Raw genomic sequence first — 144,179 nt, 5'->3', positions numbered from 1 at the left:
ACACGCACACATAGACACACACACAAACACACACACACAGAGACACACACACACAGACACAGACACACACACACACACACACACACACACACAGACACACACACACACACACACAACACACACACACACACACACACACACACACACACACACACACACACACACACACAAACACAAACATAGAGACAAACACAAACACAGAGGCACAGAGATACACACACAGACACACAGAGACATCTTGGAATAATCTTGCCATTTCTTCTGTTGTCAGTTGAAACAGTCGATTTGAAGAGGGGTTGTTGTGTAAGGAGATGGTTGTTATCACATCGTTTGCATGTTGTATTGGTTGCCTGGTCGTTTACTTTTTTTTACTTTTTGTTGCGTAATTCAATCAATCTTTCAGAAATAAAAGGATACTTCCTGAAATCAGCCCTGCTTTATGACATTATTATGGTTAGTGTGTGTGTGTGTGTGTGTGTGTGTGAGTCACAGAGCACAGATACAGCCTGTCTAGGCTTTTAGTGTTGTACCAAACCCCCCTGAGCAGAACAGATATTCAATAGTGATACAGTGACCCTAATGTTGGGCACAGTGTGTAGCAGCTTCCAGCACGCTATTGCACTGGGTCTCACTGCAGCTTCCAGCATGCTATTGCACTGGGTCTCATTGCAGCTTCCAGCACGCTATTGCACTGGGTCTCACTGCAGCTTCCAGCATGCTATTGCACTGGGTCTCATTGCAGCTTCCAGCACGCTATTGCACTGGGTCTCATTGCAGCTTCCAGCACGCTGTTGCACTGGGTCTCATTGCAGCTTCCAGCACGCTATTGCACTGGGTCCTGTTGCAGCTTCCAGCACGCTATTGCACTGGGTCTCGTTGCAGCTTCCAGCACACTATTGCACTGGGTCTCGTTGCAGCTTCCAGCACGCTATTGCACTGGGTCTCGTTGCAGCTTCCAGCACGCTTTTGCACTGGGTCTCGTTGCAGCTTCCAGCATGGTATTGCACTGGGTCTTTTAGGAGCTTCCAGGAAAAGGGCAGTGACAGAAAGTGCAAGTCTGTAACATTTAACAAAGGCAAGAAAGAGTCTGTAACAGCGTTAAACTGAGCTTTCTCTTAATGAGGGCGTGCTAAGACCGAGGCCCCGCGTATGTCATGCTGACCATGGCTAGTGGAGCGTACATATTTATTTATCCATAGAAAATTCAGTGGGCTGGTGCTTTAATTAGAAAGATAAGCGAAGCAGGTGCTAAATGTCACTTGTATTAATGACAAAAGAGCATGTTTTTGGGCTGCTCATTTTCAGAGCTGTTTTAGACTGTAAATACTGGTAACAAAACCAAAGTTGCAACACCCATTATGGCATGCAACTCATTTATTAAAGTAAAATAATAGAAGCCAACATTCTTAAAACACAGCATAAATATAGATAGAGTAGATCCAGCATACATACATACAATACATACACACACACACACACACACACACACATTCACAGTGCTCCTGTGTAATCCTGTGTATTTGTTGAATTGTTTGCCATTCCCTGAATAACAAACTGCTCCCCTCCTCTCATTTCTTTGTAAGATCACACAGTAATGTGTACATTGCTCATTAAGCTGGTGTAATAAAGGCGCTGGCCAACACGTCCAGGATCCCCCCCCCCCCCGTAGCTGAGGGGAGGGGTGTGAGAAAAGCAGCTGGGATTTTATCCAGCCAGCTACCCTCTCCATTCAGGGAGGGATTATCACAAGTACATTTACGCACAGGCTACAAAGCTGAGGGGTAACTCTCCTCAATGAGGCCATCCTGGTTTGAAAACGCTAGCCCTCTGGGTATGTTTCGAATGAGGTTCCCATTTAACACCGTCTCCAGCAGTATAACCGCTCTGTACGACACTGTGAGGCCTGTGCTGAGCATATTGCACAGGGCTGCTATATTTATCCTTGGGTTGTATAAGTTTGAGACCCCATTGATTCACATGCCTGGAATACCTGAAGAACAACCTTAGCGCAAAACCATTAAACAATGCAGAGCATGTTTTTATATCAATAAAGAATGCAGAGCACATGAGACTTGCACAATGCTTTATATCAATAAAGAACGCAGAGCACACAAGACTTGCAGAATGCTTTATATCAATAAAGAATGCAGAATGCTTTATATCGCACATGAGACTTGCAGAATGCTTTATATCAATAAAGAATGCAGAGCACACAAGACTTGCAGAATGCTTTATATCAATAAAGAATGTAGAGCACATGAGACTTGCAGAATTCTTTATATCAATAAAGAATGCAGAGCACATGAGACTTGTAGAAAACTTTTCCCATTTTCAAAATCCTCACAGATAGATAGATAGGTAGATATTTACTGTTTTCATTCAAAGAATGTGTGGTGTTGTGCGCAAGCTTTTACTTAAAGGGAATAGCTGTGATGGCATTAAAACAAGCCCGTTTGAAATGATATGTGAAACACAGCGGTCAGGCAGGTTAGACAAGGTGCTGTCCCCTGGAGCGATGTCCCGGAGCAGGGAGTGGAAATAAAAACAGCTCTATTGTCCAAAAGGGCATGTACCAAGTTTCTCAGAAATGAAAAATGGTCATTCCCATATTACATGTGGTGTACAATAATGATGAGCTATTGATAGCGCAGGGCACCTCTCCTCTTCTTTTTACTTTTTATGGACAATATGAATGCACCGAGAATAACCCCAGAGACTTTAATATAGTATAAAAGCACAGGCGGTTCACAGGAAACAGGATGGGCCTACTGGTTTATATAGTAAACGGGACAGCTAGGTTGATGTCAATATAGGTTGAAATAAAGACAAAAAACCCTGGTGTTCCAGGATACCTAAAACAAACACATGCTAAATAAACACAGACTGCAAAGCTTTCATTCACTGCCATTAAACACAGAAGTCAATTAATTCTCTCCTCTTACATTAGTCCCCTAGCCAAGTTATTTCCAGGGGTTCATTTTTTCGAGCTGTGTCAGTTTGAACAGAGCTATGTCAGTTTGAACAGAGCTGTGTCAGTTTGAACAGAGCTGGGTCAGTTTGAACAGAGCTGTGTCAGTTTGAACAGAGCTGGGTCAGTTTGAACAGAGCTGGGTCAGTTTGAACAGAGCTGGGTCAGTTTGTACAGAGCTGGGTCAGTTTGAACAGAGCTGGGTCAGTTTGTACAGAGCTGAGTCAGTTTGAACAGAGCTATGTCAGTTTGAACAGAGCTGGGTCAGTTTGAACAGAGCTGGGTCAGTTTGTACAGAGCTGTGTCAGTTTGAACAGAGCTGTGTCAGTTTGAACAGAGCTGTGTCAGTTTGAACAGAGCTATGTCAGTTTGAACAGAGCTGGGTCAGTTTGAATAGAGCTGTGTCAGTTTGTACAGAGCTGTGTCAGTTTGTACAGAGCTGGGTCAGTTTGAACAGAGCTGTGTCAGTTTGAACAGAGCTGTGTCAGTTTGAACAGAGCTGGGTCAGTTTGAACAGAGCTGGGTCAGTTTGAACAGAGCTGGGTCAGTTTGTACAGAGCTGGGTCAGTTTGAACAGAGCTGTGTCAGTTTGAACAGAGCTGTGTCAGTTTGAACAGAGCTGTGTCAGTTTGAACAGAGCTGAACAGAGCTGTCAGTTTGAACAGAGCTGGGTCAGTTTGAACAGAGCTGTGTCAGTTTGAACAGAGCTGGGTCAGTTTGAACAGAGCTGTGTCAGTTTGAACAGAGCTGTGTCAGTTTGAACAGAGCTGTGTCAGTTTGAACAGAGCTGTGTCAGTTTGTACAGAGCTGTGTCAGTTTGAACAGAGCTGTGTCAGTTTGAACAGAGCTGTGTCAGTTTGTACAGAGCTGGGTCAGTTTGAACAGAGCTGTGTCAGTTTGTACAGAGCTGGGTCAGTTTGAACAGAGCTGGGTCAGTTTGTACAGAGCTGGGTCAGTTTGAACAGAGCTGGGTCAGTTTGTACAGAGCTGGGTCAGCGTTGGCCTCTAGCAGCTGAATGTTCCACACTCAGTATGGTGTTTGTAGTAATGAGTAGCTCAGCCTCTGCAGACCTTCTCAGTTACATATAGAGGGATCAGATTACAGAAATGACCAAGGCAGAGGCTTATACTTGGCTATACACAAGGGAGCCCAATTATTATTGCTAAAGGGAGGAGCCATCGCTTCACCTGCCAAACGGAGGCAGGACTTCCAAAGACTTTCCAGCAACAATGCTGTACATTAGCCCCCTTTCATACTTCTTTTTTTTTTTTTTTTTTTTTTTTTTTACAAATATTTTTGATTGACTTCTGCATATACCACAGTGCCCCCTGGTGGTCAAATGCAGTAATGTCAGTTACTTTGATTGAACCTTGGGGCACAGTTGCAGCAGATAGACAGATACCGAAAAAGCTGGAAGGTCTTTTGCAAGAAATTGTTTTGAGGTGTTTTCGGCACTCCAAGATATTAAAGAGAGCAGAATATTTCCCTCGGAATAGTACCCTCTTATGGCAGCCTATCAGACATTGCATTGTGTGCTCAGTGAGTGACTGTTACAGTAAGTGCTGCCTCATTTCCTGTTTGCTTTGAACCCCGTCCAGATTGGAAACGCAGAACAGCAGCACTTTGCAGAGAGGAAACACTGATAGGGGTCTGGCAGACAGCCACTGTTTCTTTAAACACAGGCTACCAGTAACCCACGACAGCTTTTAAACAGAGTCCTCAGGAACTTGTAAAGCTGCACTTTCTCTGTCAAGAACGGACTGAAGCAAGACTGCCGCAGCATGGTTGTCATTAGACATCTGGTAGTCACCACTATCTTCTTTTAACATCTAAAAAAGATTGCTTGGCTGTTAAGAGACATTCCTTCCCGCAGACAGACAGAGCTTGGGGTTTTAGTTCAGGTTTCAATTACATTCCCTGGTTGGCTGCTGCAGCTCGCTGTGGTTTCTCTGCCAGTTCTCTTAGGAAGCTGGTGCTGAACCCAGCAGACCAGTCTAACAGTAATTATACGTTCCACTGTGCAGTAAACAGGGGCATGCCATGCAATCTATGGGAACTATAATTAGAGGAAGCCCTTTAAAAGCATGGTCTGTTAGTAACATACAGATCCTCTTACCAGTAGGTTAACAACACATAGTACAGTACAGCATGTCTCAGTGAATTTAGGCACATGCTTTTGAAGAATATATAGCTTTCATTAAGCCTAGCCACCATGACCTAAATGACAATCCCCTAATTAACATGTGCTAAGGAAAGTCCGTACCAGGTGTCAGCTCAACTGAATAAGCTGTTCTCATGGTGATCTGGCTAAAGCTGTGAGTGTAGCGTGTGCATGTACAGGCTCTGTATCAAGTTGCTTGGGCTATATATCACCTGTGGGCATGCTCAAGCAGGTTCAGAAGCATTTACACTGGAAAGGAAGGGGGGAGAAATCAATAAAAAAACAGAAGGGAGACCGTATCAAAACAAGAACAACAACTCAGGTAAGACAACCATTAAATGCATTTATCTAAATGCTAGAAGTATCAGAAACAAAATTCTAGAACTTGAAGCTACTGCACTAACAAGTAACTATGATGTGATAGGTGTTACAGAAACTTGGTTGTCTGAGAGTGATGGGGACGAATATAATATTTGTGGGTATACACTGTATAGGAAAGACAGGCAGTACAGAAGAAGAGGAGGGGTAGCGCTATACATAAGAAATAGTCTTGAAGCCCAGGTGTTAAACCTGGACAAAGAAAATAAAGCCTAATCAATATGTGTCAGAATAACGGACAAAAATTCAAAGGGCTTAATAATAGGAGCATGCTATAGACCGCCAGATTCAGACGGTGAGCAAAATAATCTGTTATACAATGACATTAGACATGCGTGTAGCAAAGGAGAAGCCATACTAATGGGGGATTTCAACTTCCCCCATATAAAATGGGAAAACCCGGTGGGCAGCACAAAGGATGAAACTGAAATGATGGAAATGACAAATGACTGCTTCCTAACACAGTCTGTCATGACACCGACTAGAGGGGAAGCATGCCTTGATTTAGTCTTTTCAAATAACGAAGACAGAATAACTAAAACAGAGGTCAGAGAACCACTAGCAAACTCAGACCACAACATGGACTTCTTTGAAGTGCTTTTTAAAACCCCAAAAGTAATGACTAAAGTTAAGGTTTACAATTTTAGAAAAGCAAACTATGAAGGTATGAAACAGAGACTAACAGAATTAGATTGGAGTAAAATAGAGAAAACATCCACAGAAAAAGGATGGCTGTTCTTCAAAAATGTAGTACTAGAGGCGCAAAACAATTACATCCCTAAAGTAGACTAATCTAAATGTAAAACTAAATTGCGAAAAAAGGCACTTTACAGAGCTTTAAAAAGGGACCAAAAAGAAAATACGCAGAAAGAGTACACGGAACTGCAAACGCAAGTCAAAAAAGAAGTTAGAAAGGCCAAGAGAGAAATAGAAATGAACATTGCTAAAATTAGAAAGAAGTTAGAAAGGCCAAGAGAGAAATAGAAATGAACATTGCAATTTTAATCTTTCTTCAATCTTTCCGGTCTCCTCTTTATCTTTACTTGTAACGATTTTAATCAAAGGAAGTTAGAAAGGCCAAGAGAGAAATAGAAATGAACATTGCTAAAATTAGAAAGAAGTTAGAAAGGCCAAGAGAGAAATAGAAATGAACATTGCTAAAATTAGAAAGAAGTTAGAAAGGCCAAGAGAGAAATAGAAATGAACATTGCTAAAATTAGAAAGAAGTTAGAAAGGCCAAGAGAGAAATAGAAATGAACATTGCTAAAATGTTTTTCCAATATTACAACAGCAAGAGAACATTCAAAGAGTTAAATGTTTAAGAGATACAAATGGCAAAATCATAGATGAAGAAAAAAAAAAGCAAATATATTAAACAATTACTTTTCACAAGTTTTTACAAAGGAGGATACGGACAACATGCCCCACATGTCATCCAGTTCTTATCCAGTTTTAAATAACTTTAGCATAACCAAGGCAGAAGTGTTAAAGGGACAAGGAGCTATTAAAATAAACAAACCCCCTGGGCCGGATGGGATCCTCCCAATAGTATTCAAAGAAATGAAAGAAGTTATTTACAAACCGCTAACCAAGATCATGCAACAGTCTCTTGACACAGGGGTGGTACCGACAGACTGGAAAATTGCAAACGTAATACCGATCCACAAAAAGGGAAACAAAACTGAACCAGGTAAGTACAGACCAGTAAGCCTGACTTCTATTATATGCAAACTTATGGAAACTATAATAAGATCCAAGATGGAAAATGTGTCCTCGGAGACAGTCAACATGGTTTTAGGAAAGGGAGATTATATCTAACTAACCTGCTTGATTTTTTTGAAGATGCAACATCAATAATTGCAAAGCATATGACATGGTTTATTTAGATTTCCAGAAAGCTTTTGACAAAGTTCAGCATAAAAGATTAATTCTCAAACTGAACGCAGTAGGGATTCAAGGAAACACATGTACATGGATTAGGGAGTGGTTAACATGTAGAAAACAGAATGTACTGATTAGAGAAGAAACCTCAGAATGGAATGTGGTAACCAGAGGAGAACCACAGGGATCAATTTTAGGTCCTCTGCTATTCCTAATCTACATTAACGATTTAGATTCTGGTATAGTAAGCAAACTTGTTAAATTCGCAGATGACACAAAATTGGAGGAGTGGTAAACACTGTTGCAGCAGCAAAGGTCATTCAAAATAATCTAGACAAGATTCAGAACTGGGCAGACACATGGCAAATGACATTTAATAGAGAAAAGTGTAAGGTACTGCATGCAGGAAATAAAAATGTGCATTATAAATATCATATGGGAGATACTAAAATTGGAGAAGGAATCTATGAAAAAGACCTAGGAGTTTTTGTTGACTCAGAAATGTCTTCATCTAGACAATGTGGGGAAGCTATAAAAAAGGCCAACAAGATGCTTGGATACATTGTGAAAAGTGTTGAATTTAAATCAAGGGAAGTAATGTTAAAATGCATTAGTAAGACCTCGTCTTGAATATTGTGTTCAGTTCTGGTCACCTCGCTATAAAAAAGATATTGCTGCTCTAGAAAGAGTGCAAAGAAGAGCGACCAGAATTACTCCAGGTTTAAAAGGCATGTCATATGCAGACAGGCTAAAAGAATTGAATCTGTTCAGTCCTGAACAAAGAAGACTACGGGGCGACCTAATTCAAGCATTCAAAATTCTAAAAGGTATTGACAATGTCGACCCAAGGGACTTTTTTGACCTGAAAAAAGAAACAAGGACCAGGGGTCACAAATGGAGATTAGACAAAGAGGCATTCAGAACAGAAAATAGGTAGCACTTTTTTACACAGAGAGGTCTGGAATCAACTCCCCAGTAATGTTGTTGAAGCTGACACCCTGGGATCCTTCAAGAAGCTGCTTGATGAGATTCTGGGATCAATAATCTATTGACAACCAAACGAGTAAGATGGGCCGAATGGCCTCCTCTCGTTTGTAAACTTTCTTATGTTCTTATGCTTAGCAGCTGTCAGCGTTAGTGGAAGCTGAAGCACAGTTTCAGTAAAAGTATAGGGTTATTTTAATAGAGTCCTCTTTGTTTTTTTTTTTATTGGTAATCCACTGGAGGTCATTGGCGCTAGGTGGACATGCATCGCTCCTTGTTAAAAAACTAAAACAATTGTGGGGTGAATTTGTAGACGGTCCCTCAGTGAAGTTTACTGTCAATCTGTCTAGAATTACTGATGCTCAGTAGTAACAAGATGTAATTAACTGGCCAGCCCCTGCTTTGAGTACAGATCAGCTGACAGAACATTTCATTTGTGTAATGCTCACTTGTTATTTGCAAGCGGGGATGATTTACAGCTAAAAGGATTTGGCACAAAGGTGCATTCATATGATCAGAATTAACACTCGATCATACTAACAATTAAGGTCGTAATGAACAACGTTAGGTCGTCGGATAGTAGAGAAAGTTGAAGAACTCGATAGTCAGGATATATATATAATATATATATATATATATATATATATATATATATATATATATATATATATATATATATGTGCCACATATATATATATATGATACCCCAGGTGTATACACTAAAGAAGACTTGGGGTTTGATTCAGCAAAGTTGCCTCAAATTAGGTCTCCTGGTCTCCTGGAACCAGGTTTCAAGCTACTGGTCTTGAAAAAAATGTCTTTGTGTTCCCTGAGCTTAATATGATTGAATTCATTTCACTCTTATAACACCTATACAACTCAATATTACTGTGCACATTTACCACAGTAGACTTTGACCCCCATTACCGAGTATGTTATATGCCATCCTCAGGACCTCATGGAAACAGATAACAAATAACCTCATTAAAAAATAACATGTATTCAAAGTGAAGTACGTTAGAGCAACCTGACACAGCCTCTTTTCACTAGAGCAGAGATCGTGCCTGTAAATACCAGCTCTGCATGAGGAAGCCTGTAGGGGTTACAGAGGGAGGTCCCTGCTTATCTGATGGTTCACTAGAATAGGGGAGTCACAATGAAGTCTATGAGTAAAACATGTTATGAAACAGGGTTGGGCGGACAGGTTGGGTTACAGACAGAACGTTAGGATGACTACATTAAAAAGATCGGGCCAATCAAATTCAATTAGACAAAGTGATACAGGCATTAGGCAAAGGGTTCTCAGTAATTCTGAAGTAGTTCTATGCTTTTGTTTGACCATATGGCTATCCCTCAAAATCCTATTACTACCTTGCTTGGACTGAACTTATGGATAATTGTTGGAATATCCACTGTTACAGTTACTGCATATCAATCAGTGAAGCATGGTGGCTCATTCAAAGTGTTTCCTGTCATATCCATGTGTGGGTTTAAATCTGTATTAGAATCTGTAGTGTTTTGCAATGAATAAGTATAAGACTACAAGGTGACATGTATACAGTATATATACCCTTCCAGACGTGTCTTTAACAGCACTGCTGTATTTAGATCAGGGTTGTCTTGCTGAACACTGCGTTCTTTCAGTGCACTTTACCAGGCTCTTTCCCCCCCAATTAAACTCAGTAAACATTTCTACAGGCGTAACCCTTGAGCCTCTCCACTACCACTTACTGTATTACTTCCCAGTCGCTAATTCTCTCAGGTTGTTTTTTTAGAAAGTCCTGATCCCTTTCCTAATCTGGAGGTGTCTAAACAGAGAGCCTGGGCAAAACAATAGCCCCCAGCCCATCCTCCACCCGAAATAAAAACATACTTACAAAACCCTCACATAGCAAATCTTCTCGCTCACTGTGCTCCCACGCAGAACAGCACAGGTGAGAGTCGGCTGCAGAGCTGGTCCTGCTGGCCCTAAAGATGGCATGAGTAACGTTTTCAAAGGGATTGTTTTATTATAGAGCATACGTGTTCCAGTGAATACAGTAGAGATGCCTGTGAATTTGTAAATTGCTTGTTGCTGGCCTCCTCAGCACTGCACTGTAAAGAAGAGTCTCAGCCGCACTGGGGTATGAATGCCAGTCTATTTATTAAACCACTGGACTCTGGGCAGCAGAGAGCTGGGTATGTAAGTGCTGAGAGAGCTCCTCCGCTTTGTGCAGATGGATAGCAGGGACAGAGAACACTCATTAATAGGCTTGGCAAAGTCTGCTTTACCCTCTGTCTTTGTCATTGTCTATCTGGAGGGCTGCAGTAGTGATCCCTAAAGTTTAGAGTCTAAGAAACGCCTATGTTTAAAAGATAAACTCATTACAGCACCACTGAATTTATTAAATACACTGAGAAACCCCAGACCCAGACCAGGGGTAGCATATGAAACAGGAATATTTAGATTGGACTGGTGATCATCATGATCATCCAGAATCGACACCCCTGCAGGAAAGAAAGACCAGTCAAACTATTTAAAAAGACAAACACAATGTATACACGTGGGCTGCCTGATACTGTCTATTCGTGTCTTCGTCACAAAACAAAAGACAGGGAGGCATTTTTCAAGCTTTTATAACTAAGCACCTATTGGCCTCCAGTGGTCAATTATAGGCACTGCATGAATAAACTTCATTAGTAGTTGCAATATGTCAGCCATATTAAATTGTATACAGGATGATATATTCATAGAATATAAAGTGAATATTCAGATACATGAGGATCATGATTCACCATCACAAAACAAGCTTCATAGATTATAAAAGGAATATTCATCACAAAACAAGCTTCATAGATTATAAAAGGAATATTCATCATAAAACCAGCTTCATAGACTATAAAGTGAATATTCAGATACATAAGGATCATGATTCAGCATCACACAAGCTTCATAGATTAATGATGTTCAGAAAACCAGATCAAAGCTCAAGTCAAAGAATTTGACTCCACAGGAGCGGTGGCTGACTCCCAGCCAGCCACATTGTTTCCATTTCAAGATGAATAAATAAGAGCGCTGATGCTGCATTTCAATTGAACTCTTGCTTTGCTTCAGGGCCAAAAGATTTACTGGTTATGGTAAATAAATAAATAAATAAATAAATCTTCACGCTTTGAGTTTGCAGTAGGACTGTATACATAAAGGATTGCAGTGCAGGTACAGTATATTACAGTGTTGGCACAGTATATTGCAGTGCAGGTACAGTATATTACAGTGCTGGTACAGTATATTACAGTGTTGGCACAGTATATTGCAGTGCGGGTACAGTATATTACAGTGCTGGTACAGTATATTACAGTGTTGGCACAGTATATTGCAGTGCAGGTACAGTATATTACAGTGCTGGTACAGTATATTACAGTGTTGGCACAGTATATTGCAGTGCAGGTACAGTATATTACAGTGCTGGTACAGTATATTACAGTGTTGGCACAGTATATTGCAGTGCAGGTACAGTATATTACAGTGCTGGTACAGTATATTACAGTGTTGGCACAGTATATTGCAGTGCAGGTACAGTATATTACAGTGCTGGTACAGTATATTACAGTGTTGGCACAGTATATTGCAGTGCGGGTACAGTATATTACAGTGCTGGTACAGTATATTACAGTGTTGGCACAGTATATTGCAGTGCAGGTATAGTATATTACAGTGCTGGTACAGTATATTACAGTGTTGGCACAGTATATTGCAGTGCAGGTACAGTATATTACAGTGCTGGTACAGTATATTACAGTGTTGGCACAGTATATTGCAGTGCGGGTACAGTATATTACAGTGCTGGTACAGTATATTACAGTGTTGGCACAGTATATTGCAGTGCGGGTACAGTATATTACAGTGCTGGTACAGTATATTATAGTGTTGGCACAGTATATTGCAGTGCTGTTACAGTATATTGCAGTGCTGGTACAGCATATTACAGTGCAGCTACAGTATATTGCAGTGCAGGTACAGTATATTGCAGTACTGGTACAGTATATTGCAGTGCAGGCACAGTACAGTACAGTGCAGGTACAGTATATTGCATTCCTGGTACAGTATATTAAAGTGCAGCTACAGTATATTGCAGTGTTGGCACAGTATATTGCAGTGAAGTTACAGTGTATTGCGTACTGGCACAGTATATTGCAGTGCAGCCACAGTATATTACAGTGCAGGTACAGTATATTGCAGTGCTGCCAGTACATATATATTTATTTACAGTGTGCAATTCCTCTTCTCTCCACTTGATTAATAATGTCACAACGTTAAGGAGAAGAGAGGTGAACTACCTCTGTATGACATTAGGTTGACGTTAACAGTTAGATTCGTTACAGAGCACGGATGAAGATCGATGAACCCAGTCTACGTAATTTAGTTGTGTACTGAATTAAATATTTTTTTTGTTTTTTTTTAAAGAATTAATTATATAATATATACTATAATATATATATATATATATATATATATATATTTAATGCGGCTTATTATACAGTGGTCCCCCTTACAATTTCTTGTCAATATAATATATATATATATATATATATCTAAGGCGCCCCTCAGTTAATGTAATAACATGTACAGCCTTTCATTGGCTGCATTTAAAAAAAAAAAACATCTAAAGCACGTTTTATTAGAAGCTAGACCGCAAGGGTTGTGTTCTAACAAGTAATTCAAGAGTTATCCTCCCCTATCACTTCATGCATTGGCAACAGCAGGTCCTTTAGTGCAGCTTGCTTCATTAAAAAATATGACTATAATGGATAAATGAATAATATGTCACCAGAGGAAAGCATCTGGTTCTGTCAATTACAGTTTCTATTGTTACAATGGGGTTTGCTGCAGACTTCAGTAAATCTCCCCAGTATGAGATTGTGAAAAGACAGCTGTTCGTCTCTGTCAGCAGGTGTACGTTTATAGAATTCAGGGTTCAAAGGGATGAAGTTTCCAAATCTGAAATAAACAATTAAGAAGTACATTTTTGGGGCTGCTGCCTTCTATCCCTGTGGACGAAGAGTTGGTCTGATTGAACAAGCATCCAAATGGAAAGGGAGTTTGTGCACACCTTTCACTGGGATCCTGAACAGCATCTCTGCAGTGAACACCAGGGCCTGAGCTGAGCTCTGAACAGCATCTCTGCAGTGAACACCAGGGCCTGAGCTGAGCTCTGAACAGCATCTCTGCAGTGAACACCAGGGTCTGAGCTGAGCTCTGAACAGCATCTCTGCAGTGAACACCAGGGTCTGAGCTGAGCTCTGAACAGCATCTCTGCAGTGAACACCAGGGTCTGAGCTGAGCTGAGCTCTGAACAGCATCTCTGCAGTGAACACCAGGGCCTGAGCTGAGCTCTGAACAGCATCTCTGCAGTGAACACCAGGGTCTGAGCTGAGCTCTGAACAGCATCTCTGCAGTGAACACCAGGGCCTGAGCTGAGCTCTGAACAGCATCTCTGCAGTGAACACCAGGGTCTGAGCTGAGCTCTGAACAGCATCTCTGCAGTGAACACCAGGGTCTGAGCTGAGCTCTGAACAGCATCTCTGCAGTGAACACCAGGGTCTGAGCTGAGCTCTGAACAGCATCTCTGCAGTGAACACCAGGGTCTGAGCTGAGCTCTGAACAGCATCTCTGTGGTGAACACCAGGGTCTGAGCTGAGCTGAGCTCTGAACAGCATCTCTGCAGTGAACACCAGGGTCTGAGCTGAGCTCTGAACAGCATCTCTGCAGTGAACACCAGGGTCTGAGCTGCTCTGCTCCACTGCACCCCAAGCTGGCCAGACCCAGAGACACAAGCATCCTGCCATAGCTTCCAGTTACCACTGCCTTCACAGTGCACTGCTTCTGCCTGCAATCAACATTCGAAGCACACAAACTCTAATAGAACACAGTTGGAAACATCTAACTGTTGGTACATTTAATTGACTGTTTATTCTGGCAAGCTAGAGCTGGGAACTGCATGGAAGCATGAGGATGGGGCTTTGTCACTGTTGCTAATTTTACACAGGACCATGTGTCTGTGTAGCAGAGCCCCCTGTACCATGTGACTTGTATGTAAATGGAAAACACTGGAGCAATTATTAAGAGCAGTCATTTATCAGCAGTGCCCAATAAGAGCTGCACAGTGGTGGCCTGTTATCATGTTGTTGCAGAGAGCTCCTTTTTTCTTATTGAGGGAGTTGTGAATACACGTGTCCTTCCTCTTCTATTAAATGCTAATCAGACTCCTGAATGTTATGCAGCTGCATAGTCAGAGCTGCTTTAAGGGTCTCACAAACAGACCTGGAGGGAATGAGGGAGGGAGCGAGGATGTGTTGTTAGTTAGTCAGTGTTTGTATTTACAACATATTGAAAATATTAGCATACGGCTGTATTTTTTTTTATTGCATCAATAATGCTTTCTAAAAACAATATATGTGTGTAATTCAATTCTCAAAAATGCTGGAGCCTTTTTCATCATTTAATGGCATTTGGAAAACGTTTATTCCTAAAGCCTATAATATTGTTGGCTTGAGTTTTATTGCTATAAGAGCTTATCTTCACTGCACCCCAGCAATAATAAATCCAAACTCATGCAAAACTTCCCATTTGTTTTCAGTGCTTTTAAGGGTTAACTGAGCTAACATGATAATGAAGCCTCCAGATCACTTACTGAATTCATGACAGCTGTTAATGCAACACTCACCCCACCAGAGCCTAAATAAACACTTCACTTTAAACTTGCATTGTTTATATATTCCATCCAGCCCTGAGTGAGTGTAGAGTGCTGCAATCTCACGGTTCATCTCATCCAAAACACGTGACTCACTCCCTCATCTGACAGAAGCAGCAGATTTCACTTTCTCACCCCTCAGACTCACATTCTGTCTCGTTGACAGGTGGATGCGTTGAGAAGATAATGTTTAATGTGAGAACAAGCAGCACATGCCGTGTTTTGTCAACACAACAAGAAACGGCAATGTTATTCAGACTGCAAAATTTTACACAAGATGCAAGCAAGTCTGCCTGGAAATGCTTCTGATGATGTTTCATTAAGGACTTACTGAGCAGTTGGCTTAATGTATTTTAGACGAGGTGCCTGAATTGCTTGCTTGAGCATGCATCCCTGAGAGCCTTAAATTATGACAGGGTAAAACTGCATGCATACTAAAATATATGAAGATTAAAATGTACTGTTCCTTCTATTATATTCACATTGCTTTAAAACAGTAAACAAAAATAAAATCTCTCATGATGTTTCCATTCAGAAAGAAGTGTTTATGCTCCTCATGGTAGCGCTTTTATAAGGTGAACTACCAGGGACCCAAGTGCTTGCAAACTCTGTGGATTCGCTGTGTTCCCAAGGTAGCAACCTACATGGGAAACCAATAATGATACAGCAATGTATTTAATATAATGCTAATAACAATGTCTGTCCATCAACCTGCTGCAGAATTGCACATTTTCTTGAGTGATTATTTCATGGTTGTTGTTGGATGACGAGTGGGATCCAGGCTGGAGCTTGTGATCGATCCAGCCATTAGTGCTGTATTTGAACTGCAAAGTGCCCTGAGTTGCTTTGGCATCAATGTTTCCATGTGAGTGTATACTGGATTGCATTTTTAACAGTGTGATGTACAGCTAGCCTGGAAAGAATCATATTTAATAGCCTCAGTTGATCACAGCTGCCCTTGGACCACACAAGAGGAGATACAAACTAGTGGACTCTGATCTAGCACAATCTTTTTCACTTTCACATGTTTGCTTGGAAACGGGTTTCTGGACTGCCTGAGGTCACCTTCAGATCTCACAGGCGTGATCTGGGATCTGTCCTCGTCAGCTCTTGCAATCAATCTGGGGCACTCAGGAGCTGAAGGAAGATGAGATGGTGAGTATGAACAACACTAGAACAATATTAACGAAAGCTTCAACACCTGTGTGATTGAGCTGGGATTTTAACAATAATAAAAGAACCCTTAGAGACTTGTATTTAGCACCAGTTAAGACATTTTCAAAATGTTATTAAATAAAAGGAGGGCTCCAGAAATCTGCAGGGGAATGGGTTAAAAAAAGTCTTTGCACAATTAGCTCTTTCTCCCTGTTTAGATTCTGCAGCAGTTCCAAGAACAAGTGAAAGCATTTTTCAAGAGTTACTGGTGGTGCAGCAGGGCGACTTTGATCCAGACTTCCTTTGAAGTGGTGCTCCTCACTGGCAACACTACACAGGGCATGCTGCGCAAAACCACCTGCGCTGTATCACGAGCCACCAGGGAATTTGAACAGAGTTTCACTTTTTTTCTTTACCCTTTACTGCTCTTGGAATGTAGCTATGCAAATGTGTTTAATGATGCAGCCTGGGCATTGCTGGGGCATGTTTAAAAGAACATCAATTTAGATTTGAAAAGAGAAAGTTAGACTGCTGCTCTCACGCACTCATCTCCAGGGGTGTTTTATCTTTTCCTAGGATAATGTATCCCCACCCCCTTTCCTGGTACGTTACTGAACTTTAAAGAAACATGAACAAATATTCAATGAAAAATATCCAATGTTCATTTTGAAGGATTTTTAAATTTTATTTAAAGAAGCACTTAAAAGGAAGGATTCTAATGTTATTTAAGCATGGTGATAGAAAGAACACTATCTGTAATGACATAATGCTCCAGTAGGGGTTGCTGTTGAGGAAGGCACACATCTTTCTCATATGCCAGGATGGCTGTCCTGCAAACCCCATTGTCCACTGATAAAGCCAACTCCAGCCACCACAGTAAGGAGATTGTGTGCCTAAAAAGTCAACAGCATGTGCTGAACTCACAGCACATAATCCTATGAAAACACATAACTCACAGTTTTCTTAATCGAATTTCACAGTATTAAACAGAGTTTAATGTAATTAAAGAACACTACGTGTGGACATAATAACAATGGGCTTCAGCACATTGCACATAGATGTGATGACAATACGGCTACAATCTTTCATTTGTATTTGTTTTGCAGCACTGATGTGCAAGGACATGGCCACACGCTCATTATATTCATCCCCCTATTTTGTGGAGGTTACTGAAGTTTGTGATACCATGTGATACAAAGAACAAAATGAATGTATCTCAGCATACAGAACCAGGGTTGATGTGTGGAAAGAGAAGGTCTATGGGAACAACTAGGAGAGTTTCAACATTCAGAACAAAATCAATGGTGTTCAAATCTGGGGTGTGTTGGACCTTATGGCCATTCTGATGCCATTTGAAGGTTTGTAGAACAGCAACTATTGCCAGAGATTCCTTCTACCATCTCATACACAAACGAGGGGGGTAGGCACTCTCCCTAATGGCAAGCTTCAACTGCTCCAGAACTCAAGAGTTCAAACACACTCCAGACTGCTCCAGCACTCAACAGTTCAAACACACTCCAGACTGCTCCAGCACTCAACAGTTCAAACACACTCCAGACTGCTCCAGCACTCAACAGTTCAAACACACTCCAGACTGCTCCAGCACTCAAGAGTTCAAACACACTCCAGACTGCTCAAAAACTCAAGAGTTCAAACACACTCCAGACTGCTCCAGAACTCAAGAGTTCAAACACACTCCAGACTGCTCAGAAACTCAAGAGTTCAAACACACTCCAGACTGCTCAAAAACTCAAGAGTTCAAACACATTCCAGAACTCAAGAGTTCAAACACACTCCAGACTGCTCGAAAACTCAAGAGTTCAAACACACTCCAGACTGCTCCAGAACACAAAAGATCAAACACACTCCATATCAGTTGTGCAGTGCTTACCTGTGCACTCCTGCATTGATTGATTTAAGAGACTCTTTGCAAGCAGGTACTTTCCTACTGAATTGTTAAGTAGGCAAGAGCTGGGATCATCAATGCAGGGTTACTGGCAAAATGCCCACATCGAAACTCCAATCAACTGACACTGGCGGCATTCAGTTCTGTGGAAGGCCCTCGCTAATGACATCAGGATTGCAATGCCTCCCTTTCACCACACAGAATCTAACCAAGCTTTTAAACTGTTGTTACTGCTGTTCTTTTTATCTCATACACAGAACCTGGGCTACCTGGGGTGAAAGATATTTTGGAAAGCATTGATTGATTGAGCTCCCCACACAGGAGCATATGACAGGTGCAACATTGAAAATAATAACAATTTGAAGGGGTATTCCTATGTCTTACCACTGCATGCTGCCCTTGTATAACAGTGCATGCTGTTGTTTTGATACAGACCACACGGGACCTCTAATCCCCACACCTCCCCACCAGCCAACAATATCCCACAGTGACTTGCTGGAAACCGAGCTGAATACAGTGCTGGCACAGTGGTATGAAGACTGCACTGGGCTACACCATACCTCCCTCCCCTTCCCTACCTGTTTGCAATAGACTGCTGGATTACAGACAAACCCCCGCAAGACTACTTCCCCCCAGTTCTCAAAGCTCATACAAACACTAATCTGCAGCATTATTTTCTTTTGTGATGCTGCATAGAGATTTTTGGGTTAAATATTTGCCTTAGGTAAGACTATTGAGTACAGCCAGTCGGGAAGAGCATTAAGTTTCCTTATTCTCTGGAAATGTACCTGCCCTTGCATGCTACAAAGTAAGACATAATCCACCCGCAGTAAAGGCTTGCTCTTGTATGTCCTTATCTTTTAGATCAGGCAGTGATACTTTGGCTCCCTGGTGTATTAAAGCCATATTAAAATAACTTTCACTACAATATGCAGTTCAAAGCCGCTAGTTCCCAAGGGTAGTGTTTGAACAAGGGTGGAGTGTATTCTGCAAAATTAGTATTTCAGGTTTCAGATCTTTAATATAATTATAACCCTTTTTTATTTTTATAAACTTATAATAATGGAAAAATTATTAGGCGAACAATCCTTTGCTTGCTGAGATTCTTGTTTTTATGCAATGCACAGGTCAGATCTGTCTGTCTGCCTGTCACACAGCTGCCTTGGATTTCCATGAAACCTCCTATTTTAGACTGAAGATTTGATATAACCTTACAAACACTGCAGAGATCATGGGTCACCACTCTATAGGGCTACCAGGTTTACAGAGAGAAAAAACAGCACAATATATTTTCTTCAATTCAACTCTGAAGCGGTTCAAATAAGTATATAATAACACAATCGGAATTTAAAAATGAAACATTGAGGGTAGATTTACAGCAAAATAGCAAAACCTGGCTGATTTAACAATGCTGCTATTTGTGAGCTGAAAACGGTGACAGTCCCAGTTTTCGTGGGGCGTCATGTAGTCCCCCTGCTGTGGGGAGCTCTGGTTATTGTATTAGCATTTAGTAGTCACCAGTCTGGCCCTCTGGAACCCAATACAGTCACAAACTATCTGTGCTTATCTGTAAACCTCTAGGTTTCTTTAAATATTACTGAAGACTTAAAAGACACCACAAAGATTGTCAAGAGATAAACTGGCAGCCTTACAAAGAAACCTGGGTTGAATTATGACAGAAAGTGGTCTGAACTGAAATGCTGCTCGGACATGATGAGTGATGTTACCTGCTGGAAGACATTACAGGCATGCTTCTACTTTACCTGGTCTGCGAATAGACAAAGGGCTTTTGTTGGGTATGCTATTCATACTAAAACTTAAATAGATACCAACCAGCTAAATTCCTTTCACAACATTTGAAAATTACAGCTTACTGGAACCCTGCGCTGATCAAACCACTGGGACCCTGCGCTGTTATACAAACCACTGGAACCCTGTGCTGATCAAACCAATGGAATCCTGCGCTGATCAAACCACTGGAACCCTGCGCTGATCAAACCACTGGAACCCTGCACTGATCAAACCACTGGAACCCTGCGCTGATCAAACCACTGGAACCCTGCTGGCTGATCAAACCACTGGAACCCTGCTGGAACCCTGACCCTGCGCTGATCAAACCACTGGAACCCTGCGCTGATCAAACCACTGGAACCCTGCACTGATCAAACCACTGGAACCCTGCGCTGATCAAACCACTGGAACCCTGCACTGATCAAACCACTGGAACCCTGCGCTGATCAAACCACTGGAACCCTGCACTGATCAAACCACTGGAACCCTGAACCCTGCTGATCAAACCACTGGAACCCTGCACTGATCAAACCACTGGAACCCTGCGCTGTTATACAAACCACTGGAACCCTGCGCTGATCAAACCACTGGAACCCTGCGCTGATCAAACCACTGGAACCCTGCACTGATCAAACCACTGGAACTCTGCACTGATCTGTTATACAAACCCAGCAGTTAAGGGGCCCAGCCCCCTGATTGTGAATGTTTTTCCTGGGACACAATGAAAGATATCTGCTTGACTTCAGAACAAGTAAAGCTAGCTGAGGTGCACTTTTTAATTGTACATAATGTTGAATTACTGCACAGGCCTTTTTTCATGATCTGTTACAACCAAGGCAGCACATTGAAAGAAGCTTGTGTCGGTTTTAGAAAGAATGTTCCCTTTGAAATAAAGGGATTTTTCACGGTTAAGAACTTGTGTGTGTACGCCTTTGAGGTCTGGTTTAAAAACTGTTCCTAAAGATTATGTGTAGCACAATACAGATCCCTAAGAGCACAGGATCAACAAGTGGTATTGATAATAACTGGGCTGGTGCCAGCCTCACAATGCTAGGCTGACAGCAAGGGAATGTATCCAGGGCTGGGAAGGGAGACAAGCAGCGGGGTTCAGACAGGACTTCAGGCAGACTTGATAGATTGGTGTTTCATCCGACTTCACCTGACTTCGTGGTGAGGGAGGTTTTTTACTTTAGTCTTTTATCCGATCCTCCAATCACCCCTGTTGAAGGGATGATAATGGACTGTCAATTTATTGTATATTTATAGCTTGTTTAGTTTATTTTTGTCAGGGTCGAGTTGTGTTAGTGCTCTTTCCTCTTTTTAAAATGAGCAATTTATACAACAGACACCCCCCCCCTGGAGTCTTTAGTTGCCTAACCAGGGCGATGGTGGGACCAGGGATCTCTGTGTATGAAAGTGAAGGGTTAAAAACAGCCTGATGCATTCTTACAAACACCACTCTGCTCTCGCACACTCCAGCAAACACAAGCACCTCCAGTGTGACTTCAGTGGCACCATTGAGCATGACATGTGGCCGTGGCCAATTACTCATGACTGGTCAGAGCAAAGCCCTGACTCTGCCAGAGCCTGCGTATTGCTAATCTTTATTAATCATCAAAGCACAGGAGCTGATTCCATTGACCTCAGTTTTAACTAAAGCATCTCCATCCGTTCCTCAAGCACTGCTGTCCAAAAGGACCTCTGTTATCACTGAAACCCAATCACAGCCTTTGGAATGATGGACTCTGGGAAGAGCATTCTTGGTTGCAAGACCAACCTCAGGGCTCCATATGCCTTTAACATGTTCTAAACACTCCATTGAATCTTCATTAGCACTTTCTGGTCTTCTTTCAATATATACTGACTGGGTAATGTATTGAATGCTAAGGGGTATATTTTAAAAAGAATTTACTCTTGCACTTACTTTACAAAAACAAGAACAACAACAACAAATATGTCGATTTATAAATAATGCCTTATCATGTGCAGACCTGCACATAAATATATATATATATATATATATATATATATATATATATATATATATATATATATATATATATATATATGTGTATATATATATATATATATATATATATATATATATATATATATATATATATATATATATATATATATATAAAAGAGAAATAAACAAACCAATCATAAAATCAGGACATAAACACAAAAAACAGATTTGGATATAAAAGCTTCTCAATGGCCTTAACCACGCGTGAGACGGAACAGATAAGGCTATCTCCTGATGTCGTCGGGGAGATCATTCCATAGCAGAGGAGACAGGGGGCTAAAGGAACGACCAGCGAGAGCAACCCATTTCACATCAGGAACAACCAGCAGCCAGCCTGGGAGGAGCTAAGGGTACGAACCAGTTGGTAAGGGCAAAGTAATTCAGTGAGGTAAGCAGGACCAGTACCACTGGGTGAGCCATAAGTCAGGAGAAGTATCGTAAAAGAGATTCGATACTTGATAGGAAGCCAATGAAAATTAGTCAGGACTGGTGTAATGTGGTGGTACTTTTTCATACCTGCCAAGATTCTGGCAGCTGTATTCTGAACTATTTGCAATCAATCAATTGTTTTGGATGGAAGACCTGCAAATAGGGAGTTACAACAATCAAGCTAAGAGATTACAAATGCATGGGTCAAAATTTCAGCATCAGTGAGAGAGAGGAAACGTTGAACTCTGGCAATCTTCCATCAATGGAAAAAAGAGGCTCTGACAACACAAGAAATATGCGCCTCAAAAGACATTGTGGCGTCTAAGTGTACCTTAGGGCTCTTTATAGACACTGAAGGCTGCAGTGGATAGTCACCATAATGAAGCTCCTGTGCATTTCAGGGGTAGAGCTGAAACCATGCACTTGGTTTCTGAATTTCCTTTGTTCCCAAACTTCTTTTATCTGTATGTTATTTTTGTTACTCCAGTGTTTCTGTATGTGTCTGTCTCTCTGTTTGATTATCTGTATGTTATTCTTGTTACTCCAGTGTTTCTGTATGTGTCTGTCTCTCTGTTTGATTATCTGTATGTTATTTTTGTTACTCCAGTGTTTCTGTATGTGTCTGTCTCTCTGTTTGATTATCTGTATGTTATTCTTGTTACTCCAGTGTTTCTGTTTGTGTCTGTCTCTCTGTTTGATTATCTGTATGTTATTTTTGTTACTCCAGTGTTTCTGTATGTGTCTGTCTCTCTGTTTGATTATCTGTATGTTATTTTTGTTACTCCAGTGTTTCTGTATGTGTCTGTCTCTCTGTTTGATTATCTGTATGTTATTTTTGTTACTCCAGTGTTTCTGTATGTGTCTGTCTCTCTGTTTGATTATCTGTATGTTATTTTTGTTACTCCAGTGTTTCTGTTTGTGTCTGTCTCTCTGTTTGATTATCTGTATGTTATTTTTGTTACTCCAGTGTTTCTGTATGTGTCTGTCTCTCTGTTTGATTATCTGTATGTTATTTTTGTTACTCCAGTGTTTCTGTATGTGTCTGTCTCTCTGTTTGATTATCTGTATGTTATTTTTGTTACTCCAGTGTTTCTGTATGTGTCTGTCTCTCTGTTTGATTATCTGTATGTTATTCTTGTTACTCCAGTGTTTCTGTATGTGTCTGTCTCTCTGTTTGATTATCTGTATGTTATTCTTGTTACTCCAGTGTTTCTGTATGTGTCTGTCTCTCTGTTTGATTATCTGTATGTTATTTTTGTTACTCCAGTGTTTCTGTATGTGTCTGTCTCTCTGTTTGATTATCTGTATGTTATTTTTGTTACTCCAGTGTTTCTGTATGTGTCCGTCTCTCTGTTTGATTATCTGTATGTTATTTTTGTTACTCCAGTGTTTCTGTATGTGTCTGTCTCTCTGTTTGATTATCTGTATGTTATTTTTGTTACTCCAGTGTTTCTGTATGTGTCTGTCTCTCTGTTTGATTATCTGTATGTTATTTTTGTTACTCCAGTGTTTCTGTATGTGTCTGTCTCTCTGTTTGATTATCTGTATGTTATTTTTGTTACTCCAGTGTTTCTGTATGTGTCTGTCTCTCTGTTTGATTATCTGTATGTTATTTTTGTTACTCCAGTGTTTCTGTATGTGTCTGTCTCTCTGTTTGATTATCTGTATGTTATTTTTGTTACTCCAGTGTTTCTGTATGTGTCTGTCTCTCTGTTTGATTATCTGTATGTTATTTTTGTTACTCCAGTGTTTCTGTATGTGTCTGTCTCTCTGTTTGATTATCTGTATGTTATTTTTGTTACTCCAGTGTTTCTGTATGTGTCTGTCTCTCTGTTTGATTATCTGTATGTTATTCTTGTTACTCCAGTGTTTCTGTATGTGTCTGTCTCTCTGTTTGATTATCTGTATGTTATTTTTGTTACTCCAGTGTTTCTGTATGTGTCTGTCTCTCTGTTTGATTATCTGTATGTTATTTTTGTTACTCCAGTGTTTCTGTATGTGTCTGTCTCTCTGTTTGATTATCTGTATGTTATTTTTGTTACTCCAGTGTTTCTGTATGTGTCTGTCTCTCTGTTTGATTATCTGTATGTTATTTTTGTTACTCCAGTGTTTCTGTATGTGTCTGTCTCTCTGTTTGATTATCTGTATGTTATTTTTGTTACTCCAGTGTTTCTGTTTGTGTCTGTCTCTCTGTTTGATTATCTGTATGTTATTTTTGTTACTCCAGTGTTTCTGTATGTGTCTGTCTCTCTGTTTGATTATCTGTATGTTATTTTTGTTACTCCAGTGTTTCTGTATGTGTCTGTCTCTCTGTTTGATTATCTGTATGTTATTTTTGTTACTCCAGTGTTTCTGTATGTGTCTGTCTCTCTGTTTGATTATCTGTATGTTATTTTTGTTACTCCAGTGTTTCTGTATGTGTCTGTCTCTCTGTTTGATTATCTGTATGTTATTTTTGTTACTCCAGTGTTTCTGTATGTGTCTGTCTCTCTGTTTGATTATCTGTATGTTATTTTTGTTACTCCAGTGTTTCTGTATGTGTCTGTCTCTCTGTTTGATTATCTGTATGTTATTTTTGTTACTCCAGTGTTTCTGTATGTGTCTGTCTCTCTGTTTGATTATCTGTATGTTATTTTTGTTACTCCAGTGTTTCTGTATGTGTCTGTCTCTCTGTTTGATTATCTGTATGTTATTTTTGTTACTCCAGTGTTTCTGTATGTGTCTGTCTCTCTGTTTGATTATCTGTATGTTATTTTTGTTACTCCAGTGTTTCTGTATGTGTCTGTCTCTCTGTTTGATTATCTGTATGTTATTTTTGTTACTCCAGTGTTTCTGTATGTGTCTGTCTCTCTGTTTGATTATCTGTATGTTATTTTTGTTACTCCAGTGTTTCTGTATGTGTCTGTCTCTCTGTTTGATTATCTGTATGTTATTTTTGTTACTCCAGTGTTTCTGTATGTGTCTGTCTCTCTGTTTGATTATCTGTATGTTATTTTTGTTACTCCAGTGTTTCTGTATGTGTCTGTCTCTCTGTTTGATTTGTTATGTGATGAAAAACAGATGTGTCTGTGATTGAAAACAAAAATCCACATCAATAACCAACAAGCTTTATTTCAGTCCGAAGCTCTGGCCGCACTTATCCCACAGGCCTGTTTTAAATGGTCTTGGCCATCATGGCAGGCTGTCATTAATTTACTCTAAAGACATAAAAAGTGATGTATTAATGTCAGTTTTGAGAGCTAACGGTAATTGTTATTGTCTGCCTCCTTCTCCGCTAGTAATCCTAAGAGTTAAGGTGCAAGGAAACTAAACCTTTTCATTATAATCTATTTGCATATGTCAAGTTTATTTAAGGCAATGCAATGAGGGCCCAGTGTGTGACTTTAGGTCTTGTTAGAGAGCACCCCCAGTTGTGCTGTTTATGAATTCCCAATTACAGTCTGCCAAGTCCAATCATCTGGATGTTACTGATTTCTGTGCGTTACAGTTTCTAGAAATCAGTATCATTAGCAGTGCATTTGTGCTGCCTTTCTGCATGTGATCTATTATAGTCCTGGACACTGTATATCTGTGCATTGCAGATCATGATTCTATAATCTGTTTACTCCACACCGGTGTCAGAGCAATGAAGCAATCCCAGGTCCTTGGGGTTCATGTATTTAGGCACTGAAAATGTACTTGTAAAACTGAGTATGGTTGTAAAACAAACATGTGCAATTATTGTTGCAGTTTAAACTATCACATTTTGCCAAATTTGAAGAGGTATTTACTAAATGCAACATGCATCCAAATACCAGACAGTGCCAGTAATCCCACTAACTGTCACTAGAGGGCAAAGTGCATAGAATCCTCTATAGGCTTGACTAGTGCCATTGCTTCTTTTACCTTAGGGACAGACAGTTTCTTACAGTGATGACAGTTTTCAATTGTGTAAATAGAAGGCCACAGGGATAAGCACCCATGTTTGAATGAATGTCGACAGTTTCAGACAGTGTTTAAACATCCCCAGCGTGCACTGTAGGGTTTGTAAGAAAACAGTCGTAACTCTAGGCATGACAGGGGGACGTCATTGTCTCTTCAGATCAAGTGTTTTATTCAATAAGACTAGATCTACCTGAAGCTAAGGAGGTCTTCAAGTTCCCAGGTCATTAATTTTATTAACAGATGATTTCTTCTCATACCTCACAGCTATACTACATCCTATTGCCATTTTATTTTCTATCAACACAATAGATTTTCACAGCAAAAATAATAATACATAATACTATATGCTATTTTACTTATGCATGGTAAAGTAGATGTACTGAGTAGGTGTAAGAGCCCAGCTCAGCCACAGCCATGGCCTCTGCCCTCATATTAATGCTGAAGAAACCATGTGCTTTGAGTCAGGGTCCTAGGCTGAGAAGAGCCCAGCTCAGCCACAGCCATGGCCTCTGCCCTCATATTGATGCTGAAGAAACCATGTGCTTTGAGTCAGGGTCCTAGGCTGAGAAGAGCCCAGCTCAGCCACAGCCATGGCCTCTGCCCTCATATTTATTGGGGAGTTGCTTCTCAGTCTGTGCTCTCCATCAGCTGATTAGAGGAAATGATTCATGTTAAGGTCCAATGTGTAGAGTCACAGGCAACTAGGCTAGTGTCAGAGTCAGTGCGTCCCCCGTTCCTGTCTCCAGTACCAGTCTGGAGAGAGTCAGTGTGTCCCCTGCTCCTGTCTCTAGTACCACTCTGGAGAAAGTCAGTGCGTCCCCCACTCTTATCTCCAGTACCACTCTGGAGAGAGTCAGTGCGTCCCCCACTTCTGTCTCCAGTACCACTCTGGGGAGAGTCGGCCCGGGATTTATAAAGGGATGTGATGACATCATCCCAGGCGTGCCACTGTTTGGTGTGCTGCTCCACCCTGGGACTCTGTCAGTAGGATGTTTTATTATTATTATTATTATTATATATTATTATTATTATTATTACTCAATAAGATGCTAACATTCTACAGATCTGACATCAGCATTGCTCCACTGAACTGTGGCAAAAAATGAAATTTAAAACTGCATCTTTAAACTCTCCCACATAAAGCTTTCAAAAGGATGAATTCCGTTTTCCGAGAACAGGCTTTGAGGAATTAGCTTCATAATTTCCTCTTCATGTATACCCACATAAAATGCATCTGTATGAGTCATATGCTTTTGGTGACTTTATAAGAGGAGGCAGAGCTAGCTGTATTGTAAAAGGAAATAAAAAAGTGGTTGTTGCCCAACTGTTATGTTTTTTTTTTTTTTTTTTGCTTTATATTCAAGGCACTTAGATGGAGGGACATGCCTGTCAATGAAACACAGACACTGTTTACATCACAAGAGCTTTGAATTCATCAAACCAATGTTGACTGTAGGACATTCATGCATTCAATCATCTCCAGAGACTCCCAGCACATGAAATAGTGAATAAAATGTAAATAATTGACAATAACCCCTGACAAAATAGATACATACAATACTAGAATGTCCCCTTCAGAACTATGTGCACAGCTGTACCATGTTACGTTTCCTATCTATGTATCTATTTTATAATGCTTTTTTAAAGCTATGGCAGGGCAACTTCTCAAACTCCATAGAGTTCACACAAACTGTTTTACATTTTCTAAAAATAGAATAAAAAGTTTGTGACTGAAGGGGATCTATTGTCAGTTATACAGCAAGCATTGAGATATCTAGCATCTAAAAACATTTTCACACTCAGGGGTCCTGAGTGAATTATTGAAATACAAATTTTGATGTTCATATGTATATAGAAGGATAGCTGGTATATGTGCAAGAGGATAAGAAAACAAAGAAAAACACTACTGCTACCAAGAAGAAAGGGTTGAGTGAAGACACATCTCTCAGCAAATCTTTCAACAGAGGTCTGATAAAGGTGTCATTAGCTTACATTTTATCAGGATAGAGATAGAAAAGCAAAGGATACAAATGCCCACTTTTCTACAAAAAGAATGGATCATTGGGCTCCTGAATATTAAGTCCCATTGATTTGGAATAACATCTGAACACCTCTCAGCCAGGGAATTCCTCCTGAGAGGCAGGCTGAATCAATCCCTAGCAACGGCTTTGTTTGTGCCAATCCCTGTGGTGTCCTACAACCCCCTGGGGGAGGAGGGTTGTGTTTACTTCTCATCACTAAGTAAAGCAACCATTTTAACTGCATGGCTGACTGAAATGAAGAAATGTTTCTTATTTAGATCAGAATCTGTAATGATATAACAGGGACCCCGACCCCAGTCTTCTAAATGAAACAACATGTACAGTACAGTCATACATGATGCAGAATGCTTCACTTTACTTTATCTCTTTAGTAATTGGGTGCCCTGAAATAGTCATTCTCACATGCTGTAAACAGTGTGCTGTAAATGTTTCAACTCCAATAGCAGGCAATGCAAACCATGTGGAATTGTGTGTGAAGGGACACATGGATCTGATCATGGTCCAGAACGCAATGATATCACTGAAACATGTCCTGCAAATAACTGCCATGCTGCAGGCACAGAATCCCTGCTTGAAATTCTTCGTGCCTTTTCTAAATGTTTTGCTTAACTTAGCTTTCCCAGCAGAAACATATGGGTATTATTTGCAAACTCCTCTACCATTTATTTTTTTAAGACAATGGCATTCTTGAACTAAGTAAGACCAGCTATCATCCTGTCGAAATAGGTGCAGAGTGAATCAAACTGATGCCAATGGGAGTCTCATGGATGCTGCTAAACTTTTCAAAATAGAAAAATAAAATTACAAGAAGTCAAAGTGACACAATGAATATACCCTCCAATACTGCATGTGCAAAGAGTGGTCCTGTTCAGCACAGTATCACAGGGGGTCCAGGAGTCCAGGGGTTCATGGAAAATCCTGCACTATTTAGCATGCATATGAACCTGGGTAAGATTCTAGTAATTAATGGTTGCAGATTAAACAATGAATTGACATCTTGTTTATGATGTGCTGTCCTATTACACATTGTTTGAAGTGTTTGTTTTCTAACACAATCCTCTGTGTTCCTCACAAACAGAGAGGCACTATGATTCAGAACCAGACTGTACCAGGACTAAAGAAAGCACAGCACTCACAGTAAGAGGCACTGCTTGGAACCTAAAGGACACGGGGACACAGGATCTATTTTAATGATTGAAACAGTGGCAGATGTAATAACCCTAAATGTATACACATATTGTGCAGACCTCTTTCCAGTTAGCATACCACTGATAGGAAACCTCTACTATAACCAATAGACTTGTGTGCTGGTCTGAAGAAGTGCACTGTTCAGATCTTTACAACAGCCCCTTCTCACCAGTGCAGCACCGGTATGTGAAGAAACAATGTAACAACTAAGTGTATCACTCTCACAGCAATACTGGGAACTGTGGTGTAGAGCAAAGGGCTGGACTTCATTAAGATATTGTGAGTACTGGTATGTAAAGGAGCCCAAATGATTTATCTGCATGTTGTTAACATGTAATAAAGCTATATTACAATATGTGGTAACGCTGCGGCACTGTATGGTGCTTGCATGTAGTCTCGCTCGTGTAGCTAAGGTACAGGTGTCCAAAATAACAATTGACAATAGTGTGAGACCATATCGTGCAGTTTCTAACATTGGGTTCCCTGCAGAAGGATTGTCCCCATCAGAAAGAAGCAGAAAGAAAACAGAAAGAAGCACGTCACGCGTAACTTTATTACAATATTCTCACGCAGTAACAAAACAATGCAAACACAGCAGTTTAACAGTGCGATTCATTTTAGAGAGCATTGTTTTCTCTTATTGTTTAGAGACACTTGTTTGTTTCCATAGTTAGACATGCAACACAAATTGTGTATTATTTATTTGTTTTCTGTTATTTAAGCATTTTGTTTTATTTTTACCCTTGCTTGTTTAAGTGTAGAAACGGTTCTCTATTACCGACACAATGTATCAAGAGGCGGTGCTACATTTTATGCGTTTAAGATCGAAGACGTGTGCTCCCGTTCATTTACACTGTGCTGTATTTCAGTAAAGCACCGGTATTTAAATCGAGTGCATACAGGAAGCGTGCATCTCACAAAATCTTATCTAGGGCAGCAAGCGTTATTATTATTATTATTATTATTATTATTATTATTATTATTATTATTATTATTATTATTATTATTATTATTCAAACTAGAATATTTTGGCTGCTGCATTCAACAGCGGAAGTTTGTGCTCGTTTCTGACCCTGTTTAACATTTGAAACTCACCTAGAAATTATTTAGTTGGGTTGCATTACCTTATCGGACTGTGAGTTTGAAATACCATTGCGTCTTTATGCGTGCTTTTAGAAATATTCTTAAATACATTGGGGATGCTTTGAAGCTCGTTATCTATCTTGGGGCTGCACATTTAAGCTTTCACGACTGTGACTGTGGTAAAGTGATATCGTTCATTAAAGACGATCTCCCTTGGATATATTTGGCAGAGAGTTAAAAGACTCAAGCGATGCAATGCAAATCTTCGGACAGCGTTTGAAAAGTTTTGCTGGTGAAACTGACTACAGTGTTTTGTAAAGGGATACATTTAAGGTAGATCATATCAAAACAAAAATGCACACAGCTTCCCCTCCCCGAGTTAAATAATAAAACAGTTATTACATATTTAAAAACATTCGTTTCAAATAGCTACATATGATTTAAATAGCGCACCGCTATTATGCTTTGGTATAATTATTTATCAGAATACAAACCCAAAACATGAAATGTATCGCTAGTTATGAAGCTCAACAACGTTAAAAAAAATAATCTATTCCGCTGGAAATAGACATTCAAGATGTAAAATACGTGTATTAAAATATCATGCGTCACAGATCTAATATCTTTCTACCCGCAGATGAACTGAAACTGTACAACCCTCCTTAACAAGGGAATGGCATCTGTGATCTGGGAGTGGCGAGTGAAGGGTCAGGAAGATTAGTGGGTGGGGATAACCCTTTTGGAAAAAAAAAATCACGTGTTTGGAGATCAAAGGAGATCCGCTTTGTAGCGCTGGAAAGAGAGAGAGAGAGAGGGAGAGGAGCGCTGAGCTGAGTAGAGCCCAGAGCTTTGTAACTGACTAGGCTGCAATGGTGAAATAAACATGTTCAGTCCACAGTGATGAGCTCTCTCAAGGCACAACCAACAGACTAACAATCTACAATCCACCAATCAACTTTATTTTTTTTTTTGTGGGAGATTTCCCTTGTAAAATCCAACAACAAGAGCTTTAACCCCCCCCCCCCCCCCCCCCCCCCCCCCCCCCCCCCAAAAAAAAAAAAAAAACAAAAAAAAAAAAAAAAAAAACAACAACTGGAAATTATGTTCCAATCGGCGCGGATCCAGCCGGCAAGATGATGATTTTACCAAGGAGTGGGGTAGATTGCGTAACGGATTCGGTGGTGTTGGTGGTATTCCTCGTGTCTACTTTTTTCGGGACTGCCTTGGCCAAGGATACTGCTTTTGTGGAAGTGGTGCTGTTCGAGTCCAGTCCTAATGGAGATTATACGACTTACACCACTGGTTTGCAAGGACGATTCGCAAAGGCTGGAGCCATTATCAGCGCAGAAGGCGAGATCGTGCAGGTAAGAGAGGAGAGGAGAGGTGAGGAGAGGAGAGGAGAGGAAAGGGGGGGTATATAAAAGTTTGTGTAACTGAGTCTTCTTGCTGTACCTGGTCTGCTTGCTTTGATCGTGCCCTGCAAGAACTTTGCTGGGTCGGAGTTGCAGAAGGATGGTTTATGTGATCACAAGATGGCTCCTATATAGAAGTAGTAGTGAGCAGTTGAGTGCATTTAAATCCACTGTAAAACACGCTCGTTGAAACTTTCTGTTTGCTTGTATTGCAAGTAGAGTTGGCCGCATCTTAGTTTGTTTTGTTGAAGTTTGCCATGAAACCTCTGAGATGTCTTGGGTCAGGTCCTGGGAGGCCAAATGTGTGAATGAAAGAGTCAGGAGCGGGAGTCTTCTTTTAACTTTGAAACTTGTATTGTTATTGTACATAATAAGTTGGAAGACTGGTTTTAATTTCATTTGAAGTTGATCGCAGCCAGAAGGTTGTCTAGTTTACTAAGAACTCCGTCACATACCGCAGGTAGAGTTGTATTTTGTGGTGCGCAAAGATAAAAAAAAAAAAAAGATCGCTGAATTAAAAATCCGTGTTAGCGGTCATGTGCCATTGTTTAGAAACGTCTTCAATACTTTGACTGACAGGCTGACACTGACAGACACGTCCTCAACCAGGAGTAAAACCAGCGATTACTGTATATCTGCACTGCATCCTATTCTCATGTAAAGTTTCACATGCAGTTTGTTTTAGGTGACAATCACTTTTCAAATGTATATCGCTATAATCAGATTGTTTTCTAAGCACTTTGATAAGCATCTTAGTGCATTTAAAGCGGCCGCCTTGTTGTGCCTTCAAAGGGTTTGAATAAATCCGGTTTGTCTAGAAGAGTTACAAAGTAATCCTAATTCAAACATCAAAGCGAAAGAGAGTTTTTTGTTTTTTTTAAGAACCTTTTCTTTTAACTCCGTCGCTTTGCGTTGCTTTTGTGCCGGGTGTGACATGTACTTTAGTTTATAGCACCCTCACCCCCGCCCCTGATAAATGCACGTTGTGATAACATAGGAAACGCTACAATATTGCGGTTGAATCTGGGGAAAGAGGGAATGTAATGGGGGGGGGGGGAATCTGTGCGTCTGGCATCATTAAAAGGAGCGACGAGAGGAGAATTCGTTCACAAAAGCATTTGTCTTCAAGATAAAAGTTGAATTGTTAGCTAGCAAACGTGTACTGCATGAAGTGGGGGAGCTTAGTTAGGGGTTGAGGATTTTCAAGGTCAGCTTGTTATTTTAACATCAGAAAGCCGGTTTATATGTGATCTGTTGAAATAATCTTTTCGGTTTGTCTCTGATCAGGAGTTAGTGTTTGAAGTTAGCATTCAGAGATATCAGCCCTTCTCGGCTCACACAGCCGCTTTCTAACGCTCTGTTCTGACCGCCCTACACCGAACACTTGTCTTTTAATGCTGCCTTTTTGTTTGTCGGCTTCCTTAATCAGGGACACAGGGAATTTTCTTTTAAAAGAAAAAATAATAATTCTGAGGGGTGCTCATAACATTTGGTTTTCTGTGCTTTTTCTGCATGTCATGTCAATCCATTCTTGTGAAAATGACTTAAAGTTACTCTGCAATTTAGGAGACAGACAAAAAATAAAATCCATATTAGATGTCGTTTTAAAATAGCCTTTGTCACACTGTTAACAATATATTTATGTGTTGGGTTTTTATTTATTACTCTACAAAAAAAAAAAAAAAAAAAAACGCACAAAGTATAATTGACATTTAAAATATGGTGCAAGAACACTGTTTCTTATCAAGTTCACAACAGTGAATTTACCATATATTCGGATACATTGTGAAAAGTGTTGAATTTAAATCAAGGGAAGTAATGTTAAAACTGTACAATGCACTTGTAAGACCTCATCTTGAATATTGTGTGCAGTTCTGGTCACCTCGCTATAAAAAAGATATTGCTGCTCTAGAAAGAGTGCAAAGAAGAGCGACCAGAATTATTCCGGGCTTAAAAGGCATGTCATATGCAGACAGGCTAAAAGAATTGAATCTGTTCAGTCTTGAACAAAGAAGACTACGTGGCAACCTAATTCAAGCATTCAAAATTCTAAAAGGTATTGACAGTGTCGACGCAAGGGACTTTTTCAGCCTGAAAAAAGAAACAAGGACCAGGGGTCACAAATGGAGTTTAGAAAAAGGGGCATTCAGAACAGAAAATAGGAGACACTTTTTTACACAGAGAATTGTGAGGGTCTGGAATCAACTCCCCAGTAATGTTGTTGAAGCTGACACCCTGGGATCCTTCAAGAAGCTGCTTGATGAGATTTTGGGATCAATAAGCTACTAACAACCAAACGAGCAAGATGGGCCGAATGGCCTCCTCTCGTTTGTAAACTTTCTTATGTTCTTATGTTCTTATATGAACAACAGTAACACAGCTGAAAAATAGGGACATGGTTGTTATTGTAATAGCTTTCTCAGTTTTAACACTCGGCTATCATTGTGCCAGTAAAATGTTAAATAGTTAAAAGTCCCTGTTACAAATGCTCTTATTTTTTTGATTGAGCAGTTATGTGTTAGAAAAGAAGGTCCAGGGTCTTCCTTATGGGACCATATTATCCCTTGTGGGCTTTCTCTGGTCCACATACTTCTCTTTCTTATAAAAGGGTTCTGGTAAGTTGAAGGAAGCATGTGGTTCGATGCCCAGGAACCATTGTTTATAATGTATTCATAGATAACTGTTGTGGTAAACCATGCATATAGCTTCTGTTTATGGGTTTGGGTAAAACAAGCAGAAGTTCTGGAAAACACTTGCAGGCTTGAAGCACATGGAAGACCTTGTATCGTCCTTTCCTTCTCTGAGTGTGTACCCAGCCTGGCATGTTCCTTTCATAGTGCTGGAACTCTTCACTGCCAGGACCAGGTGAAACGAGCCTAGCAAGAGTGCTTCTCGGAGTGTGTACCCAGCCTGGCATGTTCCTTTCATAGTGCTGGAACTCTTCACTGCCAGGGCCAGGTGAAACGAGCCTAGCAAGAGTGCTTCTCGGAGTGTGTACCCAGCCTGGCATGTTCCTTTCATAGTGCTGGAACTCTTCACTGCCAGGGCCAGGTGAAACGAGCCTAGCAAGAGTGCTTCTCGGAGTGTGTACCCAGCCTGGCATGTTCCTTTCATAGTGCTGGAACTCTTCACTGCCAGGGCCAGGTGAAACGAGCCTAGCAAGAGTGCTTCTCGGAGTGTGTACCCAGCCTGGCATGTTCCTTTCATAGTGCTGGAACTCTTCACTGCCAGGGCCAGGTGAAACGAGCCTAGCAAGAGTGCTTCTCGGAGTGTGTACCCAGCCTGGCATGTTCCTTTCATATTGCTGGAACTCTTCACTGCCAGGGCCAGGTGAAACGAGCCTAGCAAGAGTGCTTCTCGGAGTGTGTACCCAGCCTGGCATGTTCCTTTCATAGTGCTGGAACTCTTCACTGCCAGGACCAGGTGAAACAAGCCTAGCAAGAGTGCCTGAGAGTTCTCAATACATTACCATGGTAGAAGAGGTGGAAAGAAAGTCAAGCATATGTGAAAATGTCAAAGTTTGGTATTTACTGCTGATCTGGACAAAAGTCCACTGAAGCAATGCAAAGCAACTTCTATATATGTTGTTGTGATCAGAGTCATTTTACCATCAAGAGGACTGGGGTACTGCAGGTGATACAAACCAATCTGTTGAACAATGAATCATCAGCACACAGCCTGGTTTGCTGCTGTTGTATACTCTAGCCAGTGCTCCTGAAGACATCTTCAAAATAAAATGTGATTTACATTTTGAAGAATAAAAAAACATTTGTTTGTTTCTTGTTACATGATTTCCGTTTTCATTTTGTGAACTCGCAAGCTATTAGGTTTTCTATTTCTGCTGCTTAACATTACAGTCCTTGGCTGCCGAACGATATTCGTATCTTGTGTACTGAAAAAATATTTACAGTATTTGGGATTGCAGTTTGAACGAGGAGAACAGCTTTGATCCTGGGAGGACTGGTTCATAAAATAATCTGAAAGCAGATTTGGCCTGAAATCCTGCTAACTTGAAATCAATCAGTAGATTTATTTGTATTCTTTTACCTGCATCCAGACAGCTTTCATAGAATCTGGTATCAAGCCTGGCGTAGTTCCCTGGAAAAGGGAAGAACGAACTTTAATTTGACCCCCCCTTTCCCCTTTTGCACACGTGTGAAAACTGAAGAGGGAAGCGGAGCCAAAATAAATAAATTAACTTCATTTTCAACTCCCTTTACATTACATGAAAGCGCAATGACTTATTTTGGCAAGTACACAAGTCTTCACTTTTTTTTTTTTTTTTTTTTTTTTGGCAAATCCTCTAATTGATTCTAACTGTGCTTCATAAATGACTGGGGGTATCTATTTTCTTTTAACATCACTGATGTACTTCACTGCTGTTTGCTTCAGATACACATCTCATTCCTCCCAGCACTTGTACTCAAAGTCAAAAAAACTTCAGGTGTGGTGAGTTGTGTGAAATCCTATCCTGACCCAACTCCCCAGTACAGAGATGCCATGTGGCACAGCAGGTCCTTGGTGCATCTGTGCAGTTTCTTTTCTTTTCTGCAGTAGTTCATGTGGGTGAGGGGATCAGTGACTTCTTCTCTACTCATTCACACATTTCAAAACAAAGTTTCCTTCTTGAAAGTCCTGTTTCATTGATGGACTTCAGAGAACACCTGACCAGCTGTGTGAAATCCCCCCCATGAGCTTTTGGACCTTTCCTGATTGCTTTAGGTATCATTTTATTCAAAAGCTGATGCTTGGCCCCCCTAGTAATAAAATATTATATTAAACACCAGCAAAGTGCTGAGCTAGTTAGTGTTCTCAAACAGCTGTTTGGAGTCTTTAGGGCATTATAAACTATTGCAGTGTCTGCTGCCCAAACAACCCTTATTCCAGCAGCACTTGCTTCTAACATTAATTTTTTCTTCAGTGAATTGTATTTGGTGATTGCTAAGCCAATAATGTAACTGATGCTCCCCTTTTGAAATGAAAATGACTCTGCAGATTACAAGAAATTGATTAGCATCGCCATGTGAAAATATGAATAGTAAATTGGTACGCTAATCCCTGCGTTGCTGTCCCCATACCCTACCTAGCAAACTGGGGATGCTGCTAATCCATTTGATATGAGGGATCCATTTATTTACATTTGAATGATTGTGTAAGAACTCTGTTTCTTAATTAAGTCCCTGAGATGCACTTTATAATGTTTCATTTGCAAAGTGATTTTCCACCATAGCACACAATGAAACAAAGAACAGCTTCTAAAGTTGTTTGTAATCATTTTCACAGGTGATGGAGCCAGTGGTGTGGAAAGTTATAGTATTACCTGGCTTCTCAAGAACGAGAAGACCCAGTGTGCTTCGAGTCAAGCTTGTTAGAAACAGGGCTTGTGCTGCTATGATGAACACCTGTGAGTGAAAGTGTGAGAATCAGTACTTTCTAGGTGTTGCTACAATCATTAGCGATTAGGAAGAGTGGGAACAATGGCATGTTAATCACCTGCCAGCTGCTCGTTTTAACAGGAAAGCTGTCAAAGTGGGAAAGTGACAGCTTGAGTCGGCCTGTTTGTGAAGTTCAAAAAACTGGGGAAAGCATTCTGTTATGAGACAAGATTTTTCTTACAATTGAGAAAGATCAAGACAGTGACTGAAAACCTGAATGTTTTTCCTTTTCTCGTTTACCATTGAAGTAACCACAAGTTCCTAAAAAAAGAATTTTTACTGTAGCTTATGCCTCTTTCCAAGCATTTACCTGTAAATTTAGCTGCAAACATGACTCCTTTTAACAGAAGAGCTCAGCCACTCTGTTTTCTGTCTCATCTGACTAATAGCTCTTATTAAAAGGAACGCGATCGATGGCTTCTCTTTTCGTTTTTTCCTGGAAGAGCCGTATGTTGGTGCTGGAAGCATTACAGGCTACTTTCAAAAGGTGTGACAGTGTTGTTCATTTAACAGCACCACTCCTTTTATATATTTATATATCTCTCTCTGTATCTGAAGTGAAGGGGCTCTCCTCATGTACATGTGAACCCAGATGAGCTCCCCTTCTCCTTGGACTTGCATTGATTTATTGTCAAACCAGATTCCAATAGTATGTGCTCATCCTGTGGGCTGGAAACACTTCCTATAGGTCACAGCCACAATGTTTCTCAAGGAGGAGTCATGTCGGGTCAATTGATTTTAGGAGACCTTCGTTACACCTTGATGGATCACATTTCCTTTCGGTTGAAAATTCTCAAGAATGGCTGAACCATTATCAAGCTGTGTCCACTAACATAAAACAAACACAAACAGGTTTTAAATACAAGTTTAACTAGCTGCACAGTATAGAAGCGATGCAGAGCTCTAGCCATGTTATTGTGTAGTGATAGGCTATTTAATACACACAGATATACATAGAGCTGGTACTGTGCAGTCTATACTGTCTGTCATGTCTCTTGCTGGTTCAAATCAGACAATGTTCCAGAGGAAACATGTTTTTAAACTGTCCAATGTGCACTTTGTCCTCCTTGATGGTCAGCAGCTATTTTGAATGTCAGAAACAAGGTGCAAACCTCATTGATTGTTTCAGAGTTTAAATGAATTAATCAAACATAAAGTTACAAATAAATGACTAAGAAGCCAACCTTGCATTTCTTTTCATCCTTTCTCTTTTTAACTTTGTGCCATAACTTGAAGTATGCGTGTGTACCTAACGTTGAAGAACAAACGGTATTGTTGTTTAGAGTTAGGTGCAGCACTTTGAATGAATCACTCTGCTGTGTTTCAGGGTCTGCTGTGTTTTTTTGCAGTATATGGTAGAATTCTTCAAGTAAAAGGAATTACTCTCATACTTCATTGGTCATTCTTTTTAAAGTAATGGACAATACATGCACCTATTCTGATATACTGTACGAAAAGACAAGAAAAAAGACTACTTGAATTGGCAGAAAATATGCATTTTGACCTCATACTATACATAGCTTGTCAATTTCCAGTGATAGTAATATACGTATAATAGTTAAATATATATATATATTCATATATATATATATATATATATATATATATATATATATATATATATATATATATATATATATATATATGTATGTATGTATGTATGTATGTATGTATATGTATGTATGTATGTATGTATATATGTATGTATGTATATGTATGTATGTATGTATATATATATATATATATATATATATATATATATATATATATATATATATATATATATAAATGAACTGCAGGTAATAAAAATGAGTTTCCTTCAATGAATCCCAGTGCATGTTTTCTCCAGTTGTGCTCTGTGGAAGGGGTTAAGTCTGCTTTAAAGGCAGCTGGCCAGTTTACTCCTCTTCTTTACACCCATCGCCATGCTTTACAGAAATACTCCTCTTTTGAAGTGTTCAGCAGCACTGCGGCTGGAACCAAAACACGGAGAGCTGAGGATTGCGGAGCATTGCGGAACTGGTCCTTTCTGGTTGTTATGGCTGTGCGGAGTGGCTCCTCTGCTTCGGGAAATCAAAGAAACAGCCGTTGTATGTTGTTGTTTAATCATAGTGCATTGATGTCAAGGTTTTAATGACTTGAAGAGAGGAATACTGTAGCGGTTAACCAGAAGCTACCTGAAATTCTTGCTTCTTATTTATTTCTTAGCAGACACCCTTATCCAGGGTGACTTGCAGTTGTTACAATATCACAGCACAGATAAGAGCAGTTACAAAGTACAGTAAAAATCAGTAGAAAATAAAATATTACGAAAATAACATATGTATCGACAATATACATTGAAGTATCAAGTGTTCTGTCTTCTGAGATCAATCAGCTTCTAAGAACTGGATGAGCTTAGCTGGGCCGAATAGAAAATGGTCTTCTTATGTTATTGTTATTATTGAAGTGGTTTATGAGCAGCGTTGAGGGGAGGGGACTGTGCTGCTTGCAGAACAGTTCCACACAGCCCACAGAGTCTCTAATATGTTCTGCATTGATTCATTCCTTCATCGTGGTTAATTACAGAAAGTTCTGGCATAACTCTGCTTTCCAGTCGTAGGGGCAGGGGAAGGCATGCATTGGTGTCAGTCTGGAATGTGCTGAATAACGGCACCTGCTTGTTGTTGCTGTGATGAGCAGAGTGAGGGTGAAACTAGGTGAGGCTCAACCAGGGAGGGGGCTCTGGATAACACAAGCTGGATTGGAGCCTGCTGGGTTATCTGACTATCCAGTTAGGAAGCTCTGTAAGTTCACGTGTACATTTTATGTGCAGTATACATACACAACCATCAGAAATAGATATTATTTCAAGCCCAACTGAAAAGCACAGGGGCCGGCTGACTGAGGTTTTCATTACCTGTCCGTTTCCAAGTCTTTCTGAGAGCTTCTTCCTAAAGGAGGCTGCAGGTTATCCTGAAGTTGCAGGATGATAAATTGCAGTATCCTTCTACTTTGCGCTTAATTCTCTCGTGATGACATAGAAATGAACAGCAGCTTCCAACACATTCGTATGCATCAGTCGTCAGTTAGGAAAATGAGATCCTTTTCCTTCAGGCACTATAGTCTCCTCCTCTGTATTCCCAATGAACCAATCTCTCAATAGGTGGCTTGCATTAATCAAGAGGTGCCAGTCAGTGTTTCTGAGCGCAGTGTAAGCTCTGTGCTTTACATAAAGCTGCTGCGGACGGGAAACATTAACATTATATTGAGACTGGTATTTCTCATCATTTAAATTTTCAGTGCAATTTCTCAGTCAAGGAAGCATAATAATTATATGCTTTGGCAATACACACCTTGCTGATTAATTCAGATGCGACCAATATACTTTTCCATGAGACAAGAAATTGTTGTGATCTTTGCAACAGTATCCAGATATACAGGTTCAGGAGCTCAGGACCTGCAGTATTTAATACTGAGAGGATCATTGCTTTGGGTGGTGTTACAATAATAATAATACATTCAGTAAAAAGGTATGTGTTATTAGTGCTGTATCGTCAGTTTAGGAAACAGTAATGCCAATGATTTGTTACAATGCAACATGCCAGTAAGTGGGTTAGGACTCTAACCAAACTTCAGTAAATTCTTTTTTTTTTTTCTGCCTCTGGACATATGCAGCCAGTGAGTAGAACACATTGCTGACCCTTGTTAATGTTGCGATGTTTCAAGTTAATGCCTGGGAGTTCTTCACATGTGTTCTCTGTGCCCCACAGTGCTGAAACTGCAGCCAAGCGGGTGAGGATTTGAACTGGATTTTTGTTTTTGTTTGAGTCAATCACATATTTATTATATCAAGCGTCCCCTTCTCCTTTAATCCCGAGCCGCAGCATTATTCCAGTTTTAAACGCGCTGGCAGGTATGGGCCAGGCATGAATGGGTGCAGGAATCCTGCCGCAGGGCGCCTCCCCAATGTACACAATCACTAGATATTATCACCTGGCCCTGAGGCTCCACAATGCAGAGATCAAAGGAAAAGCACAGCCAGCGAGGCTCTTCAAAGTAACATTTGAGCACTGCATGATTGATGCAGAATGCTCCAAACTGCTGATGATGTAATCATATCCTTCAAGAAAAACACAGCTTAGACAAAGGCTGCTGGTGTGCATTGAGTAAGTGGAGAAAGCCTTTTTAAACTATTGCTTCTTGTGCCTCTTTTTGTGTGTATGGGGAGGTTGCATTTGTGTCTGCTTTTACAAATAGGGTAATAGCAGTGGGCGTCGCCAAAGTATACACAGGTGAAGAAAGTTGACTGCCTCCTGTATAACGTTTATACAGGCTTCTTGTTTGCACTGTAGCTCTGCTGAATGCAGGTACAGGACTCAGATAAGCACTGCTCTGTACCGGCGCTTTTATTTATCCAATGTGTATCGGTGTGCATACACACTTAGCAATACAAGAACTAAACAAAATGTACCATTTCTATAAATGCCTGAACTGCCGACCTACTCTAGAGCATAGGATCCCCGAAAGCCTGCTTCGGCAAGGCTAAGCTTCGTATAAGGATTCATATTGTTTATCAAATGCCTCTTTATACTCTCGCAGGCTCCAGGCTGCCTCTGCATTAGTTTCAGTCTCTGTGAATGACGCCCGAGTGGCAGCTTGTCTGTATTTGAGTGCAACAAGGATGTAAAACTTGTGCTAAGAAGCTCATGCCAAATAAATCATTGTTTTCTGTTCTTCCTTACCAATAGCTGCTTGTGTCTAATGTTTTACAGAAGCACTGTATAGTGTTTGGTGCTGATATTGAAGTCTTGACATTTTCAGGTTAGTTTTAAATTATGCTTTTTCAAGCATTTGATATTCTGACCTTTATGTTCAGTGCCAGAAGTTTAGCTGTCCATATGAGTCCATATGGATTACTGTTGTGTATGCCAGGTTGACTAAGGCACAGTGAGTCGGGAATATAATGAGGAATCTGGACTATTCTTTAGAGAACGAGGAATCTGGATTTCTCTCTAGAGATTGAGGAATCTGGATTAATCTCTAGAGAATGAGGAATCTAGCTTGCCTCTGTGTGCTATGACTATAAATGTGACATGAGGATAGTTGTGACATTTTCTTACCTGGATGCCTTCTTCTCATCCCAGATGTAAATGCCAGTGCCACCCGCCTTTCTTCCTTGGCAGAACTGTTATTGAGGCCATTTGGAAGAGCTGTGCACTAGAGTGCAAAACGAAAAGGCAATCCGCAGAATTGTAAAGTCTGGCAGTGTTTGTGGAAAGCGGCAGTATTATACTGTAATCAGCGTGGTGTTGACTGTATTTAACGTTGTGCCCTCGAGCTTTCCACATGTAGCTCACACAGTTTTGAATATACATTTAAGAACAATGCTTTGGAGGGATCCTCTGATCCAGGAGTTAAAGGGCACATGAGGATCTTTTTTATTTTATTGTGTTACATGTTCCCTTGTGTTACATCATCTTCCTGCTCACATGCAACTGAGATGGATTTACCAGTGAGCAGGAGGAGGATGGGAAACGTAACTCTGTGAGGTCCATGCGGGTACATGGGAAGCCATCTTGAGGCAGGGAATGTAATTTTTAAAAGTTTAAAAAAGTGGTCAAAATGTAAAAAAATTAAAATAAAACAATACACACATCTTACGAAAACAGTTGTAGCAACACATGGGAACATGTAACACAATCAAATAAAAATGTCCTGATGTGCTTGTTTGTTTTCTGGAACCCTGCATAAAGCTAGGAGGGATGAATCCGCCCGGTGTGTGCAACACACCACGAGTAATCCTTGATAGATCTCGTTTCTAATAGCCAGCATGCAGATGAAACAGATATAATAAGCACGGAGAGAGACTTCTGCTCAGCTCAGTGGCTGGTAGTATTATTATATTTGATTCGAAGGAACAATCAGACAGGTCAAATCCCTGCAGAGTTCTGTTATCCCTGAGCATGAGCTTCGGATTACAAAGGTGTGAAATTGGGTGATCAGGTGGCCTGAACCGACTTGAATGAAATTGTCATCCTGTATGTCGCTGTAGCCTAATAATGTGACCGTGTTTGTTAAAAATTGGATATCTTTGTAAGCTGGTGGAAATGAGTTGGCTGTTCATGTTTCTGCTCAAGTTATTAAGTACATCAGTGAGGATCAGTGGCATTTTAATGTAGAAAATAGTGCTTTTACTACTTTAGTGTCTGTCTTTCTGTAGTTTAGAAGTAGACATGTCACTGCTGTACATACTGTCTTCCTGCTGGTGCTTGTTTGTGTTCATGTTTCATTGGAAAGCATTTTGTTTTTGGAAGTCTTGTTATACAAGTGCCTCAGGTGGGTGTGCTTCTTTTTTTCAGGTCTCCTCTCACCTCATAGTAAATCTGTTTGAATTCTGATGTTTGTATTTTAAATGCTGGGTCTGGGTTGGGGATTGGTCTTCAAGTCATCTCAGCCTCTGCTCAAGCAGTAGATCCTGTGCATCTGTTAACTGATAACATCTTCAGTAGCTACAGCAAGTCTTTACAATATGTGTTAGTGCCAAAGCTCAGCAGAAAGAGGGTGGGTGGGAAAGTCCCTCTTGGACGATATAAAATTGGCTTTAGGTATGGTTTTCCTTTGAAGAAAGCTGTCGTCTACCAAGTTTTGTATAAGGGCCAATCCACAGCTAATTGGAGGTCAGTTTGAGTTGATGCTCTGCAGTGCTCCGCTGCTGGCAGTGCTGCTTGAGGCATGTTCTGTGTCCAAATTCTACTTTACCCAGAAGGGACACGTTTGCTGACCAGGTGGCAGAGAGCCTGCTTCAGTGTTAGCTATGGATCCAGTCATGAATTCACTCATCAGGACCCCAAAAACAGTGCAGTCTGATCTCTGTGCAATAACTATGTGCCCCCAGAAAGCTTAAACTGGGGCGCTTGGCGCCACAGGGAGACACTGTGCAATAACTGTGCAATAATTATGGGTATATATCACTGCATCATGATAATTATGGGTATATATCACTGCATCATGATAATTATGGGTATATAACACTGCATCATTTGGTTGCAATGCATATGTATAGATAAAGCTGCATAGTTACAAGCTTATACAAAATGGCATGTAAATCTTGAAAACATGCAGTTATCAGTCGTGAAGAGCTTTTATTGTAGTGATAAGCACCTGCGGCATATAGCTCAGTCTATCATATAAATGCTGACACTTTTTTTTTTTTGTTCATATGCTTTTCTCTTCCAGTCTGCTGGATAGCATAGTTTTGCTTTTCCGCTCAAACCTTTTAAGCTTGATCCCTTGGAGGGAGCAAACCCCTTGTCTCCCCCTGAGCAGCAGCATTAAGAATGGCTGTCTGGCAAGCTGTGTTCCTCTATCAGTTTGTATTTCCTCTTATCTGCACTTCCTTTATTGGAGCCCTGCACACATGCCTTGAGCCCTGAGACTGATGCTATCACGGGCAGAGTATTTGCAACAGAGCACGCAGTCTTTGGCACATCAAAGGGTCCTGTCCTCGCCCAGTATTGCAAAGCAAAGAGGGACGCCAACTGCAGCCCAGTGCGCTGCCTGCGTTCTGCATGATCGGAGGCAACAGACTCGGGATTGGCGTGGTGTGGGAGGAAAAACAAAGGCTGCCCCCCCACCCCCACTTATAAAAAAAGTGAAGGGAATAGGCAAGGGGTGCAGTGAAGTAAAGATGTGAGATAAGCACAGACTGAGAGACATGGAATGAGTACAAAAGCCAGAGTGATATGTCCTGCACATATATGATTGGAGGGATGCTTTGGATAGCTTGGTATACACTCCTCTTTGTCCTGGGCAGTCTGAACTGAAGGTCCAGTTTGTTGAGGGGGGGGGGGTGGTGGTGGGAGTAGAGTTGACTGGGACTGCCTTGAAATGTATTTAGAAATAGCAGGGAGCTGAGGGGGTGGTTTGTGGGGATTCCTCTACACGGATTTGTTGGGATCCCTGCCAGTCGAGTGCTTTTTGTAAAGAAAGTTTCTTTAGTGCAGCAAGGCAATAAAAAGTTAGCCTTTTGTTCCCCCAGAGCTAGCATTACATACACTATGTGCAGACTGTTGGGTGGAGTGTATGTGTGGCAGCAGGACATATTTTCTGCTATACCTCACATGCTTTAAATATTTAAACCTTTTCTTCTGCTTATATTCTAGGGGCTGTTGAGCTACTTCAAAACCCTTTCTAGAATTCATTGTGTTTGCATACATTTTTCTTACTCTGAATTTTAGGTCATCTTTCTTCTTCCTAACATACAATGCTGTTTAATATAGAGACCTGTCTAAAATGCGATTAAAATGCACACTGGCCTTTTTTTTTCCTCTCTCCACGACTGAAAATGAAGTGGCGCTGCTAATATTCGACATTCTTGCAGGGTTTTCTAAGCCAGCTTGTTAAAATGTTTAGCACCTGGTAATTATGAAAGCATCTCGAATTTCTGAGCTGCAGGTTAATGAAAGTGTTTAGGTTGCTTACCAAAATGTTTTTCTCCTCATTACATGCAAATGGATTGTGCAAGTGTTTTGAAGTTCATTTGTCTGGTTGATATGCAAATGACTATGCAAATGCAGGCGTGTCTTCTCTTGTTATTGCGAGCTAATTGATTTGAAGTCAATATTCTTTAACGTGTGTTTTAATAATTGTCCCTGGTTTTTGTTTGGTTTGTTGAAGGGTGAAAGCAGTAAGCGAGCCCTGAGATTAAACAAAAATCTTTCCTTTAGTTCTGCAGGTGGTGAAACATTTCTCTGGCAGCATGTCGAGTGGTTCTCTATGGATTCTTCAGCTCTGTATAGATCATCTATCTGGGGTGTTACCCTTTACTGTTGAGTCACTCCAGGTTTCAGTGCTGTCTCAATAAGACACATCTGAGATTGTAAGCCATAAAGGGTGTCTAATTGAGTATATGGAAAAACCTGGAAGGTCTCAAACTTCTCTGTGTTTTTGTTTTGTGCCAGAGCCTACGAGAATGTTTACTAACTGGCATGGCCATTGACTCTCATCTTATCAACAGTCCTTTCTTAATTTCACCTCTTACGATTCACTCCGTAGTGAAGTAGCTAACACCGTACCTTATAAAGTGATTCACTTCCTAAAGACCTACACGTTGTCAGCAGCACAGAACCTTCCTTGTTACACCAGCTCTCAGACTAGTGGGCAAAGGGGCTTCTATCGAAAGAACAAATCTGTCCTTTATAGAGTACTATACACGCTAATGGAATTATTTCCAGACCAATTAAAATTTCTGTCTGTACACTACCATTCATCCATTAGTTTTGTTTGCTTAGGATCTCCAGGGTGCCATGAGGGTATTTATTAATTAGTCTTGTGTCAAATTTCATGGCAAAAATACTGAATTCTGAAAGATTTTATTAGTGGTCGTGGAAATTAAGTGTGTGTTTGGTAAAAGGTAACCTTGTTCTGTCAGCTCCCAGAAATGCTATAGTTTTATAGGTCACTACATTGACTAAAGGTTTGTGGTGTGGAGTGCTGAATAACTGATGACTGGAATACCAGCAGTCCACCTGTTGCTGCAATCCCACCTGCAAGAAGTAACACAAGATAATAAAGCTGTATCGAACCCAAGCTTTTAGTCCTGTTCTGCAGACTTGTCCTTGAAATCTGATTGAGCTTCTGCTGACAGCAATAGATAGTGAATTAAACCCCAAATTCAAGGAAGCGAAGCACAGTAAACAGTACCGTATCAGAAAACAAGAACACTGAAGCTTAGGACGGTCGGAATTTAAAATCACTTTCTTTGATTTGCAAAGTCGTTTTGAAGTTCAGTGCTTTCCAAAGCCCAGCAGCTTTTATGTTGTCGCTGTTGTACTCAGTTATTTCTTTGGCCTTCATGTGGTAGCACATTTTGGGATTCATCATAACTGCCTGCAAACAAGCTTGATGCCCCAGTGCTGCAGCTGGGCTCGGCCACTGATGAAGCCTCACATTAAAATAGCCCTTTTTCATGCAGTTCAGCTAAGCTGACCCAACACAGTGGGAGGGCTTTCTCTGCTAGAGCTGATTTATGGATGTTGCTAACTAAACAACAGAGACGGAGCCTTTGATTTTTTCTTCTGACTCTAATTCAGATGTATGACAACCAAACGAGGTCTGGGTGATAGAAGCTGATTTAATAAATTGACTGGAATCCTTTCAGGTCTTGTCATAAAACCTGCCTGCTTGCCTGCCTTACACTGTAGAGAGCGCTGGGCCCGAGGCTGGCCAAATGTAACATGCATCGCAAACGACCCATTAAAGAACTTTCAGAGGCTCGAAGCAGCAGGGCGAGACGCTCTGGGCAGGGTTTCATTTCTAAGTCTGATTTATTTGACACTTTTTAAAAAATGTTTTGATTCGCTTTTGTTTTCTTTTGGTTGTTTTTATTTATTCATCTTATTTTACTGTATTTTTTATTGTATTTTAATGTGTTTGTTGTTTCACTACCACTATTTAAGATTAAGGGGACAATTGCATTCCATACATGGACAAGAAAACCTTACCATCCCCCTGAAAACCAGTTTATATATATTTATTGTTTTAGATTGCAAAGCTGTTTTTTGAAATTCTTTGCTGGATTGTAAGGAAGGAGAAGTTGTATTTTGTTTTGTGTTCATCCTCAATAGATTATCTTCAGGGCATTAATGCAGGTTAATGGTTGAAGGTGTTCTACAGACATTAAAACATTGTTAGTGGGGCAAGATGGTATGATGAGCAACACAAAGAAACTTTCTTAATTTTTTTTTTTTTTTTTTTTTTTTTTTCTTGAAGGATCACCTCCTCCACATTTGCATTCTCTCCGGTGACTCCAGCAGTACTGAAAACTGAACAAGCAGTACTCCTTCCCCAGCCCTGTCCCCCAAGCCAGCACCTTTCTCACTTTTATCTTCCAGCTGACAGAGCGTGGATGAATAAGGAATTGTCTCCCTCTGTTGTGCTTTGTGGTCAAACAATAGCTGCAGTCGGCTGTGTCCCAGGAACACTTTTTCTTGATTGATTTCTTTTTGGTTGGGGGTTAAGGTTGTGCTACATTGAGGGAAGAGGGGGAGGGGGAGTTGGTCGCCTGTCTTCCTTCCTGCTTTTATCTCAGAATTCAAAGACTTCACGTTCTACTGGCCAGCTGCTTGCCAGCTCCATTCATTTTCCACTTTATGACCCCAGGCGCAATGAAACTGCACCTCCACTGGGCTCTGCCAGCGGCCAGCCGCTTGATGTGGACATTGTTGCTGCCCTGGCTCTCCCTCACCCCGGTAACTGGGCCCTTTTGTCCAGTAGCCCTGGCTGCCTGCCTGCAGCCTCTTTCTCTTCCCGCGTTATGGATGAGTTGAGTGTTTGCCTGTTGCTGGCAGGACCCGAATGGAGTTCCCAGCTTCTTATTGAGCCCAGCTCCTCGTCTTGTGTTTGATCACTGCAGGGAGATGCGTTGCAGGCTGGGCTTTGATTCACTCTGTTCCCAGCTGTTGCACTTGGACACAGCTGTGTGCTCTTTAGGAAAAGGTCATGCATTCATTAAATGTGTGCTTTTTTATTATTATTTTTATTTTTATTATTATTATTATTATTATTTTTATTATTATTACTGAAGTAGGGAGAATATTTGGGATTATAACACAAGTGTTTTGCCTTAAATGCTTACAACTATTCAGCAAAGTTTCATGTTTTGGAATATAAATGAGGAAACTAATTGACCCCAACAGGTATATCTTGGTGTTTAAGAAGCACCACAGCCACCCAAGTGTACCCCAGTGTGCAGAGACATGTCTCGTCAAAATAACTGATGTCTCCTTTCATAGCGAAAGTTGCAATGCTGCTGTTCAGCTTTGTCTTATTTGCCACCGATGGCAGTGACAGTGAGATAATCCGCCACAGATCTTTTGTTTCTTTGGTGCAAGTTCAGTTTTGTATATTTATTATTTCATCTATTTTTGGAGGGCTTGAAAAAATGAATCGGAGATGTCTCCATGAAGAAGGGAGAAGCATGGCGTGACTTGAATGCAGTTTCTGAGCATTCTGTATTATAGCAATATAAAGTCTTTGCATATTATTTGTGAGGTCAATACCTGTGACTTGCCATCTCAGATAAGCTCACATAAGCCTTGAAATAATAATAGAAAAGCAGGGACCATATACTATATAATCCTCTTTTTATATTGTAATATTCTCCTCCATCAATATCTGTATCCATCTCTTACAGACAGCAACGTGTCGCTAAACAGTAATAGTAATAATATGGATGCATTTCTCTATGCCGTTTATTATACTTTCTGTTTCTAACCAGAAACACCATCAGCTTAGTTGGTTCACAGGATGGCCAGTCAAGAAAGAGGTACAGTTTCAGTTCCCACCACCTCAGCGTTCTTGCTATTAAGGTTTCGAGCTGCATTGCATCCAGAAATGTTGCTTACAGATGTGGAACCATTTCCTGTGACCTGGGCTGCTTTGCTGTGCTCCGCTGCTCAGCTCTGTAATTAGCTGCTGGAATATAGCCCTGCTCGGCAGTTTCCCTGAGCTCTGACGACAGTCCTGCCGGGAATAGCTGTGGTTTCACTCCTGACCTCTGGTTTGCTGGCTGTGGTTAGGGGAGGGCTGCAGGGTGCAGGGAGAAGGGAAAGGGTGAACAAGTTCAGCTGCAGATGGACCAAAGAATGTCAGTCTTACTATTGTACAAAACCACAAGCTTGTAGAAGGAATGCAGTGCTTGCTGTTTGTTTGCTTTGCTGTGCTCATCTGAATATATTGTTTGTGGGTTGAGGTGAGGCATGAGAGCTGGGAAGGGGGTAGGGGTCAGCACTTTAAACCCAGAAAATACCTGGATCAGTGTTTGCTGATATTCACATGGAACTGGCATTTCCTTTGCATGATTACAAGCTCATTATTTAGTACTTTTAGCAGTTCTGGGGTTCCTGCCAATACAGCATGTCTCCTTGAAAGACTCCCTTTGCAACAGTAGCACATATTTTAGTTGTTTCAAACACCTGACCTGATGGCAGCATCGATGGTGGTGATGACGACTATGTTGAAATCAATACAATAATAATCCATACATTTTGTTCTGTGTTTTGGGTGGATGTTATTAGTCTTTCTGAAATGCTTCAGATGCATTGTACAGCGTTACAATGGGATTCAGTCTGCTGTATTTCCAGCTGTACAAGCCTCAGTCCCTGCAGATAGGAGAGTAATGGCCCACTCTATTGCTGGGCACAGCAAACTAAACTCCCGACCGGTGGGTAAACACTGGTGAGTCATGCGTTTTGTGAGACTCTGATTGCTATTCTAATCCAGGTTTTGCCCTTTTTGGAAAGAGGGCTTACTTTCTGTCTTTGCAGGGAATCATGCCTCAGTAATTCGGACCTCCCAGGTACATTGCAGGAGTGACTGCAATTCAGTGGCGTTTTCCATCAGGCTTGCCCTCGGTTAATGCAGTTTATTGGTCTGCAAAACTGAGAGTCGTGGTCATCAGTTGACTGGTTCAAATCTCCAATTTTTAACCTGTTTGTAATTCCATGTCCTCTCTCTTTCTCTGTTCACAGTCATGCTTAACGAAATACAATCTTGATTAGGAGGACATGCACACTATGCTAAATATTCACTAGCATTCACATAGGTCAGATCTTCTAACTGCGTTCAGTACATCTGTTCAGGGTTTAAAAGAAGTGGTCACACATTTTAAACACTTATGAAAAGCTATTTTCCATCTCTGATTTTAGGGTTACTGTTTTGTCCGTGATTTTTAAGATTTATTGGAGGCTTAATGTATTAAACAGTAGGTTGCTACTTTTTAAGTAGCATTGTAATAATTTGTTCTGAAAAACTGTGTTTTGAATGAATTAACACTGTGGGTCCCTTATCTTTAGCAAGAAATAATTTCTTAAGTAAACTTTTAAATTTGTTTTCATTCCAATCAGGATTAAGGCGCGGTGTGCTGAAAGCGTATTCGTCAGGTGAAATACTGAGCAAAGCCATTGTTAGCTTTGACTTGTCTATACTGTACTGTAGTTGTTGGCAGATCATTTTGTAATAATGCTTTCTGGCATTAGCTGGGATTGGTTGAGTCCCATTGAGGAAGAATAGTGAGTTGACATCTGCTTGTTTTTGTATCTGGCCATTTTAGATAGCCAAAGTGATTTGGCCGCAAGCTATTATCCCCTTGCTTTCCCAATAGCTTTGATTTCCTTGAGTGGACTAGCGGGAAGGATTTAAATTTGAACTGCAAGTCATCTCATGAGCTGAATTAATGTGTAAAAGAAAACAAAAAAAACAGGATAACTGTACTGTACATTTATACAGATGGAAAGCACAAACATAGTATGATGCACAAGAGGTGTAGTGTAGGATTGGTGTCCGAGAATAAAGCTGTTGCGCGAGTCTTTTTATCTCTACAGTATACCCCCCAAAAATAGAGAGTTTGGAATCCAAAGTCTTATGCGTGCTTTACTGCTACCTTTTTCTGTACGTACAGATCTGGAAGTTCAATTTATGAAAATGATAATTAATTTGTCTCAGTGATTGCATAATAAAATTAATAAATGCAAAAAGAATGATGTCAGTTTTGGCACACAAAAGTCTTTACTGCACCAAGCACAAAAGAAACATTTAACCCTGTGGATTCCTTGCAGTCAAGATTCAGGGGCATGCTTCAGAACAAGAGGTTGCTGGGTAAGATAGGGGCCAGCGAATCCGTGAGCAGAGGACAGGCTCTGCTGGGCGCTGCAACATAATCTGCTGGATAGATGGGTGTTTTTGTTACTTTTTAAAGATGGTTAATAGCATTGGCATAACTGCTCGGCTTTGAAGGAAAACTCTATTACCTGCTAATTTGTGGGAGAAAAAAGGTGCAAATTGAAATCCCTGGAGAGGATTTTGCTAGTGCTGAATGTAGCCTGGACACACAGCACAGTCCAGTATATTAGCTCTCATTTCATTCATTATTAAGGGTTGCTCTGGTAAGCGGAGCAGCGTGTGTAGTCGCAGCAGTATTTTTATTTGATTGTTTTCCTCTGGATCTGAGTAACAGCACTTCCAGTTTTGAAGTACTTCCACACAGTTTCCGGAGTTCCTGGTGGTGTTGTCCAAGGTTCTCCCTGAAGGAATAGAACCCGTGCCCCTGATTAGTCTTCCCTGCTGCCTCTGTCTGGAATTCCAGGAAATCACTTTGCTCTGTTTATCCCCATTCCAATTTCCTCTTCAATATCCTTAGTGAAATTGGAGCCCCCTGTTTTCGTTATAATGCCGTGGAGGATTTTGTCTTGGATGAGCTGTGGAAGGAGGTTTACCCATGCAGTGTGTTGCAGCAGAATCTGATTAGTCTGTGGATGAATTGGGACCCCTCCGACCACCATTGCTGAGAAGCTGTATTCTCCATAAACATGACGGATCCCAGCAACACTGGAGCAGCTCTGCAGTTGGGCCAGGCTCTCCTCGTGCTCCAATCACGTCATGCTGTTTGTGTATTTCAAACATTACTGTTTAATGCTATATATTTCTGTTGTTTTATAACTGTATTCTTCTGTTCGTGAAGTTTAATTTTCTGATTCCACGCTTTGTATAATATATTTGCTTGTAAACAGTGTTTCAGTTGAATTTATGGAGGATCAGTTTTAGTCTAGACGCTCTAAATCCTCCCAAGCTAGCTAACACTTTGTAAACAACACAAGTCAAGTCCCTGCTGTAATCTTTCATTACAAACCCTGCTTGACCTTCTAGGTTTTAACAAGGCAGTGGGGACTCAGAAATGTAGTGCAGTCCCTGCAGAGGATGATGCAGATTCTACTGACATTCAGACTTCACATCTCGAGAGTGGTACTGTAGCATCCTCTCAAAGCTGCCATGAGGATCTAGGGAGTGGAACCTCATTACACACACATTGTTCTTTACATTGAGTTTTCCCCCCAGACTGCTTCTGTTTATATTGGCTTTGCATATAGTTTCATATTCTGTTAATCACACACTGTTGTATTTTATGGAATGAATGTGAATCCATTTGGAATACTTCCCGCAGTTTACATAGCACATGCGCGCACACACCGGGTCAAAATCACAAAGCATGTAGCTCTGTGCTAAAACCAAACCAATAACTAGCAAGAAACTATAGGAGAGCCTAAGCACAGTTTTAATAATACTGCAGGTGGGGTGAGCATCTGTAGCGCTGGCTCGGAGTGATGTTTATACTCTATCAGCTGTGCTTGGATCAGCCTTGCTCTGTCACAGATACCATGTCAAAATGACAGGCGAGCAGGAGGGAGAACAGCTGGAAGGAAGGTACACGGATGCATCTTCAGAAGTCAATGTCAGCCTAGAAGGCATGACTTTTGATGTGATTTTTTTTAAGCAGTTAAAAAGAAGGAACATGGTTACCTGAAAGGGTTAAAGGAAAAACAGCCAATGTTATTTTCCTGAGGAAAGAGGATTGTAAAATATGAAACTCTGAGCTTTCCTGCAGACATTGTGTCCTGTCATTGCACCTCACCACTTCTTGAAGAAGTGCAGCGGCGTGACCTTAGTAGGGCAGACAGGAAGTGAGGCAGGTGAATGTTTCTTCCTCTGCAACACCAGCACCAGTTAGTGTTTCCTAAAGAAAACAAGCATGGGAGCTGTGAAACCCGAGCTCTGCGGTAATCAGGCTGCCAGCTCACATTCAGCTCCAGGCAGTCGGAGGCCAGCTTTCCTTAAAGACAAAAAGGGCTCGGGCCTTGTGTTCAAAGCCTGTATCTGAGTCAGTCTTGAATGATACAGTGAAGGTGTTGTATTGGTATCTGAGTCGGAAATCAAACCTTTTTAAATGTGTCCTGTCAGTGTATGCTGCTTCCCAATTTCTACTCTTATAGCCCATGAAGACAACATTTGGCGAGGCCTGCTAATAGGCCTGAAACCCCAGCGTCTGTCATAAAAACATCATTTTATCATTTGAGACCCATTCCATTTGATGCCGAGATGTTGGTTCATGCTTTTTGTTAGTTCTCAGTTAGATCACTGCAATGCTTTGTTTTCAGGCCTGGACCCGATTTTACATCCTGGTTTTGAACTGGTTCAAAATGCTGCAGCCGGAGTGCTGACTCCCACACGTTGTTCACAATGCGGTACTCCGGTTCGTAAACCACTGTCCTGGCTTCCTGTTTAAGTCAGGATTCATTTTCAAATTCTGATCACCACTGTACTTCTAAGGCCCTTCATGGTTTGGGGTCTTTATATTTACAGGAGGTGTTGGTACCACATGCTCCTCGTCGCACCTCGAAATCAAGTGAACACTGAACTTCTGGTAGTTCCTAGAAGCCGTCTACAATAGGAAGGAGCGAAGGCCGCCAGCTGCTCTGCTCCCTGCTTGTGGAACTCCATCCCAAGTCATATCAGGAATTAATGCACAGTCAAATGTTTGTAATAAAAAAATAAAAATAAAATAAACATATTTGTTTGGTTTAGCTTATTGGTGAGCTCGGCTGATTGGCCGATGGATTAAAAAAACAAACAAACAAAAAAGTTTGATTGTAAAGCTCCCTTGGATGCTCTGCATGAAGAGCCCTATATAAAAGCAAACTGTATTGTATTGTATTGTCTGACGGGTCTCAAGCCATCCTAGCTGCTCCCACTGATATGTAACCTATGTGCTGAAACTTCTTCACTTAGGCAGTGGGTGGGTTTCTGCTGCTGTGCAGTTACAGCTGTCACTGTGAGCTCTCTGAGGGGGAGGGTTGTCAGGGTCTTCAAACACACATTTGTCTAGGGTTGTGGTTATATTTAACAGGCAAAAGGGGGGTTATTGATGTATTCATTCAAATATTGCAAAACTCCTTTCAGGAGGAAGGGTAACGTTGTATTACTCACAATGCAGGGCTTGTGAACTTCATCAAGGTCCTGTTTATTTGTAAATTTGTAAACTGAATTCAAATTCCAAGGCCATACTGGTTCCTGATTTCCCAGAACTGCCGCAATCCTCTAGGAAGTTTCAGAGGTGTAAACATAGTCAAGTGGAGTCTAAATAGTTGTTCAGTGGATCAGGGCAGGATACAGTAATCACTGGAAACACATCATTGAGTCTGAAGCTCTCTAGCATGGGGAGTTTCAGAATTAAAGCATAATGTAAACCAACTACTACAGATGCTGGTCGTTTGGAAGAGACCATTTAGCCATGTGCTGCGTGCAGTGATCTGTTTAAAATCCAGTGCTGGTACATCAAAGTCAGCCTGCAAAGCTCATGACGAACACCAAGGATTTGTATGTGACTTTGAAGTGAGACAGTAAGCAATATCACTCTAGATTGGCAATAACAACTGCTTTGCATTGGTTGAATATACATTCTGGAAGAGGTTTGTTTGTGTTCGATGTTCAGCATTCACAGAAAGATTGGTCTGTGCATACCTTGTGACAGCTGCTTGAGAACTAAATGACTGGTGTTATTTCTCAGGGTGAGACGCAGGGCAGAGAAAGGCTTTTGCCGTGGTCATTTGAAACCATTTGGAATTTGTGAGCTCCAGTGAGTCAGTAATGTTCCTTTCCCTTTCCTTTAATGCTGGTGCCCAGGCTTTTCATTCCTGGACCCAGAACCCCCAGTGGGACTGTGTTCTAATCACATTCCAAACTGCTAGGCAGCAGCTTGTGCCACATTCCACAATTCTGGGGGCTTTCCAAGCGACCAAGGGATGGGTTTCTCAGAGCAGCAATGTTCAAAGGGAGGGAGACTTCAAAGGGGATTCAGAAGTGAGGTGTTGATGACTTCTATCCTCCAGGGTACCGATTTAGCTTTTCTGGACTTTGTCATTTTGTAGATCTCTCCCAGCCTTTGCCTTCCTACAGCATTACTCACACCCTATTAATGCAGACATTAGCTTTGTTTTACACTGGCCCATTAGGCTTCTTTCCTTTTGCGCTAAAAAAGCAGCGCAGGGAAATTGCAAAGAAACTAGAGTTTGTATTTTATCAACAAGAAATGGTTTTATAAAGTTTGACGATATGCGAGCAGGCTGTTATGAATACTGTATTAAGCCGATAGAAACTGTAGGAGCAGCTGCTATCCCTGCGTCCTGTTGTCAGCCCTTCTCACTCTTTTTAGTGACACCTGCAGGCAGTCTTTCTCTCATGCAGAGAGAAGGCAAGGTTTACAATTCTAATTCATTTATCAGAGTTCAGATAATGTGTTTTAGCAAACGACTTCCTTGTGTATTTAAATTGTGTGGTTGAATAATAAGGTAAATGGCTTCCAGTCTGTGGAGGAAGGAAGTGGCTTCATTAGTTATTGTTAATTAAGTGCTTGTGGGAAGCCTTTCATGGGTAATGACGCTGTTTTATCAGAAAGGGTTGTTTATTTGTTCATTTGCACCACTTTGAGGAAAGGAGCAGATGGTCGGAAAACACAATAGGAATTTTGCAATTCCCATTTCTGCCAGACAATCTTGTTCACCGAGCAAGTTTGCTTAACAAGCTGTTAAACATTCGACAGCAAAGTTACCGTTGTGGTGGCTTAAAGCTCTGTGAAGCTGCTTTGTAGAGAAAACGCAATTCTTAATATTTACAGTAAGCACAGCCCAACCTAATGATAAACAACGGGAAGAATTGTTGTCTAATCCATTGTTTTGAGTGCCTACAAGCTGTGGTATAACCCACTCGGCTCAATTGTGTGAGCAGCGTTTTGAGTGGTTAGTGATCTTCATGACTGTTGTGCTTCCGTCCCAGCTGGGTGGCTTTCTGCTCCAAACTGTTAAATTCATCCCAGGTTCAAAAAAACCAACCAAACTGCAGTGCAGATGTGCATCTTAGAAGGAGCTACCATGTTTTATAATAACAATATAATAGTACTGAACAAGAATCACGCATCAGCCACCTGTACCATACTGTATGTATGGGGGAGGGGGGGTTGCACTGGCCCGCTTCCATTCATAAACCGTTCCGTCCTAATATTGTATTCTTAGCATTTTGTTTGGCGTAAACTAGTATGTCACTTCATGGCATTTGGCAATCTCTGCGTGTTTATTGCTTGTGTCACCTATGATGGATACTTATTAATACTTATTTTCCACAGATCTCTTGCTATTCAAAGCCATGGAAAGTGGAATGCATGCTAAGAACATCTTATTGTTGTTTATTGTTGCTGTGCAGCCAGAAAGTAGTGGATTTCAAACTAGCAAGCATCACAGAAGTTTCCTTGATGGATAAAACAGTGTGCTTTCTTTTTGAACTGGAAGTCCACGATCCACGCAGAATGTCCAGTACTTGTGTTTGAAGTGCAATATAAAACCTTGTTTAGTGTTTCCACAGCATCCTGCCAAAGTATACATGACAGCACCCCTAGATCTGGCTGAGCCCTGGCACCGGGCTCTCTCCTGATAAACCATTGCTTTGGATAATTGTCTCCCCCCGCATAAATCCTGCTTTTAGGATAAATCATGCTTTTATGTGTAGCACTGAGTTTCCCATTGTCATCTATTCTCAGTCTATCTGTATTCAGTGTCTGCATGTGTATTGATATTTCATACAAGAAAAGCCTTCCGTTGATGTAATACAGTTATTTTAAACACAAATTGAATTTTTAGAAGTTGTTTTAGGTGCCCAGTGAAAGTACAAAGTGGTCTAACATTTTCACACACGGGTGCCTATTGTTTCTATATCACTGATTGAAAATTGAAATTCTCACACCTGTAGGTTTTCGTGTCAGTAGGAAAGGATATAAATGATAATTCCTTGAGGTTTTCTAATAGATTTGCACTCTGCTGTATGTTGTGAGTGAGATGGAAATTCCTATAACCCAATCTCAGATTTCAAGAAGACCTGCGTGTGGCTCTGAAAGTGTCGACTGCAAGCCCAGCAGTATATACTGACATGTTTAGGTGATATTAAGTGTCCATGCTAAGTGTCTGCTTGCGGTATTGAAATTGCAACATTGTTTGCTTACATGGTTACCATGAGGACAGCGTCCAGTTGTAATTTCGCTGAAGGCTGCGTCAGGGCAGCAAACCTCCAGATGACGAGTTACTTGTGAGATTATGTTAACAACACCGTGCTCCACATTTCTTGTGCTCATCTTTGATTCCTTAATACCTCTTAATGTACGCCTGCCGTGGTGTAATTCATCACTTGTATTTTTGTAGTGGTGATTTCAAAGAATAAAATTAATTTAAAAAAAACCAGCAGATCTAATCCATGTTTTTCCAGGTAACCGCTGTGATCTGATGAAGACAGGTAGTGATTTTTAGACAGCCAAAGAACATCCCTGTCGCTGCCAGTAGGGGGGGGTAAGTGGAGCAAAGTCACCCCTCCTGAACAGTAAATCAAACACAGTGGCTATTAAGTTCAGAAAAAGCCCCCGTTCCTACGAGCAGAAATGCTTGAATGCTTTTCACTTTTGTTCCTGTGCCATCCTATCTGTTTTGTTGCGAGGACAAAAGAGAGGAAGTTTTCTTTTTTTTTTTCTTTCTTTTGTTTTAATCAACGGAACCTTTCTGAGATTGTATTACAGAGTAAATGCTGCTTCCACCTGTGCGGCTCTCCCAGCTGCGTTCTGTAACAGTAGCTGTGCTCTTCAAGGACACGCGGCCCTTTTGAGCTTATTTCCAGCACTTGGGGACCAGGCAGAGAGATCCTGTGACTGGGAAAGTCAAGCTCCGCCCTGCCAGCCTTTCCTTTGTGCAGTTCAAACACTACAGCGCTTCCCTTTATAAGGAGACCTTTTATACCTCAGAACCTGTTATAAGGAAGCATGGTTTTGGCTCCCATTATCCCCATAATTCCTTTTCATTCCCATTATAAGGTGGAACACAAACAGCACGGTCTGGTAACTATGGCTTCTGGCGAAAGCAACTGTAGTTTTTTTTTTTTTTTTGTGTCCCAAGCTTGATCAAGGGTGGAGAGAGAGTGATGTCTCTTCTATACAATCGGCTGTGCAATCGTCTCTCTTACGAATTTGGATTTTCGGTGAGCTCTGTTAACAAAGCAGCCACAATTAAAAGAGCTCAACACGCTATCAGCCCTGGAGCTTGAGACAGACAGCTTGGGTTTGCTTGTCAGGGGGCGCTTTACTCTTTGCCTGAACATGTTCAAGCTGCTGGGCTCCCTGCTATCTGGGGGTTGTGCTTCAAGCGGTAAGGGTGCACAGTTGTTCAAATAAAATATGTATGATCAATTTGACAACGTGTCTGTTGTTAAGTTAACATAAAAGTGAATGTGTAATGAGCCATCCTAGAAACAGATATTGCTGTAGTGTGTAGTGTTGTCATCTTTCACTTTGCTGTATCAAAACTGTAAAAAGACCAAACAAAACACACAAGCTGTGTAATGCACTACAGCTGTGACCAAAAGCTTTGTATCACCCTACAGAATTAACAAACTGTGCTTCATAGTTGAAAGAAACCTGATAAATAATGTTAAGTTAACATAGAGTTACTTTATTGCCTTGTACTTTTCTATATACTTAGCGAAAAACTGACAAATTAAAATACTTGACATTTTGAAATCTTACTAATATGGCTTCCCGGTAGACTTCTGCAATATCATTTTGTGTTTTCTTTGATTACATGATGTTAAATAAAATATCTATTTTTTTTTTTTTTTAATTTGTTATTTAATTCTATATCAGTCCTAAAATTCTAGGTGATGCAAAACGTTTGGCCCCATAGACCCCATTCATTGACATGAGCACAGTTGTGAAGGGGGTGTGATGAATTAAGCTGCTACAAGGCTAATGCATCCAGTGCCACCCTCTCTGCAGCACCACTGTCCCAGTGAACCGCTTGTGGCAGTTCTTCTAGAACACGGACCCTGTTTCCCACACAGTGCTGTGTTTGCTTGTAGTTTTCTAAAGCTGCTCATGTCAAATGATTTGTTTTATTTCCTGATAGCGCAACGGGAATGCAGATACGAGACTCCTATCATTTTCTAAGCTGCCATAATGGCTGGCATTGTGTCCCAGGGGGATTGTTTGCTCTCAGCGCTGTGCTGTTTGTTCAGTGTGTTTTTATATATATATTTTTTGTTACACACAAGGAAGTGTTAAAATAGGTTCGTTGCCTTTCAAGACTCGCAGATTCACAGCTGAACTGTGTGCAGGCGTCTCAGGTTAACCCAAGCAGAGGACAGTAAATACTTGCATAAAATACCTGGGCAAACAAGGGCCAAGGGGCCAGTTTATAGTGACCAAACCGTTAAAGTAATGCTACCTCAGGGTCATTTTGTGGGAAGGCTCTCGGTGACATTGGGAAATTGGAGTTTTGTTAGACAAACTATCAATATTGCACCTGACCTGTTTGTAATTTGTTTAAGTTACAGGCCTTGAGTTTTTGGCCAGATCTCCAGCTGCATCAAATTCTAAGACCGTGTTGTGTAAAATGACTTGACACCAGGATGACCCCTTGGTAAAAGATTTAATTCCAAATGTAATATTGTTTTAATATCAGTGGGTTAGGGGTTACCTACTGTATAACTTCTCTAATCAAGCTGTGGTATAATCTGAACCGAATGCTCTGGAAATTAATCATGACAAGCTGAACGTGTTTAACTCCCCACCCCACCCCTTTTTTTTAAAGACAGAAATGTGCTCAAGTGCTGCAGTGCATATTTCTGTATTAATGATTAGCTCCCTCAAACAAGCAAAACTCAGCTTGTTAAGTCATTCGAGGTACAAGTAGAGTTTTGGCTGATGGAAATGCAGAGGAGTTTGAAAGAGAATATAAAGTGGCTGTGGCAGCGAGTGTCGGAGTGGCAGGGGATTGTGGACGTGACAAAGAATAAGGGACTGAGTGGTGTGGCTTCCATTCTGATTCAGTCCCAGAGGAAAACCCCAAAAGATTTCTATAGGCATGTTCTGAATCCCTTAGGAAGGACAATCAGGTTAATCCTATGGGATGATGTATTTTTTCTTTTTCTGAGAACGAAAGCTTTGAGTTGTTCCTTCTAAGGAATCTGAAAAAATGTTGCCGCCTATGTTATAGTCCCGACATCCATTCTAGTAGTTAAAACCTGGATACACACAAAGTTCCTTTTAACTTTCCCAGTGACCGACTGATTGGGTGTTTTTGTCCTGTTCTTTCACTAGGCGTGTTCCTCTGTTAGAAACCCAATTGCAAGCCTCCTTTGGAACCAGTGCCAGCTGTGAGACGACAGGGATACTGGGAGAAGGGAAGGTCTCCTCTAGTGCATCAGGAATGGTCTCGAAACCACAGGACAGGCGAGGGAGACTGCTCCTCAATGAGTAGCTTGTGGGGCCTTATTGAGGGGGGGGGGGGGGGGGGGGCTGTGAAAAACTTTTATCAGAACAAAAGGGCTTGTGCAGCAGCAGGCAGCGGTCCAAAGCATTCCCCAATCTACAGCAGGGGATGATGATGGGCTAGTCCCATTTATAAACACAGGGGCCAAAACTCAGATCGGTGATCCAATGACCAGTGCAATAACCAGCTTCTAAAAAAAATAAAAGATAAGGGAATTCTATGTAAGTGAAGGCAGCACAATGGGGCAGTGTGTGGAGACCACGGCTGAGCAGGCTGAGCTCTGTGACATTCTATAGACTCCAAGCCAGAGGTCACAGCACTGTTTACTTCCTGTCCTTCTTTCCATTGGCCAACAGGCTTCTCAGTGTTTATTTGCCCCCCCCAAACTCCCAGCCACCACCCTGCTTTTGATATTCAGACTGAAATGGGTTTAATCTTTGTCTGAGTTGCACTAGCTCTGTTCCAGTATTGATTATATAATAGACTGTTCAACAGGTTCTAGAAACTTTTAATTTTGTGCTGTGTAGCCTCTTGTTTAAAAGTGTTTATTTTGTAAATGCTTCGTCAACCTTTTTAGGATGGTAAGCGTAGGTGGATAAGCAAATACATTTTAGCATAGTCTGCAGAGCTATGAGGGTTATAGCAGCAAGATGGTTGCTTCATTTACCAGCACAGGGATTCTACAAGATAACAGGGGTCCTGCATCTTCGTTTAAGTTCTGGTCTATTAAAGTTAGAGACATTGCTGTAGAGATGGGTGTATACTTTACTGCATGTTGGAGAAGGGCTGTTGTACCAGTGGAAGTCTCTTGTGCCTCTGCATTTCAGCTCATGTTGAAGGGGGTGGTGTTCCGTTGGTACCAGTGGAAGTCTCTTGTGCCTCTGCATTTCAGCTCATGTTGAAGGGGGTGGTGTTCTGTTGGTACCAGTGGAAGTCTCTTGTGCCTGTGCATTTCAGTTCATGTTGAAGGGGGTGGTATGCTGTTGGTACCAGTGGAAGTCTCTTGTGCCTGTGCATTTCAGCTCATGTTGAAGGGAGTGGTATGCTGTTGGATGCATATGCTGTATGCTCTTACTCGTGCCTGTGCTTCACATTGCCTCTCCTCTATGAGTACAACTCAAATCCTTTGCTTGTGTCTCTGAGGGGATCGGTACCTCCAGGCGTCTCTGCACTGGGGATTTATACAAGAAAGAGGACACGGCAGAGAGCTGGAACAGTCCTGATGAAAGATATTGAGATATTTTCTCTGTCTTTTTAAATTCAATCAATCAAGCCACAAGCAACATAGAGGAAGATAAGTAGTTAAAGTCAATATTAAAATAGATTGCATGCGCTTTAAAGGATTGGATCACACTTTGGTACAGTAGGAGACATTCCACTTCCAATAAAAGGCAGTGGGTCAATCATTACAGTAAAGAGATATTATTATTGATATTAATGAACAAATTGTACTCCTTTGCAGATATTATTTTGATGCAGTCGTCCCTCCCGTCCCCCCCCCGCATTCTCTACTTCAAGAGGCGATGTGAATAACGTGAATAACACTGAATGACCTTGAATTCCTTGTTTGATTGGAGTCTGATCTCATAGATATCAAACAGATATCAATACTTTTTATTGTGTTCTCATTGTTCTAGCTTTATATACTTTTAATACAGCCCCCCAGTCCAACAAAGGAATGGGACAGTGAGTAAAAGAAGTCTGCCGCCAGAGCTGTGTGTGTGATTCAGACCTGAGCACCACTCCCCTTCCCAGAGACACTGCATATCTGTGGTGCTTCCTGGGATCCTTTTACACGCTCCAGAAAAAGCTGTTTTAGGAATATTTTTTGTGTTTGTTTTTGTTATCCTCTAGCTGGAGGTATAGTGTTTAATTTCCCCGTTTTTATTGAAGCGAGTGGAAACGTCTGTCAATTCTACTGCATGCACAGAACTTGTTTTTTTGGGTGGAGAATTTCTTTTACCATCCTTTGAGAAGTTTTAAAGGAAAAACCTCTTCTATAAAGAAACTTAAAGCTAAATCCCACCCCTTTATGTTTGTAAGTGTTTTATGTTGTATGTAGTCTGTTTAATGTTGGTGTTTATGTATAAAATACACAGGATATAAATATGGGTTACGAGCACAAGTGTTTAAAATGTATATTTGTATTTAGGCACGAGGATTGCACAACACTTCACGTGCAGGTAAAATGTATTATGTGAGCACGGGGAATTACACTTAATTAATTTACTTGCAGTTGTACCGAGACTCCAATTGAATGATTGATTAGCAACTAGCAATTAGCAACTAGTACAGCTGCATATAAACAGCATATTTTCACTCACTCAGGGTTGTGTGTTTGTGCGTGGAGAACGGGTGAGAGAGAGGAGTTTTTTTGAGTTTTGAAATAACAATTGCCTCAGCGTGCTGGAAGTGCCAGCACTGTACTTGTTTGTCTGTTCGTCCACTGTCTTGCTTAGTGTTGTCTGTTTTTTGTTTACCTTTTTATTTTGGCCTCAAGTGCCTTGTCCTGTTTTGTGTGTTTTGTTTAAACCTTTTTGTTTATTATTTGCAATAAAACTCTGGATGCAATAGCATCACAGATTCACTGCATTCCTAATTGTTTAGAGTCTGCATTTCTGGTCTGATGTCACCCCTACAAAGCCATCCTGTCCACAGTTCCCCAGTCAGGAAACATTCTGGTGGCAATGCAAATACTACACTGGTTACACACCTGTTGCAGTACCATCAGTGGGTTCTTGCAAATCTTTAAAAGACTAAATCTTGAGAATCTCAAGACCATACCATAAAGCCAAGGCTTTTAGACTCCAGTTTTAGACTCTTTTTGTTCCAGGATTTAAGACAAACACTCCAACCCTATGCCATGGGCAAGATCATCCAGAATATCCTGTAGCCCAACAAGAGAGAAGGAGAGAGCAGGGTTCAGAAATAGAGAGGGCATCTGGGTCATCTCTGCCCTGAGGCTGCAGCCATGTGTTGGTGCCAGAGTTGCAAAGCTGGTTTATTGTAGGGGTTGGGGATTGTTTGGTCACTGGGCTAATAGGATAAGTTGGGCCAGGTCATCATCTTGGCAAGTTTCATGCAGATGTGCGGTAATGTTTTGTGGTCTTAAATCTGGGAACAGAAGGCAGCTTTAGCCATTAAACTACTTTAGAATTAACCGAGTATTTAATCCCATTTGTTCCATTAATTGGAATTTTGTTTCTGTAGCAGCTGGTAATTTAGAGAATTTTATTTATTTATTTATTTATTTATTGAGTATGGAAGGTGTATACATTTTTCTTCTTCTCCAAGGTGATACCGTTTTGTTAAAGTCTGTGTGTGCGTAACGTCTAACCACACCTACAATGCAGGTGCTAATAATGATACAGTTTTCTTAATGTCTGTGCGTGTGTAGCTTCTAACAGCACCTATAATGCATGTGTTAATAATGCACACAATGTGCTGCTCCCCAGTCTGTTTGCATCACACTGGATGCTGCCCTTGAGAATATGCTAGAGCTCAGCCTTGCTTTAAATAATTTATACAAATCCTGTGTTCTTCAAAGCCAGAAGTTACTGAGGAGTATCAAAGGCAGGGTCCCAATTGTTACATAGCGATGGTGTTTTTGTTTTACATTCATGACAGGGTATTGCAGTCTCCCTTCTCCCGGTTCAGTGTCATTGTATCAGGTTGGTACAGGTTTGAGCTCTGGAGTAAAGTGCTGCTTCTGTAGCTGGGAATGAAGTTAGAGCAGTTCTTCTATCATCTGCATGTCCCTGATATTCAGTTTAGTACCTGTTTAACACCCTGCTAAATCTCCATTGTTTCAATGTTTCCCATGCTTAAGAAGAATTACTGAAAAAAAACATCCTCTTCAAGCCTAATTGTGGGGGAGTGACTTTGACAGTGAACCATTGGAAGAGTCTCCTGTCCAAGAAACCATTCCCCTTCTTACTTAATGTACCATGCAACAAAATGACAAGGAACTATATATATATATATATATATATATATATATATATATATATATATATATATATATATATATATATATATATATATATATATATGTATGTGTGTGTGTGTGTGTGTGTTTGAAGCTGTTCTCTAATTGTGTCTTTATTAAATTACGTGTGCCCACCACGAGTCTCCTCAATTCAGGTCAGTGGTCATTCTTTAGGTGTGCATGTCTGCAAGGCACCATGTCATAAACAGTCCTGGTTAGAGTCCCTCATTGAGTTTGGAGGAGTGCATTTGGGTTGCATATTGTGTGGAAAGCCCTGGTTAGAGTCCCTCATTGAGTTTGGAGGAGTGTGTTGGGTTGTACATTGCGTGGAAAGCCCTGGTTGCAGAGGAGTGAAAAAACATTTAGTTGTTGTTGTTATTAGCAACAATTTGCCCTTCTGAAGAGATTTGGAGAATAACAAATCAGTTGCATGACTTAACTGCAATGCAGGTATTTCCCTAACATTTTATGTATACGTGGAGAGTGAATATATATATATATATATATATATATATATATATATAATATGTTTATATAACTATATATATATATATATATATATATTTATTAATGATAGAGTTTGAATTACTACCAAATTTCTCAAATAGAGAAATCAAGCCGTCATCCTTTGTTGTGCCCAAAATCATTATTTTCCTTACGATTAAACCAAAGTGGAAAATGACAGAGAGAAAGGGCAGAACATGTTGATGTAACTCTTCTGCTTTGTCATTGGGCAACACTCCAAACAAGCGCCACGCTACACTTTGGAGAAACGACTTGCTGTCGCTAATTTTAAAGTTGAATATTTAAAAAGATTTAAATCCATTGTAAAAGCATCTTGATATTCTTGTTTTTAAAAGGGGGTTGTTTTATATTGCTCTCCTCAACCGCACAGCGTTTCCGGTGGCTTTGTTTATCACGTCTGACAAAAGTTGGGTTTGTATTTAATAAATCCAAGATAATCATAATGATAATGATCCCTTTATTTCAAATTGTGGTTCTGTTGTTGATTCAATGATGTTCTAAGTACCGGTGTTGCTGATTTTTTATTTTATATATTTATTTTACCCTTTTGTAGAGCATGTTGATCTGAGGGTGATATGGCATCCCCTCCAGGTTATAAATAATATGTTTGTTTGTGACCGCACTGTGACTGCGGTGTTAACTCTGTGTGCTCTGCCTTGTTTCAGATGCATCCTCTGGGACTCTGTAACAACAACGATGAAGAGGATCTCTATGAGTACGGCTGGGTGGGTGTGGTCAAGCTGGAGCAGCCCGAGTTGGACCCCAGCTGTCTCACGGTTCTGGGGAAGGTAAAAAGCGCTAGAAACTGGGCTGGGGCTGGGCAGCAGCACACCATGGCGAGCTCAATTGAATCCCCTATGCTCACTGCTTCTCATCGGAAGTCATGGGAGGGATCATTGCAGCCTCTGGTCTCTTGTAAACACATGTGTCTTCGGGGAAGCATGGCATGACACAGGATTGAAAACCACCTGATTTTTTACAGAATTCAGTCTGGTTTTAAAGTTACAGCAAAAGTAAATGAGGAGGAATGGAGCTGGAGAGCTGACGGAGGATTAATTGAGCTGGAGAGCTGACAGGGGTACTGGAGGGATTATTAAGAGGATTTCTAGAGGTATTCATGTTGATAGCTGCCTTTTGTAATCGAATTGGACAGTGGAGAAGATATGTCATTGTAATATGATCTACCATTAGCATGTCATTCCTTTTGTAAAATGAACAAATACATCAAACATGCATTGCAGCTTTAAAGGGATTCTAGTTTAAGTAATTCCTTAAATCTTTCCCATCTTTCCTTTTGCTATAATGTGCTTATTTTATTTTATTTTTTTCAAAACCTACATGACGTGCAGGACAGGTAAGATGTATGGAGTTCTTCCATTAGCTTTAGCACAGTTTAATGGAATAATTTAATAAAAAGAAATTGCGGCTTAGTGGAAGGGGAGGGGTTGTCCAGACACACAGATGGGTGTTTAAACTTGCTTGCAAGTCAGATGCAAAGAGTGAAGCTGAATAATTCCACAGCTTATGAGAGACCACTGCCATGCAAAGGCATTTGTTTTAAGCTGTGCAGCAAAGGAACCCTGAAAAGCACAATTCCTGGAGTGCCTCAATGCACAGCTGGTATGTGCTTAATTAGTCCGTATAAATGAAAAGTGCCATTCAGTCTGAAAGAATGTGTCTGCGCAGGGTAGCTGCAGGTGGGCAGGCAGGTGGGATTTGCTTGTGTGCTCCAGGAAGCTGTTCATTCATTTCATTAATTGCCTCTTAATCTAATTGAAGTCTCCCCCTAGTTTCCTGATAACAGATTGATGACCAAGACTTTAATGCAGGTTTTGAAGAATGATACCTTCTCAGTGTGTCAACCATATTTGTCCTGCCACTGTGTTTTTTTTTCACATTGTCAGCAATTAAGATATTCTATATATAACTATATAAAAAAGATGTGAATGTATTTTGAGACAGTACTCTGTTTTTAGGCTCCTCATTTTACAATATACACTGACATGGATCATACTGAATAAATATGAAATGGATGTTTTGCAAACTGTGGTAAAATACACAATCCCTGAGTCAGGTATTTATCTCTCCCAAACAGTTTAATACAGTATAATTTGAAAGCAAAAACAAAGTGAAGTGCTAAGCAGGGCCATCTTGCTGTTCCAGGGATCTTTGACTGTGAAGCATCGGAATTCCGGTTCAAGTTAATAAAGCACACTCCGTCGTTTCCTCTTGTTCTCGCTGATGTAAGGCATCTTTAGCGACCTGCTTTTAGATGTGTTTGAAAATGATCTTCATTACGCCACCAGCCCCATTAGAACAGACAAAACGGTTTCCTTTTTTAGGACGGTGCTATAATTAGAGTGGAATTCGCTGTCACATCTCGACAATCCCAGGCTGGGACCCACACAGCTGGGGTCCCTTTTCCCAGGCACATTGGGCAGATTAGGGCATCTGGCAATTCCAGACTTGAATAAAGCTCCACTACGCCAATCAAACTTGGGGGGCTACTGTAGCTAGTGCCCCTTTCCTGAACTTTCACCAGCGGCTTTTAGGGGCAAACGGTGAAATAATAGTGTGTTCTAAAAGCAGAACCTGGATTTCAGTCATTTCAAGTGCAGTGAAGCAGCGTGCCAAAAGATGTCGTACTGTACAAAGCTTCAGCATCATTCAGTTAGAATAACAGCACACCACTAGTCAATTAGCTTGCTGTGCCAGTATTGTTTTCAGTAGCTTGGTTGTTGTCTTCTTAATGGCTTTTGTTTACATCCCAGTTTATAATCTGATGAGAAATATTAGCATATGCACAAAGTGTTATGGATTAGAAAATGAGCTACAATCCCTGTTTTTTATGGACTTATTATAAGGTGGGAGTCTTGCATCAATACACATGCTAAGGAAAAATATTTCCTGCTGAAAATCTAAAAAGGAATATAGCTGGGAGTTTACATTCTCTTTAGAACAGTAATGATTGGTCTACAGTACCATGGTGTTAGAATGAGAGTTGACTGTTTAATTCAGTACACCTCCCACCAGGCAAGGAGAACTAGGGAACTAAATGAGAGAGGAATTTAAGCTTGGAATTGTTGGACGTATTGCAGCTAGATTTCAAACACATATACCTTGTGCAGTGTGGACCCCCTGTGAGTGAACTTGTCCTTGTATGTATAGTAGTTATTTTACACAGAACAGCAATGGCAGTGACCATGTTATATTTGTAGGTGAAGCGGAATGGTAGTGCAGCTCTTCTGCTTTCTTCGTTCATGCTGTCAGAGTGGAATGGTTTCTTCCTATGGTTTCACTATAGTGTAACTGACACGCAAGAGACTGACCTCGATCTGGAATACTTTTACTGAGATGTGTCCTGTACACATCAAATTACACTTGCAACTCACGATGACAGGACATATGTGTCAATATGTGGGGATGAGGTTGTTAGTGTTCATCAATGTGAGCACAGCACAGCTGCACTGGGCCCTGGCTGGCACACCGTGGGCAGTAGCATCCCCAGCAGTGGCAGCAGCAGGGACTGGTGATCTCCGTTGTTCCCATGTGAATTTGCAGGGTTGCAGGCAGCTGTGTTAAGAATGCCTTTCAGGATGCCCTGAGGATTTCCATGCTCTCCGGAGGGGCCATCTGAAGCCATCAGAACTCTTCATCAATCACTATTAATTATAGATCATGTACTTGCCTGTTTCAGAGGGTAAGCGCCTCTGTACAGTGTGATGCATGTCACAATGAACTTGGCGTGTCTAATGATGAGGCAAAGCAAACAGCTGCTCCTTTTCATAACCAAGTGGCTTTCAGATCGAGATTGGCACAAAAGAGCAGAGAGAGCAGTGTGATAAAGAAATCCATCCATACAGAAGTAAAGGAGAGGTCTGGTACAAGCTGCAAGGAATCTGGTTGGCCACATGTTACATTTTACACAATAGACTGCTTCACGTTTTTATTTCACTTTGCTCTTTTCAACCAGAAGGCAGAAACTCCACTGTGGACTTTCTACTATGTGTCCAAGTGCGAACGTGAATTGTGCTGGGAACTTGTGAATTGTGCTGGGAACTTGTGAATTGTGCCATGTAGGGTGTCCTCTATTCTGATCCTTCATCACAGTATCATACTGTATATCATGTAAAGGAAGTGGTTCATCGGTACACATTGAGAAAGAACCAGTCCCTGCCTATAAGGGGTAGGACGTTCACACCTAGAAGTGTATTTACAGTAATCAAGGCCCTCTTCATCCACTCTGTGTTTACATCTCTGCATGACACAAGCCTCATTCTGGTCTCTACCAACCCAAGCCCTTTTAAAGTTCTCTTTCAAAATGCTTGGCTCTCCAGAACTATAATTAACCAAAGTCTATTTTCTGAATCTAATCTCTCTGCCCCCCCTCCCCCAATCCCACTCCCATCTATAAAGCCTTCTAGCCATCCATCATGACAGCCATGACTCTATAATGACTTGCTACAAAGGCCAAGTGCCAGCTTGTAAAAATAAAGAGATGCTCTTCTAATGGTGCAGAAAAGAAGAGTGTGTTCTTAAAACTTTACTGTGGGAAGCTATCGACCAATATACTCGCCATATTTCTTGGATGTCTCCCAGTCTTCCCTAACTGGGCCTGGTGGATTTATTGGGGGAGCAAAACTAGTAGACTCTCAGCAATGGAGGGGAACACATGTCTGTAAATTACACAGCTTTGGGCTGGCAAGCCTGCATGTAAAATGTATAGCAGTTTTCACTAGGACTAGAATTCTGCGGGCGTTCCCATTTTTTATTTTACATGTATTTATATTTGTCCGTCTGTTATGTACTGCAAAAGTTGAATGTTTAAAGGTTTATTTCATAAGCTATAATGAGCCATTGAGCTCCATGCTGTAAATAGTATTGATTTTTAAACTGCTCAGCACCTATCTGGAGGGCAGAGGGGGTTGTTTCAATGTAGTGCTGGGTGCAGTTCAATGCAAGGGTAGTTTTTCATTGTGATGGTTCAGGTCATTTAGAGAGGGATGTCCTGCTGTTAGCTGGGACGTGGGCCCATGATTAGTGATGATGGCTGCTCTTCTCTTCTCAGTGTGCTGCGTGGGATGGCTAATGGCTTCACTGTAAGTGTTGCATTCCTCTTGTTTGTTTGTGTGTGTGTTTCTTTTATAAATTATGTTTGTACAGGTCTGCAAGGTCATGTTGCTTTGGTGACTCCAGTACATCTCTGATGTGTACCCAGGGTAGTCTGTGACATGGTGGGGTACAGCGACCAGTGGGCAATTTGCTGCGAGTAGAAAGCTGTCTCACTGACAATCTGAAAAAGGAAAAGGGCTCCTTGTTCTGACCTTTTCAAACGTTTTACTTGTTTAGTATCTTTTTAACCCTTTAAAGTACAAGGGACATATGTGTCCCACAAATAAAAAATGGTACTACCTCTTATTTTTGCAAGGTGGTGAATGAAACCGTGTTTAAAATGTACCGGAGGGTTGGCTCTGGTCATCCAAATGGTCAGATACTTGAGTCGCTCTCAAATGTATTTTAAGGAGAAACCGTTTGCACAGGCGCTCAATTCCTTGTGTATGTGAAGGGGATATAAACCCTGCTGCAGCCTCTTTAGGTTTCCATGGTCTGGGAATGGAAACTCTGCCTGGGTTTTGATGGGACTTCAAAGCTGCCAGCATGTTATCATAGAAGATGGATTTATTAATATCTGTTATGTAATGCATTCCTTTGTAATGCTAATGGTTGGTCTTAATGGGTGAGTCTGGAAAGATATTTCTTTAACCTTACTGGGTTCAGTGTTGGTTAAGTGGGATATGAATGACGTTAAAGGTAGATTTTTCATTAAAAAAAAAAAAAAAAATGTATATATCTATATATAATTTAGTTTTTATATTTTTTTGGTTGGAATAATCTGCTATGATTCAGGGACCTCAACCTTGCATTTATGTACAATTTGGTTTTAAATATATGAATGTCCTGAATAGAATCATCTGAGCCTCCCATTCTTTGGGGGGGGGAGGAGGGGGGGTGTAGTGGTCTTAAACTAGTAATGCTCAAGGTCGTGTATGTCCCAGTTTGGCTTCTTTTTTAAAAAGGCAGATTGACCTCCAGATGTATTGATATCATGAGCTTTTGAATAGGTCTATGGGTATCCAGACAAAAGAGGTAGAAATCTGAAAACCCCAAAGCTCAGGATCCAAGGAGGGAGTCGTGCCTCTTGGGCTTTCCTTTCACGTTTGTGTGTGCCTGAACGCTGCGATATTATCTCACCAGATTTTATTAGCAGGGTGTCGTCCATTTTCTTGCCAGGCTGAGGCTCTCCCCGTAGGCCGCGTTTTGTCCGTGCGGCCCTTTGTATGAAATCATGGGTTCCCAGGCTGGGAACCCACTGAGCCTGTTGCCATGGTCACTGGGAAGCTCCCAATGTCATGTGGCTCAAAGTGAGCTGCCCCCTAGTAGAATTACTCTGCTTTCAATGGGAAACACAATGGCCATTATTATACCCCGCCGCCCGGGCCTCGGTATAAAAAGAAACCATGGAGCTTAAAAAAATAAGAGGGGGAGAGAAAAGAATAAAAAAGAAAAAGCACAGCATGCTGCTGCTGAGGTAAACTTTTTAAAGATAAAGTCCTGAAGTGATTGGTGCACACAAACTTATTACAGATACTTGTTTACGAATGAGCTGAGATATACACACTGACAGACACTGACACACACACACACACACACACTGACTCACACACGTCTTTATCTCTTTTATGGTCTTCTGAAGTGCAAAAGCAACAGGATTTTACTGAAAGATCTGCAGGAGGCTTCTAATAAAATATTTAACGCACCTTCCTTTCTTTTAAACTCTCTGAGAAGCACATTTGCTCAGGGATCTGGTCGGCTGACCTCAGAATGGATGCACACACACTTGTAAGATGTCTCGCTGAGAGCTCGGCCGGCTGTAAATGATATCAGAGAGATGGAAAGGGCTTTGATGAAGCAGCGAGCGCACGGGTGGGGGAGTGAGATGGGGGGCAAGGCAATAAAGAGAGAAGTTTAATCAATCTTCAGTTGTCGCAGGAGATGCTTTCAGCACAGGCCAGAGCTTTGTCTTTCCCCCGGCTCCCTTGCTGTGAATCCCCGTAGCGTTGCCTCATTCATCCCGAGTCCTGCTCCGTGCAAACCTGCTTCACAGGGATGGATTCCCCAGAGGAAGGGGGCCTGTTTAAGCCCCTCTTTATGATGCAGAGGGGAGTGGGCAGGCCAGCTGTGACCTGGGAGCCTGAGCTCATGGAGGAAGAGACGAGAACATTGAAGGATAAAGCGCAAGCACACCTGGCATAGTGGAGAAACTGGGCTCTCTATTTGTAGTCCCACAGTGGAGGGAGGGGCCATGGTGCAGCACATCACCCTATTGTCTCTTAGGAAAGAGAGGGAGGTGGCATATGGTGTCTGTTTCATTAGTGTAAGGATGTGCTCCAAGCCTAAAACAGTACTTAAGAGGGAACTACAATTTCCTGCACAGGTTCACAGGTATCTTTGAGGTTCCATCGCCTCTGCCAGCCTTCACCCCTTTGTTTTTTTTAACCATGTTAGCCAATCCCCTGTAAAATGTGTAACACCAGACGAGGGTTAACTGTTTGTTTTCTTCGTACTCTGACCTGCTGCTTTTGTATATTCTATGTGGATTCTGCTTGAGGTAACAGTGCCTCAGGAGTATCTCCAGCAGTTCATTCCAATTAAAAGCCACAGATTCCTCACATAACTGTTTATTGTTGCTGTAATAAAATGTTATGATGCTGGGGAGACCATAAAACCTTTGCACGCCTTCCTAGACAGAGGAACACCTGTGATGATCTCCCAGATCATTTATCGTTGCTGTTGAAAGGTCAGGTGGAGCTGAGAACTACAGCAAGGCAACCTCAGTGGATTGCGGTAAACACCTGTGTTTGGCTTACCCGAAGAATAAGTTTTCTTTGCCAAGCTTTTAATTAAGAAGGTGATGCATCTGTTTGGCCCTCTTCCACCCTCACTTACATCAGCATGTAGAGATTTGCATCCCTGTTTTTAAATTATTAAAACACTATAATGTCTATGTTGGCTCAACTTGTTTTCCCACCTAGTTTTAAGAACAGTGATGCTCCACCTATTTTTATTATTATTATTATTATTATTATTTAATAATAATCCTTCGATCTCATCGCCTCCTTTTTATATGTTGTTGCCTCTGTGATGAACCAGCTGCAAAATAGACATGAAACAAGGTGGCTCTTATGGATTGTGTTTATTTTATTTTTTTATATAGTGATCCATTGAAACTGTCTGGATTGTGAAAAAACACCCCACACACAACTCCAGCACCACATTGCCCCCTCCATTGAATTGACTATTCCATAGCTATACATTGTATATGTTATTTAGACTCCATTCTGTGCTAGATAAACAAACAGATGTTAAGCCGATAATAGTTTGACGCAAAGACCATTTTTACAGAAAAAAAAGAGAATTGTATTTGAGCGTTCCAGTTGTATAATTATAGCAGGCAATTTGGAGCCCCTAATTAAAGGGGGATACAGCCTACGTTCTTATTTTCCTAATCTTCTCCCCTGAAGCAGTCCGGGACGCTCTGTCTGTGCTTGCATGAAAGAGGCTCCATGTCCTTTGTAATGGAATCTGCTCCTGGAAGGGAGAGCTCTCCCTGGGCTCTCAACAGCTGGCCAGGACTCTGCCTCTGGAAGTGTCCTCTTTCCTGGGAGCTGTTAACCCCTGAGGGGCTGCACACATCTCAACAAGGAACCCTTCACTTTTACAGCGGCGCAGACAAGAATCCTGTCTAAAAGAGGGTTTACTATCTGTCTCCATGGTATTCATATACATTCATACATGCCTGTCATAGAGACATTTGCATTAGTTTCATTCTGCATGTATTCAAGGTTGCTGGGAGTCACCTGTAGTACCTGAAATTGTACCTTTAAAACACATTTACAGGTCAATTCAGTCTACTGCCGTCACTGTTTCATATATTAAATTAGGACCAAAAATAGACTTTTAGAGTTGCTGCTTTATCAAAGTTCTCCTTCTTTTGAGTCACGGCTGTACTGTGTGTCGACCTGTGACCGTTTTGGATACACTGAATCTCTATCTTTTTGCATCATATTAATGGCTCATTCTTTTTGCACTACTCTATCAGTTTAAAATACTGTATCAGAACCCTGGGCTGTTTTGTTTATAGTGTAGTTTTATGATGACATTGCATTATAATTAAACAGTATGCAAGTGTCAGATATAATAGGATTCACGGTGGTAGGGAGAGTTCATTAAAAGCAGTGAAACTACACTGTAATGCAACTGGAGTGCACTGGCACTGCTGTCAAGAGTTATAGAAATAACAAGTGCAGTCTTTGATCTGGATTAAGATCTGTATTAAAGATCTGTCTGTTATTTTATACGTTGCCTGCTGAAGAGAACTCTTACCAGCTGTGAATTGCAGGAGTTCGGGGATTTTCTTTCAGTTGCTGGGCTTATTAATTGAAAGTTGGATTGTAATCGCAGCCTGGATCAATGTTGGCATGGTAGCTTCTGAACTGTATATTAACAGACGAAAGCCTGTGATCTGTTAATAAGTAACCTCTCCTATTAACGCAGAGGCATTGGAGACAATGCACACCTTTACAAAGTTGCCCTTTTTAATCTGTATTTATTTTTAAAATTAAAGTTGACATCATCTCCTAGGTTTTTATACAAGGTTGTTTTACTGGTCCAGGACTAAATATATGTTTTTCAAAGAGATTTTTTTCTAATAACAGGAATGATTAAAAAGCATTCTTTCTTAGTTGTGGCTGTACTGGTGTAATGTTAATTGCAGTGCAAGCAATGTTCTTTTTGAACAAAAAAAGCTTTTGAAAACGCTGCTATCAAGCACATTCCAGTAGATTATGTGCTTATTTGATGTGCACATTTAATCACATCACATCACAGGGTTTGCCCAAAAGGCATCTTTCGCAGTTCAAAGTATCGTTGCTTGCTGAACTGCACCCTGTAAGGTGATCTTTTGGTTATATGGGGACCACTAGTCTGTTGCTTAATAATTTATTGAGGTCATCTGTTTACTGGGAATTCATTCCAGTATGCTGTAGGCAAATGATTTTATACTGATGAGGAACTGTGTTCTTGATAAGTTTTCTTATTAAAGAAAGGGATAAGAGCATTATTTATTTATTTATTTTTTTGGTTCAGAGGTTTCAACGTGTATCCCACTTGTCAGTGTGTTTTAAAATCATTCCTAATCCCTTGGTTCGAAGTTAGAGTATGATTCATCTGTTTTAAAGTGGAGCAGGTCTGTTGGTTATCATAAAGAAACAAACAGGAAGAGTCTTTGTTTGGTCTTTGAACACGAGGTGGAAGGGCTCGGGGGGGCACCGTTCCCGGAGCCCCCGAGGCCCCGGGGCTCCCGAGCCCGGGGGTGGGGGTTGCAGGGACAGGGCTGGGAGATGGAACTGCCAGAAACACAAGAGAAAATTTAATTAGCAGTTGTCCATTAACAACTGTCTAGTTTCCATCAGGCTTCATCAATTACAAGCTTAAGGTCTCTACCCAGACTGATTAGCGATTGTTTTGGAATCTCGGATTGGGATAGAGGGGGGTGAGGGGGTCCTGGGGCTTATTTTTATATTATTCTTCTTACATCCTGTTTGACCAGAGGGGGACAAAACAAGAGCCCTTTACTCACTCACTCACTCACACACACACCCACACAGAAACACGCACACACTGGAACCGCCTTCTCGTATGTAAATTATTTAAGAAACTGTTTACTTCTCTTGTGCCCAGTCATGCATAAGAAACACGGTTGAACTTTTAACACAGCCCACAGTGCGTACAGTGGGGGATGGCTCCCAGAGGCATTTCTTTGGCTCCAGTGTGAATCCCCCTTCCATGAAAAAGCAAAACACATTCCAACACCTTAATTAATATAACGCTGCCTGAGCCCCACAACAGGGCTTCATCAAGCGAGAGAATGGCAGTTTTTATTTACAAAAAAAACACTACCACATAAACAGCTGATTTATCTCTCAGAAATCCTTGTTTTTAAATGGCCTTGTGCTGTCGCTGTCAACTGATTTTTAGCTGTTTTGCAAGCTTACCTGGTACATTAATACATATCTGCATATTGAGTTTAATTGTTTATTCCTTTTTCCTCAATCATAAATTGTATTATTTCCTTGTCTGTAATTGAATGTTCTTACCTTATTTATCAGTATGGAATTCTAGCGAGTGCTATTTTCATAGAGGTGGGGAGGGTAAGTTAGTCTTGCTCTTACACTTACAAAGATGATTGATAATAAGTTAAGTAGTACATGTGCTGTCCGTTATTGTGCCACGTCGTCTTTTTGCAACAAAGACAGAACCTGGCACATTGCCATCCACTTATATAAACAAGAAGAAACACGGTCAGCGTGCAGCTTCTCTCCAGTATGAATGTTTTCTGACTGTAAAGACTTCAGGAACGAGGTCAGCGTGCAGCTTCTCTCCAGTATGAATGTGTTCTGACTGTAAAGACTTCAGGAACGAGGTCAGCGTGCAGCTTCTCTCCAGTATGAATGTGTTCTGACTGTAAAGACTTCAGGAACGAGGTCAGCGTGCAGCTTCTCTCCAGTATGAATGTGTTCTGACTGTAAAGACTTCAGGAACGAGGTCAGCGTGCAGCTTCTCTCCAGTATGAATGTGTTCTGACTGTAAAGACTTCAGGAACGAGGTCAGCGTGCAGCTTCTCTCCAGTATGAATGTGTTCTGACTGTAAAGACTTCAGGAACGAGGTCAGCGTGCAGCTTCTCTCCAGTATGAATGTGTTCTGACTGTAAAGACTTCAGGAACGAGGTCAGCGTGCAGCTTCTCTCCAGTATGAATGTGTTCTGACTGTAAAGACTTCAGGAACGAGGTCAGCGTGCAGCTTCTCTCCAGTATGAATGTTTTCTGACTGTAAAGACTTCAGGAACGAGGTCAGCGTGCAGCTTCTCTCCAGTATGAATGTGTTCTGACTGTAAAGACTTCAGGAACGAGGTCAGCGTGCAGCTTCTCTCCAGTATGAATGTGTTCTGACTGTAAAGACTTCAGGAACGAGGTCAGCGTGCAGCTTCTCTCCAGTATGAATGTGTTCTGACTGTAAAGACTTCAGGAACGAGGTCAGCGTGCAGCTTCTCTCCAGTATGAATGTGTTCTGACTGTAAAGACTTCAGGAACGAGGTCAGCGTGCAGCTTCTCTCCAGTATGAATGTGTTCTGACTGTAAAGACTTCAGGAACGAGGTCAGCGTGCAGCTTCTCTCCAGTATGAATGTGTTCTGACTGTAAAGACTTCAGGAACGAGGTCAGCGTGCAGCTTCTCTCCAGTATGAATGTGTTCTGACTGTAAAGACTTCAGGAACGAGGTCAGCGTGCAGCTTCTCTCCAGTATGAATGTGTTCTGACTGTAAAGACTTCAGGAACGAGGTCAGCGTGCAGCTTCTCTCCAGTATGAATGTGTTCTGACTGTAAAGACTTCAGGAACGAGGTCAGCGTGCAGCTTCTCTCCAGTATGAATGTATTCTGACTGTAAAGACTTCAGGAACGAGGTCAACGTGCAGCTTCTCTCCAGTATGAATGTGTTCTGACTGTAAAGACGTACTTTGTTACTGTGTTATACCCATACCAAGTGTCTGAGAAATCTGGTAACTAGCGTTCTAAAGTCACGGCTGTTGGCTCCATTCATTTTTTTTTAATGATTTTTTGCTTGCCAAGTGGCCCTCGTTGATGCCCCTACCGCACATGCAGGGTGAAATTCAATTGTGTGATTGTTGATTATGCAACTGCAGTTGAATAGCAGCATTACATGGTGTGCTTGGGCCATGACAGGGAGTGGAGCCATGCCACCATTGAAGGCTGCATCAGAGCCCTCCTGCGGTCAGACATGTGTCCACAGCAGCCCAGGCAGTGCCTGGGAAATGTAGGGAAAATCGTTGGGCAATGGTAAATAATTACTCCAGCATTCCGCAGATTCTTTTTCATCCAATCTTTTTATTAAATAAAAAAAACACAATAATTCGTTTTGTGAAGCCTGCTGATTTAACAAGTCAAGTCAGAACTACAAGATGGTCTTTAAAGCCTTGAATCAGGTTTGACTGTGTCCTAGCATGTGAGGAACAAACTGGTAAACATTTAGTGCTTTTCTTTTTTTTAATTTCTTTAAAACAATTGTTACCTGCCCTCCTCCCCACTTGTAAATGCATTAATACATCTCCAATAAAATAAAAAGTGAAAAAAAAAAAAATACTTTTGGATAAATGAGTGCCCTGTCCCCTTCTGTCCCCCCTGCAGGACTTTGCAAGCTTGTCATATCCTCCTGTCAGAGTGGAAATGTGACACTTCTAAAAGCTCGTGATGTGATGAACAGCCAGCCCCTCCCCTCGGAATGCATTCATGTCTCTCCCTGTGGAGGGGGTAAAGCTGGAAGAGTCTTTCATTAATACATTCCTCGTGCTTTTGATGGCGAGCAGCATTTCCCTTCAAGCTCTTTGTTGTATTCTCAACACGTACAGTATCCCTCTCAATGCCAGGGCATTGTGACAGCTTTTTATTTAATAATATCAATCTTCAAGAGTCTGTTTAGCCATGACGGCTGGTAGCCCACGCTGGCATTAGGACTTTCTCCACAGCTCTCTGGTTAGATTCTTGGTGCTTGGCCGGTAATGATTTCTGCACTACTTCACAAGGCTTCAGCGTGATTGGCGTCTCAGTTGGACATGTCAGCAAGTGTAATTGGCCAGCGGGATGCGCAAGATTAGAAATAACTTTTGTAAATATAATACAATGCCTCAAAGAACTACCTAAATAGGATAAGCTTCATTGTTTTGTTTGTTTGTTAGTTTTTTTTTTTGTTTGTTTGTTTTATCTGTATCCTCTTTTCTTCACCTCTGTGGGGGAAAAGGCTATAAAAAAAACTCTCCATGTTTCTTAAGCGTTGTCACTCCACTGTATACACTGATAGTGACATGACTGCCCTTCACAGATAGTGTTCCCTTCTGCTGTGTTACACACATCGGGAAGAATCACTATCAAACTAGATCATAGCATTTGCCTTTTTACAGCTTTTTAAATACCCAGCAGCCTCTTTTTTTTTGGGGGGGGGGGGGGCGGGGGCTGATTCAGCACAATGAAACTACTGTGACTCCACAAAACAAGGGCTGGATCTTTTGAGTTTAGGAGCCATGTGTGGAATGACTGTGATTGTGCTTCAAGTTCAGAGAGCACATCTAGCTGATTGAGCATCGCAGTCATGGAATTCTGATCACATTGGTTCAGCTGGTGGCTGTCAAAGTGATTGCTGCTGTGATTGGTGTGTTCCCTGTAGAAATCATCTGTTACTTTGGCAGCTCAAAGGAGCTCTGGTGTTCGTGGCTGTGGCCCTACAGATCAGATGTCCACATCACAAACTCCTATCACTTCTGGCACAAATCAACTTGCTTGTCTGAGCAGGGCTGGATGAGCATGGAGACTGACCAAGTCCAGAGTCTGTATAGAGCTTGATGGTTAAAGATCCACTGCTGGAGAAATGACTGCTTTTAACCCCTTCTGATTTCCATTCTGCACACTAAACCTCACCTTCTCTCCCAGGACTCGGAAACCAACAAGAAACCATGGAACTCATTTCAAACAGCCACTATTCTGTACATCGCTTGCTGTGCTAGGCAGACGCACAGGCCTTTGCAGGGATTGGATGGTTGCAGCTCAGTTCTGCACAGATGGTTGTGTCACAAGTGGTTGTAAGTTTAGAGGTTAATGGGAGCTTAGCATCTCTGTAAAGCAATTTAACATCTTAAATATTTTAGCCATGGGACCAGTAAACATTTAACAAGCCACACCATGGAGCACTACCAAACAGTCAAAGGGAACAGCCCCTCTTTTTTTATTGTTAGCTTAATCTTGCTGAAACCAAGGCCACTCAAAGTCCAGATTGTTGTACTTGCAGTTGCATCAGACAGTAAACTAATTCTGTTCTCAATACTTCATTATAAACCAAACCGGAATGAAACCAATAATAGAAATGCATCTTTCATCACGTAGAAATGAAATGTGGCTCCCTGCTCATAAAGGGATTTGCATTGTTTATCTCTTTCAGCATTATGCTTTGCAAACTGTTATACTTAAATAAATAGTTTGAGTGTGTTTTATGGAAATGTTGGGACAGACCTGGGACTGGGACCAGTTGACGTGTCCGCTGTGTCGAGCCGAGTTATTTTTAAACTGTATTCCTTTAGAAACATCTCTCGGTTTACCTGGGTGCAAGAAGCTGGAGGACTGAGAATCCTCTTTAGCAAGATTCTAAATGGAATATTTAAGTTGCATGGCTGTATCTACTTTGACAGTTCGTAACCTTTAAATTCACCATGTTGTTTAACGAACGTAAAACATGTTCCACCCCTACCCTAATTCTCTCATTCTCTCCTTCCACCCCTCCCTGCTTCCCCTCATCCCACCCCTACCTCCTTCCACCCCTACCCCCTCCCTCCACCCCCCCCCTCCCCCTTCCCTCATTCCACCCCTCCCCCAGGAGGAAGGGAGTAAGGTGGGGAGGGGGTTGTTGGGGCTTGATCCAAGGGGGGGGGGGGGGGGGGGGGGGGGGGGGACTCAATTCCATGCAACCTTAAAGTATGTCCACCTCTGTCCATTATGTCCTAACCCTTGATGTCGCTAACAGTACTAACCAATGCAATGGAGTTTATTAAGCACTATTTAACAACAGCTGTACATGCTTGTGGAGCCTGAGAGGTCTGTAGTGAGCCAGCATAGTGTGTAGCCGTAGACTATGAAGCAGTGGCCTATTGTAGGTCCTGTGTGTGCAGCACAGCACTAACTGTACTAATCCAGGGCTCTCTTAGCTTCCATTTATTGGATTTAGAAAGTTCAGCCTTTGGTGACACACTCAGATAGTGTGCAGATTAGTGTTCTTACTGGACTGGAGGGCGTTCTTACATCTCTACTGCTCAACACTTTACAAAGTGGTTACAATGATTAATGACACTTGTAAATAAATAGTGAAGTCTTAAAATCATCTTGCTTTATTTATTCTTAAACTTTTTAACATGATTGAAAAATGAGGGGTATATAAAATATGGTCAGCAGTCAGTAGGTTTTTGTTTTTTTTAACTAAAGTTGTAAAAGTTTTGTGTGTCAAAAGTAAGTCTGGTTGGGCTGCTTGTCCCCACACCTAAATTTAATTAAAGTCAAGTCATACAAGAGTAACAAGTTTCATCCTGTGTCTGAGAGAAACCTTTTTATTACGAGAAAACTGAACATGAAGCGTATCCAGGGAGAAAAGGGTTAATTACAAAGCTGTAAGCATTGCTTATTCATAGCAGGAGAATGAAAATAATACCTTGGCACCTATATGTGTATATTTACAGTATAATATATCAAACCCTAATAGATAAGTTATAAAAGTTCACCTTCATCTTTTAATGCGCAGAACAGCCAGGAGGCAATATAAAATCACAGCTTAATGCCTCCATTATACCAGCGGATAGAGAGTGAGAGAGAGCTGGATTTTAAACGCATGCTTGTGTAACTTTAGAAGTTGAGTGAGCAGGGGGGGTCTGGTGGAACAGCCCATTATTGTGGTGTGAAAGAAATGTGCCGTATGGCACAGCCTAGCAGACACACCCTCCCCCTTTCTGCAGGTGTGTTTATACGCTGCTAGTTTTCTGTGTGCAAGATTAAAAAGCACTTCAAGTGCACAGGCTGTGGCCTGCTCAGCTTTCTGAAAGAAGGGGTGTGTGTGTTTTAAAGAGAGGGAGACGGAGGGAGTGTGCGCGCGTGCGTGTGCAGAGGGGGAGGGGCGTTGACTGCATTCTGTAGTGAGAGAGTTTGCGGCTTAACCACTTTGATCTCCTACCAAGAAAACCTGGAAGGTCAGCCCAGGCTGGAACAAAAGCCTGGCGAGAGAGGGACACTGCCTTTGGATTCATGTCATTCTGAGCTGGGGGAGTGGAGACACAGTGTTATAAACAGGGTCCTCCAACTTCATTGTACTGGATATGAGCAGTGGTGTAGTGTTACTGCTGCTAACTTTAGAACAGGCACCCCCTATTCCCCCCCAAGAGCCCCTGCCTGCACACGCATGAACAAACATTATTATTAGTAGTAGTAGCAGTAGTAGTATTATTTTAAGAAGTCATTTTCTATACAGAAGGGTATGGCTACACCTTTGTTGCAAATATGAAGAGTAATGCAGAATCCTAAATGAATGAAACAATACACAGGTTGAAGTATTTTAACTTCCTCATCAGATTGTCCATTTGCCTTGTACAGGGCAGCTTGGACTTGGAACTCTGATTTTCCACTCTGCCAAAAAATATCGATTTGCTTACAAAATGGTGCCCATCCCTGAACCCTCCCCCCAAGCACATCTGCACACAATCCCTCCATTGGAAAGGTGTTGGGGAAGGAACCCAAAGAGCCAGGAAATAGCAATGGGTGGCCTGGTAGGTGCCTTAAGGGAAATTGTTGCTGTCATTTGGCAAGTCTATTGCTGTGTCTTCATGTCAGTCCTTGTTGGGAGGATGGGAGTCACAAAGCCTTCCCAGTACAGTTGTAGTCCCTGTAGGTAGGTCCCCTCTCCTTCACTTCAGATCTTTAATCCCTTGCTGCAGCACGCTGGGATTATTGATGCATCTGACATCTTTGCATCTTGGCATCTGCTCTCAGTCAGAGAGTGTCAGTACCTCTGCATTATGACATTTTAAAGGAATTATTCATGAAAAGCTGCACTGCACATTACAGCATATTTCCGTACTGCCTGATATTTCAGAAGCTGGGCTAAAGAACCAAACCACTTGGGATAGGGAGCCACAACCTTAAATACTAAGAGCAAAACCCTACTGAACACATACAAAAATACGCCTAATTAGCATCGTAACAGTTCTGGAGTATTGCGCCTGCAATTCCTTATTCAAGCAGCAAACTAAACGTCAGTCCTGGAAATCTGTACAATGTGGTTGCACTTATTCCTTGTTAATTTCGAAGGCATGCTGTAACAAATCCATTATAAAATCTGCCTTCTGACAGACACAACTCATCACCTGAGTGATAAGAGAATGAAGGCACGTCCCTTGGAGGGCCTTTGATCTGGAAACGTTTTGTATTAAAATAAGAGCAAGCTGGAATCGAGCTGTGAATGTTGATAATGCAGGATGAACATGATCTGCATCACGACATTGCTTCCAAAGCTCTAGAAGCTACAAGACTGGCTGCAGTTGAGGAATGGATCCTTCTGAATGTGCACAAAACTGGGAATAGAATATATCCAGTGTGTGAACTATGCATCGGCTTCAGAGTCACTTACAACAATGTCTCACCTGAAAGACAAAGCAGCACGTGGGATAATGCTGGTCTGTTCTTTATGATGAATTTATGCTTTATAAGCCCCTGAACTATTCAGTTTCATGCTTGTATGCTGCTGTGTTTCCATATGAAACTGGGAAAGCCTGCTATAGGAACCTGCTCCATGGTTTAAAAACTCAAGTCATGGTAGAGCTAGTTTTTGTTTTTTTGCCTGAATATTTGTCAGATCCTGTCTTTGTTTTTCAATAAACTGAATTTAAAGAGTTCAGTGTTGTGGGTGAAAGTCACCTTTGGGTGGTAATCTTAGCATTTGAATAATGACCCTGACTACAGTGTAGAGGTTTGTTAGGTCTGAGCAATGAAAAGAAGCTATGCTTTAATGGTTTATGTTGTGTTGTGTTCCTCTTGGCACTCTCTTTATTAGACTTTTTGCTGAGGAGAGTAAAAGTGGAATTTAATGAATGAGTCTGGATGGAATGACTTAGTTTGAAAAAAGCAAAGAGTGACCTCTAGTGGATAGGATTGGGACATGTTTACCTCAAAAACTTTGGGTCAAAACTTGCAGACTGTAACACTGGTTTACTTTTTCTGCAGTCCATAAGTACAAATGGCATACAGATCTTACTTCTGACCTGATGCTTTGAGACCATATTAATTTGAATATTGCAAAGCAGCGCAGTTCTCATATAGCATGGTATTCAGCAGTATATCTGCATGGCTTTGAAATGCCAACCTGACTATATTATATAGAATGCTGACTCTGAGTCTGAATCAGTAACCTGGAGAGAGCAGCAGGAACGTTTCATGTTTTACTCATTTTATGCTCAACTGGACTGTGCTGTTACAGAACTATGGGATTTCCACTGTGTGCTGTAACCTTCTGTTGTAAAGTCCTACATTAACAGAGCACCTGTACTATTACACCTCCACATTTTTACTTTATTTTCTGCAGGCAAAAAGAGCTGTCCAAAGAGGAGCCACTGCAGTCATCTTCGATGTCTCTGAAAACCCTGATGCTATTGATCAGGTGAGTTTCTACAACATGCGTGTGTAGTGTGTGTGTGTGTGTGTGTGTGTGTGTGTGTGCACGTGCGTGCGTGTTTGTGTGTGTGTGTGTGTGTGTGCATGTGCGTGCGTGTGCATGTGCGTGCCTGCATACCAGTCTTGGAAATTCAGTATGTCTGATCTGACCTGTTTTTCATTAGGGTGCTTTAGTTATGCAAACATGATGCTTGTCTCTTGGGGTGCCCTGTGCAATAGGAGCACTGTGTCAAGAGGCTGGTTTAACACAGCACTATGTGGATCTGCATCATTCACAAGGGTGTATCTGGGGACTCTTAAGTAGTTTCCTTTCGTATTTTGTGATTCCTTACATGTAAAAGAGTTTAGTGTGTACACACAGTAGACTGCGAGACAACAACAGCACTATTTTACAGAGTGCCTCTTGATTGACGACTTCTTTTCAAACGATCCTTCTGACAGCTGCATATTGATAGTTCTTATGTACTGTATGCTACAGAATGTGAATACGCTTGGTGGGTTAAAATACACACGCAGTGCACTCTAACCCCATGCAGTATGTAATTACATGTAGAGACTCTCCGTTGTTTGAGGAAATATCAGTCCAAAAAGGAAACTATATCAGCCCTTTTTGCAGATTTGGTTCTGTTAATCCACGTTGGCTAAAGCTCAGCTGTGGGAAGGTGTAACAGATCTAGAAATGAAATGCCCTGCAATACGATGACTGAATGCCCTTGACAAGTTAGTGCTGCAGCAGCTGTGTGATGATAACCTACAGTGATACCCCAGAGCCAGAAAGAGCTTGGCTCCTCTGATAAAGTAATATGCATAGAGGGGAGGAATGTTTTCAAAGAGTTTACATTTTCAAAGGCAGCCTATGTTTATATACATATATATTTAAAAGATGAATAAACAGAGACAAGCTTTTTTTTCTAATCAATGTTATGTAAAGAAACAAACAATATTAACTGGTGGCTGTAATTATTATTATTATTATTGTTGGTTTTTTTTTTTTTGAAGGAAGATTAATTTGAATCAATGGTTTTCCTTCAGATTGTATATTCAATCCTGACTACCCCTGCTATTCAGTCCTTGGCCTTTGCCATTGCATCTGTTCTGAATTGTGGTATTGCAATGTGGAATATTGAACCATGTGAAAGCACCAATCTTGCCAGTTTCAAATGAACATATAAAGCCTTGTAAACAAATCGTTGAACGTGCCTGAATCTTTTTTAACTTTATCTTTAGTTGCTGTTCATTTTAGGGGGCCGAATCCGGGCAAGGGAAATGCTGGGGCCATTACTGATTAAACACCCAGAGCAAAATTCTAAGAATCATTCCCCCAGCCTCCTCCAAACATTGGTACAGCTGAAACACACAGAGGAGACTGTCTGTCCACTAGCCATGCAAGGCTTGCGTTCACAGCTCTTCTGGGAGAGGCCCTTTTATTTCCAGAGAGGCAAACTCACTTAAACCTACTAAACAGGTACAGCATGAACCAAGCAAGCAGGAGAGTGCAGGGGAGAGAGAAAGAGAGAGAATTACAGCAACGTGTTTAAATAGAAACCCAGCCATTGAAAAGCCTGCATTTCCTTGGCATTTTCCTTGGGGTTGTTTAATTACAGACCTTGCTTCAAGACTAGGCAGATACTTCTGTTTCTCATTGCAGAAAATGTGCTTGTGTGCAGACGCTGTGTCCGCGTTGTGTCTGTCGGAGAATCTGTCCCCTTTATTCAGAGAATCCATCGCCTTTATTCAGAGCATGTTTATTACAGTGTTATAATCAAGGAAGCAGCATGGCCCTGCCAGTTCAATCTGTACCTTGATAATGTCTTGGTACTAGCTTAAATTATACACTTATAAAAATGTTACAACTTTATGGAAAGTAAATGATTGTCCATGTGTCTTTGTCAGTAGAAGGAATAACTCAGATGAAGCTATGAAGCAATACCGAGTGCTTCTTTCCTTTGATAAGCGTGGACACTTCTTCACAAAGCGGAGCAGCACCAGTTGCTGGTGCACAATCCGGTTCAGCTTGCTCCACTCACATAGCTGCTTGTTTCGATGCTCCTTCTAACAGCCTGTCCTTTGCTCTGCAGTTGAACCAAGGCTCGGAGGATCCACTCAAGAGGCCTGTGGTGTATGTGAAAGGAGTGGATGCCGTGAAGCTCATGAACATTGTGAACAAGCAGAAAGTGGCGAGAGCGAGGATCCAGCACCGGCCGCCTCAGGTAAGAACCGGACTGTGCACAGTGATCACAAGTGATCCAGTACCAGCTACTGCTGCTCTATAGAGATCTGCACATTGCATAAGAACTGGACAGTGCACAGTGATCACAAGCGATCCAGTACCAGCTACTGCTCCTCTATAGAGATCTGCACATTGCATAAGAACTGGACTGTGCACAGTGATCACAAGCGATCCAGTACCAGCTACTGCTCCTCTATAGAGATCTGCACATTGCAAAAGAACTGGACTGTGCACAGTGATCACAAGCGATCCAGTACCAGCTACTGCTCCTCTATAGAGATCTGCACATTGCATAAGAACCGAACTGTGCACAGTGATCACAAGCGATCCAGTACCAGCTACTGCTCCTCTATAGAGATCTGCACATTGCATAAGAACTGGACTGTGCACAGTGATCACAAGCGATCCAGTACCAGCTACTGCTCCTCTATAGAGATCTGCACATTGCAAAAGAACTGGACTGTCCACAGTGATCACAAGCGATCCAGTACCAGCTACTGCTGCTCTATAGAGATCTGCACATTGCAAAAGAACTGGACTGTGCACAGTGATCACAAGCGATCCAATACCAGCTACTGCTGCTCTATAGAGATCTGCACATTGCAAAAGAACTGGACAGTGCACAGTGATCACAAGCGATCCAGTACCAGCTACTGCTGCTCTATAGAGATCTGCACATTGCATAAGAACTGGACTGTGCACAGTGATCACAAGCGATCCAGTACCAGCTACTGCTGCTCTATAGAGATCTGCACATTGCAAAAGAACTGGACTGTGCACAGTGATCACAAGCGATCCAGTACCAGCTACTGCTGCTCTATAGAGATCTGCACATTGCATTGCTCCAAACATCCAGGAATAAAGAAAAGATTTGGGTGCCTGTTCAGAAGTTTAGAAACTTAAAAAAACAAAAACAAAGTGCTTTTATTAGTTTCCGTTTTTAACACTGCTCGATTATTTCACGATTTGCTAGATCATGAATTCACGGTTAGCCAATATTAACAATAACTTGTACAAGCACTCATGCATATAGTTGTTGAACTCTGACAGGTAGACTGGCATCGGCAGGCTTTTTTGTTTCTTGTTTTGCTCTTTTAAAGAGAGTCGGCTCCCTCTGAAGCATGGGAAAGGGCGGCCTGTGGGGAGGTGTTGCCGGGGGCGACGTTCAGCTTGCAAAACAAATGAACGAATGAGCGAACAAACACACACGCACGCACGCACGCACGCACGCACACACGCACACAGGCTCTTTGATGCTGCAGGAGGGCCGCATGCTCGTTTAAGTCGTCTCTCAGGGTACGCTGCCTAGAAGGGGTCAGCAGTGTTTGTAAAACCAGGGAATGTGGAAAGAAAAGAAGGCAGTGGGGAGAATGAAATTGTATAAAAATCCCAGAACTTTGAGACCAGTATTTGCCCCCTTTTTTCACAGCAAGGTTAGAATAAAATAAACGTAGGGAACAGTTAAAGCATGCTAAAACTTTTTTTTTTAAATAGTCTAGCTTCAGATAAAAATGTCTGAATGTTAATTCTGGTGGGGTTTTCCCCCTGTATTTTTATTTTATTTTATTTTTTTATTTTTCAGTGATCTAGCTTTTTTATGTATCTTTTGTGGTTTCATTTCTGAAGACCCTTTTTCATACAGACAGGATTAATCCTTTGTTTCCTGGCCAGGCTATATAAGTTGTGAAAGTTTGTTCTTTTATTAAATCCAGTCGTGTCTGGATAGATGCGGTTTTCTTTTTGCCATGGGCTCTGTTGCCCCCTGTGATGGATTGATAAGAAGGATTGAAGATGAAAAGAATTGTTTTCAAGGTAGTGGTTTGGAACAGACAGGAATTGCCTGTGCAAGTTTTGCACAGCGCTCAGGGGGAGAACCTTGACTCTCTGAAAGGGGAGGGGCCCCCAGCGCCTCCTTTGATTGGTCTGGAACAAGCAGGAATTGGAACGCTGGCAGACGTTTGGGGCATCCGATTAGACAGGACCATGAGAGACACCACATGGGCACTTTACTAAACTGCCAGACCATCAGGCCAATTTGGAATCACGCTTAACCCGATTTTATAGGGATTTCTCTAACATGATAATTTTTTTTCTCTCTTTTAAAACCGTATGTTGTATAAGTATTGTTTCTATACATTTGGGTGTAGGAATGTACACTACATTTGTTGCTGTTGATCATTGTAAAACAGTAATGCCCTTCTCTATATTGACAGTGCAGGGCTCTGAAAGAAACAGTAAAAATAGGCAAAGCTGCATATCTTGTGAGCTACAGTAAAGCTGATCCCACAATCCTGTTTCTCAGCTTGCAGTTGTTTCATCTCCCATGAGGTGCAAACAGGATTGCAGAGTGCATGTTATCGAGGTATAGGGTTCTGCTATTTCGTGGTGCTGCGGTGTGTTGGAGACTGTGTCTTGGTGGGGGATGCATAACTCTGTGCATAAACCCAATAGCCACAGCCAAGTGCATACAGCAAATACAATACAGAAAACACACGCCTTCTCAGGGAGATGCAGATTAGTCTCGTCTGGAGTTGCTGACGGATTTCTGCAGTTTGCTATCTGCACTGCCATGGGCTGACCCCTAGCTATCTGAAATCATATTTACAACAGCATCACTCATGTAGTAGCAGATCTGTAGCATACAGGTTATTACATTACCCTGCAGTTAGACAAAGACAGATACACATTATCGGGAGGGCCTGGCAGCTACAGTGGCTTGCAAAAGTATTGACCCCCCTTGGCATTTTTCCTATTTTGTTGCCTTACAACCTGGAATTAAAATTGATTTTTATTTGGATTTCATGTAATGGACATACACAAAATAGTCCAAATTGGTGAAGTGAAATGAAAAAAATAACTTGTTTAAAAAAATTCTAAAAAATAAATAACGGAAAAATGGTGCGTGCATATGTATTCACCCCCTTTGCTATTAAGCCTCTAATAAGATCTGGTGCAACCAATTACCTTCAGAAGTCACATAATTAGTTAAATAAAGTCCACATGTGTGCAAGCTAAGTGTCACATGATCTGTCACATGAGCTCAGTATATATACACCTGTTCTGAAAGGCCCCAGAGTCTGCAACACCACTAAGCAAGGGGCACCACCAAGCAAGCAGCACCATGAAGACCAAGGAGCTATCCAAACAGGTCAGGAACAAAGTTGTGGAGAAGTACAGATCAGGGTTGGGTTATAAAAAAATATCTGAAACTTTGAACATCCCACGGAGCACCATTAAAACCATTATTAAAAAATGGAAAGAATATGGCACCACAACAAACCTGGCAAGAGAGGGCCGCCCACCAAAACACACAGACCAGGCAAGGAGGGCATTAATCAGAGAGGCAACAAAGAGACCAAAGATAACCCTGAAGGAGCTGCAAAGCTCCACAGAGGAGATTGGAGTATCTGTCCATAGGACCGCTTTAAGCCGTACACTCCACAGAGCTGGGCTTTATGGAAGAGTAGCCAGAAAAAAGCCATTGCTTAAAGAAAAAAATAAGCAAACACGTTTGGTGTTCGCAAAAAGGCATATGGGAGACTCCCCAAACATATGGAAGAAGGTACTTTGGTCAGATGAGACTAAAATTGAGCTTTTTGGCCATCAAGGAAAATGCTATGTTTGGCACAAACCCAACACCTCTCATCACCCCGAGAACACCATCCCCACAGTGAAGCATGGTGGTGGCAGTATCATGCTGTGGGGATGTTTTTCATCGGCAGGGACTGGGAAACTGGTCAGAATTGAAGGAATGATGGATGGCGCTAAATACAGGGAAATTCTTGAGGGAAACCTGTTTCAGTCTTCCAGAGATTTGAGACTGGGACGGAGGTTCACCTTCCAGCAGGACAATGACCCTAAGCATACTGCTAAAGCAACACTCAAGTAGTTTAAGGAGAAACATTTAAATGTCTTGGAATGGCCTAGTCAAAGCCCAGACCTCAATCCAATTGAGAATCTGTGGTATGACTTAAAGATTGCTGTACACCAGCGGAACCCATCCAACTTGAAGGAGCTGAAGCAGTTTTGCCTTGAAGAATGGACAAAAATCCCAGTGGCTAGATGTGCCAAGCTTATAGATACATACCCCAAGAGAATTGCAGCTGTAATTGCTGCAAAAAGTGGCTCTACAAAGTATTGACTTTGGAGGGGGGGGGGGGGGGGGGAATACTTATGCATGCTCAAGTTTTCTGTTTTTTTGTCTCATTTCTTGTTTGTTTCACAATAAAAAATATTTTGCATCTTCAAAGTGGTAGACATGTTGTGTAAATCAAATGATACAAACCCCCAAAAAATCCATTTTAATTCCAGGTTGTAAGGCAACAAAATAGGAAAAACGCCAAGGGGGGTCAATACTTTCGCAAGCCACTGTATGTCTCATTGTTTCAGATAGTATAAAAATTCACTCACACTGACAGTAGATTTATGTGGAAAATTGATTTCTCACCTGGAACACCAAAATAAATGGCTGTGACAACAATTGAAGCGCGGTGATGACAGCGTGATAATCTTATGCAGGTGTCTGGTGAGGCTAAAACCTGCATTTAAAAGCCTGTCTTTATTACTTGTGCATCATTCCTGGGCCAGCGTTGGTGTTCTAGCAAGAAAAAGTATTGCTGGCGCCGCTGTTGTTGTTCAGTTCATTTTTTTAGAAGGCTCACAGGGAGCGCATTAGCTGGATTAGCTTGACAAATCCAATTTAAGAATTATTTCTGAGCTACTTGCTGGCTACTGTTAATATAGAATTTATTATGAAGCCTCTAAGTCCAACAGCTTTGAGTTCAACACACACACACATACACACACAGAGACACACACACACACACACACACAGACCCATTCAACCCACTTTACTACTCTTTGTCATAGACTGACCAACAGGACTGGCCACTAGACTGAGCAGTTCATCAGGCCTGGATTGTGCAGCAGTGGCATCAGTTCTGTGAGTGCTGCATTAATCCCCCCACTGTTCTTCTTTGATCTTGCCCCTGTGTATTTTGTGAGATCTGAATTTATAAACACCTGACATGAAAGACCAGAGCAGAAAATCAAACAGTCCCCTGTTCTCTTCACCAGCAACCCACAGAGTATTTCGATATGGGGATCTTCCTGGCCTTCTTCGTGGTGGTGTCGCTGGTCTGCCTGGTTCTCCTCATCAAGATCAAGTTAAAGCAGCGTCGGAATCAGGTAAGGCTTCTGAAGACCATCAATGTGTGTCTTACTGAGAAGAGGTGGCCTGGGTACAAATACAGCCACTCTATGAGTTTAATTGTATAAAGGAACCGCAGTATTGGCTTTGAAGGATGTCTGATAATCCTGATACTCATCCACACACCGTCTCTGCTGATTTTGTTTCTGTAGTTGCAGGCATTTCTGCACAGGAGTGTGGAACATAAATAATATTTGTGACAGACCTTGAAAGGATGCTTAGCTTGTAATAACTGTGAAATGATATTGTAATCGGAGGGATTTTTTTAACCAGTGTTTTGAAGGTTTGTTTTGTTTTGTGATGCAGAGTTCCATGAACAGAATGGCTATCCAGGCACTGGAAAAGATGGAAACAAGAAAGTTTAAGTCAAAGAGCAAAGTTCATCGAGAGGGGAGCTGCAGCGCCTCGGACACACTGACCAGCAGCTCCACTGCCGACTGTGCCATCTGCCTGGAGAAATACATTGACGGAGAGGTAGGGAGGACACGTGCTATTCTGCCTGGAGAAATACATTGATGGAGAGGTAGGGAGGACACGTGCTATTCTGCCTGGAGAAATACATTGATGGAGAGGTAGGGAGGACACGTGCTATTCTGCCTGGAGAAATACATTTTTCTAAATAATCCCAGCATTCATCTTTGAAATACAGCAGTTTAAGTGATAGTAACTGGTATAAGCAGTGTGACCTATAAACTGAATATCCCACGAGTCCATGCATTGGCGATGTTGTCTGTTCTTTTTCTTCCATGGACTAGTTTGATGGCCAGGCAGCCTTGGTTCATAGAACCCATGTTCTTTTTGTGGTTTGGTGTTGTCATGGTCCAAAAAAAAAAAAAAAGGAAAACAACAGCAGAAAGGAAACATAAAAGGAACGAATAGCATCAAAGAGCTAAAAAAAATAATAAAATTACAGCAGGAAGAGTCGCTCAGCGGGTCTCCGAGCCTCTTACAACCACGCTGGCAAGCTCTGAAGTTGGCTCCATGTTTTCAGAGGAAAACTGCCACATCCCAAAGTGCTGCTTTCAGCTGTGCTCAATCTGTTCTTCCTTGAAAGCAGAGGAAAGGATCCTGTTCACATGTCCCATCTTTCACATTATTTGATGTTGGACTGTCACATGCTAGTAAATTGACATGATCTCTGTCTCCCCTCCTCTTTCACATCTGCACACCCTTCATTTAGACAGTCTTACAGTGTAATTCTGAACACCTCTTCATACCTTTTAGAGGTAAGCTACTTGCTGTTGCTTGGGTATCCTCAAGCTGTAAAAGGAACACGCTGAAAATCTAAATAAAAATTTGCAGTCATTTTTTTTTTTTTTTTTAGCCTTCTGAAGTGAGGAAGAATAACACTTACTTGACAGCATTGTTTTCCTAAATACACTAAATACATGCTAAAAACAGGGTTTTTAAACTTTTTAACTTGTTATTTTCGTTATCCAGACTCTAAACTGGTTTCCATGGAAACCTCACTAAATCCAAGTAGATATAAAGGACCAACCCCCCCCCCCCACACACACACACACACACATTCCCAATGTAACGATTCTAGCAGCATTCGAGGGATTAAATACACTTGTTTTTGTTAATTCACATTCAGTCTTTGGATCTTGTGAAGCACAAAGATAAAGAGCACAATGTTGCAGCTTACATATGGAAATCTGGGTTTAATCTTCTACAGTGACGAGAGACCGGTCGGATTCCTGTAAATAACAAAGAGATGGACACAAACATAAACACCTCAAGGGAATGCTAACCGAGGAGCCGTGCTCTTACCTTACTTATTTCCACTAGCAATATTCATCTGAAAAGCTTTCACGTACATTTCTATCCAGTGCCTCTTGTAAAATCCTGTTATTACACCATATCTGAAGTGGCACGGCTCATGGATAAACATCTATTAGTTATTATGTGGTTGGATCTCAGCACAGACCATTCTGTGATGGTTACATCTCAAAGTGCATTTCCCAAGAGACCCCTGAGCTCCAGAGTTTGTTTATTTTATGAAGTGCTCTTTGCCTCATGCTGTGATCACTAGCCTATAGAAATAATGAATGCATGAGATATAAATATGATTGAACAAAGGAAATATGAAAATAGAATGGGTGTGGGTGAAACAGCATGCTTCAGAACGTCTGTGTGGGCTTTTGAACTTAAAAGTCAAATTTGGAAACACTAGCTTTTAATTCATTCTGAGCCACAGAAACGTTGTAAATACTTTCTTTTATTTGTGTTTTGTTTTTATTGTGGAATGACATTTAAAACAAAAAGCAAGAAGCAGGATGAAAGGGAGAGAAAGTCGCTGTGGTGAGCTTGCGGGCTCGTCCCTTGAGCCTCATGCCAAACACTGTCTCTACCAGGGCACTGACTACAGGCGGCAGTTTGTTGACTGGTCTGTGAACCAGAATGCCAGGACTAGAAAAGCACTTCTTTGATGAGCTTTCTCTTTCTGTATGGCTGACTTGGATCCTAGTGCCACTTTAAAATGAACTGTAGCCACCTGAGTGGGTAATAAAAAAAATGTTAAGTGTTTTTAAGAACATTTGAATTAAACAGAAAGAGTGTGGGGGTGGGTTTTTTCATTCGATTCAACACTTTGATAAGAAATCCAAATTTAAAAAAAAAAAAAAATTCTTTATTTCTTAAACCCGTTTTCCTCAGTACATTGAATCAGACCCAGTGGAATGAAAAACTCTGCCCGAGGAGTTTGATTCTCTGCCTTCTAAAAGACATCCCCTGCGCTCGCACTGCTAGATTGTTTGCTACATATTTAGAATGCTATTCAGCAGTAGCATTTTGGAAAGTGTCCTGCATACAATACAAGGGGTCAGCTATCAAGTACCAAGTTCACATCATTTTTTTTCTGATTAGAATTGATCCACTGTGCTCCAGAAGCAATCTATAGCGGAGCACTTGGCACACAACTGTAAAAGGTCTTGTGTCATTACCAGGAAATTTGCTAATTTAGGAAACGGCAGATGGCTTGAGAGCCTGTGATGAGCATGCTAAGCCAGAAGCATGCTCAGAAATGAGACAGGAATGCTGCGGACGGGAAAGGGGAAAGATGGGAGACCCTGTTTCTCATCTCGTTGCTGTTGTTTTTGACAGGAGCTCAGAGTCATCCCCTGCGCTCACAGGTTTCATAAGAAGTGTGTGGATCCATGGCTGGTGCAGCATCACACCTGCCCACACTGCAGGCACAATATCATTGGTGAGTCCACTTAGTTACACAGGCAGCATTTACTGAAGAGCCGCACATATTGGCTTGGTTTGTTTGTTTTCTGGGAATCGTGTACAGCTTGTTGTTTTAGGTGATTTAATTAGCTGAAGTTCAACCAACTTCAATGTTCGATAAATCATTTTCCCATGATAAGATGTACGCGTTCTTCTATTTTATTGAATTGAGCTCTATTAATAATGTGCAGCTGTAATGTGGTGCCGTTATTAAATCTTTATCTCCATTCACAGAACAGAAAAAGGGAAACCCTGGACCCGTCTTCGTGGAGCCTGGCAATCCTCCCCACAGCCGGCAGCAGAGGGTGCTTCTTCCGGTACACTACCCCGGGCGAGTGCACAGGACCGGCCCGATCACCTACCCAACTCAGACCAGCATGGATCCCCACGGCAACCCCATCACTGTCCTGACAGTGGACCAGCACGGGGAGCAGAGCCTGTATCCGGCGCAGTCCTCCAGCTTCGTCCGGAGCTACCAGCCCATCCATCTGGATCGCTCTCTGAACCCCCGCCACTGCAACGGGGAGCACCGGCCCTCCTACCCCCAGCCCCACACCTTCAAGAGGCGCAACTTCTCTCGGCCTGCCTGCTTCTCGCAGTATGAGACCATGTACCAGCACTACTTCTTCCAGGGTCTGAGCTACCCACAGACTGAGGGCCAACCAGGAACCGGGCCGCACGTGGGCCCCGCCCAGGCTTTCCAGCAGGGCATGCTGTTCCCCACGGTGGTGCACATGGCCCCCACCACGTCTTCCCACCTCGGGGAGAGAGGCAGTACCTCCAGCTTCAGCTGCTACCACAGGCACCGCTCGGTGTGCAGTGGCTACCTGGCGGACTGCCCCGGCAGTGACAGCAGCAGCAGCAGCTCGGGGCAGTGCCACTGCTCCTCCAGCGACTCCATGCTGGACTGCACTGAGGTGAGCAACCAGGGGGTCTATGGGAGCTGCTCCACCTTCCGCAGCTCGCTGAGCAGCGATTATGACCCCTACGTGTACCGCAGCAGGAGCCCCTGCCGGGGGGCGACTAGCGAGGCTGGGACTGGCTGCCCACCCGCTCCCCAGGATGATCCTTCTGCCTCTTCCAGCCATGATTGCCTCCGGCCCCCAGCCCGGACCACATTTTTCTCAGGGGACCAGCTGTCCGGCTGTAGCCTGGAGCCCAACTATAGCAGCCACTCTTCTCTGGAACCAAGGGAAACCAATACCACTACCTCAAACGGTGCCCTTGAGGCCATTGAGCCAGAGCTCCGGGGCTGGAAGAAAGGGGCTGAGGACGGGCAGCAGGGGCCAGCCTGTAGCTGCTGTTTCGAGATCCCGCCCGTCGCTTCAGAGAGCAAAGGGATGGAGGTGGGCAGGGCCTTCTTTGTAGACGGGGCTCATTGCAGCCGGGGGGCGGAGCCCAGGACCCTTTTAGGTTCCGCCCCTCAGAACTTGTACAGCGTTAACATGGACCACTTGTGCCGGGCAGAGCCGATGAATTCCGAAGGGCTGCCTTGCTGTTTCTATGAGGAGACAAGCATTCACCGGAACAGTGGGGGCTGTTACGCTGAGGACTTTGCTGTGAGTGTCCAGTACCCATGGACTGACGTGGAGCCCGCCTCCTCACAGATCCAGCGCATACCCATCATCCCAGAGGACATGGACTGTGAGCTGGGTCAGGGGCCTGCCCAGGCAGGACAGGGCAGGACAGGGGCTCGAGGCGAGCCCAGCGAACTTTACTTCCCCTCGGAGACGTTCGGCAGCCGGATGTACCCCCTTGAGGAAGAGGAGAGGGCTCTTTTTCACAACAACCGTCCCAGTTTCCATGAAGCACAGGGGAATATTGCAGGTGAGAGCTGAACCCCATGGGAACTCTTAATTGGGGGAGCGGTGCAGTTTACAGTAGCCACACGGGTCTCCTGTCCTTTATGGAGGACACACTTATCAACATGTTTCAGCTTTTCAGCAAGCTCACTCCCACCCACATGATAGTCAGTCACCTTCAACACAATTAGCTATTGTCATGCTGTAGAGGAACTAGCAAGGACAACCAGTGAAACAAAACTTGCATCAAGCAGTCAGTGATATTCTATTCAGCAGGACCAAGGTCAGCTCACCCACAGTAACCATTTAGCCATTAGGTTGGGAGTTTGCTCCTGCATTGATCCTTTGCTCATATACTGTACATGCTGCTAGTCATTCAAGTGATGCTTTAACAGATATGTTTTGACAGATACCAGCTATATTGGTATCCTGATTAATCATGGTCTCATTTGGTGGTGGTGGTGGGAGGGCTCAGTAACTGCTTTTTAACTTTGCTTTGAATTGGCTGCATTAACATTTTTTGTCCACAAGGCGGCACACATGCTTTGCTAGAATCCTTTTTAAAGAAACTGCAGTTCATAAATGATGCCACAAGGTGGTGCCTAAGAGTCTGTGGAGATTTTTTTTTACCAGACTGAACACGTTTTTGAATGTTTCAAAGTTTTAGCGTAAAATGCAGCTTTAAAGCAGTGATGCATGTACTACGTATACTGAGTGTGTTTAGCTACAGACAAGGATCATTTATCAATGTAAAGTTATGTGTTCTGTGTTGCTGGATCCTAGCACAAGGAATAATCCACTCCTGTGCATTGTGCAAGGGGTTGCAACCTATCAAAGTGTGTTAAAGGGAGACCTCACTGGAAAGGTTTGAGAAGGACTGGTCTGGGAGGTGCTTTCCTCTATTCACCTCCCTTTTTCTTTGCTTTCAGGGTCATTAACATCACACCTATTGGAGGAAGAGAGCCCAGCAGCTCCCACCCTGTGACGGTGCAAGTTCACTCATACAGGAAGCTTTCATTTTTATTATTAAGACTCAAGCTCTTAGGGTTTATATTTTTGTTTTTGTTTTTTGTTTTGTTTTTTAGCTTTGAAAAAAAAAAAAAGAAACACACAAAAGTGGTAATATGGAGAATTTCCAAAATCCAGCACATCTTCCTTCAGCCTGGAACTGTGCTCCCATCTGTCCTCGTTTCTGTTCTCCGTGGCTTCTAGCAGACCAAGTCGTATTGGTGTGCTCTCCTCGGTTCAATGGTAAACTGAGCTGCGAGATTAAAAACAGGACCATGCAAGACTTCAAACTTCAGGCTTTCTCCAGAGAGTCTGGGCCTTCCCATGTACACTCAGGGCTACAGCGGCTTTCGTAGCTAACCAGCAATTCATATTGTACACACAGAGATGTGGAATAGTCTAGTTCTGTTACAGTGTCCTGTCCATATGAACTGAACAAGCTCACTGAGCTAGGTGCTTTCACTGGTATGATTGGGGATGGTCAATAATAATAATAATATTAGTAATAATAATTAATAATATAATAGAATATATTTTTTGTAAGTGTGATCGCAGTATAACATCGTCCTGATATTTTCTAACCCATTGTTGCCCCAATCTCCCTCCTTCTTCTTTATGTATGTTTTGTGCTGTTGTAATAAATAGGAACGCAACTTTGGATCTGCGTGTGTTGGAAAAAGAGCCACAGTTAAATAAATCATGTAAATGGCAAGAAATATGGGAATGAATGCTGGCTTGATCTAGAAAGAAGAGAATGAATGCTGGCTTGATCTAGAAAGATGAGCACAAACGCTGGCTTGATCTAGAAAGACGAGAACAAACGCTGGCTTGATCTAGAAAGATGAGAGTGAACGCTGGCTTGATCTAGAAAGATGAGGATGAATGCTGGTTTGATCTAGAAAGATGAGGATGAATGCTGGCTTGGTCTAGAAAGATGAGGATGAATGCTGGCTTGATCTAGAAAGATGAGAACAAACGCTGGCTTGATCTAGAAAGATGAGGATGAACGCTGGCTTGATCTAGAAAGATGAGGATGAACGCTGGCTTGATCCCCAAAGGTGGATTTTGAAAACAGTGTCTCTCTGAAATGCTTGTCAGTGTTGATAGTGTTATCAGCATATGCCTTTCTTGTTTGTTCTGCAGATTGTATACTGTTTCTATGAAATATGTCCAAACTGCAGAGACAACCAGTGAAGTCCCCCTGTTTATAAGTGACCCGGAATTCACTAGTATATCGTTTGCTCCCCGGCTGAACCTGATCTGACCTGTTGCTTATCTTCCTGCTAGATAATGTACAGTTGTGCTGGGTACTTGAGGCACCATTTCATTTTGATTTCTTTACTTTTTTTTTATTTGTAGCACTTAAAGGATTGTATTAAAAAAATGGTGTACAAAAAAGTTATTTTATTTTCTCCTTCATTACCATTTTTTTATGTTTTCTGAAAGGCTAGAAAGTCAATGTGTGTATATTTCTGTATATGTATAACAGCACATTTCATTTATGGAAATATGTTCTCGGAATATTTATTTACTAATATATTTATCTTTAAGCCATGTCTTATGTTGAGAGTGTATGAGCGTTATTGAAATCATTTTTTTATGAGAAATCACTATCATGAGACTTTGTAAATACATAATAATTGCACACAAAGATTAAATATTCTCTGACCAAAAAACTGATTTTTAAATGTTAGTACTATACAGTTTTGTAACAAAGTGTACAAAGGTCTGTAAAAATACAGTTTTATTCAAGTAAAAATAAGCATGGACTCTTTCCTTTTTGTCTTTCCTTGTATAGAGTGCAGATTACATTTTGAAGCAAAGGTTTGCTCAGTTTATCACTGAAGAACATTCTTTGAAAACTAGAAAGAAAACAACTTGGTTGCTTCTTGCTCTCCAGATAAGTTTTCACATATCTAAGCCCGTTGGGGTTCAGATTCCGATCTCATGCTGTTTGAGTCCGGGATCATTAAACCTGAATGCTTTTGGTTATCAGCAGACATCTACAGTGGTCATGTTTGGTCTGTTTGAAGTGTCAGGGACAGATACAAACTGTAATTGCTGTTGCACTTACAGTAGAAGCAAACATATCCCGCACTATTGAAACAGTAAACTGCACACACACACACACACACACACACACACACACACACACACACACACACACACACACACACACACACATATATATATATATATATATATATATATATATATATATATATATATATATATATATATATATATATAATATATATCTGCACTGCACATCGCCCTGTTAAAGGGTTTACTACTAAAGCAATAAGCTGTTTAAGGAACTCGGTTGAAAATATTGTACTACTATGTGTGAACCACAAGGTGTCAGTGTTTGCAGATTTGTATCTGTCAATTGAAGCTTTAACCACGTTCCTTGCATTTGTTCATTTAATAAAATAATAACCAAAAACAAATGATCACAAATGCAGAACATGCCTGACTTGATGGAACCTGCCTGATTTTAGCCTTTTTTTTAAATTTATTTTTCGGCAGCTATCCGAGACAGTGAACATTTCCATGGATATTATTCAATGAAATGAGACTTTATTTATTTAAAGTGAAAGCATTGTGAATCAGTCTGTAATTCACACTGTCATCTCATTACTGGAAGACGACTAGATTAATTTTTTTTTTTGAAAGCCAAACTGTTAGCACCCCTGACCTCTATCTTGGGTGTATGCTACATTGTATTTCAGTCTATTGACAGCAATGGTGATGTTTCAAATATAAAGCTTACTCTCTGCATGTCGTGACAGATGCCTTTGAACCCGTGTCTGCCCGTGCAGCTAGATGAGGAATATGATCGCTTGTCTTGATTTGATTTCAGTGTGTTCTAACTTGCGATGCTCCTGAAGGGTCGCTGTACACAGTGCTGTGATGAGAAGCACTAGATCCAGAGCGACCAGCTGTGCTAGAGACCCGATCGACTTGTAGTGCACAGGCAAGTTTCCGGTTCACCTCTTCATCCGGGTTCACAGCTGCACAATTAGGGTTATATTTGCATTTGCAATTCTATTCATGCTGAAACACACATTCTGCAGCCTTAGATGCCTGATATTTCTAGGTAAATGTGTGCCTGGCTTTGACCTTGGCAATGTATTGGTAGGAATGGTGTTATTGCTATAGCACCATCACCCACTATATTCAATGCATGCTTGATGGTAAAGCACCTACAAATTAATTTAATGTCGTTTTAACAAACGTCCCTCCACAATCGACTGCAGTCACCTTTTATTTTGTTAAGTTCTGCTCGTTCATGTTTTAATTGTGTTTTGTGTGTATTTCAATCCAATACTGTAAGGCCAATACATTTTGACTTTTATTATAAAGGTCAGGGTGTTGCTGCCTGAAAGAAGAGGAAGGTAAAACACTGTATGTTTCCCCCACTTGCAATTCTCTTTTTAAAATAATTGTTGTTATGTGCCTTTAATAATATAATCCCTCTTTTGAAGTATATATTGCTGAATGCACATAAGAAGAATTTGCATGGAAGTACTGCTTGCCTTTTCCCTCAGGCAGGAACACCCTGGCCTGCACTCTCCTCCCTGCTGGGGGGGGGCCTTTGTTTCATTTGTGACTTGAAATGGATTCAAAGCCAAAACATATCCGTCTATGCGGTACATTAAACAATATGTTTGAAAATCAGACAAAGCTGCTTAACTCCCTTTAAAATACCAACTAGTACTTGAATTAATTTGTTGTACCATATGTAGGGGCAGATTGAGACTGGATAGTAGTTTTAACACACAAGCCACAACTCTGGTGTTTATTTATCATTTTCTTGATAAAGCAGAGAGAATCAGTTGTGCAGAGCCTTTGTGTTGTTCTGGTTGCCTGTGTTGGTTCCGATTCCTTCCTGTCTATTTGCTTCCAGAACTTGACACTTTTCAGTGCAGAAGACGTTCTATATCTAACCTGCAGAGCTGTGCTCTTGAGGAAGCATAGTGCACAGAGGCAAGTGCTTTAACCTGCAGAGCTGTGCTCTTGAAGAAGCATAGTGCACAGAGGCAAGTGCTTTAACCTGCAGAGCTGTGCTCTTGAAGAAGCATAGTGCACAGAGGCAAGTGCTTTAACCTGCAGAGCTGTGCTCTTGAAGAAGCATAGTGCACAGAGGCAAGTGCTTTAACCTGCAGAGCTGTGCTCTTGAAGAAGCATAGTGCACAGAGGCAAGTGCTTTAACCTGCAGAGCTGTGCTCTTGAGGAAGCATAGTGCACAGAGGCAAGTGCTTTAACCTGCAGAGCTGTGCTCTTGAGGAAGCATAGTGCACAGAGGCAAGTGCTTTAACCTGCAGAGCTGTGCTCTTGAGGAAGCATAGTGCACAGAGGCAAGTGCTTTAACCTGCAGAGCTGTGCTCTTGAAGAAGCATAGTGCACAGAGGCAAGTGCTTTAACCTGCAGAGCTGTGCTCTTGAAGAAGCATAGTGCACAGAGGCAAGTGCTTTAACCTGCAGAGCTGTGCTCTTGAAGAAGCATAGTGCACTCCGCTATTTCAATTGGACACACCATATCCAATTCCTTGCACTCCCACAACACTTTGTTTGGCAATGTGGCGGATGTTTACCTTGTATAACCCCAGCCACGTCCATAAAGTTATTAGAAAAAACAAACCAAGCATTATTATAAACAACATTTTCAGAACATTCCTACATAGAACCGGTTTCTCCACTAGGATGTACATTGAGTACATCCTGTCAATATTGTGTGAAATCATTCCCCTCCGAGGTCAACTTTACAAAAAAATTCAAAGAAAAATAAGACAGTATACTGTGGCTTTAGAATACTTCGAGACATTCGGGAACCCTTTGAATTCCTAGAACTGACTATCAATTCCTGCTTTGGACTTCAATTCACAAAGCTCATGGAATTAGCTATATTGTTGTAACTACAGAGCCTTTGTCAGGTCCACCATCCTTGAAGCGCAATGTTTAGACGATACTACTACAGAGTTCTAATTAGGTTCCGTTTCCAAGCACAGAAAAGGGGTCTGACAGCATGCTCTGAAGTCCTCATTGCCTCGGCACGATCCGTCAGCCTTTGTTCCCCGCTGTGATGTGATTGGCTGCCCTCAGACTCCCCTGTTGACACCAGAAACCAGGTGTATTATGGAGTTAATCACGTTGCGTTTTTTTCCGGCACAGAGAGCTGTGCTCAGAGCCTTGAGACTCTTGGGTTTCTCTGCGGAGGACAGAAGGATGATTGATCATTGCTGTCCCCGGGGAGGGATATTGTACCCGCTGCCCTTGGTGGGGGAAACAAATGTCCCACAGTTCTCAGAGTTCCAGGTATTCATGATGGCAGGCCGAAGGGCTCGGGTTACAGGCTTGGTGCCCGGCTGCTTTCACCTCTGTTGCAGGAATATCACCTTTGGACGTAGTGTGGGAATTAGAGAGCAGGGTTTGTGCTCACTCCTCTGAGGGTCTGATTGTTCATAATTGAAGGGGTGCTTGAGAAGATGCAGCAGATACTGCAGTATAGAATGGCAGATAGGATTCCGACTCAGAGGGTCTTTATTTGTCAGGCTATAACATCAAAGTTTCAGGAGTCCACGTCTCTTTCATCTTATCAAAGGTAGCCAGGCTTACTGAAAACCAATTTAAACCCATGTAATCTAAAGCAGGTTGATATAGGGAAGCAGGGAGGCTACCTGCTCCATTTAACTGTCAGGATAAGGTGCTTGCGATCTTTCTTGACTCAAATGTAGATTTTGTAGGGCGTCGTTTTAACGATTTTCAGTTTATATTGACATTTAAAAAAATAAATAAATAAATACAAATCAAATAAATGTGTTGAATGAGATGTTAAAGGGGAAGCCAGATTCAGATCCCCTTGGCATGTATTATCATTCCCACCTGCGTACCTGCACAGGTAGAGACAAGTAAAGAGGTGGGACACCAGCACTTAGCCCTCCACTCCCCAAGCAGGTGCTGAGGTGTGGCATGGCGAGGATCTTTTTGGATTAACAGGGCCCTGCGGGGGATATTATTCACCCGTCTCCCACTACCTAGAAAAGTAATCTGATTAAAAATAATACAGAAATAACCACTGGCTAAAAGCCTGCATCTATTTCTACAGGGAGGGGTGGGGGGAGCAGCTGCTGGAGCAAGGTGTTCAAACTCAGAAATGTGTTCATGAGATTCACATGCCTGTAAGAGGCAGTCAGAGATACATATCTAATTGATCAATTTCCATGTCCAAGTGTTTCAGTTTAAAGCACATGCCTCCAGCTGTTTTGGAATTCAGGTCTGCACCATATGGGACACTCCTGGGCACCCTGGGGCTGCAGAATATTGTGCATTTCAGCTCCCTGCAGTGACCATATGGATACTGACATTTCTAAACTTCAGAAGCCTTTGGTGTTATTTCTGCTTGGGCAGAAATGTTTCTTTTTTTTTTTTTTTCAATGTGTGTCACCTCCTCTCCTCTCCCTGATTTAGAAAGCCCAGTTACAACAGCACGGGAGAACTGAAGGTCAGTAGGCAGCACCCTGATCCAAAGACCAAGTCAATTGCCTCTTTACACCCTCATCAGGTATCTGGCCAGTAGGGTTGCTGTGGTGTGGAACCATAGCGTTTTAATAAAATAGGCAAAACACATGGAAAAATGCAATCATTATAAAACATGCATGTTTATTTTACAGTCAAATTAAATAAATCTACATTTTTAACTTAACTCTTATAAAATGTATCCCATTCACATCCAAAATAACTGAATAATTTACTGTATAAATTAAAATTCTCACTATAATTCTATATATACAATTCAGTCCAAAAAAAAAAAATACAAGTTTTATAAACTCAAATTCTACATTTGTTGCTCACAAAATATGTATGTCTAATCACACCTGAAGTCGGTATGAAAGAGCAGGACTACTGTTTAAGCATTATCAAAAGCACAGGGGCCTCATGTTGAAGGGTAACCTTATTTGAACTGAGGGGAGGGCTTGGATTGCAGTCAGTGTGCAAGCTGAACGATGTGACCTAACCAGGACCAGACTGCTTTGTATGATAACATAACGGTCCAAATGAAGAACTGTCTGAAAAACTGTCAAAAGACAGGGTCTAATTTGACATGCAAGCACTATGCTCAACTTCTGGACAGTGCCAACAGATATAAGTGACTAGTAAGTGCATATGTATTGCTATATTCATGTTTTATATGCACAGTATCGGTAGAAGTACTACAATGGGGGCAAGGTTTCCACAGCCATCATGCTGTGGGGAGAATGCTTTCACTCTGTTCACTGATCTTTTTTTGTTTTTAAAACTTTCATTTATGGAGGAACGTGCTGTTGCTGACTTGGAATGATGCCTTCTCAATTTAATGTCCAAAGAGATTTGAATGAAAACGATAACTGGCTACATCGAACTGAAAAGACTAAACCTACAGTGTCCTCTACAGATGATGAAACTAGTCAGAAAGTGGCCCCTATCTAAAGTGATTAGGCCCCAGGATTTGGGGAATGCTCTTCAGGATTTGCAGCATATACAAATGGGTTCAAGAAGACAGCGGACTAACCCGTCACTACATGCTCAGAGAAGCGGTTGCATATTTCAAGTGTCCTTAAAAGTGTGTCCTGTTCAGAATCCATCTGTAATAAATCTTTCTTCTATTGCTGCAGTAGCTGTTGGAAATTCACATAAATGGAGAGCACAGGGTCAAATGCACGTCGTCTTCTATCCTCTTTTGTGGGTTAATTGAACTAGTAGCACCCTCTATTGCACAAGTTACTTGATGGGACTCTCAAAAGCTGCTACACAAAAACCAAGAAGCATTTTCAAAAGTATTTGCATTCTTGTCTCGTCATGTTGGGTATTACTCCCGGGAAATACCTTGGCGTTTATATTCACACCAGTGACTACAATGAATTAGCAGTGCACCAGATACTATGAATATAAAACTAGCACGACACTGCTTTCAGGAGGAGCAGTTCAATTACTGTTCTTGCTTGCTTTATACTGTTCAAATTATTATTTTTTTCTTTCAGAAAATGTACAGTTTCTTGAAAATAGGACCCATTGGTATTTCTTTTCTTGAAAACAGGTCTTGATAACGCAATTATGTGGCTACTCCTGCGCTGTAGCTCCTGGGTGGCTGCACGGTGAGTCTGCAGTGTGTAAAGAAGCGGGCGGCTGATGGCACACGCTTCGGAGGACAGCGTGTGTTCGTCTTCGCCGCTCCCGAGTCAGCACAGGGGTGGTAGCGGTGAGCCGAGCATGAATAAATAATAATTAGCCATTTCAAATTGGGAGAAAATTAAAATTAAAAAAAAAAAAAAAAAACAAAAAAAAACAATAACCTACAACGTGTTATGAACAAGAAGGTTGTACACCCATATGCCTACAGCACTCTGATCTCCAAGAAGCTCATACAGTTTGGCAGGGTGAACTGTCTGACTAGTTTAGCAATCATTTTGAAGTCATCATTGAAGTCAGCTAAAAGTCTCCTGGTTTCTACCAGGAATAAGAAATTGTTTGTCCTAAATGAGATCCTGATAGACTGTCCTTGTTGTTTTACCCTTTCCAGGGCAGTAGTATTACCCTTGGGAACAATGACATATTATATCGTTCTGTTTGATTTGTCAATGCAATTCAGCACCTTGTTGACTTTCTCCAGCTATTTACAAAAAAAAAAATCAACAATTTAGTATTGCAAAATAAAACTGCAGACTATTGGCCTGTGTTTAAAATGCAGTCCTTGTGATGTCACAGTGCAGATAACATATAATTCAAGTGCTGTAAAAGAGTGTGTGTGAATAAAATATCAGCGTGATTTTCACTACAGTATTCGCCTTGTTTAGATTCACTGTTTGTATAATTTTCAGTCATCACATCCCCTGTAGCCTCAGCATGCCTCTCGGAATCAAGTCTAACCTTCAAGAACGCCTGGAGTGTGACCTCTAACCCCCCGTGACACTCTAGTGGATGTAAGAAGTACTACACAAGCCTGACCCGCACGGAACGAAAGATCAGTTTATAAACAGGTGGCCTCGGAATTCAGACATCGGTGAGATGTAGTCCTGTGCGAATCGCCCATTTCTTTTTATCCCTGATAATTTTCTCAGAGGTCCTGTCTTTGTAGTCCAGTGCCAATCGACCGTGTCAGTGTCATGTTACAATTGAGATCAGCATTTCCAGGGTATTCGCCTCAAAGCAATACCAGCCTTTACAATAATAAACCATAATAGAATATCCAACAGGTACGATCTGTCCTGAGATTCTAGAGTTCAGTAAAATGCTACAATTGGGCATAACCAAATTGGGGATGGGCAAAAATACAAAACATAATTGGTGAAAAAAATTGATTCTTTGAATGAAACATTTGAAGGTACTCATGGAAATACATACCAGTCAACGGATGATGTGGTTATTTGCCATTGTCAAGGCGCTGTGGCCTTTAGAAAAGAAGGTACAGTGAAATAAAAAGTCGCTCTGTTGATACGATTTGTTCTTCCTCCATCTTGTAGAAGTTACTTACATCCGGTTCACTGTTTACAAATCATGCACAAAAGCGCCCTCTCTGGTCACAACATCGCATTTAATTTTGAACTTACAGACTTTCCTTGATGAAAACTAGTTCACGTCTTGGAGACTACGAGATGTACTTTGCTCTTGTCCAACTATGAGGACATCTGGTTTTGACTGCCGTGCGAATCATGCTGTAGATGCACTACATAATTGTATTTTTCTTACATCCACTAGAGTCGTTCTCTTAATATTAAATGCATTTTGCAGATCAACTGCATTTGATTTTTCACTGACGTGATGACCAAGTTTTGCAGTCCTTGGCTTTTGCGACGAAAATGACAAATCCCAACTGGATTTTTGGGTAAGAACAATGGCAATGACCCTTGTGTTGTCCACTGATCCCAACTTGCTGTTGTTAAGTATGATGTTTTAATAGATTCCAGCTCTTTCTGTTTTCTTGTATCCTGGAGTGCTGCATGCTACTGGCTGTATGACGAACCATGAGAAGTTCTGTAGCTATGGGAAGAGTTCTCTCTTAACTGCTCTGTTCAAATCCATCAGCCTCTGGTGTATTGTGGTAAGTGCTTCGTTTGACCCTGGGAAACCATGCATGTCCCTCAAGAGTTACAACTGCCTGTGTTCCAGAAAACATGATTGAGCACCGATTCCCACATGTCTGACCAAAGATTGTTCAGTCATTCAGTTGATTGGGTGTACGGTTGATGCTGATGGCTACCAGTCTGGTAGATATGTCCTCGATTCTGCCGTGCTGTTTCTGTCCTTGTGGAGAGCATTCCTCCAGGTTTCTCCAGCGCTTAGTTGCCGACGAGGGGACTGAGATCTCCATGATGGTCCTTTAGCTTTTTCTTGAAGAAGGAGATGGTGGAAGGCCTGTAAAAGATGATCCAGGGTTCGGATGATGTATTTTGGTTGCAGTCTTCTGAGCTGGTGATTGGTGGTGATCTGAAACACAGAAGCCCAATTGTTAAATAAGAGTGGCAAGGAAAAATTTAACACAGATTTGTACATTATAAATGAAGAACTGAATCAATTAAACGTGAGCATGCAGACCAGATGGTACAGCTAATGGATAGATTTTATGAGGAACCGGCTGTCTAAAAAATTCTCATTACCGTTGGGTTGAAACAGAAACACAATTTCTTGCATTCTCTCATATGGGGACAGGTTACCTCTTTATAATAAAACAAAAGTCTGTATGTAATATTCTGTACACCATTTTAAGCCAAGCAACTGAATACCCTGCACTTTAAAAAAAAAAAAAAAAAAAAAAAAAAAACTAAACTCCTCACTTGTAGAAATGTGTGTTTAGTTGCCATAGCTATCCACTTGGAAACGTATCTGGCAGTGTCAATACTTACCTAACAGTTACATGTAGAAGCATCTTTGCAACCATCGCTATGGCAGTCAGGATTAGAAGTGTAGCCAAGGCATAGATAGTCCACACTGCAGCAACAATAAAACAAAAAATATAACTCATAATACCTCTATTAGAATGTAAGTAATGTATCAGCAAACAATGACAAAGAGATGCTGAATCTTGCACTTGTCTTATCCGACTTACTTCATGCTTCCCTTTAATGATTGCAGCAAACACCCAGCAAGTATGGAACAAGGTATTGCTGCCCGGAGTGGCCAGGAACCGGTATGTTTAACCCTGCATAAAACGTGTAAAACAAACCCCCCTGTGAGCACAGCTGGCAGGAGCAGCGACTGACCTGGCATGGGGTGATCCTGTTTGCTGGGGCTGGAAGTAATGACATAAAAGATCTGTGAGGATCTTCCGGAATTCGAACTCAGATTGGCGCCCTCAGTTATCACTTCCAACTCAGGTTCAGTGTAATTGATCTTCTCCTCAATCACTTTCGGTGCCTGAGCCTTCATAGCTGTCAACACAAGACGAAGTTTGAAATACAATACAAACTAAACTGGGCTCGGTCTGTGACAGTATGGTCAACAGAGAGGACAACTGTCCATCACTTTCATTGACTTATCAACTTATCAACTCTCGATTGTACCTATTTTTAAACTGTTGAATAAGAAACTCTCTTTTCAACCAGAATCCAAGGACATTTGTGAAAGGTAAACTCTGAATTCAGCTGAAGAGTGATGATTTAGAAGACTGAACCAAACTGAATCTCAAACCTACACAAGGACAACTTAAAACATCAGCTAGCACTTGTGTGGACGACAACACCTCAGATCTGACTATGCCACCCATATGCAAGGATACACCCTCCTAGTGCTTTCCTCCCTCAGTTCATTGTAGTCAACAATTATTTTTAGAGTTCATAAGAAGTAGGTTAAAGCAAACGTTTTTTTGAGAATGAGTCTTTACTTAACGGAGTTGAAACGAATCTGAAAATAATTTGATATAATGGTTGATTACATTCCCATGGTTCTCCACCATCTGTATGCACTGCCCTGTAACACACAAACATGTGCTTTCTCTAAATCCTAATTAGAAGGGTGCAATTAGTGTAATTGAAGTGCAAGTTCTGGCATTCCCATAAAAGAAGTAAAAGCATGTTAAATATTTAGTTTAATTACACAGATACACTGATTTGTTTTATCAGTGATCGCTGCTGGCAGGCATATGCCAGATCTTCAAAGTTGGTATTTATACTTTTCAAACATTTATTTGAACTAGGAATTCTATCCACAGCACTTTAACTAGAAATAACCTAGACAATTTAGAAGCCAATATGTATCATGAGATTATAAATGACTGATTTCTATCCAAATCATATTATTCCCTAAAAGCCTGATAAATCTTTTCAAGCGGGTTCATTTCTTTATGCTTCAGTGAATGGGCTTTCCATTATCCTTTACAATGACAAGAGTTATCCTCATTAACGTAAACAGTCCCACATTCATAATTAACAATACTCTGCTAATCCATACTAATTCTTGTATACATTACAGAGTTTGTATTCACTGTTATTTTAACCGGGGGGGGGGGGGGGGGGTACTGTAGTACAGCTCTGGCCAAAGGTTTTGCATCACCTAGAATTTTAGGATTGAGACCTAGTGGTCTTATTGTTGTGCGGTATTTAACACTATCATAACTACAACATATTAGACATTTTGACAAACAGCCTGTACTCAAGAGATGGTGATATTTTCCTGTAGACTATTGGATTGTTCTATACCAAAGTGGTTTATAACCTTAGTACACAAAGGCGCCCATATTAAATATCTCAACAGTGACTCTATTTACATCTGCCTCCACTGACGTGAATTGAATAAACCCTTGTGCGATTTTGTTGCTGATTGAATGCTTGAATGCAGATTAATTCAGAAATGACTATTCCCTCATAATGACAGTATGATTTCAAAACAGGATTCCTGTTCACTTTGGATTCAGCTATCCTTTTGTTTTAATTTTCAGAGCTCTTTAGTATCGTACCTTCAACGGCACTCAAACATTACACACAGCTAGCACTTCTCTTTCTGGGGTTAGACGTCTCCCAGAGATTGCTATTCAATCAAACATTTTTTTCAAATTGTAAGGCTTACCTTGGTATAACATTGCAAATCCTTGGGCATGGTTGATCCGGTCAGAGTAAAAGTACAAGATGACGAAGTCGGATGAAACATTGACAGCACGCTGTGGGGGGTTGCTGCCGTCGAACCGAGCCTCCACCTGATTGGTGTGCCCGTCCAGCAGCTCCACCATGTCCGAGGGGTCCCTGACATCGAAGAACGTGAAGTTGAAGAGGATCAGCGATGAACCCGGAACCTGGATGGTCCAGTAGCACACCCGACTGCTCCCATAGTTATCTGGGAAATCCGGGGAGTAAATCACTCCCGTCTGGCTGCTATAGTTTCCTCCACAAGCCCCTACCAGTGCTGAGAAACAAGCAGACAGAGACAATACGATCGTTTTTAAAACCCTGACTACCAGTGAACATTTCACACTTGATAAGGGCAACCGATTACACATTTAATAGATCAACTAACAACACTACAATGCCTCAACATTTTTTTTTTATTAAAGAACAGCTTGTTAGCATGTCAGCAGGTATGTGTGAATGTATATTCCAGCAACATTGTAACGTTTTATGAATGAGGAGTCAAGGGTGTCGGTGTTTGAGACTCACTGTCGAAGATGATGACTCTCCCATCTCCTCCACAGGGCTGGGTATGGTCCCCGAAGCACACGTGGTTGCACTCTGTGCTGGCAGCCTCCCCTTGTCGCCGGTAGTCTGGATCATTCCCACAGAAACAGGCATAGCCGGACTCCATCCCTGCAAGCTGCAGCGAGTCACATTCACATCACCACCACCAGGTGGAAACAACCGTACAGCGAACACAGTAAGTAACTGTTCTATAAAATAAACTATATTAACAAAATGCTGTGATTTGTACCATTACTGAGGCGCTAAGTAAGTGTAAATATTATTTATTTAGAACAGCCGGACATTGTCTGTAGAGGTTCAGGGACATTTTTAAACTGACTAGTGACTGACGTCTACCCACATAGAGAGTATTGTGCAGTTCATTTCTCTCAGCTTAATCACTAGGTTACAGTGAACGTCTGGATACCATATGCTTGTTTTGTTTCCATGAAAAGTTAAAGCTCTTACAGTGGGAGGTCTGTGAAGGTTAACAGTTACATTGTTTTGTTTAAAAAAATACACTCATTTGGCTGACTGGTAGATCCAACAGAATTCTATTTACCTTGTATCTTTTGCTTCTGCAGAAACTGATACAATTCTGAATGGTTAGTTTGTTCGAAGTCTCGCTGCTGCCTGTCAGTGCAGGAGGGTCCCCACTGTCCTTGAAGCAGCCCAGGTTTCCTGGCACTAAGGAAAGAAGTGGAAAGGAAGGGGTTATTATTGTTGTTGTTGTTGTTGTTGTCGCATGATATATTTTTGTAATGCTACTAAAGGGCCACTGTAGTGTTTATTATTATTAGTCATATTTAAATATATGTATTAGGGACTACTCTAGCTGTCAAGTGGCCCTGTACCTCCTTGTTATACTTGCAAGGGGCTGCAATATCTCAGGCACCTGTGCCCACCTTTTAGGGAGCTGTGTAGGTTTTTTTTTTTTAATAATAAATACAAAACAAAAAGTCAGACAACCCACTTGTAAGGCAGAAATCACCAGCGCAGGACTCCACACAAAACAAGACAACAAAACAAAGGAAGTGATAGGAGGCAGAGAGAAAAAAACAGTGAAATACAAACTAAAAATAAAAAGGGCAGAACTTCAAAGAGAGCGTGCGCTCTCATTCCTCAAACTGCACAAAAGCACAGCCTGTTTTTAATTGCCTGCCCCTCCCCCACTCTGCACAAGGTTTCAACTAATTCAATTTTTCAAAGTAAAAGGAAGAAAAACTAAATACAAATGCCTTTAAAGTAAAAATAAATTATAATGAAATAAAGTGTGTTTAAAAAGAGAAATACAATAAACACAGAGAACAAAGAAATGTCCCTCCTGCGCTTGCAAACAAGCAGGGAGAGAACAAAAGAAAATGACAAAAACTAACTAAATAAAATATTTTTTGACAAAAAAAAAAAAAGGTGCACTACTACTTTAGAAAACAAAATTTGCCAAAAGATTTTAAAAATAAAAAAGTTTATGTTTTTTTCTGTTTTTGGTTCACTGGCTGGGGAGCACCAAAAACACCAAAAACATCTGACCTCCCAGTAGTATTATTTGATCATTTTGAAGAAAGCACATGGATTAAATAATATGGCTTTTGAACCAGAGTCTTTGCTGCCAAAGTAAGGAAAGCTCAAGTCTTTCCCTTGCATATGCAATCAGATGGACTCAAGAAGCCACCGGATGGTCTCGCAGATAGAACGCATGGACTGCCAAGCAGCACCCCAGCCCTGGAGTTGCTGCCTGAAGCAAGACAAATATTGATGAGCGCAGCTCTGCTGGCTGGCTCCTCTCAAGGACAGACGTGTGACGCACAGAGAAGCCCAGCACTCATACCAGATCAGGGATTACTAACTAACACAGATAAATATTCATAATACAATGCACAAAATAACACACAGTAACTACTTGAGACTTCAAGGCTTGGTAAAGCACAACCTCACATTGTATAAACATTGAGGAAAACACAAAAAGGCCAGAATCTATGTGATGACCACCAAGCCATATTCAGCCGTGCTTCATGCATGTTTGGATAGAGAAAAAGCAAAAGGGTGAATCCACAATCTTTGTCAAGTCACACCAGCATTCTGACCTTTCATTTAAGTGTGATTGCAAAATGGCAGTGATCATATCTAGATTAAAAAACCAAAAACATTTCCAGGTAGAAACCACTGACAAAGAACATGCTGTTTTATTGTAACAGTGTTATTCACACTTGTATTGTTGGTAGCAGACTGGACGTGGTGTGCTTACCTGGTTTACGAGGAAGCCAGTCTAAGACAGCTACTTTCAGAGAATCACAACCTTGTTGATCTACTGAACTATTTAACTATGAACCTTCAGGCATTGGCAAGGCTACAGATGACTGCAGTCTGGTTAGCAAGCCCAACCCAGAGAAATGATTCGCTACCAGAGTAGAATGGTATCACGCGAGGGGACTGAACACCAGGAAAATAAGGACCAGCCACAAGACTAGACCTGGAACATTCTTAAAAACAAAAAAACACTAAGAAAGCACCAGCCGGAAAACAAACACGACAACATCAGAAAGGGCTGGCTTGGCAAGCACGCTGGTGCTTTTGGCAGCATTACTGGTCTAACATATCTGGAGTCAGCCTGTATTATTTAAAGAAAAGGTAATTACAGACATAAATTCTGATGACATCTGGAGAGAGTTTTGTGGAAGGCTGTAGCATTTCTTTTTTAAAATATATTTCGCTAAGCAGACGGCTTCTCAAGAGTCACACCCAGGCTGGGCTGAACAAAACATCAGCAGTGAATTAGTATGCTGGTCTGCACTGTGAATGTGTAGTGTATCTACTGTACTGTAGGCTCATCTCTTTACATGTTATATTTACTGCCAATGTTATGTCCTATCTTGACCAACTTTGAAGAGGAATAAGCCAGGTCAGGTGGTGAGTGCAGAGGTTCAGAGCCAGTTTGAATAACATAACAAACAAGATTGCTGGGTTGTGTGGAGCAGTCACCTCACTCTCCTTATTGTTTCTGTATCTGACAGTAGCTGGGATCTAATAAGTGTTGTGAAACAACATGCATGTCGAGGGTGGCAGGCAGGCAGATCCACATTTTAAATGGATTCGTCACATTCATATTTTCCTAACAGCATTAATAAACTCTGCAGAGGTACCTAGCTGCCATTACAGTGAATGATCTATCCAGAATACCTTACCATTGTATCAGAGAGAGCAGTGTCCTGCTTAAATCATTTTCTAAACACTGACTCATTGTTGTGATGTGTTCAATTCACATAATGCAGGGTAACACAGTGAAGAATGCTCTTATTTTATATAACTCAACTCAGTCAGGTCATGCTGTCAGATTATTTTCCTTGCTCCGGGGGATTCCGTCAATGACTAAGCGTTTAATTTGAAAATGAATTATTAGACAAAGCAACAGAGCAAGGGACTATAGAAAGAAAGAAAGAAAGAAAGAAAGAAAGAAAGAAAGAAAGAAAGAAAGAAAGAAAGAAAGAAAGAAAGAAAGTGCATTTTCAGTTTGAATTTCGAAACTGAGTCTTTATGTCAGAGGAATTTAAGTCTGGTCTGCTAAGGATCAGCTGCTCCTTTTTCTCAACAAAAGGGATTCACTCTCTGTTCCATAATGACTTTTCAATCCCTTCCACCTGCTTTCAGGACATGTCACAATGTGATGTGTTTAAGATCTCTGCTGCAGGACAGACAGACACCTCTGAGGCATCAACGCATTGCTTTAAAGAGGTTCTCTGTCTCAGAGAAGGGACTGCCAGGAAGACAAAACAGTCACCTTTATATCATCAATAGAAAAACCAGTTCAGCTTTTATAAATCAGCAAATAAACTAGAACTACCATTTTCTCCAAAAGATTTATTTTTCATTTTTTCTTTTAACTTTTGACATCATATGATATTGAACTACCGCACTTGCACTTTGTAAATTTAGACAAGTGCATTAAGTGGTCAAACATGGGGCTGTTTTCACATTGTAGTGCAGCAGCTGTTCAAAGTGACTGCATCAAATGAACCCAATTCAACCAGCACTACAAACACTCTAACCTTAATCTCAGTCTGCCACAGCAATCTCTGCACTGGAGAAAAAAAAAATCTACACAGACGTCAGTAGAGAGCACCCAGTTGGCTAAAGCAGATACAACCTGCTGCTTTCTAGTTACTTAGTTATCCCATCGCCGTGGCTAATCTGTATACAAATAGCTCTTCACATTACAACACACACCCTTTTCAAGTGTTTTAACCACAAGATTCACTTTAATGCCACATTTACCCAGTTTCTGTGACCATTGTTAACGTCGCTGTCTAGATTATATCCTGCCCTTCCCATAGGCAACAAAGGAGGCACAAAAACATAAACATCACAGCGCAACAGACTAACAACTGTTGGGTCGTTTCTCATTTCAACAATGAGTCTCTTTGATCAGGGAGACTTGTGGCATGCCTGTGCACTTACTGGTGTCACGTCTTAATAGACGAGCCAGGACTCAACCTGCCCATTGTCTTCTTGGGAATACTTTACCACACAAATGGGATCAACCCTTCATACAACGAACCCTTCACTGCTTGGCACTGCGTTTCCATGCAACCCATCCATGTATCTGTGTTTCTTATTTCTGAATGCCCCTTTGTGCAGATCCTGTGGGTGTCTGAAGGCACTATCAAAAAAAACCCAAGGAGGACACAGATCGGATGGGCATGAGGGAGACTCTTCAAGCTCGACCCAATATGGAGCTCCCTCTGGGGCAGGCTTGAGTCTGAGGTAAACTGAAATTAAAGTGAATCACGCCAATAAAAACAGCAAACAAAAATAAACCAAAAGTGTATTCACGGACCCCTACGTACTAGGATCATTTTAAGACCAATCCTTTTCTTTATTGCTTTATATGAGTGTAACTAAACATGTTACAGCTAAGCCACCCCCCCTCGCCTTTCCCTTCACAAAATAAGCCTTCCTTTGTGTCAGTACGTAAGCAGTCAGCAGGCACTTCAGTGCTAGCTCTGTAGTTTAGGTTATGACCTTCTGTTTGAAACTGGTCAATCCCTACATGCATCATCCACCTAGTTGCTTATCCAATCCCCAGCCTTCATGCAAATGTCCTCAACATCCCAGAAGGGTGCAGATGGATGGGTACTTACTTCTGAACTAGCAAAGAGAACCCTTGTGAATGTGGCACATTCCGAAAATGATCTATTCAGAAAGATGCAATACGCAGTAGCTGCACTGTATCTCACGTTACAATACATTAGTATAAATATTTAGAATGTATAACACGCATGCTAGTATATTGAATGCCAAAACAATAAAGTGGAAGCCGCTAAAGGTTAATGCAGTTTGTGCAATTGCTTGACTTCAGGCCAGAGAATTTACACAGCAACTCAGTGACGACTTTAGAACTGAATTAGTGAACTTTAAACTTTCACTCATCTGTCTTTTACAATTATATTAGACCCAAATACAACTGCCTTTTCCAGTCTAGTCTATACAGTGACAAAGACAGAAAGTGACTGTGACAAAGACAGAAAGAGAAGGTTTCTTAGTTAACATTGGGTCTTGTTTTGTTCAAAGTAAGGTGGGGGAAACCAGATTTATTTTTATTTTTATTCTCCACAGATTTCACCTCCTTCTGTTTTGCAGACAGTAAAAAAAAACAAAAAAAAAACCCCGAAGGGTCCATTCACTACATTCCTGGTTCTTTTCTTGCTGATCCTGTTGTCTCTTGTTGTTGTTTCATTAGTCTGCTCATACTTGCAGAGTCCTCCAGTACCTGAGGCAAGGAACCTGATCTCACACGAACTGTTCACTGCCAGTGACACTGTGCTAGCTAATGATTCCTTTCAAGAAGAGGCAGAGAATGTATTCAATAAGGCTGGCTTTTTTATGAATGAAGATTCATGAAAGGAAGTGAGGAGCTAAAGAGTGCAGGCTGGTAGGTAGGTTTTAAAACACCAGAAGCCAGGAAACCCATTACATAAACTAAGAACGAAGACGGTCTAACTGTTAGATCACAGTGGTATACCAAACAAGGAAGGAGAAGCTGTGACTCCAGAGTGAAGGACAGTCAAAGCTGCGGAACAGATTCAATTCATAAGCAGCCACAGTTCCAATGGACCTCTAATTAGAGAGGCTGTCTCATAGATTGAAGGGAGTCATACAGCAGTATATTAGGGAATGAAACCTGCAGATGGATTTTAACTGATGGTCCAGGCACAAGACACAAGGATGCAAGAGATACCTCCAGAACAGAACCGGGGAATACCAGAGGAAGCATGGCAGTGCAGCCAGTGTGCTGTGAATCTGAGGACAGACCACAGACAATGGGATCTACAAAAAAACGTGAGGGCAGCAGAAATATCACCCTGCTGTATCTCCTGCATGGGGCTAATCTCACAGTTTCAACAAACATCGGGATCTGATAATCAAAAATGAAAAAGGGCCCTTCCACGTGCAAAGTCGGTCAATTGTAACTGTAATTAAAAATGAAAAATTGACCCCAATACATTTGAAATCCTCATTAATGATTGTGCGGCTGCACAGCTGCCAGCTGGTGCAGTGCTGTGCAGCAAAAGATAACAACAGCAATGCGATCGCTGTCCAGTTCAGATCACTGAGTCTGCCACAGTGCCTTCCTTAGCAAAGGGATAGCACAGATTCCTCTTGGAATGAGAAGAGGGCAATGCTGACAGCAGACAAAGAGTGGGACCCCCAGTTTTACAAACCCTCAACAACCGGGGCTCTTTTTTAAGTGTGATGTGCCTGTCCAGGGATAAAAATGTATTTTTCCACTAAGGGTGTATGGGTGATTGGGACATTAGTTTTGAATTTAATTGGTTTTTTGAGATCTTGAAGTGAGGATTCAAGTTCACACACAGCATTCAGTGGGGTCATGGCTACAAGGCATCACTGCCCAAACAGTAATTTATTTTTAATGGCGTTACAGCTAATGCTTCACACTTTGTGACAGAACAGTTTGAGAGGATAAGTGTGCTCATTTTGTTAAAACAGCTCCACGGAGCGCTATCCTCCTTGAAAATCATCAGGCGGGGGTTGAAATAAAGGGATGCTCAGGTTGACACTTACTCTGGCATGTGGGAATGTCACAGTACTTCCAGTAAACACTGTCCTCGTGATCAGCAATGTAACACCAGGGCCTGACATCACCGTCTGGGTTTCTGGGAATGGAGAAATTAAAAACAGTTAACCAAAAGAAAAAGAAAATTCTTTATCTATTGGAATCCCCTGTTTTTTTTTGTTTTTTTTTTCCTTTTCTCCTGGACAGTCCTCTTCTCTTCCTCTTTAAAACCCTTTTCTCCCAGCGCCTAGGTGCCTAGTCATCCGTGTCCACTCCAGAAAGGACAGCCCAGAGAAAAGACCGCCACAGCCAGCTGGGAGCGTCTTTGTCAACGGCATCAGGGGAGGCGAGGAATTACAATCGGAGTGTCAAAGGGGCCTTTGAGTTTTCTAATATCCTTAACCCATCTGTTCGTTGCTAATCATGAACCCTTCTCTGCTCAGTCGTAGTTTCAAGTCCAGACTATTCATGACCTATAGTCTGCAGCTTGGGGTTCGTCTTTGATCAGCAAATCCTTCATTTTTGTCCTGAGCTACTGAACCCAAGGCTGCAAGGTAAAAGGCTACTGCTTCAATGTGCTGCTTTATGGTGTGGATCTTTTATAGTGCAAGCATGAGCAGGAAGACAGTAGACTAGGAAAGCTGTTCATGCCCCTGGACTAGGAGAAGCAGTTTCAATGATAGTAGGGCAAAGCTCAGGTAAGCTCCTCTGATTCACTTAGTGCATGAATACAAAACACTGCTGCCATCTACCTTAATCCCTCAATAAAGGAAGACAACCAGGTTCTAGGTTGAGTTTCGAGGAGGGACTATGTAATCTCTGGAGGTATATATAAAGAAGGAGGTAATGGACCTGGACAGAGGCTTGCCAGGTTTCTACTTCTTTAAAGGATGGTGTCTGTTTCCCAAGAGTTCATTCAGCAGGATTTAGGATGTTTGGTTACCTCAGTCTAATCAGGTCGACCCGGCGCTGCTCAAACCAGGAAGCTTGTTCATCAGTCAGTCAAAAACACGATCAGTGTTCCATCTACTTTGCCATTTGGATGAAAACTTGCTTTAAAACCTGGAGAACCAGAAACCAGCTGCTTTGTGTCAATTTCTCAACAGCAACTTCCATATAGATGTATTTGTTTTATTTTGCAGTTATCCCCACTTTTTGTTCCCTTGAATGCTGTAGCATTTACAGACTTTTAATTTTCAAAATGTAATTGAAAATGTAACAGTTCTACTGATAATAATGTCTGGGGATTGGCCACACATAGCCTCTTATTGCGTAGCTAACCTGAAATGCCTCTAAAGATTCAGCACACATTCATCCTTGGAGTCATTACTCTTTCAATAGTCAGCCCACAAACATCCTTATTTGCTAGTGGTATTTTTGGAATTTAAAATCAAACCGATGCTGTTTGTATAACGCAGGTGTCATGCACACACCCATGCTAATGGAACGACACAAAACGATGGCGACCACATTCATATGCTGGGACTCATCTGCTCTTTTCTCAGTCCAATTTCCCAGTGCTTTTTTGGCTTTAGGTATTTTATGACATGCAATAAAAATAAACTATAAACTATTAGTGTTTTTCTTTCAAGTCAAACAGCTTGAGGCAAGCCAACAATAGCACTGTGATCTCAACACTCCCCCAGGAGATTTTCAGTCGTATTCTTGCAACAAACACCAAGGCCAGCTCCTGCCTCTGCAGATTTACACCTGCCAAGGAATCTCGGGTTTTGTGCTGCCTTTAATTAAATAGTATTGTTGGGACTTCATTCGGGGCTCAACAGCTGTACTCCCATTCTTACAGAACATATTATTTAAAGCAACTTTGAAAGCTATAAAAGCTATGTTATATTGCTCTATTTGTCAGTTTGAAAGCTATTTGCACAATTGCAACATTGCTGTACTGCAAATTAATTGCTTAGGGTTAAAAAATGAATAAAATGGATGATTAACCCACAATACAGAAAGTTGTAAAACAAATGCTTAAAACACACAATACAGAACGTGTTGAATCATGTGCTGAGATATATTACCTGATTCATTGTATTTTTTCTGTATAAACATGTATCAGTACGATTCCCAGTGGCTCATCTCCCAGGAGAGTATTATTAATACCCTCCTTTTAAAAAGGGTGGATGCACAGTGGGAAGGCTCTGCCTTTGTCAGCTGTGGTTTGATACAAGGCTGTGATGCACAGCGAGGGCCTCAGCTCATGTTCTCCAGTGCTGAGCCCCCACACCGACTCATCTCATTTTCCGTCCACCATTCGGACTCTATCACTTCCATCATATTCACGCTGCACTATTTCCTCTAAATCTAAGCCTGTGAAAACACCAGGGTGCCACCATCCCATTTTAACGTTATGGAAAGAACAAATCATTAAAAAAAAAAAAAAAAAAAAACTCTCCATCTGGGCCCCAGCTTCACATTCATCAGACGACCATGCAGTTTATTTAATTTTTTTTTTTTGGCTTACATGTTCACTAGTCAGAAACTGAATAGCTGTGTTGCTAAAAGAAATCCTCCAGCAGTCACCTGCTGTGCTGAATATTGCTTCCTGTTGGGAGGAGCTTGTTTTAATGTTAATTGTTTTGCGGCAGGTATAAAATCAATAAGAAAAAGCATTGCTTCCAAGCAGGGCAGCGGTTGGCGGTGTTGGAAGGAAACAGCCTCTTTTAATCTAAGCTTGAACACAGATTCACACAAAATCTAATTTCCTATTGAAATGTTACCGCTTGTATTCAGAAACCTGTAACCCTAATCTTAGTTTACCAGAATCGGGACAGTTTATTTCAATGCCTTTTACAGCATCCTTAAAGGGCCTGTGTGAGCTGCTGTAGGTTTGAGTACTCTCTCGTAGACAGACCGTCATCCAATCTCAAATAAACAACTTGGCAGCTTCTCCAGATAAGTGTCTACAAATGGTGTTTTGAAGTTTTACACTGAGCAGATACAAATTATATTTCTCTCCAATATTATCCACTGAAGTTCACTAAATCAGCTAATCTGTGTGCCCTTCAGGTCTGGAAGCCCACCTGGTTAATACAGTTTATAAACTTACATACCTGGCTGAAAAAGCTTTGGGCTGAACCGAGCTCTGTTTAACTTGGACAGTTCTGGTCATCAGTCAAGAGGCCTGTTCTTGTATATTTTGCTCAAGCAAATCTCTTCTATTTTCAATGAAAGTCGATACAGCAGGTAGCATAACTATAAATCCACCTGCCTAGGTGTATACTGTGAACAAAGATGTGCTGCAGACTACTCCAGCACTGTGAATTTGTTTAGATGCAATTATTTATCAGATCTGCATTAACAGCCAGTTATTAAGTAATAAAATCCCTAAAGCTTTGCATCATGATGAGTTAAAACTTCGGCAAGTCCTATAAAGTAGCTAGTTTCAATGCTTGTGGGTCTGTCTAAATGAGCTCCAATGTTTCACACCTTACTGGATATTCTGAATTTGCACTCTGCACTCTTCACAACACCATATGGACGATCCGAAGAGAACACATGGGTAACCCAAAACCACTGGGCTCAGCTTCCTGCTGCGTGTGCAGTTTACTGAAATCCTGTTATGTACTGAATAGACCCAGGATCAAATTACCAGAAAAAATGCAAATATTTACAAAACAAGAAGACATATTTCACTCATATTCGCAAGCCCTGAAACATGACACACTGCTCCTCTGGACTGGCATTCTACGCAAAAACATTGAACCCTTTCCAGGGAATTAAATATGTGTCGTACCTTATACAGTAAAGACTGCTTATTCTTATGAATTCCCTTTCGTGAGACACAGAACAGGTCTGAATTGCACTGAATTACCTGCAGTAGTTGTGTTTCCCAAGCCCCCCCTCTCCGTTGGGGTATTTCATTGTGTTGTAGGGGTGTTGGAAGGTCTCGTTCCAGTACAGACAGGGCTTCCCTCCGTGAAGACAGGTCTGGTTCTGCTTGCCTCTGTAATCTTCTCCATTCGCCGTGTAGCACTCTGCAGAACAAGGTGCATGCAGCACAGGTCATTAACCTGCCATGCAATGACAATGCAAAGTCTGGAAAGGTGTGGGTCGGGGATCAGTTAAAGAAAACATGGAAACACTGGATTTGCAAAACCAAAAGACTCAGAGAACCACATATTACCAGACACGTCTGTATTTTTTTTTAAATATAGATGTACGTTCATATATTGCTGATTATACATACACATTATATCACACACACATATATATATATATATATATATATATATATATATATATATATATATATATTATATATATATTTTTTTTTTTTTTTTTTTTTTTTAATCTTTTCACCCACAATGCAATTTATTCATTCATCTCCCTCACATTAGTTTCCACCATAACCGAGCATTAAAAAAGCAAAAGAAAACATACAAAATGAAAGCAGCATGTAATGCAAGACTGAACCCTTCAAAAGAATGGAACTACAAACATATGGGACCTTGACAGCGCTTCAATCCACTCCACCCAGTACCGGGTTTAAAATGAGATCCACTGCAAAGCAATAAGCCAGTCAAGCTCATAAAATACACACTGCACAACAAAACGCTAATTACACACAAACAGTGTTTGAAGACAGTTCACTGCGCTTGGTGCTTTAAAAGAACTGTGTAGGAGTTTGTTACAGACCAAGGCATGAGAAACCTCTTGTGCTGTAACAGACTCACTGTGGCAAAAAACAACAGAAGTTTCTTCTTATGTCAAAAAGTCTGACTTAGATCTTCGAAAATCAGATCAGATCGTTGAGAAAACGATATCTCCAAGCTGCTGAGCTGCACTTCCTTTGAAGGTTGACGAAGTTAATCAGTAAAAGACAGGCTTCAGGGTTTTTTGGCTATGCGATTATTTTTCAGATTGCAAAGCAACATATTTTCTACTAAATCAAAAACAGTTTGCCTCCCCGCTCGTTCCAATGATCTGCTCATGGTATTACTCAGAATTCCATAAACATGTGCTCCACCACACAAACTAATTGCTAACTATCATATGAAGTTTACAAGTCTGTAGTTCAAGAGCTTCTTTGCAAATGTATCATATTTTTTGAGTGCCAGTTTAGAGAGAGTGAGAAGGCGCCGTCGTCAGGACAAAGCAAGTGGAGGAACCAGGACAGCACCGTCATCAACACAAAGCAAGGAGACAAACCAGAACAGGACCGTCGTCAACACAAAGCAAGGAGACGAACCAGGACAGGACCGTCATCAACACAAAGCAAGGAGACGAACCGGGACAGGACCGTCATCAACACAAAGCAAGGAGACGAACCAGGACAGGACCGTCATCAACACAAAGCAAGGAGATGAACCAGGACAGGACCGTCATCAACACAAAGCAAGGAGACGAACCAGGACAGGACCGTCATCAACACAAAGCAAGTGGAGGAACTAGGACTCAGACCTAAGAACTTCTGGCTCTGGATCAGTTGTTTTCTGTGATCATTTAAGATGATTTTATACCAAAACTAATACTGCACTTGCACTAGAAAAACAAAATGACCTCCATGGTTTGAGGACTCCGGTAGCATAATTCACGAATCCCTCAAGAAACCACAGGTTCAGGACTCGTACCTAGAGGGTATTTACAGCTTTCCTGAAGAGTTCAGAATCGAGATGGTCTGGCATCCAACACACATCAATCCTCTGTCATTCTTCGAGCCAAAGCCTTTTTTATTCCTTGAGCCAAGCTTTGCTTTCTGTGTGCAGACTGCCTGAGGAAGAGCTTGTTAGTTGCCTTGCCACCCCCTCTGAAAGAGCAAGCAGGACTGCTTGTTTGAAGTCCTATCACAGGTTAACCCTTTGAGTTTGATAATGATTTAAACATGGGTCTCTATCTTCAAGCCAGAGTTAGGGAAGTGAGAAATGTGATCAAAGGGTCTGAGGTCATTACCCCAGTTCATCTTCATTATAGAATTCTTGAGAAGGCTCCATTCGATTTGGGTGCATTATTTAAAGGACAGTAGCTCTTTCAGCAGTGCATGGGCTCCTAATTACATTCAAGGGAAATTAGAATACCTGATGGATCTTTTACAACATCTATAATCACTGCTGCCAATTCATACAAGTTCAAATGAATTACTAGAAGGATGTTTGCATGCATGTAAAATCAAGCCAATGTGTATATATATATATAAGAATATATAAACAATGCCAATAAATGCACAATTAATTCAACGTGAATAGCATCGTGTTGAATTCATTATGCATAAAAAGAAATAATAAGAACTTATATAAAAAAGTAGAACTGTTATATACATTTAGATTACATAAACTATCACCATTTAATATGAACACATAATGCCACTCATGCATGATGTCACTCTTCATGAGACATTATGCAGAGTGCTGCCTACTGAATCTCTGACATCTCATCATTGCAAGAGCTGAGAGCCCTAATTAAAGTACCAGTGATTTAGTCTCTTCACAGTCAGGACTCTCAACTCCTGACAGGTACTTCTCTGCAATCCATCACCAATGCAAAGATATTAAGTTTCAATAATTGCAGTCTGTTAACATCAAACAAACCGTCACCCTCCTCTGACAATTTACAGTCTCCTCTAAAAACAACAGCTTATTTTGCCTGACATGTTTTATTAGGGCTCCAGGCCTGCACCTGCTCCCCCTCCCAACTGTCTATTCAAAGTGTTTACTATTTACTCGTGGCTCGGATAGTTCCCTGTCTATGAGTTCAGAAGACTTGTACATGGAGCTGAAGCTGGAGTTCAACCCTCATGTGTCCTCTCTTGTCAGAATGCTCACAGTACTGCCATACTGAACCATTACTTTATGCATTATTATACAAATGAATGAAGGCCATTACATCTTCTGCATGGTAAGAGATGAACAGTATTAATCTTATAGGTGCTGAGCATGCTGAGTGTTAATGGTCTGGATCTAATGGTGCCAATCCAAAGGTAATTTGCTTGCTTGTTTGCTACAGCAGGGGTTGACACAGTACATGCCATGTCTTGCCTTGATCTGGGGACAGTGCAGGTCCAAGTGGTTACATGAAGCCATATCATTGCAGTGAAGGACAGTCAGCAAAAAAAAAAAAAAAAAAAAAAAAACAAACAAACAAAAAAAAAATGTAGACATTTTAAGTTTTCAAAAAGTCTTCAAAACAGCAACCACTTGGAATACGTATTTAGCCTCCCAATCCCCACTCATAATGTGTTTGTTTTTTTCGGACTCTGTTTGTAATAACTCTGCCTCTGATTATTCCCTTCTATCATGATGCGATGGCTTTATTGTGGTTTGATCAGAGGCCTTGATTGAAAACAGAACCACCATTGCGTGAAGGGCAAAATCCCTCAGAAGCAGAAGCAAAAAAGTGGATTCTTCCTTTGCAACTAATCTCCTGCAATTATTTTCTTGGGATTACAGCTAACTATTGCCATATTATAGTGTTGTTTTTAAGTTGGTTTCTTGATTGGGGGGGGGGGGGGGGGGGTGGGTAGTTGCTGTCCTTGTCAGGTTCCTGCAAGATGAAACAAGGAAACTAAATAAAAGCTCTTGCCTGCAGCTAATTGAAGAATACTGTATGCTTGCCCACGCTAAATACCTGCCATACTAATAACTCACAAAAAAAGGAACCTGAGGCCTCTCCTCAGTCTTTAGCAGGATGCCAATTGAAGGAATGCAAGTAGTCCCAAGTTGCCAGATTGTGCCAGTAAGGAGGTCCCGCTACTGGCTTTTGACGGTGTTCTTTAATGTCAGTGAATTAATGAATTCACTCACTGTCGAGCATTGCTGGTACTGTGTAAGGAATATGCAAATGTTTTGATGTCAAACACAATTATTGTGATATCTCTGATGATCACAAGTTTGTTCTAAGAATTTAGAATTTAGAACACTGCTCCCTGGCCAAACCACCAAACTGCAGTTTGAGAAGGATGTGCAATGAGCATAAACCATTTATTTCCAACTGCAGCAAAAACAAGGTCATCAACTTTTTTTTTTTTTTTTTTTTTTTTAAATAAACATCCCTGATCAGAGTCGCTTGCCAATGACGGCACATTTTAATTTCCGTTTCTTTTTGCAAAGGAGAAAACAAATCAAAATAAATAACAATCTGTGAAAGCTGATAAAAAGGAACTTCAAACAAGTCTGAGGAGGTGAGCGTGACGGCTGACTTCAGCTTTTTAAACCCCATTTGGGAAAGCCTTTGTAGTAAAGCTCTTAGAAGCACTTTTAAAATGGCGCTGGTGGCTGTAGCAGCAGTCAGGTTATTACAGCGGTTAATGGGCATATGGGTGCAGTGGCAGAAGATATGGGTGTAATGTGGCTAATGGGTGCTAATGCAGTGGATGTGGGTGCTGCAATGAGGGCCCTGCAGTGATTAAGCAAATGGTCTATGAGACAAAAAATATAGATGGCAGCGAAATTGAAATTCTCTGGCTAGAACCCTGTCATTTATACATTGATGTCTATAGTATCCATTCGTCGTGGTGTTAAGTTTCACTGCAATTAATAACATACCGTGTTGCCCTTGGTATGCAGTGTTCCAGACCTTTATAACAAGTCGGACTGCGTGTGTTCTCCCTGAAGCTGAGCTTTGTCAGCTGAAGAGGCAGTTCACATACATTTTTCATGTGTTTCTTTGTTTTATGTCATGACCTTGACCTTCGTACTGTATGTCGCATCTTCATTCTCCCTGAAGCACATTGAAAGAGTGTGGTATGGAGGACGAAAAACAATGCCTGGTTTCATAATAAATGCATTGCATGACAGAGGCTTGCTTTTTATAAACCCCAAGACAGTTTTGGTTTAGTGTCAGTAATTCAAATATAATTCTGTACAAACTAACACGTCTCCTATTCGTAAAGTCTGGGTATGTTTGACTGGTGATATTTTAAAATGTACGCTTATCAGTCATGAATTAATGTTAGCATTAGGGTCCTGTATGAAGTGTGGTTTACTTCATTTGAATCCAATAGTAAAGATTATGCTGAGACCTCGTTGTGTGGTAAGCAACAACACAACCCTATTCACCTGAAGCAAGAATGCAATATCCAGGGCATTCTGCTCACATCTGGTTTCAATATTTTCAACAGTACTTTGACGTGGTAGGAATTCTACCTGACCATGGCTTCAGGCTACTCAGGAGGCAATGTTTTAGTAGCTGACAGGCCCTCTAATTGCAATGAAGGAGGGCCCTCTAGTTAAGGGTGATAGTTTTTAGGTCTAATGGCAGGGCTTTGTGCAGTGTGATCTGTGGACAAACAGATGGCTTCGGTCAATAGGGCTGTCATACTATTACCTTTCATGAGGACTGCATCAATTAGAAAGACGCAATGAATAGAAATGTTTTCTGTTACACGCAGTCATGGGAATGTTCCCATCCTCATTCAATAGCAGTTCAAAACATGACCAGTTTGCAGGGCAGTGTATTGATGGAAAGTGCACTGATGTGCTGAAGGCTGATTGCAGGGCAGTGTATTGATAGAAAGTGCACTGATGTGCTGAAGGCTGATTGCAGGGCAGTGTATTGATAGAAAGTGCACTGATGTGCTGAAGGCTGATTGCAGGGCAGTGTATTGATGGAAAGTGCACTGATGTGCTGAAGGCTGACTGCAGGGCAGTGTATTGATAGAAAGTGCACTGATGTGCTGAAGGCTGATTGCAGGGCAGTGTATTGATAGAAAGTGCACTGATGTGCTGAAGGCTGATTGCAGGGCAGTGTATTGATAAAAAGTGCACTGATGTGCTGAAGGCTGATTGCAGGGCAGTGTATTGATAAAAAGTGCACTGATGTGCTGAAGGCTGATTGCAGGGCAGTGTATTGATAGAAAGTGCACTGATGTGCTGAAGGCTGACTGCAGGGCAGTGTATTGATAGAAAGTGCACTGATGTGCTGAAGGCTGACTGCAGGGCAGTGTATTGATAGAAAGTGCACTGATGTGCTGAAGGCTGACTGCAGGGCAGTGTATTGATAGAAAGTGCACTGATTCCACCAGCCTTGAGGAGTCTTTTCCGAAGCATCCGTTAGGAAGCATGGCAAATAATGATCTCAGCAGAAACAACAATAGAGAATCAAACACAGCATTCAGAATAAGATATTAAACAGGGGAGACTATTAGGATACTAGGAAACTGTACACATTTAACATTCTGGATACTGCATACATACATACACACATACATACACATATATTTATTTATGTTGGTATTGTAACCCTTTTATACTGACCGATACATGCGGATACAAAATATTTTCAATAGGAATACTGCTGCATCCCACACTGTCATAGAAATCAAGGTATTAAAAAAATACATTGACTTTGAAAGGCTTCCAAAGATTTCAAGTGGTTTGCAACAGCATGAAACTCAGCTTTCAACACGATTCTTTGGGTTGCAAATATTTTTTAATGTCAATTAGCAGCATTTATTAAAGCTACAATTTCTGTGTTTCTGAAAATGACTGAAGCATACCCAGCCCCTTCAGATCAGACAGTTTCCACAGCTTATATGGGATTCTCTGAAGTGATTCACCTGCATGCTAACCAACAGTACAGCCTATATTTTGACAGCATAGCATAGTGACTTTGTGAACTCAGCAACTTCTGTACATCTATTCCGAAACAAAAATGCACTCATTGTAGCTTTGTTATTTATCTCCAAGTTATAGGTTAATAGTTAGTGAACTAATAGTTAATGGAAAGTTTAACCCTGCCAGACTAGACATGTCACTTGCTATATTCTAACAGATCCTGAAACTGCATAATCTTATGTACACTAGGATGTAGGTTTAGTACATTGTGAATGATGTAACCATGAATTAAAACCAGACTGTTCCATCCAGGGGGATAATTCTGTCTCATAAATACTGAAATCATTACATTTGGGAAGCAGGGTAAGAGATTGTCAGTTCCCATGTACTAAACAAATGATGATGACTTCTTTAATGTTAGTCTCGTGTAAAATGTAAACTGTCATACCTTCTAGAGTAAACCAAGAACCACATGGATGTTGGTTTTGTAGGTACTAATATTCGCTGGCATGCACTAAACATTCATGCTCGTCTCATACGCAGCGCAGCAGAGAAGCGGTTCTGATTGCCAGCCAGCTCTGCTTTGACAGCAGGTGGGGGTAACTCTATCAGTTCAGACTGGGGGGACTTAAAAGTGATGAAAACCAATCACTCTACACTAACAGGGGTGTAGTGTTTGATCACACAGTACTGGGATTCTTCTTCGCAGTACTCCAATATTACCAAGCTCCGAGGTCTAGCTGGTAAAGTGAAGCTGCACTGATAAGCCTTCCCAATCATGGTTAGGTCTCTAGTGAATTGAGGGGAGTGATCCCGATTTGGCCCTCAGTGGTTAGTCTGTAATATAAAACCATCTGAAAAGGGAAACTCGACTGAAAAGAGGGTGGATAATACACAGAGCAGCGCTTACATCTAAACTGCACATATCGCTATGGGATATACACATTCATTTAGATTTTCCTAACATGAAATTTGTCACCTGCGTAACTTCACAACTTTAACAACATCTGTTTACTATCTATTCCGGAGTCCTGAAAAGTCTTTTAAAGGCTGATTTCCTGGAGAGAGGAAGCCGGTACTGCAGGCATCCTGTCCAGCACTGATCTGCCTCTCTGTCAGTAAACATAGCATTGAGGAGTGTTTTCAGAAGCAGACTTTGCCAGGTATGACCACAGCAGAAACAACAGTAGAGAATCGTAAGGAACTCTGGGTTTCAAACATGAAACTCAACATCCGGAAATCTGTAAAGGATCAGCTTTCCGAGACAATTTTGGGGAAAGCTTGTTTCTCACAATGAATAAGAGAGCACTTCTGCTTCCAGTGCTGTTAATCCAGAACCTTTTTAACTGAGACTCAAAATCCATCTCTAAAAGCCCTGACACAGATGTGACTCCAGAAACACCAGCACATGAGAGAGAAGACAGGCATACATGAGCAGCAGACCCTCTCGTTCCTCTGAGATCTCTGCCCTGTCTCCACTGGAAGCAGTCCTTCCTTGCCCTGAATCTTTACTCTACAGTATGTGCACACATTCATGTGAAATGACCTGAGATTATCTTCCAGAGATCTGTCGTCTCTGAAACAAAGATGCCTCTGTTTCCATTAACTGGAATCTGCAGGAGGACATCTGTAAATAAAACAGGCTTGTAACTTAAAACAGAGAGATCTATAATCGAAGACAGATTCGGTGGATTAAACGCGGAGCAGCACATAAATCTAAATGGCCAATGGTCCTGAGACTAAATTGTGGTGGGTAAATGCACTTAGTGTATGGTGTGTAAAATCACAGGTACATGTAAGGGTGCTTTTGTGAAGATTCTGGATACTGTCACAGCTTAGCTCTCTGATCCCTGACTAGCAAGCAGGATTTCGCAGTTTTCTTAGCACATTAGAAGAGGAAATAGCGTGGGTATATAAGTGTTGTATACTGGGACTGAATCCATCGCCTCCAGGCGCACAACCTGTTGCTTACCTCCCTAGATTAAGACGGAAATCCCAGTTTGTTCAAATGAATCCTAACTGAACCGCAGTCCAATAGACTTGACAAGACTGAGAAGGGGCTGCCAGATATATCGAGTAATAAAAACCACACTCTCTTGCTACTGCTTTCAAAGTGACTTTCACCGGAGATTCATTACAGAGCTGTCGTCTTACACGGAAAAAGCCTGACAATGTGTAGCATGTAACAAATCACAACAACTTAGTGCAAGTGTTTGCTACGACTCTGTCTACATGGCATAAGAATATGTTAGCTGTCATACACAAGCTGGCACTGTCTTTTAGATTGATGTGAGCAGGGTCACTTTTTAACGATGAAGCACTTATGAAAATAAAATAAGGAAAGAGCGTACAATGGAAGTGCAGTGCATTAGAACATTGTTGAACTACATACTAGACATGGCATAACTTAACTTAGTGTGCATTACAGACACATTCATTTAGATGAAGGGCTCTAGGGGTCAATTTTAAAATGGCACAAAGTTACCAGAAGCGAAAATACAATCTAACGATCTCTTTACGTGTTGAGGTGACATTTTCTCCATTTGTATTGCAATGGTATCGGATTACATTGGCCCTGCAAACGAGAAACAATCGCTGTGTCTCTAACGAGTCACATGACTGAAGCAAGTGGCAAGCTGCACAGATTCACAGAGTTGTTGATTTTTAAGGACCTTCTGCTCATACAAACTATCACTTTGAAAAGTTTCTATTATAATGAAAAAAATAGACAAACATGGTGAATGGCAACACATTCAACACAAGATTTGCTAAACTATTTTTTTATTGTATTTTAGTCCTGCAAGTGAAAGCGTACAGTAAACCACAGCTTGTGTTATTTGTTTAGTTTTTCCTTTCCAAAATGTTGCATACCTCTTGAGACTTGGTCCACTGGTTAGATACAATGCTTTGTTTCTTGTGATTGTGGGCTTTAAGTAATTAAAATAACATCTGGAAGAGCATTTACTAAATAAATAATAAATAAATAAATAATTGGCCCTCTTGAAACAAACATGATATTTAAACCACACTGATTATTTTTGCTTGTTTTTTTCTTATTTTCCAAATGAAATGTGAGCATTCAAGGACACCTCTGTTTTTTTTTTTATAAGAATCGTTTCATGGAGAATTTACTGTAAATCTGCTTTAGACATAAATTACATCCATTTCTAATGCTCTAAAGAACTCTCACACGCTATGTTTCCAGGCAGTTTCAGCGCTGGCAAACAAAAAATAAAAAAAACCTGTAGGGAAACAGAGACTAGTATTTGAATCTGTCAAATGTAAATGTAGGTCACTTTTGGTTCTTTTGCTTTATTATGAGTTGTGCACCATCTCATGTACATTACCCTCCACCAGGACTGGGTGGAGCCAGGTGTTTTAGAGCTCTCTGTAATGGATATTGTAACCTTTGCATTAGATAACTGTACACCAGTTACAATACGTATTTCTGTTAATCTATGCAATGGCGATTGTCAAGATCAGGATGACATTGTTCGTCCTTTATTTGTGTTGGTCTTGTCCCAACCCCCTTCTCATACTGAAAAAGTTACAGTTCAAAATCTGCCACTGGTGCCACCTTAAGACCTAACTGTGCAGTTCCAGAATCAAGTGCATGTTTTAATGGTGACTTCATAACTGTTACAGCAAGCAAAATGTTACTGGTTGTAAAGCTAAACTGTAAACCTACACAGTATGTCTTGAATGCATGCATGTGTGTGATTGTGTGCGTGCGTGCATGTGTGTGTGTTTGCTCAAGTCTACAGTAATATTTTTCACCACCCCAGTTGTGTTTTGTTTTGTAATGATATGCTTCAGAACTCAATTACAATGTGTCTGCACCATATTGTCCTTCTGTAATTAACTGGTTTCTTTGTATACTGGTGGAGAGTAGATTCCTTTCAAGACTCTCCCAGATTTTCAAGTTTCAACACCCCATAAGGAATATGAATTGCATTCCTTTAAAAGAAGCTCGGCTGAGCTGTGTTAAAATTAAACAAATCTTTTCTTTCTGCTATGATTCTTGTATTAAAACTTTTTATCCTAAGCAGTCTGTTTCATTTACCAAAGCCTGCTCTATTCGTTATGAACCTCAAGTAACTACAATACATAGCAGACAGTAGCCAACAACAAACACGTTGACTCCAGAAAACAATTGCAGACCGCTCTATTCAGCCTCAAGTAACGAACAATAGCATGACTAGCCAACAACCAGTACAAACACTTGCTCCCATAAACCTGCTAATGCCGATTGGCAGATGGCACAAGCATCAAAAAAAGCCCAAAACGCTGCAGCATGCATAGGATGGGAAGTCCTCTCTCTCCATGCCATCTTCACTCTGTCAATTAACTCTATATACATTAAGTACGTAACAAAAGTACGTTAAACAGCATACAGACAAAGGGATTTAGGTTAAATTTACAACATGAAACAAATTCAAACTATTTATATAATATTTCAAGATACATATATATATTTATTTTGTGTGTGTGTGTGTGTGTGTGTGTGTGTGTGTGTATATATATATATATATATATATTATATATATATATATATATATATATATATATATATATATAATTCAGTAGCATGTGTGTAATTCAGAAAAGCTATCCCAGAGAGGTATGCTCGTGCAGTATGACTGAACGAAAGATGAAAGGTGATATCTGGACTGACGGATTGACTCAGCAAGGAGTAAACAGGGGCTATGCAGTATATGGGCATTGCAGTTCTTAACAATCCTTCAGTCCTGTTATTGATTGGTTTTGACAGCTGTGATCTTGTAACAGGCCTGGTTATTACTTGTGTTTGATGCAGAATTAACAAACTTTCCAGGCTGAAGCCATAAACTGCATGAAGATTTAAAAACACAAATAAAAAGCCAGAAATCCATGCAGGCAAGTCTTCATTTGTAATCATTTTCCACTTCCAGCTCTAATTGTGTGTCTGGGGTACCAAATTGAAACCAAGAAGTGGGTTATTTACTTATCTTTTTATACTGTATATAAATCTGATTTCTTCTTCTTCTTCTTCTTCTTCTTATTATTATTATTATTATTATTATTATTATTATTATTATTATTGTGTTTCAACATGACATGCATAATCTTCAGAATTAAGAAAAATCCATGATTTACAGTATGAGCTAAACGGAACAGTGTACAGTAGATGCAGACGTGTCAAATTAATGGGGATTCCACTGCATACATGTGTGTCAAATAACAATAATCATCTAATATAGCTTTATATTAATATAGCTAATTTCACATATTCGTCAATAATAACATCGCATTTAAACGGATATGCAAACTGCAGTTATGTATCAATTGTGTAGCTTGTGTAGCCAACATGTAGCGCTGCTGTCATAAAAAGTTGCAGTCTGCCTATGTCTAGTTACTGTACTAAGCGTTGTACAGCATGATAATGCACACGCTAGAATAGCCAATGCAGTGTCCTGCCTGCAGTGCATTCTATTGAAACCCGTTCACGTGAAATGGGTCAATGCTGTGACATGTGATACACGCTTCTGTAAAAACCAGAAAGAAGTGTATTAACTTACCCGTTTCAAACTGTGCAGAAGAGAGTGCGAGCATAAATCCAGCTACAATGAGGACGGAAACAGTGAAAGAATCCATCTCCAAATCTCCCAAACTGCAGGCTGTGAAGACACCCACAGCTTGATCTTAATGTTTTTTGAACAGGGGGAGTCGCAGGTGACTTCTTGTTATAGACGCAGCGCCTCCCTGATCTGAAAAATCAAGTTGCGAGCGTTTCAAGTTAAAGCTACCTCTAAACACATCTGGTCTCTTAACTCACTGCTGATCGGAATCATACAGACATGAGAGATAGCAGAAAGCAAGGATCCTATTACCAACCATGTGACAGGAAATCGGGGCAAGTTCTTCAACCTGCAAGACTGGGCATGGAACATGGTGCGCTCGCAGTACTACGCGCCGCTGGTGCCGGTTTGGAGAGCGCTGGCAGCGTGCACTCGGATTTACTGTAGTGAAGTACAGTCGCCTTCTTTAATTAGCTCTGTGGACCTGCGTTGTACAGCTGTACAGTCTTTAAGAAAAAAAAAACAAAAAAAACACGATTACGTTAACGACACAGCTTTAAATTACAGGTTTGATGGCTAGCTTGTTTATGTTTCTTTTTAAAAACATCCGTTTATTTAAATAAACATGACCAAAAGAAAACAAATATATAACAAAATATAAAAAATAATGGCTGTAAATAATGAATTGGCATAAAAAATAAATAAATAAATAATACTGTAAAATCTATTTACGATGCAGAAAGTGGTGACTGCTTTTTTTTTTTTTTTTTTTTTTTTTTTTACTTTTTTGTTTCCGACGAATTTGCTGCAGATTTTATGAACCCATCATAGGGGTAAGTGTTCCAAGTTGTAAGCGACTGAATGTCATTTATATAGCGGGGTTGTATCTACACGGCATGCACTAACATGTAAGGACCTCCACACAATATCAAACTGTCGACTCCATTGCAAATGCTCAGACTGCTTGAGTGCGCTTTGCTGGTGTGTTGCTGTTTTCCATTTAGACAGATACAATAGTTATGACCCTTACATTTTGCACGAAATGTGTATAGTTTCTATCTGATGCATGATGAAGTGTGCCGACATCACCTTCCAGGGAGCGAGTCTCGAAGCACCCGGGGCTAGGTGAGCGGCGGTCAATTAGAGGCGACTGCTTCTTAGAACCGCTGCACTTCTCCGATTTCAAAGGGCTTATTATACTGTGCAATTATGTTTGGAGCAGGAATGGGAAGATTCTTTCAGCTGCAGAGGAGTTAATAAGTAAAAAAGATACAATAAAACCCCAGTGTGTTTAAATAGAATAAGCTACTGTATGTATTGATGACACAATAAGACATTTTTGCTAAAGTTTGTCTTCAAGATAAAAGGCTGTACATTAGCTAATGTTAACCAGATTAATAATAACTCATGTAAGGGGGTTCACCTTACCCTTCTGTGCTTGTTAACGCCTTCTGATTGTGAAACATGTATAATGTTTAGTTTAGAGTAAATGGATCCTTTCTCTAAAGGAATACAACACTGTTCAGTAACCCTACAATAATCCCAGTCGTATTCAACCATTTGCAGGGTTGCGTTTGGTACCCCAGCAGGTTTTAATGAAAGTTGACAAACACTGTCCACTGCTTTAAGTCTTCTCTGGAAACAAAGGGTTTCATTTTTTTCAATACAGATCATTAAGTCAATGTGTGTTTTCTCTTTTGTCAATTTGATCAATGTTAACCAGCTATTACACATGTTGATTAGATAGCTATACATGAAGCCCTTGCCTCTGTTTATTTCAGTCAATGCTGCAGAATGGCACCCTTGTGTTTGTGTTTATGTTATTCAAAAGCCTGGCTGAAGAACTGCAGCATGTTTAAGAGCGCAAGTGAACTGTTGTAAGAATGAATGTTATTGTAAGCACCCAACAGACAGGGGTAATACTCCCAGACAATGAAGCATTACCTCATAACATAGAGTAAGGAAGTCTGGAAAACAAAAATGAAAAAAAGCATTTGTTTACAGCACAGCACAGCTAATATGAGATCTCCCTCAGCAGGTATGGGTTATTTAGTAAGAGAGATGGAATATTTATAGCAAAGTGCAGTGAAAGCCTGGTAAATCTTAAGCAGGCATGGTAAAGCATTGTAAAAGATGCTGAACTGCCAAATATGGCATTTCAGGGTTCAGTTGAAAGCAGAAAATAGTACAAGCAAAAGTATTTTTAAAGGCATCTGAAAATGCAATTACACTGAATAAAATATGTCCAGGTATTTCCAATACACTTTGCCAAAGCAGCTCTGAAAATAAGTACATGCAAAGTTCAGTTCCACAGGACTTTACATGGAAGAGATTTCAGAGGAGCTTCGGAGGTACTGGAGAGAGCTTCACAAAGAGGCTGGTGGCTGGACCTGAACCGGTGCTGAATTATAACAGTTACATAAACAGTGTAGAAGGGAAGAGAAGCTTGCACACTCAGGAGATGTAAAATGCTTAGGGTTTTTTTTTTTTTTTGTCCAGTATTTAATTACAGTATAATGTCTCAGAACTGGTATCCTCCCATGGAAGGGCAGTCCAGTATTTTCCAGTGGAAACACGACATGCCCATTTCAGACCCACACTTTCTGTTCCATAGTCAGGCTTCTCCTTCAGCGGTGTCTGATTGCACCGCAAACCGCGTCGTTCCATTGTGACCCGCATCCTGAATGTGTGGATTTTGATTTCCTAAACCATCTGGTCTGGTCTGCGTCCCTTCATTTACTCAAGGGCAAAATGTCACAAGAAATTACAGAAGATGTCTGCTTTCAAAAGAGCTACAGGCAACACGGCTTGGCAAACAAGGAGGACAATAACTGTTTACAGACAGTATAAGGTGAGGTTCTTAATGAATGTGTTTATTTGGCTGCATCACCTGCACATAAACCAAGACGAATTAAAGAGCTGGCAGTGGATAATGCCAGTGTTAGCTCATTCATGCTCTTCGTTTCTACTTGGTTTTTCTTCCAGGATATCAGGATGAAAGTAAAAAGTAGTGAAGGCTCTCTCTTTTCCATTACGCTGGCTCAGCAGATAAAGGAAGCTCATGCATCAGAGAGCGAAGCGCTCATGTCATCTCATCCTATTTGACAAACCCTGGCAGCGTATTCATTATCATCTCTGCTGAAATTCCCTGCTTATGCAAAACTCACAGCATGGTGTGTTAAGGGCGGCATCTTATATTTAAAAAGAGACTTTGAAGCAATAGATTGCGATTCACACTGAAGAAGAATTTATGCAAAAGTCCACAAGGTTGCAGAGGCAATTAAATGTTTTTTTTTCTTTTAAAAATTAAAATCTATTGTGGGGGGGGACACTCCTACTCTAAAATATCATTGATGACCTTTAACCACTTTAACACTAATCAGCAATTTACTTTTATATTATTATTTTGATTCACAATTAAAGTGGTGGATCGGACTGTTTGATCTCACCAAATGTCATGCGCATTTCAGCCTAGTCGCCCATCTTCCTTCTAATATGTCATATTTAATCATAAGTCGCCTGTCCAGCAGGGTTCGCTGTAGTGCCATGAGGAGAAGCAGTCCCTAATGGGAGCGCCAGAGCCAATGCGACACTCCTTTCAGAATCCCCAGTGAAGACTAACAACTTCGCACAGCCAGGAACCGGCGCTCCCCTGATTGCCTGACTCACTCTGCACACCCCGCGCTGTGCATTTACGAGGGGAGCCACTCGGGGAAGCCTGACTCACTCTGCACACCCCGCGCTGTGCATTTACCAGGGGAGCCACTCGGGGAAGCCTGACTCACTCTGCACACCCCGTGGCTGTGCATTTACCAGGGGAGCCACTCGGGAAGCCTGACTCACTCTGCACACCCCGTGGCTGTGCATTTACCAGGGGAGCCACTCGGGGAAGCCTGACTCACCCTGCACACCCCGCGCTGTGCATTTACCAGGGGAGCCACTCGGGGAAGCCTGACTCACCCTGCACACCCCGTGGCTGTGCATTTACCAGGGGATCCACTCGGGGAAGCCTGACTCACCCTGCACACCCCGCGCTATGCATTTACCAGGGGAGCCACTCGGGGAAGCCTGACTCACCCTGCACACCCCGTGGCTGTGCATTTACCAGGGGAGCCACTTGGGGAAGCCTGACTCACTCTGCACACCCCGCGCTGTGCATTTACCAGGGGAGCCACTCGGGGAAGCCTGACTCACTCTGCACACCCCGCGCTGTGCATTTACCAGGGGAGCCACTCGGGGAAGCCTGACTCACTCTGCACACCCCGCGCTGTGCATTTACCAGGGGAGCCACTCGAGGAAGCCTGACTCACCCTGCACACCCCGCGCTATGCATTTACCAGGGGCTCCACTCGAGGAAGCCTGACTCACCCTGCACACCCCGCGCTATGCATTTACCAGGGGCTCCACTCGGGGAAACCTCTTTTTTATTTTTCAATGGAATTTAACCCCTAGGTATGTTAATAGCTCTTTCAGTACAGCTGGTTGAGATTTTCCTACAGTATTCCACAGAATTGTTAAATACAAAATGCTAAACTGTCCGTGCATATGTTTCACATTTACAGTTTCATGTGGCAGTCCATGCAGCTCTTAATTATATCTTGTCTGGATTGTGTTTATTGCATTTCTGAAGAGTCCATCACTGTGCTCTTTAATTTCATTTCCATAGACTTGGTTTGCTCCTGTGGAGAGTCCGGATGATATGGATTAAAATAGTCACACTGCTGCCTGAGCACAAGTGAACGTCTGTGCATGAGGGCTGTTTCCAACATGCTGTTCTGCATGTTTAATAAGACTGTGTGTTGTGGGCTGTGATTCGCTCACTTGATTTAAATGTAAATGTCACAAATACAACTATTCTCATGTTTAAAATTGAAAAGCTTGAAATTATAATTTCAAAGCACACTGAACTCATTAGTTACCATATTAAGAATATGGTATATATAAAGTTATATAGTTATGAACGTTATGAAAGAACATTTTAAAAAGATTCCGTTTTATGTGTAAATCCCCCCTGTAAAGGCAGGTTGCTGCTACAAGCTAAGCACTTTGCATCCAGTTGTACACGATACACACTACTGCCCAGCCAGCATCGTGGCACCAGGTAAAGCCAAGGCTGTTATTCTTGACAGTGTACTTCAGCAGCAGCACCAGCAATTCACTACATCGTATCAAAAGTTGTATAGTTTCCTGTGATATAGTATAGTATGTACAGTATACTGTTTATATATTTAGACAGACTTGTACTTTAAAAAAAAAGGAGAATCTCAGTGATGCATTTCAGGGCACAACACCCCCCCCCCCCCAAAAAAAAACAAAAACAAAAAAAAAAAACATCGGCTTTAGGTTTTGCTTCAGTGCAAAAACCAAAAAATAAACTTAAAAGGCAACTAGTCAAACAAAACTGATTTTTTATTTGTGAGCAAGGTTTGCACTGAAGCCAACGTTTAATGAATCTGTCCCTCTGTTCTATTAGCAGTTCATTTTGCTCAGTCTGTTTTCTCTTTCCAAAGCAATGTATATCCATGCTCATTCTCTCAAGACCATCCACCAATGTCGTGGTCCAGACAGACTGCTGTCCCATAGAATTTCCAGTTCTTGACCTCACAAAGGAAGTGCATTCTGGGAAATGTTCTCTAAATGATGGAATTCCATCCCCATTGGATTCATCTCCCACGCTGCTCCTTCTAGTTTCCATGAAGGCTACACAGTACACTGCTGCAGTAGTTATCTGAATAGCACAAGCATGGATGGATATTAATGATATACTGCAAGTGTAGAAAAACAGCTTATTGTTTCTGTGGCAGTTTGCTAAAGAATTGTGTAATGCATTACAGACATTGAGAAAGGATAAGGTAAATAAAAAGAAGGCATAGCGCTGTGCAGTTATCCAGCTGCAGGGAGGGATAAGGCAATATCTGGTTTTATGTTCCAAACGCATGCAAAAAGACAAAAGAAAACAACACAACAGTAGTTTTATTCTGGTAGTGGACGGATGAGTACCATACAAGTGTGACTTTGTTCTCCCGGTTACTGGAAACAACATTCTTAGCAAGGTGTCATTTTAGAGAGAGCAGCTGGAAATAGGGGATTGCATTAATTCATTTGAATTGTATTGTTGTGTTTGAAATAACGAGCAACATGCAACTCATAATAAAATAATAAAATGTGCCCTATAGAATACTACCTTGCACCCTATTATAGTGTAGCCACATAGACTCACACACTGCACACTCTTCCCATGACTGAAGGTTTATATGCTTGGACAATTGTATGGCCGTTTCCAAAGCTTTTTAATGCAATAATAATAATAATAATAATAATAATAATAATAATAATAATAATAATAAAGCAACCCAGAGTTATTTAAAATTGGAATTTCATAAAACCATGAACACAATATGAAACATCTCTATAGATTTTATTGTTATTATAAATACTGATCAGGTTAAAAATACATTTTGCAAACACCACTCATTGAGAGCTGCATTCAAACTCAGGTTTCAAAACTATCTGAATGAGATTGTTTGAAATGAGAAGGGGATGGACATGAATGCCAGGTAAAGCCAGCTTCACACGCCAGTGTGTTCTGTATGTATCATGAATGCCAGGTAAAGCCAGCTTCACACACCAGTGTGTTCTGTATGTATCATGAATGCCAGGTAAAGCCAGCTTCACACGCCAGTGTGTTCTGTATGTATCATGAATGCCAGGTAAAGCCAGCTTCACACGCCAGTGTGTTCTGTATGTATCATGAATGCCAGGTAAGACAGCTTCACACGCCAGTGTGTTCTGTATGTATCATGAATGCCAGGTAAGACAGCTTCACACGCCAGTGTGTTCTGTATGTATCATGAATGCCAGGTAAGCCAGCTTCACACGCCAGTGTGTTCTGTATGTATCATGAATGCCAGGTAAGACAGCTTCACACGCCAGTGTGTTCTGTATGTATCATGAATGCCAGGTAAGACAGCTTCACACGCCAGTGTGTTCTGTATGTATCATGAATGCCAGGTAAAGCCAGCTTCACACGCCAGTGTGTTCTGTATGTATCATGAATGCCAGGTAAAGCCAGCTTCACACGCCAGTGTGTTCTGTATGTATCATGAATGCCAGGTAAAGCCAGCTTCACACGCCAGTGTGTTCTGTATGTATCATGAATGCCAGGTAAAGCCAGCTTCACACGCCAGTGTGTTCTGTATGTATCATGAATGCCAGGTAAAGACAGCTTCACACGCCAGTGTGTTCTGTATGTATCATGAATGCCAGGTAAAGCCAGCTTCACACGCCAGTGTGTTCTGTATGTATCATGAATGCCAGGTAAAGCCAGCTTCACACACCAGTGTGTTCTGTATGTATCATGAATGCCAGGTAAGACAGCTTCACACGCCAGTGTGTTCTGTATGTATCATGAATGCCAGGTAAAGCCAGCTTCACACGCCAGTGTGTTCTGTATGTATCATGAATGCCAGGTAAGACAGCTTCACACGCCAGTGTGTTCTGTATGTATCATGAATGCCAGGTAAGACAGCTTCACACACCAGTGTGTTCTGTATGTATCATGAATGCCAGGTAAAGCCAGCTTCACACACCAGTGTGTTCTGTATGTATCATGAATGCCAGGTAAAGCCAGCTTCACACGCCAGTGTGTTCTGTATGTATCATGAATGCCAGGTAAAGCCAGCTTCACACACCAGTGTGTTCTGTATGTATCATGAATGCCAGGTAAAGCCAGCTTCACACACCAGTGTGTTCTGTATGTATCATGAATGCCAGGTAAAGCCAGCTTCACACGCCAGTGTGTTCTGTATGTAACATGAATGCCAGGTAAGACAGCTTCACACGCCAGTGTGTTCTGTATGTATCATGAATGCCAGGTAAAGCCAGCTTCACACACCAGTGTGTTCTGTATGTATCATGAATGCCAGGTAAAGCCAGCTTCACATACCAGTGTGTTCTGTATGTATCATGAATGCCAGGTAAAGCCAGCTTCACACACCAGTGTGTTCTGTATGTATCATGAATGCCAGGTAAAGCCAGCTTCACATACCAGTGTGTTCTGTATGTATCATGCTTGCTGCTTCTCATGAAGATATCTGCACACTATTCCTTATATCCATGTGCATACAAAAGTTAAAAAAGTTCACAAAAAGGCAGCAGTATTTATGAAAGCTAGTTAGATCTTTAAAAATAAATTTTCTGTACGGCATCAAACAAAAGTGATTTCATTCGAAACGGCCTCAAATGCTTCCACAGTAAATCAGCACAGAGTACAAGAAGATTGAAGCTTTTTCACCATGTTGTTTTGCTTTAGTATTATTAACGTTAGTTGTCTGTTACTTTATTATTATAGTTTATTAACATATACTTGT

General features: G+C 41.3%; 2 protein-coding genes across 3 annotated transcripts; one reads left to right on the top strand and one right to left on the bottom strand.

Annotated features, from left to right (window-relative positions):
* The first annotated feature begins 31,715 nt into the window (after positions 1-31,715).
* On the top strand, positions 31,716-100,805 carry LOC121299925 (E3 ubiquitin-protein ligase znrf3-like). The gene is made up of 9 exons (XM_041228164.1): positions 31,716-32,015; positions 66,844-66,966; positions 85,474-85,548; positions 87,641-87,772; positions 92,869-92,979; positions 93,308-93,475; positions 96,107-96,209; positions 96,467-98,059; positions 98,964-100,805. Exons 1-9 carry the CDS (start codon positions 31,785-31,787, stop codon positions 99,017-99,019), a joined length of 2,592 nt encoding a protein of 863 aa, XP_041084098.1. The 5' UTR covers positions 31,716-31,784; the 3' UTR covers positions 99,020-100,805.
* Positions 100,806-107,356: 6,551 nt separating this feature from the next.
* Positions 107,357-136,439, bottom strand: LOC121299475 (kremen protein 1-like). 2 transcript variants are annotated; one of them, XM_041227184.1, is made up of 9 exons: positions 135,811-136,439; positions 123,577-123,739; positions 119,759-119,850; positions 113,244-113,368; positions 112,664-112,817; positions 112,080-112,412; positions 110,279-110,446; positions 109,922-110,006; positions 107,357-109,505 (listed from the first exon to the last, which is right to left on the bottom strand). In XM_041227184.1, the coding sequence occupies exons 1-9, from the start codon at positions 135,884-135,886 to the stop codon at positions 109,358-109,360; spliced, it is 1,344 nt and encodes a 447-aa protein (XP_041083118.1). In that variant the 5' UTR covers positions 135,887-136,439; the 3' UTR covers positions 107,357-109,357. The 2 variants fall into 2 exon arrangements, with proteins under 2 accessions (XP_041083118.1, XP_041083119.1); XM_041227185.1 differs by lacking the exon at positions 135,811-136,439 and adding an exon at positions 125,336-125,620.
* Positions 136,440-144,179: the final 7,740 nt, after the last annotated feature.

Source organism: Polyodon spathula, chromosome 25, assembly GCF_017654505.1.
Source record: "Polyodon spathula isolate WHYD16114869_AA chromosome 25, ASM1765450v1, whole genome shotgun sequence".
NCBI classification, from domain to species: domain Eukaryota; kingdom Metazoa; phylum Chordata; class Actinopteri; order Acipenseriformes; family Polyodontidae; genus Polyodon; species Polyodon spathula.
This window is presented reverse-complemented; position numbering and strand designations above follow the sequence as displayed.

Excerpts from the sequence above, each read along its gene's own strand:
- LOC121299925 (XM_041228164.1), top strand. The coding sequence starts at position 31,785 with ATGATGATTTTACCAAGGAGTGGGGTAGATTGCGTAACGGATTCGGTG. Across the intron at positions 92,980-93,307 it reads TAAAGCAGCGTCGGAATCAG|AGTTCCATGAACAGAATGGC; the intron begins GTAAGGCTTCTG and ends TTTGTGATGCAG. Across the intron at positions 98,060-98,963 it reads AGCACAGGGGAATATTGCAG|GGTCATTAACATCACACCTA; the intron begins GTGAGAGCTGAA and ends CTTTGCTTTCAG.
- LOC121299475 (XM_041227184.1), bottom strand. The coding sequence starts at position 135,886 with ATGGATTCTTTCACTGTTTCCGTCCTCATTGTAGCTGGATTTATGCTC. Across the intron at positions 110,447-112,079 it reads ATTTGCAATGTTATACCAAG|CTATGAAGGCTCAGGCACCG; the intron begins GTAAGCCTTACA and ends TTGTGTTGACAG. Across the intron at positions 109,506-109,921 it reads CTTCTACATGTAACTGTTAG|ATCACCACCAATCACCAGCT; the intron begins GTAAGTATTGAC and ends TCTGTGTTTCAG.